This window comes from Ictalurus furcatus, chromosome 2 (genome assembly GCF_023375685.1).
Source record: "Ictalurus furcatus strain D&B chromosome 2, Billie_1.0, whole genome shotgun sequence".
NCBI lineage: Eukaryota > Metazoa > Chordata > Actinopteri > Siluriformes > Ictaluridae > Ictalurus > Ictalurus furcatus.
Window position 1 is genome coordinate 33,712,955 of NC_071256.1, and position 144,179 is coordinate 33,857,133.

The 144,179-nt window shown below is 40.3% G+C and overlaps 6 protein-coding genes across 13 annotated transcripts; 5 read left to right on the forward strand and 1 right to left on the reverse strand.

Annotated features, from left to right (window-relative positions):
• Window positions 1–976: 976 nt before the first annotated feature.
• nmt1a (N-myristoyltransferase 1a) lies at window positions 977–19,237 on the forward strand. The gene is made up of 12 exons (XM_053616092.1): window positions 977–1,492; window positions 8,451–8,550; window positions 8,704–8,848; window positions 10,488–10,606; window positions 11,614–11,705; window positions 12,614–12,730; window positions 13,275–13,445; window positions 13,984–14,092; window positions 15,666–15,836; window positions 16,086–16,253; window positions 16,363–16,500; window positions 17,682–19,237. The coding sequence occupies exons 1-12, from the start codon at window positions 1,383–1,385 to the stop codon at window positions 17,700–17,702; spliced, it is 1,461 nt and encodes a 486-aa protein (XP_053472067.1). The 5' UTR covers window positions 977–1,382; the 3' UTR covers window positions 17,703–19,237.
• A 4,292-nt stretch (window positions 19,238–23,529) lies between these two features.
• On the forward strand, window positions 23,530–27,625 carry LOC128602348 (C-type lectin domain family 4 member A-like). 2 transcript variants are annotated; one of them, XM_053616104.1, is made up of 7 exons: window positions 23,530–23,757; window positions 24,370–24,474; window positions 24,683–24,799; window positions 25,471–25,530; window positions 25,628–25,755; window positions 25,849–25,970; window positions 27,357–27,625. In XM_053616104.1, the coding sequence occupies exons 1-7, from the start codon at window positions 23,706–23,708 to the stop codon at window positions 27,487–27,489; spliced, it is 717 nt and encodes a 238-aa protein (XP_053472079.1). In that variant the 5' UTR covers window positions 23,530–23,705; the 3' UTR covers window positions 27,490–27,625. The 2 variants fall into 2 exon arrangements, with proteins under 2 accessions (XP_053472079.1, XP_053472088.1); XM_053616113.1 differs by having other exon boundaries at window positions 24,683–24,745.
• Window positions 27,626–29,809: 2,184 nt separating this feature from the next.
• On the forward strand, window positions 29,810–37,298 carry retsat.2 (retinol saturase, tandem duplicate 2). The gene is made up of 11 exons (XM_053616123.1): window positions 29,810–30,206; window positions 31,262–31,444; window positions 32,039–32,280; window positions 33,350–33,551; window positions 33,740–33,937; window positions 34,869–34,988; window positions 35,764–35,902; window positions 36,069–36,178; window positions 36,334–36,500; window positions 36,679–36,838; window positions 36,961–37,298. Exons 1-11 carry the CDS (start codon window positions 29,837–29,839, stop codon window positions 37,104–37,106), a joined length of 2,037 nt encoding a protein of 678 aa, XP_053472098.1. The 5' UTR covers window positions 29,810–29,836; the 3' UTR covers window positions 37,107–37,298.
• A 9,384-nt stretch (window positions 37,299–46,682) lies between these two features.
• Window positions 46,683–53,457, forward strand: cdk21 (cyclin-dependent kinase 21). The gene is made up of 7 exons (XM_053616131.1): window positions 46,683–47,702; window positions 49,572–49,704; window positions 49,999–50,166; window positions 50,253–50,362; window positions 50,450–50,500; window positions 50,621–50,753; window positions 51,198–53,457. The coding sequence occupies exons 1-7, from the start codon at window positions 47,473–47,475 to the stop codon at window positions 51,273–51,275; spliced, it is 903 nt and encodes a 300-aa protein (XP_053472106.1). The 5' UTR covers window positions 46,683–47,472; the 3' UTR covers window positions 51,276–53,457.
• Window positions 53,458–53,814: 357 nt separating this feature from the next.
• Window positions 53,815–95,120, forward strand: svilc (supervillin c). 7 transcript variants are annotated; one of them, XM_053616150.1, is made up of 29 exons: window positions 53,815–54,348; window positions 67,655–68,197; window positions 70,656–70,829; window positions 73,680–73,711; window positions 75,441–75,502; window positions 77,588–77,724; window positions 77,828–78,083; window positions 79,629–80,053; window positions 80,151–80,226; window positions 80,609–80,650; window positions 81,726–81,794; window positions 82,781–82,855; window positions 82,968–83,179; window positions 84,767–84,924; window positions 85,104–85,196; window positions 85,441–85,577; window positions 86,458–86,605; window positions 86,693–86,832; window positions 87,467–87,642; window positions 87,737–87,875; window positions 88,330–88,624; window positions 88,928–89,140; window positions 89,354–89,561; window positions 89,864–89,994; window positions 90,103–90,258; window positions 90,924–91,052; window positions 91,161–91,264; window positions 92,613–92,768; window positions 94,512–95,057. In XM_053616150.1, the coding sequence occupies exons 2-29, from the start codon at window positions 67,905–67,907 to the stop codon at window positions 94,596–94,598; spliced, it is 4,323 nt and encodes a 1,440-aa protein (XP_053472125.1). In that variant the 5' UTR covers window positions 53,815–54,348; window positions 67,655–67,904; the 3' UTR covers window positions 94,599–95,057. The 7 variants fall into 7 exon arrangements, with proteins under 7 accessions (XP_053472125.1, XP_053472140.1, XP_053472115.1 ...); XM_053616165.1 differs by lacking the exon at window positions 53,815–54,348 and adding an exon at window positions 54,457–54,628 and having other exon boundaries at window positions 77,831–78,083; window positions 94,512–95,120; XM_053616140.1 differs by lacking the exon at window positions 53,815–54,348 and adding an exon at window positions 54,457–54,628.
• An 86-nt stretch (window positions 95,121–95,206) lies between these two features.
• On the reverse strand, window positions 95,207–103,453 carry tmem98 (transmembrane protein 98). The gene is made up of 7 exons (XM_053616200.1): window positions 103,280–103,453; window positions 99,572–99,760; window positions 99,195–99,326; window positions 99,019–99,052; window positions 98,788–98,903; window positions 97,650–97,709; window positions 95,207–97,441 (listed from the first exon to the last, which is right to left on the reverse strand). Exons 2-7 carry the CDS (start codon window positions 99,700–99,702, stop codon window positions 97,252–97,254), a joined length of 663 nt encoding a protein of 220 aa, XP_053472175.1. The 5' UTR covers window positions 99,703–99,760; window positions 103,280–103,453; the 3' UTR covers window positions 95,207–97,251.
• Window positions 103,454–144,179: the final 40,726 nt, after the last annotated feature.

The window sequence follows — 144,179 nt, forward strand, 5'->3', positions numbered from 1 at the left end:
GGGGCCAGGTAACTCTGGGCATAATGCGGGGGACACCCTGGAGGGGGTGCCAACCCACCGCAGGGCACAGTCGCACACACACTCACACACCATGGACAATTTGGAAATGCCAATAAACCAACAGCACATGTCTTTGAATTGGGGGAAGAAACCGGACTGCCTGGAGGAAACATGCAACTCTTACCCCAAGACCGGAGGGGTGGGGCAAACCTGCTAACCACTAAGTCACCCTGCCCCCTAAATGACACATCGTTTTTGTTTTAATGATATACTGGTAAGGCTGACATTTATCAGGATAAATTGACATAATTATTATTTAATTCCATTTTAATGAAAATTAAGTCTGAGCACAATAGACTGTAATACTAATGAAGAAACTAGGAATGCTTACTGTATTGCCAATCCTTATATATTATATATAAGTGTGCTGATTTTATATTTGATCACATTTTATAACAAAGGAAATGCTGGGTTTAATACCATTTTTGTTCATTGAAAGGTAATGTAAGATTGGATTAAATAGTTTAAGTGATTGATAGGCAAAAGACCAAAAACTTTTTCGGGAAAACGTCAAGGAGTCGAATGCTCTCTGATTGGTGAACCGAGCCGATCTGACTCACTGAAAGAGCCAACTCTTTGAGCTCCTGGAAGTATTTTCTTCAACAAGGATGGTCAGAATTGTTGGTCTCTGCCTATCTCTACTTAAATGGTCTCGAATCGATAAATTTGGGCGGCATTAGGGTAAAAATAAAACGTCAGAAAACCGAAAGAGTCGGTTCTTCCTGGCGAACCGAGCCTGTTTGACTCTGACTCACTAAAAAGAATTCCTGTCAGTGAAGTGCAAGAGCTGAATTCACAAATCTTTGGCGCCACCGTGTGGCCAGTAAAGCAACAACTTTAAAAAAACACACACATTTTAAAAATAAAATAGTGCAATTTTAAATAGAATCTGTTTCATTTCTAAATGACAACTTTTTGCTCCCTGGGATAGGCTCCAGGTTCCCCGTGACCCTGAAAAGGATACGCGGTATAGAAGATGGATGGATGGATGACAACGTTTTTTTTTTTTTTTTTAAATCACTGTTGTAAGAGAACTATATGAATACTATATCACGTAACCATAGCAACGTCAGCTAGTGCAGTAAGGAGGGCGCAAGTTGCTAGCAGCTGAAAATGATTAGCTGCATCGAGTCAAGGTGGAGGAAACTTTAATAGTAAATGCAGTCGTTTCTTTTTTGTGAAATAAAACCTTTCAACTGCACTAAAGTAGCTAGAAGTATTTACACAACTACACCCCCCACAATGCCTTGCGAAGTTTCCACCAATAGGAATCGGAAAGGGTTGGAGTTTTCAAAGGCGAGTTTTTCACTTCCTCGTTAATCATGGCGGATGAGAATGAGACAGCACCGAAGCAGGAGAAAGAAGTGGAACTAGATGAGGACCACGGACATTGCAGCGACTGCGAAAATGAAGAGCATCATTTCGATGATGGGTGAGGATACAAACTTGTACGTGGGTTGGTTAGAAATGTATAAAACTCTCATGATCCGCACCCTTAAAGTCTAGGGCCCTTGCATGGCTAGGTCAAAGGAGGCGAGAATTATAGGAATTCGCCCACTAGTTGCTGCTCATTGGTCCGTTTCTTTTATTGACAGTCGGTTTTGAACGGCTATTGGATAAACGGCAGTTATTGTAATGAGGAGGGTGGGGCTTAGCGCATTGATTCGGCTAGGTGCTGTTCAAGCTAACGTGGTTTACTGTCACGGAAACCTAACTGGTGGTTTTGGGGGGGTTTTTTGTAGTAGCTCATGCTACAGCTGTAACGAGTAATATGCATTCCTGCAGGCGAAGCTAACTGCTATGTGTAATATCTTATAAATCCGAGAATATGGGCTAGCAAGTAAAACTAGTTCTTAGCGTTACTTCAACATGGACCAGCCTGACTAGAACGTCGTGTCCCAAAGGCAACCCATGCTCCCTCGACCACTTGAAGGCTCACTTATAGGTTTTCACGATAATGACGTCATTGCAGTGCAGACTTGGAGGAGACAACTCGGAGATTAGAGCGGCATTTGAGACACGGCCGAGTTTCCTTTCACTTCACTGTCAGCTAGCTATTACAATTCTATCTAGATTTTTTTTGTAATAAAAAATAATAAATAAAAATAGAAAGCACAAAATCTAGCTAAAGTTGCTAAAGTAAATAAATAAAGCTAAAGCACAAAATATAGCTAAAAAATGCACAAAACTAAGCTAAAGCTTTTTTTAATATTTAAAAAATGCACAAAATATATGTATACGGCAAACAGTATAAACACAACAAAAGCATTTATCTTGTTAAAAAAAAAACACCTAAATATTTATCTAAACTGGCCGCTAATATCCATGCTAGGAAGCTAAAGCTTTTTTTTTTTTTTTTTTTTTTTTTTTTTTTAAGATGAGATGCTATGGCTAGTTTAAAAAGAGAAAAAGCAGTCGCTAAAGCTGCTGTACACACCATCACATTTCTCCATATTATAACATAGCATATATTATTGCATGTATTATATTATTATTTTTACATTATTACAATTTATTAGTCGTTAGGAATCAGTTCCAGCAGTCCTATGAACAAGGATGCATGCTAGCTAATCATGCTAGCTAACAGCACCGCGTTTCATTGCACTTTCACTTTTAATATCTCCGAGCTTAATCAGGATAAGATTACACAGCCCTAAAAGTCTGAGAGTAATTATAGTCTTTGTTCAACTAATTATTTATCCGACAAGACTTGAAACTCGTGGTCATGTACACTCGGTTAGGGTTGAATTCACAGTCAGTATAACGTTACGAGGCTGTTTAGTGTTGTAGTTAGCGTTTTTAAAATGAATGGGTCGAGCATATTTCCTAAATGAAATGTAATATGTCATTGTTTTATAACTGTTTTTTGTTTGGCTAAAGAGTTGTAGGGATGTTAAGGTTGTCTTATACCTTGTCTAAACACACCAATTTCCTTCATGGTATTACACTCATGTCTGTGGTAAAAATGACCAAATCCTTGTGTGTGTGTGTGTGTGTGTGTGTATATATATATATATATATATATATATATATATATATATATATATATATATATAACAAATTCCAACAGGAAACAAAAAGATGACATCCTCCAATTGTTCATCTTTCTTAGAATGACATTTTTCAGAATGACTTTTCCATTATACACTATATGGACAACAGTTTGTGGACACCTGACCATCACACCCATATGTGGTTCTTCTCCAACCTGTTGCCACGACGTTAGAAGCAAACAGTTGTCTAGAACGTCTCTGTATGCCGTAGCGTTACAATTTCCCTTCACTGGAACGAAGAGGCTCGAACCTGTTCCAGCATGATAATACCCCTGTATACAAAGTGAGCTCCATGAAGACATGGTTTGAGAAGTTTGGAGTGAAAGAAGTTGAGTGTCAAAGTACAGAGTCCTGAGTCCTCAACCCCACCGAACACCTTTGGGATGAATTGGAACGCCGACTGCACAACAGAGTCCTCCTCGCTCGACATCAGTGCCTGACCTCACCAGAAGAGTGGAGGTTATTATAACTACAAATGGGGACTAAATCTAGAATGGGATGATCGAAAAGCACGTATTGGTGTAATGGTCAGGTGTCCAAACTTTGAGCATATAGTGTATCTCTTACATTGTTAGTGTGCCTCACCTTGGTGTTGCTATAAGCGGAAGAGAGATAGAGTTGGCTTGCTTACTTACTTACTTACTTAGCCAAAAATTGATATTTGTTTTAGTTACAGTTGCATTTATATAGCGCTTTTCTAGACCCTCAAAGTGCTATACATAGTATGGGTGGGGGATCTCCTCAACCACCACTAGTGTGTAGCATGCGATGGCAGCCATAGTGCACCAGAACGCCCACCACACACCAGCTATTAGTGGAGAGGAGAGAGTGATGTAGCCAATTCAGAGATGAGGATTATTAGGGGGCCATGATAGAGAAGGACCAATGGGGGAATTTCACCAGGACACCGGGGTTACACCCCTGCTCTTTTACGAGAAGTGTCCTGGGATTTTTAATGACCACAGAGAGTCAGGACCTCAGTTTAACGTCTCATCCGAAAGACTGTGCTGTTTTTTCAGTATGATGTTCCCATCACTATTCTGGTGCATTAGGACCCACACAGATCACAGGGTGAGCGCCCCCTACTGGTCTTCCTAATACCACTTCCAGCAGCAATCTTAGTTTTCCCCAGGGGGTCTCCCATCCAGATATTGGCTAGGCTCATCCTTGCTTAATTTCAGTGGGAAACCAGGCGAGAACTGCAGGGAGATATGGCTCTGGTTTTGTTTAATTCTCATTAGTAATACCATGTTCTTCTGTGCGTTTGCATAACCCTCGTGTACGATCGAGTCTGGAACATGCTCTGAGTGACAGCAGAGGTAGCAGTGTAACAGGTTTACAACTGTAACGGATTAAACAGCAGTAGCTGATTGTACAGCCGAAGGGTTTTCGGTGCCGTCCATCGGCACAGAGAAACAAAAGTGCTCTCGTATTATTTAGGGGTGAGGAGGTTTGTCATTTTTGAGGAGTCTCAGAAGGACATGAAAGGGATGAGACCCACTCAATTAAGGTCCTTTATTGGGTTAAAAAAAAACAACATACGAGTAGATGGTAGTGGACGGAAATGCGTTTTTTATCTTTATTTTGTAAACGTCAGTGGTGAGGTAACTGACCATACACCGTGACTAACGTTGACGCCATAACAACGACTTTACATTGTATATTTTTCCAGTCACTAACGGCTCTCGTGCATGTCACAGTAAGCACAGCGCACAGCTAGACTCATTACCAAACAATACTGTTCAATATATATGATTTAGAATCCACTAATTCATATCCTACATACAGCGCTTATCTAGCGAGAAGACAGCCATTTGGGATTCAGCGTCATGCCGCCTGAACAAAGTCTCACACACTCATGCTGTCACGACTAATCTTTGCTGTACAGTAGTGGTCATTCAGCTTGTAAAGGTGGGGGTTGTGTTTGGTTTTCTCTTCAGCAGCGCACAGCGCTAGAATCACGTCAAACACGCAGTGCACTAGTTTCTTTCTCGTGCTGCCTTCGTTCAGGGTCGCAGCGCCCAGTGTGCCGTCTTTCGTCCCATCGCAAGCACATGCTTTTCACCTTACGGGTAATGAGACATGTCATCTGTCCTGTCCCATAGCGACACACAACGCTCTGTGTCCTCACCTCGCTCCCTATTACACTCTGAAGTGTAATAGGATTAACTGCTGCTCCTTAGTAAGTACTGAGTGACCACCGTGTGCTGATGTTAGCCTAAACCCACATTAGCTCTGCGCAGGTAGTTAGATTTGCTGTGTTTAAGTTCCTCCTCATTTGGGAGGTTTAAATGTGATCAAATAGAAGTGTCATGGTTATGGCTTGAAGCTGTTAGTATGGATAATGATGTCATCGTTGTTTCATATTTAGAGCGTAGTAGAAAATCTTTTGACTCAAAAAAACATAACATGAAAACAAAACCACAGCGATTACGCTCTATTATACTACAGCGCTGTTGAGGTCTCAAATCTGATTGGTCATATAATTTTATATAACAGCAGCTCTGACAGTAATGTTATATTTGATAGTAATGCACTCCTTCTAATACGTTATTTTTACAGAGCAACTTTTATGCCAGACAGTCCATGTAATCTAAGACTGATAATAAATGGCTTAAAATGTGCTGTTTTTTTTTTTTTTTTTAAACAAAGTAAAACATATCCACGTTGATCTGATGAAGCCTTTCTTTTTATAAATAGACTTTTTTTTTCTTTTTTTCTATGACACAAAGACTTTCTATAAATAGACGTCGATTTAACATTTATGGAACAAGTCTCTCGTGTCAGGGCTTTGTAAAAATCTACATTTTCCTCTATGGGAAAGTCTTCAGGACAGAGGGCCATGTGCTTCCTGGTTTTTCAGTAACATGACAAGCTGTGTTTAAAGTAAAAATAAAAATCTAGGAAGAAAAAAAAAAGAGAGACTGTGAGAGAACCGGTGATTGTACCTGTTATAACTGTCATAAGAGGAGCTAACTTGTTTAGCTGACGTTCCACAGCGTTAAATGTAACTACAAATGGATTTTTTTTTAAAAAAAAGAACGACGTGCCATTCTTTTATTTTTTTAAAAATGTAATCGTTTGCAAATTGCTGTGGTATAAGAGGAATAAAACGCTTCCGGATGTGCTGTTATCGGAAAATAGTCCACCTTGGGCTGGTAACGGTAACTCCACTTTACTGTTTCTTTAGCATTCCTTTAAACTATCTGTTTTACATTAGGAAAAGTTAATGCTTTGTCCCTCCTAGACTTTGAGGAAGAATGCGCTATATCATAAAATTGTTCCTATTTACATTTACTGGCATAAAGCATGATAAAGTTCAGAATAGGAACTAAAAGCTGAGTCTTATACAGAGATCAAGTTCTAGTTTGAAATGATTGAAAGACCGTTCATTTTCCTTCATAAAGTAAAACATGCGTACTTAATCTAAAGAAAACATCTGCTTCGGAAACATCTGTTCTGATCCTACAGTTCTGATGTTTGTCTGAAAAACACACAAGCTCTCCAGTGCCAAATCCACACTGTTTATACAAGTAGATGTTCTAGCTGTTGTTGCTTTGTTGTACGACGCTGTCTATGCTGGACTGTTCTTTGTCTTCCCGTTTCTCTCTCCTCATTCTTCTATAACAAAACCACTGAAAGGAAAAGTCCAGAATGCATGTTCAATGGTGGGCTAAGATATAGCACGGTTGAGCTGAGTCATCACAGGGGGTTGAATGCAGTGTGTATCTCGTAAACATTTCGTGTATAGAATCGGATTCCGCATGGTGTACCGTTCAGTCTCCTCTCTGTAAGAGTAAGAAGCTCTTGGAGCCGTCTAAATGCACAATCCTGAGTCCGAGTCAGCGTGAAATTGCTCGTTTGGGTTGTTTTGCGATTCGCTTCGGTTTAGTTTTGCCTAATTGCGTGCGATTGAAAAAAGCAGACTTGAATGTACTCATAAAACCCTTTCGCTCTTCTGTCTGAAATACAGCGAAGGGAAAATAGAAACCCTTTGCAAAGTGCACGTAGATCACAGAGCGAAATAAATTACGATGAAGTAGATTTGTGTATCGCATCCAGCATTTTTCTTCGTTTTTGTTGGCCAGTCCAAATATCCAGAACGCGTGGCATTTCTGCAGCACTACAGCGCTGTGCTTTGGCTCAGTTTAGCAGCTTTCGTGTCTAAGACATTTGATTCACTTTCTGCAGTTGTGTTGCTTTCTCGCTGCAGTTGCGATCCAGGCAATAGAGTTCACTTTGACTCGGACCCGAGTCCACGTCACTCGCTCCGACACCTTCGGAACGTTCGTTTTGGTCCGCATTGCTCCTCACTCAACGTCAAATGATCCCTCCAGGATTTTGCGATCGCAGAAATCAACGCAAAATCAAGCAGACACCGCGATATTTTCGAAATAACCGCAGATTTGGGCCAAGACGCGTCATGTGACATAAACACAATGCACATTCGGTCAAAGCCCTCGTCGATTCACGTGCGTCAAACATGAGCACAGCTAAAATCTCATTTAACGACAAACATCACTGGGAAAGACTATGCAAAACTTTTTTGCGCAACGGCAATTTCACCATTTCATGTAGTTTTCTACAAAAAAAAAACAACACACACACACACACAATAAAAACTCAGATCTTGAAAAAAGTCACAGCAAAGTCAAGTGTTTTTGGCTGCAACAATTACAAAAAAAACTCCATTAACTGTAGTGTTTTTCTCTGACTGTCCTGTTCTAGACCTAATTATACATAATCATCATCATCATCATAAATGATCGTCATTGCCCCAAACCTGATTTATACTTTGAACACTCATTGATTTTAGATCTTCTCACTCATCTTAATCCTGGGATTAGTAACCTACTGATTTTCGAGAATTCCCTGAGTATCCCTGACCAGGCTGCACACTTGTGATGTTAAGAAAAGTACGTTCTACGCTTGTGGGCTGTTTGGAACACCGTAAGCTTTGAGTCAGAAGGTTCAGATGGAGCATAGTGTTTTCTGAAATAAGTGTACATCACAACAGCTGCTGAGTCTACGTGCGTTTGTGCGTTTAACGGACCTTGTGTTCAGGTGGTTTTATTTTCATTTTAACCGACGAAGCACCAGGCTTACGTCTTGTCTGCTGTGGCGTAAATATCCGACGAATTCTAGCGACTGGAGAACCTTTCCATCAGCCAGTGAATAGAATTGTGGTCAGGTGATTATTTAATAACCGTAACAGGCGATCGCTGTAATGGTGTCTGATGATAAAGTGTGTGTTTTTGCCGTGTTATTAAAAACGTCAGGTTCTGCTTTGAAGAGTCGGAGTGTTTATTCCTGTACGTCCGTTGTTCTGGTTTACAGAGAAAAGGGAGACACAGGGGCCAAGAAGAAGAAAAAGAAACAGAAGAAAAAGAAGGACAAATCTGGAGGAAAGGACTCGGCCCAGGACCCGCTGGCCAAAGTGAGAAAACTATTTCTTTCTTCTGTTTGTATCCTTGATTTATGTCATGTTTTTTTTTTTTTGGACACGTTCAGTTTGTTATATAATGTAGTGTGTGTTTTTTGTTTTTTTATATGCTCTCTTTCTGTTTCTTTTCATTCCTCTGCTCTCTAGGTGAACTCTCTCCCTGCCGATAAGCTCCAGGAGATTCAGAAAGCCATCGAGCTCTTCTCAGTGGGACCAGGACCAGCCAAAACCATGGAAGAGGCCTCACGCCGTAGCTACCAGTTCTGGGACACTCAGCCTGTCCCTAAACTAGGTACGCTTAGTATGTTTCAGTTAGGCTGATTTATTCCTACTGTAATGAGTTAGGGCGTTTTCAGACCTGTAGATCTGTGCTTTGATCCGAAACAGGGACTTACATTTCAAAGCGTATGAAAATGTCTTCGTGCAAGTTACATGTGAGTGAGTAAACGGTCCTCTCATTGGTCAGAGCGCGCCTGTTTATGTTCCGGGGTTCCGCCCACATCGGTCATCCATCAAGACGGATAGTCGGCAGCTCCACGAGCTTATTATGAGCTGGAGTTATTATTATTCATCAGTTTGAGAAGGAATCGATGTTTCACGAAGCGATTAAAGCCGATTAAAGCCCAGCTCCTTGAGACACTCGCGAAACACTTTGTCAGCCTCTGTGTTTGTATCCATTTTTGAAAGGTGTTCAGAAATATGTTCGTCAGACCAAATTTTACCTCGTCTTTGGTCCAAGCTAAACGGCGATTCATGTTACGAGCCATTAGCAAAACAAACGCGTTTTACATAACACAGTTCCCATCCTGCATTGCTATACAGGTCGGTCCGTTGGGTCAGATTGCTTTCTCTGGAGTTCATTTGGCATGTTCATATTCTGTATATTTCAAGTTCAAGTGGTTTTATTATCATTTCAACCATATACAGCTGGTGAAACAAAACAACGTTCCTCCAGGACCACGGTGTTACATAAAACAACACACTAACCACATGAGACGACACAGAACTAAATATATATCTCTGTGTGTGTGTGTATGTGTATATATATATTTATATTTATATTTATTTAAAATAAAGCGAACCAAGAAAACGCACCGAACGGTTCTGAAACAAACGCTCCAAACGAGCCAGATGTGGAAAAAAAAAATTAAGAGACAGTTAAAGATAACATTTGCAGAAATTTTCATCCAAGACAATTTTGGTGTCTAAAGTGCGCTTCAGTTATCAGTTAAGGTATAATTTATAATTTATCAGGTAATATCAGTTAAGCAACACTTATTTGGCTCTAATACAGATGCGGCTTTGACTAGTTATGGGGAGCATGATGAACTTTTTGTGTTGCACACTGTGCGCCTTTTATTCAAATAGTGATCCATAGTGATATTCTGGTCCAAATAAAAATAATAAGAAATCCTGTAACAATGGACCTCATTTATCAAGCTGGATACAAATGTATTTTTATTTGTAAATTCACACAATAATAATAAGTTTATTTTACTTATATAGTGCCTTTTCCATAACCGAAGGACACTTTACAAATAGTATTTACACAAGAAATTCCCATCATTTCAGCTGGGGAAAAAACATTCGTAGCCTGCGCATGCTCCTGAGTGTGTGCAAATTAAAGCATAAGAAGACGACTGGCTTCAAATGATATGAATTGCGACGAGTTTTATATACTGCACTTTTATATACGTATTACACTGTCAAGTTTAAACAGTATGGTGTGTCGTTCTTGAAACATTTGAATAGTTGGCGAATTGCTGTGGTACAAGAGGAATAAAACATTTTGGGATACACTGTTTGACAGGAAAATTTACTATGGACTGGTAACAGCTGAGGTGTTGACCTGTTCGTCTCAGGGTCGATTCTTTTCTTTTAACAGCACTCTGCGTCATGTTCTGTTATTTACTTATCGTTTCCTTGTGCAGGAGAGATGGTCACGACGCACGGCTGCATTGAGCCGGATAAAGATAACATCCGAGAGGAGCCGTACAGCCTTCCTCAGGGTTTCGTCTGGGATGCGCTGGACCTTGGCAACCCCGCTGTGGTGAGACACGCACACGCGCACGCAGAGTTATTAATACTCAAATAATTTCCTAGGGATGGGTGTGTGTTTGGACGAGCTGTGATGATGTTTTGAATGCGGTCTAATATTGGGTCCTTATTTGGAAGACCGGTTTTATTATTTGTTTAAACACACTCATCCATGAGAACTGAATAGCGTGCAGCTTCCTGCTATTTAAACACAATGTGGTTCACACCCATGGTTTTATGAGAGAGGTTTGGAGGTGTGAATTGATGAAACCTCAAGATAGCTTTGTAAGTAAAAGTGAGATGGCGTCACAGACCTCTCTGTGTTTGTGCAGATGTGCTTGTGCCTTGGTTGAGTGTTGAAATGTCGTCAAGGGTAAATAATAATAATAATAATTCTTTAGATTTATGGAGTGCTTTTCTAGACACTCGAGGCACTTTACATGGGGGTGGTGGGTGGGGTTTGGGGGGTTGTATGATCTCCACAACCACCACTAGTGTGTAGTATCCACCTGGATGATGCTACGTCAGCCATAGTGTGGCAGAACACGCACAACACACCATCTATTCGTGGAGAGGAGAGAGTGATGTAGCCAATTCAGGGATGGAGATTATTAGGGGGCCATGATAGATAAGGCCCAATGGGAGAATTTCACCAGGACACCGGGGGCATACCACTACTCTTTTACGAGAAGAGTCCTGGGAATTGTAATGACCACAGAGAGTCAGGACCTCGGTTTAACGTCTCATCTGAAAGACAGATCATTTTAATTTCCTGTGTGCACTTCACATGCAGCGTAGTTTCAGGGATAACGTCAGAGGACCAGTCGGTCATGACACTGACTCGAGCCAGCAATATTGCTTAATATCATACCGGCCTGATGCACTGGACATATCAGTTAGGGAGTCTAGTTGATTTATGGTCAGTGTGCGTTTCTTGTCCTCAAAGTAATTTATGGAGAACTATAAAGTTGTGAAAGCTTGTGTTAATCGTTCTTTATTCTCTGTTATTCTGTGTTTTAGCTAAAGGAGCTGTACACTCTCCTGAACGAGAACTACGTGGAGGACGATGATAACATGTTCCGCTTTGACTATTCGCCCGAGTTCCTGCTATGGTATGCACCTCATACACCCCTTCCCAGCAACACTGTGAACTTTTCCACTGGTTTAATGGAAGAGTATTGTAATATGTCTTCATTCATGTTTAGTAAGTGCTTTATCCCGGTCAGAGTCCGAGTGGATCCCGAGCCTGTACGGGGAACACTAGGTATTAGGCTTGAATACACCTTTTGTATCACAGGAGACTGCGCGCACACACACATACACGGTTACACTTTTAGAGCAAGTTATATAACCAAATCCATCTAATAGAGTGGTTAGGAGGAAACCCATGCAGACTCGATGAGAACATGCAGGATGTCAGTAAACGAAGCTTGGATCAAAACATGGCGTCCGTTTGAATGGTTCAGAACTGGGCAGCAGCACCGTAGTAGTGGAAAAGTGCTATTAAACAATGGTCTACTCTACAGGATGGGGAAAGCATGCTGTATGACCTGGCCACTGCATCTCTTTTTATCTATCCTTTCATTCAAACCTCTCACTCTTTCTCTCCTTCTCTCTCTCCTTCTCTCTCTCACTCACTCTTTCTCTCCTCTCTCTCTCCTTCTCTCTTTCTCACTCTTTCTCTCCTCTCTCTCCTTCTCTCTCACTCTTTCTCTCCATCCTTCTCTCTCTCTCTCTCCCCCTTCCCTCTCTCTCCTCTCTCTCCTTCTCTCTCTCTTTCTCTCTATCTCCTTCTCTCTCTCTCCTTCTTGCTCACTCTTTCTCTCCTCTCTCTCCTTCTCTCTCTCTCACTCTCTCTCCTCTCTCTCTCCTTCTCTCTCACTCACTCTTTCTCTCCTCTCTCTCTCTCCTTCTCTCTCTCACTCTTTCTCTCCATCCTTCTCTCTCTCTCCTTCTTTCTCTCTCACTCTTTCTCTCCATCCCTCTCTCTCTCTCTCTCTCTGCTCTCTCTCTCTTTCAGGGCGCTACGTCCTCCAGGCTGGTTGCCGCAGTGGCACTGTGGCGTGAGAGTGAACTCCAATCATAAACTCGTAGGCTTCATCAGTGCCATCCCAGCCACCATCCGCATCTACGACATGTAAGCTCACTCACCTTCCTGCTCCGTCATAATGTCTACTATTCATTCCCCTTCCTGCCATTCCTCTTCCTGCTTGGCTGATTTATGTGAAGTCACAAACGCTAACAAATCACAGATCAAATCTCTCGGTTGTTGGAAAACCGCATACGTGAATATGATGCCAGTTTGAACAACTAAACATATAGAAGAAAGTGATGATGTTTTTAACTCCTTGGTTATATTTCTGCACCATCCATCACTATAGTTTTTATTAAAAGACAAAAATTGAGTTTTTCCATCTGCTGAACATCAACCAAAGTCCAGCTTATACATTAGCTCTATTTTTCCACGCAAGCAAACGTCTTAGAATTTCAATTTCCTTTTAGCATTGAAATTAGTATAAATATCAGTAGCCATTTTCCAGAATAACACTTTGCAGCTAAATATTTCGGTAAAAACAGCAGCTTTGTAGTTTAAAAGACGCCGTGTGGTTTGTTACTACGCTGAAAGCTCCACCTTTCTCCTTCTTCATCACTGGTTTTCTGCATCATCTGTCATCCTCCAGAGAGAAGAAGATGGTGGAGATTAATTTCCTGTGTGTGCACAAAAAGCTGCGCTCCAAACGCGTGGCTCCGGTGCTGATCCGAGAGATCACCAGACGGGTCAACCTGCAGGGCATCTTCCAGGCTGTCTACACTGCCGGAGTTGTACTGCCCAAACCTGTGGGGACCTGCAGGTAAACACACACACACACACACATGCACACATCTAAATGCATCATCATAACATAGATCAAAACAAATGTAAGTTTATTTCAGAGGTGCCACCGTCTGTAGTTTAGTGACACGGGAGACATGTTTGGGGGAGCTTTCTCAGCTAAAGCAGCAGTCAGAGCAAATGAAAATACAGTTCCCTGGTGTAAAAAACAAAAACAAAACTATTGTGAGTCTTGAAAAAGACTCTTGGTGTTTTAATATTTTTCTTTCAGCTTGAATCATATGCTTCGTTGATTTGTTTGATGATTTCCTTTTGTGTCAGTAGCTTGTGTTATCATTGGTAGCTCACTGCTTAGGATGCTGGACTTCTGATCGGAAGGTCATGAGCCAAACTGCCACTGCTGGGCCCTTGAGCAAAGCCCTTAACCCTCAATTGCTCAGTTGAAAAAAACAAAACCCAGAGATAATTGTAAGTCGCTCTGGATAAGGGCGTCTGCCGAATGCCATAAATGTAAATGTTACTCTGGTGTCATCTATTGTGTGTGTGTGTCTGTGTAGATACTGGCACCGATCTCTGAACCCACGGAAGCTGATTGAAGTGAAGTTTTCACACCTGAGTCGGAACATGACTATGCAACGCACTATGAAGCTCTACCGGCTGCCAGAGGTACACACCAAACTGGAGATGTCAATTTACACAAATTCCCATGATCGAACGTCATTTAAATTAAGGATCGTTTAATCGTTAACATTAATACCGCAAAATGCTTTTACTGCAGTAGCGTATGGCCACCGGCACGACAGGGTGTGAACATCCCACTCAAAACGCCAGCTTCCTCTCCCAAATGAAAAGGTTATTTTTATTTATTTTTTTTTTAACTCGAAATAATAGGCTAGTAGGACTAAAATGAATCGATGTGATTATGATCGTTTGATAAAATGACTTATTTAATAATCAGATATCATGACTATGATGTACAACCTGTCACTAACGCCGTGTCAGCTGTGCACTCGAGTGAATTCGAGCCTATTCATATTGCGCGCGTCCATGTGAGCAAATCGGTTGTTTTTGTGGATTGTCAAATCGTCAAAGTCGACGCCCTTTTCGCCTAGAATTTCCAGAAATGTATTCTTGGCGTTTTCTCACCCGATTTCTTGAGGAATTCCCCTGAGATGCTTTTTAAACAGTATTAAAGGAGCTCCCACCTACGCTGGACACTTATCGGCGGCTTTTCGGAATATTTCGCTCCGAGACGTCCGTTTAAAAAGTATATTTTTTTTGTAAATAAAATGTCAGTTTTCTAATGAAAGAAACGAATACGTCGGCACGGTTATATTTTTGTCTACGACACCGATTTCACACATTTAATCACACACCTTCAGATCAAAAGGTCTTTAAGATCATGAGAAATATTTCAGTCAAGTGTCCACAAACTTTTGACGGGTAGTGTAGGCTACCTCACGTGGATAACATTTCATTATTAATACATTACATTTACATACAGTTAATCCATCGTCGATTAGCAGCCTTGCACCAAACCCTGCATCTGCCTTTGGTTCGAATATCAACCTTCTCTTCTTTTACTTCTAGCTCCTTCGGCCGAGTTCTAAATGCTAAACTCGCAATCGTTACTTATCTCCATGCGCTGTAATCATCCGTCAGTAATCCTAGAGTAAATAGAGTAAGCAGTCGGAATAAAATTTCTGTCCAATTGCGTTCGATGGATAATCCACGTAATAATTGTGGTAAAGGTATTAATAAATACGTTAACCAAAATGGCTGGAACTTGTGAAGTACTGCTACACAAAAGGTAAAAAAGGTGTAAAAGTGATTGTGAAGCAATGTGATTAAACACTTAGTACTAACTCGCTGAACTGATGTGTCTGTCTTACATATGGACCATGACTATTTTTTTTTAACTCGAGACTCATGTCTCGCATGGCTGAATATTCACCACAAGGGGGAGCTAATGTTGGTGCATCAGGTAACTCAGTACGGCAGCGTGTTGGTTTATGAGAGAAGACGCCACTACCATCACTATGGATGCTAGCTAGTTAAAATCCCCAATTTGGACGTTTAGTTACAGTGGTGCTTCACATTTAGTAGTGAACGTTCTTTTGTGTTTGTAGTTATGTGCTTTAATAACCACATTAACGTAATTGAACGGAATATTTGGACGAATCCCTGTCCATCGTTTCATCGTCCATCCTTCATTCAGTCTCCGTCTCCTCGTCTCTAGGCTCCGAAGACCGGAGGCTTGAGGCCGATGACGGTGAAGGATGTCCCGGTTGTGCACCGCCTGCTGCAGGATTATCTCCGTCAGTTCAACCTGGCTCCAGTCATGAGCATGGAGGAGGTGAAGCACTGGCTCCTGCCCCAGGAGAACATCATCGACACCTACCTGGTGCAGGTAGGCCACCTGCACAGCCCTCATGTTACAGCTACATGTTAATCACCTAGACCTCTGAAAAAAGAGAAAAGATCTCGAAGTCTGTTAGACAGAGACTTTGAAGTTGGGTTCTTTCTTCAAGCATTTATAACTCTTATTTTCTTAAGTGTTTTGAAATCTCCCTTGAGTCAAAACACTTTTTGTGTTGAACAACGTATTCATTCAAAACATTTAACCTAACTGGTAACTGCTTGGTACTGATTGGTCCAGAATCCTGAGGGGAAGGTGACCGACTTCCTGAGTTTTTACACCTTGCCGTCCACCATCATGAACCACGCGGTTCACCGCAGTCTGAAGGCGGCCTATTCCTTCTACAACGTGCACACCACCACACCACTCATCGATCTGATGGGAGACGCACTCATCTTGGCCAAATCGGTCAGTAGAAACAACTGTGTGTGTGCATGCATGTGGGTGTTGCTGCACACGAGGTTGAATTCCCTCTCTCCTTTTCTTTTTGCCTCTCATTCTGTGTCTCCCCCTGCAGAAAGGATTTGACGTTTTTAATGCACTGGACCTGATGGAGAACAAGACGTTTCTGGAGAAGCTGAAGTTCGGGATCGGAGACGGGAATCTACAGTATTATCTGTACAATTGGAAATGCCCCAGCATGGGCTCAGAGAAAGTATGGCTCCTTCTCTTAAAAATAATGTTATATATGTTATGTGTATATGTATGTGTGTGTGTGTGTATATATATATATATACACACACACATATATACATACATACATATACATATATATATGTATGTATGTATGTATGTATATATGTGTGTGTGTGTGTGTGTGTGTGTGTATATATATATATATATATATATATATATATATATATATATATATATATATATATATATATATATATAATATATATATATATGTATGTATGTGTGTGTGTATATATACATACATGTTATAATGTTACCAAAAAAGTGTATCCAATATGATAGGCCTGCTTTATTTACTGGTCTTTAAAAAGTTTTATGCTGCTAGGAGTTATTTCCCCAATAAAAATTCCAGCTAAGGCAATCGAAAATTAACATGTTTTGAACTATCCGACACTAATTGACCCCCCGGAAGCCCCGCCCCCCCATCTCACATTAGTATGTTTGTGTAGTAATTATGATTTAGCCTTTGCTCTTGCCTTGACTCGCTTGAAAGATCCCCCCCCCCGCCCCGCTTGCTGTCGTGGTAAGCGGAGAACGTTTTGCGTTCGTTAATAAAAAATTAAATCTCTCAACGTATCTTTGATTTAGCTAACATTAGACACGTATATAGTGAACATCAATGTACTATATTAATTATCGATGTCACCGAAATATTTTTTGAAAGAAAAAAAAAAAGACCGAAAATCTTGACGGAGATAAAAAAAAAAAACCAAAGATTAAATAGGCCTACAACAGAGTGTCAGTTTAACACTTAAATATTTTATTATTCATCTTTTTCCTAAAATTGGATAAACGAACGTGTGCATGTAACCGTCTCTAGCGTCTACATCTTAACTAAACCGCTGGTGGTTTGGCAGGTCTGTAATATTGCAGCTTTTGTCAAATTACGGGGTTATAAAAAAAAAAAAAATTGAATGAAGATGATAATAGAATGACAATGATCTGAATTCCATAAAAAAAATAAGACTAAATATTAAAGATTAAATAACATTAGCCAGCCAAACACACTATTTTCACACGGGTACATCATAGGAAAACGAATTTTGCTTTTTGTGTAATTCGCTGTGGAATTCCATGTTTTGACTAAACATGTTCTCCTTAGTCTAAGATTGAAGTGTTGTGTGCTTTGTGCTTTTGCAGGTCGGTTTAGTCCTGCAGTGACCTTCTTGCCTCATCAAAGCCCTTCCTTGCGTCATAGTGAAGCCAAGAACTGACGTCACGCACTGACCACCTGACTGATGCTCCGGAGGGACTTCCAGGTTTAGGAAGAAAAAGCCACCGCCCATTATTATTATTATTATTATTATTGTTTAATTTTTTTTATTTTATTATTATTATTTTTTTTTTGCAGAACTTTGAACTTTTGGATCTGCACTACTGCTGCCAGGCTGTCTTCTCTTTTTCTTTCTCTTTTTTTTCCCCCTTTTCTCTGTGTCTCCTTTTCTTTTTAGTCTGGTTCTTTTTTTTTCTTGTTCTTTTTTTTTTCTTTTCTTCTTTCTCCCTCAGCCAATGTAATTAATTCCGATCGTCTACGATCACAGCCATTGCGATTGTGGATTGTGATGCGAGTGCGAATCTGCGCTCAGAAACAGCAGCTGCTTCTTCATGCCGTTTCCATGATGCTCGCTCTGACAGTGAAGAGACTCAGTCCAGCCGTTTTCTCTCCCCATTCAAATGTGAGGTGTTGGTTGGGTTTTTGGGGTTTTTTTTTTTTTCCCAGAAAAGAAAAGAAAAAAAGAGAACTGTTATACGCGCTTGGTGTTTGTAACAAAACAATCAAAAACACTAGAAATTGCTTGAAACAGAGGAAAAAAAAAAAAAACACAGATGAGGTAATAAAACTCCAGAGTGGACATTACAAGGGCTGATGTCAGTAATTTTCTCCATTACTCATCATGACAGTGTCACTGATTAATTGATGTCATACATAGTGTAAGGGAGAGATTATTATAATTTTTTTTTTTTTTTTTTTTAACCCCTTTGCTTTTATATATATTTTTTTCTACTTGGATCGCTGCTTTGTCACTAACTGACTGCCTGTGATTTTACTGTAATGCTAACAGAGAAACCCTGTGTAAATACACAAATAACACGTAACAGCAAAATAATGATAAAATAAATGAATGATAGTAGTCCAGACCATGGACATGGACTAATGATTAATCCCAAGAGGTCGAATGCTGACTGGCATGAATAACCAGTGTGTTGGAAAGGTGGAGACGCATCAGGGGTTGTGAGCAGGGTTGAAATAAATATTTAAACACAGAGTTGAATACAATGTTTTTTGTTTGTTTTGTTGGTAAGTGGTCTAAGTCAAATCTAATTGCAATCCTCAAAGTTTTACTGCTGCAGGATGATGACCGTACAGCGGGATCAAGCATCTGAGAACTAGTTCAGCGCAACGTATTCTCCAGTGTGGTTCAGTGTTTTATATACGGGCAGTGTTGACTTAAAGCCATAGTGTTGAACTGACACAGTTATAAAGGCACACCTAGAGCAGTAGAAGTTTGAGTTTATTATGAGTTTGGGTTTCTTTGCCGATAGTATGGAGGAAACGGAACTGAAGACCACTTAACCGACTGTATTAGGACAAAAAAAAAAATCATCATTTGCTTTTCATGTTGGAGCAAGAAAACATTGTCAATATGGAGAATTTTTTTTTGTGCTAAATAAAAGTAGAAGTTGCTGTGAGTGCTGATTTTGTTTATTGTGGAATCATTTGCATTTAAGGTAATAACATATAGGTATACACCGATCAGCCATGACCCTAAAACCACTGACCGGTGAAGTGAAGAACATTGATTATCTCGTTACACTGGCACCTGTCAAGGGGTGGGATATATTAGGCAGCAAGTGAACTGTCAGTTCTCAAAGTTGATGCAGGGAAAATGGGCAAGCGTGAGAATGTGAGCGGCTTTGACATGGGCCAAATTGTTATGGCTAGACGACTGGGTCAGAGCATCTCCAAAACAGCAGGTCTTGTGGGGTGTTCCCGGTATGCAGTGGTTAGTACCTACCAAAAGTGGTCCAAGGAAGGATAAACAATGACAGGGTCGTGGGCGCCCAAGGCTCATTGATGCACGTGAGGAGCGAAGGCTAGCTTGTCTGGTCCGATCCCACAAAAGAGCTACTATAGCACAAATTGCTGAAAAAGTTAATGTTGGCTATGATAGAAAGATGTCAGAACACACAGTGTATCACAGCTTTCTGTATTTGGCGCTGCGTAGCTGCAGACCAGTCAGAGTGCCCATGCTGACCCCTGTCCACTACCTACAGTGGGCACGTGAACATCAGAACTGGACCATAGAACAATGGAAGAAGGTGGCCTGGTCGGCCGGGTGTGTGTACAGGTGGGTGTTTGTGTACGCTTACTGTACCTTGGGAAGAAATGGCACCAGGATGCACTATGGGAAGAAGGCAATTCCGACAGAGGAAGTGTGATGCTCTGTGAAACCTTGGCTCCTGGCATTCATGTGGATGTTACTTTGACACGTACCACCTACCTAAACATGGTTCCAGACCAAGTACACTCCTTCATGGACACGGTATTCCCTAATGGCAGTGTCCTCTTTCAGCAGGATAATGCACCCTGCCACACTGCAAAAACTGTTCAGGAACGGTTTGAGGAACATGACAAAGAGTTCAAGGTATTGACTCGGCCTCCAAATTCCCCAGATCTCAATCCGATCAAGCATCTCTGGGATGTGCTGGACAAACAAGTCCGATCCATGGAGGCCCCACCTCACAACTGACAAAATCTCTTAAGAATTAATCGTTAAGGTGCTACATTATATTAGAATATTGTTTGAATATTGCTGTTTATGTAGTTTATTTTTGTCTTAATAGAAGCATTAACCTTGTTTCTTGATGAGTAAATGATCTGCAGCTTTATATAAGTGACAGGAAAAAAATATTCTGCTAATGTGTGGATGTTTTAGATGGACTCCAGATGGAAAACCACATCTCTGTGATGCAGTTTAAACGATGTGATGTAAACGAGCAAGCAACATTAAGAATGAAGAGAGAAACTGCACGAGTCAGCGGAATTGCCTGCAGTTGTTTTTTTTTTGGCCAGCTTATTATTATTTCCATGTTTAACATCAGGTTCGTTATTTGCCTGTGAATTTGATACGGCCAAATAAATATTTTCGTGGCTATTTCCAAGTTACTATAGTTCCATGGTACAATTTAAAACCAGCACATTATGTGAACATGTACCAGTAATTAGTTTATCTTTAAATTGATATAATTATCTGTTCCCCACTAGGCGGTCACTTTCCATTGATTTCATTTCTAAGTATTTTAATTAGGTTTTTGTTCCTCATATTGGAGATGCGTGTGTGTGTGTGTTGTGGTGGAAATTCACCTGCAAAATGAGAAATCACTACCTATACTTGGATGTGTTCAAGTAAATATTGTATTCCGTCAGCAGTTGCTCACAATCCCGGGTAGCCACACTTACCATACCAACCGTACCTTACCTCCGAGTGCTGCGAGGGTTGAGAGGATTGGAGTACATTCATGAGTTATTCATTTCATTGTTATTTTGATTCATTTAGTAAAGAACAAAAAAATCAACATCCTATTGTATGGCAGAGTACACTGATAATATGATAATCATATTTTAAAATAACTGCCACCTCCAATCTTCCTCACCATTGTCTTCTTCCCATCATGTATCCCCGTCATATCACATCCATTGCAGTTCTCTTTTTCAGTTCTCTTTTTTCAGATGTCCTTTATGACTGCTTGCCCTTCCATTGATATCTGAGGTACACTCTCTTCAACCCTAAATAGAGTTTGCTGCTCATAGTTGAGTTGTACAGACTCACCAATTAACCGATCATTCTAAAATATATCACCAATTTGATCAAACTTTCATTTGAAGGCCCTGGAAACCACTTGTAAGTGGTATCAGGACCAGTGTGTATGAACAGACTGGGGCAATGCAAAAACTCGGGTAATTCCTATCCCTCTGTGTTTACCAGTCCCTGTATTCCCGGGTATATAATACAGTCCGTGACATTCCATGCGTAAAAGCTAAGTGAAAATAAACTCATTTCAGAATTATGTACGCCTATGCCATCTGCCTGGCATGACATCTGAATATTAAACCTTGTTAACAAATCTCTACCCATAAGATTAACAGCATTTGGAAACTAGTAACTTATGACCAATCAATTTGAACCCTAATTTAATGGTTAGGGGTTGACTAAATGGTTCAACCACGGGGAGTCCTAATGCCCCAACAGGAATAATAGAATCTGGACTCAGTGTTACATCGGGGAGGGCAGTTTTACACAGTTCTGCGCATGTAGCTCCTGTATCTACCAAAAAGGGAATTAGTTTACCTTTAACAGTTAACTCAGTAAATGGGTCTGTTTTAGAGTCAATAGTCTAATGAGGAACTTGATTTTCCGGTTACTCTAACAACTGTGGACAATCTCTCATAAAATGGGCTAGCTGGCCACAATGATAGCAAGCACCATAGGTGCTCCTTCCTTGACCTTGATCTTGTGCTATACCACAGTTTCAGCCTCAACCACATCCCCCTTGATAGCTACCAGCTCCTCTGCCAAACTGCTGATTGCCTTGATAGAATTGAAGTTGTGCCATTTGAAGAGAGTTCAGGGACTCACTTTGTTTGTCCCTCAGGGATCTTTAAGCTTCTACAGTATAGCATGATCCATCAGCTCAGTATAGTCTTTATTCTGCCAGCTAATGCAGGTGTTCTTAACCATCTCAGTGATTTTCTTCTCCAGTCCTTGAGCCAGAACTTGTCTGCCATATTGTGCCTTATCTTCTGCATTCCCTAGTCCAGTGGAGTTATTCACAGCCTTAAACACTCATTCAACATAATCCATGACTTACTCCTAAAGTTTCTGTCTGCAGTTACTGACTTTGTCTCTGTCTCTGGTTATCGGGAAGGTGTATTTGGTTCGTCTCATGAGGTGGTCCCAATTTGTGGGACAATGTTCAGGGTGTCGATTTGCATTGGGCTCTCATGGATGATCATCATTTTGTTGCAGTTGCTCCCATTTGAGCCCAAAGACTCTAGCCATGACTTTAGTTCACTCCTGGTTGGTCACTTTGAACATATCATCAAGAGCTTCCAAAGCTTTGATGCACTGATCCACATTCACTTTGGGGCTCATGATGTCTTTGACCATCGGGTCTAATTTAGACAACTCAAGTGGCCGATAGACTCTACTGTCTCTAGCATCTTGTCCAGCCCTCAGGTTCAGGAATTGGATCAAAGGCATTTGGCTCATCTCTGGTTGTTGTCTCTCACCAGTCTCAGGAGTCAAAGGTCGAAATGACCCACCAGACCTGGTATAACTTTTCATGTCAGCCCCAGATACATTTCTCTTACATCTTTTGTTGCTTTTGTTAAATCACTGTAGGACCCCTTGGAGGCTTACTCTCATGCGCTAAGGTGGTGATATTGCCTTCATCCAGTCCTCCTACAGCACCCTGCGGTTCTGAGCAGATGGTTGATGGACACGGGCCGGCTCGTGTTAGCCTTCTGAAGTTAGGGCTGAATGGGAAGGTCCAGGCATTTGCAAATACGAAAACAAACTCACCGCAGCATCAAAGTCTTTGATTTATAAAAAATGCTTGACTTTTCATTCCACCTATTACTTCTTTCCTCACCAATGTCCTGCCTGCATTTTGCTTTCCTCTTCCAATTTTTTGGAATGACCTGTCCCCAGTTAACTCCACCCATAGAATTCTTCTCTTCTAAAACTTTCCTACAATCTTCTAGTCTAGTCACACTTAGGGTGCCATTCTCTGGAAATTTCCCTTTAATTAATTTATACCACAATTAAATTGACTATGATCTATACCACCCTAAAATTTCTCTATTTCTCTAATGGGACCAAAAGATCTCTTGCTACTAGAAGATCCCATTTTAAATCAGAACTCCTAACTAATAGATAAAAAAAGATTTGAAGAAGAGTTGAAGAAGTTGTCTTTTTTAAAAAAGGGGTCTGAAGTTTGAAGATGTTTGGTGGGATGTGTGCATGCACACAGGAGCACGTGGAAAATAACTTGAACAAGATGATGCAATTCGACAGAAACGGAAGTGATGAGTGTGTATAACAAGCCCTCTCCACTACCAGTGCCTTTTGCTATCTCTTTGTTGTCTCTTTACTGTGGACCATGAAGCAGAATGAACGCACCTATGGCAACATTACTCCAACGTCTATGAGAGGTGAGTGTTCAGGATGCGGTTCGGTTTTTGCTATAGAAAGCTAATCTTTAACACAAAAACTACACCAATTTAACAAAACTGTTCACTTTTTAGAATAATTAATAACAGAGATGCAGCAATACTTTGTATTCAGTGTAACTATCATTCATATGTTTTCAGTTAAATATTTTAGGATGGATACATTGAAGAAATGAATGTTTGTGCCATATTTTATTTAGTTTTTGTTTTTTTTTGGACGATTGAAACTAGCTATGGTTGGCTAACAGTATCCTCTCAAAATGTGTAAACTGACGTTCATATGGACATTAATATAACCAAGATCTGTATTTAAATACTGTACATCTGTGCCAAATTTCCACATCATTTATTGCAGAAGCTGTAAATAAAAAAAACTTGACCTTGATTTTGATTGTAAAGTACTTTATTCAGTAGTGAGTCACAAAGCAAATGTCTGGGTGACATGTTTATTTTAGTCTTTTATTTTAGTATTCAAACCAATTAGTGATGTTTCTCTTTCAACAAAGCTGTCTGCATTATCTTAAAAGGTGACTTGCACCAGATGTGTGAATGCATAGCACCATCTTCATCTTCTGAAAATGTTGTGCTTTGTAGATGAGGGTCCAGGAAGTGAAAGAAGATGTGGTTATTCTCTTGTGATCTCGCTCTCTGTTCTCCTCTTCCTTTCTCTGATGGCCAATGCTCTTCTGACCTATTTTTGTAAGTGCTTTTATTAATTATATTAATGCCCATGGTTTTGGAATGAGATGTTCAACAAGCACATATGGGGATCTCAGTCAGGTGTCTAAATCCTTTTGACCATATAGAGTAGATAACATAGTACCATAATTCGCTATATTTATCAGAGTATAGGTTTTGTCTTTCCAGGGGTGCTTTAAAATGTTTGTTTCACTATTTTCTTTTTCAGATATTAAACTCAGCTGGGCCTCAGACACTTTGTCTGAGCAGGCCAGGAATTACTCAGCTGGAGGTATGTTGAAGATGACTCCAATAGTAATGTCTATTACTACTTCTATCAGCCCTAGTATGTAATCTAAGCTCAATTTAATCCCACAGTGCCCTCCATTATTGTCATCATACATAAAGAAACAAATGTCTGCCTTTTTTTTTTATTATTATTAATTTAGATAGAGTAAAAGAACCATCACTCTAAATGGTGGAACATACTGTTATAGGAAAATAATCAATGACTGGGTGGTGTAATGCAGTATAACATGAAGTGGAGTTACTGTTACCACACTGACTGTAATTATTTTCCTATAACGCCATTTATAGTTACAGTGGCTGTTGTGGAATGTCCAGAAAACATCATTCACTATTCTATAACAGCTATAAGCAGTCTTTCCCTCTCTCTTGAAGTCAATAACCGATCATATATTTTTCTTTTAAATAACATGCTTTGTTAACTCTTTATGTGGAGCTTCTTATGAATTATGAATTATATCCTATGAGTTACTATGAATTAGCTGTTTCTGTGAAAAGATAACATAAAGATAACATACTAGAATTAGTGTATTAGTATAAGCCTGTGGATGAATTATGGCCAGAACTATTGTCAGAGCTGCTGTTATTTAAAAAAAAAAAAAAAATATCAACAATGCTGTATTATAATAAACTATATCTAGTGACTTACTTTATCATTATCATTTCAGGGAATGTTTGTTTAATGCTTGTTTAATACTTTTTTTTTTTTAGATCGTAAAATCAAGCATGTAACAGCCTCACTTGAGCAGGTCAGAAGGTGCTCACTTGGGGGTGTGTAATCTTTTAGACACTATCAGTAATTCTACACTATACTATGTATACACTATGTAAGGTAGTCCAATGTCTTTCTCTCTTTTTCTTTCTATAGAGCGTCAAATACAGTACAAAGACAGGCTCTACGTTTTTCCTACAGATGAAATGAGCTGGATTTCCAGTAGAGAGAATTGTCAGGAATTAGGAGGAGACCTGGTGATCATCAACAGTAAAGAAGAACATGTAAGATGCAAGAACTAGAAATACTGTATAATGTGTTCATAGTACAATAGTTATATTTATAACCTATATGTGCTTTATTTTCTGGCTTTTTAGAAGTTCCTTGTCGGTGCAATGAACACATTTAGCAATTCGCTGCACTGGATTGGTCTGAGAAATGCTGAAAAGCATCACTGGTGGCTATGGGTAGATAAAACACCTCTTATGCAAAATCTCTCGTAAGATTTTCTTTTTTTCTTCCTTTTAACCCTTTTCTGCATGGTGTTGCCCTATGGCAACAATTAATTTATCTCCAATTTTTTGATAGGCAATAATAAAAACTACTACTAAAGGAGACTTTAACTTGGACATAACCAAAAAAAAGCCATTTCACATCCCCAGGAAGTGCTGTTTGCACTTTCTTTTCTGCAATCACATGGCATGGTGAAGGTCAACATAGGGCTCTCAAAATTTGATAAATTTTTCAATAGGCAAAACTGCTTAAAGAAAAAAAATGTAAACACTATCGGGGATAACGTAACATTTATTGTTTGTTATTTAAACAAGTTTATATATTTTGAGTATTCTGTTAAAAGGTCAAATGTAATTGTTGCCATACGTCAACAACAGGCGATAATGGAACTGTGGTATGAAAATTCATGAATTGAAACAGCACTTCAAGTGAAAAAACACTGGGCTTCTCTAATAGTATATTTACAATTTTTTCACATTCGAAGTTAGCAAAACTGTTGTAATTTCGGACAACTTTATGTTTCAAGAGAAAGCATTAAAAAGATACTTTCCCAAAAACATGTTTGGATATCAATTTTGTTTGTATTTTGAGAAAATCCATCCACATACTTTTTAAAATTGTAATTCCATTCTAGAAGATATCACTTGCCTACTATAGGTGGCAAAAACTCTGTAATTTGTAGTGTAGAAAATGAAGTACTTGGGATTGTAATCTCAAACATTTTGTGTTTGAGACACACACACACACACACACACACACACACCATTCCAATTTTACCATCTACCCCCCCCCCCTTCCCTTTAACTAATTCAAGTAATTAAAATCCATTTAAAAAACAAAACAAAAAAACAATTATGCGAATGTAATAATTCATGCAATAGAGGGTTAAATGCATGTTTTATGAGGCCTTCTTGCACTATTTTATATACACTATATGGTCAAATTTATGTGGACACCTGACCATTAGACACATATGTCCTTGTTGAACATTCCATTCCAAAACCATTGGCAGTAATATGGAGTTGGTCCTCCTTTCTGCTATAACAGCCTCTAGTCTTCTGTGAAGGCTTTCCACTAGTTTCGGAATGTGGCATGAACAATAGTGTTAGTGAGGTCGAGCAGTGATGTGGAGTAAGGTGTTCAGGTCAAGGCTCTGTGCAGGACACTCGAGTTCTTCTACACAAGCCTTGGCAAAGCATGTCTTCAAGGCCCTCGCTTTGTGCACAGGGGTATTTTCATGCTGAAACATGTTTTGGCCCTTTTGTTCTAGTTAAGGGAAATCTTTCTACTTTGAACATTTTGGGGAAGTGTATATCATATGTATTTGAACATGCTTCAGTCTCAGATTGGTTGTGAATTTGTTTTGTTTAAGGTGGTGGAGGAACACTCCAGAGCACAGCGCATCAGAGAGAGAAGAGTGTGTGGGTTATTACGATGGGCAATGGGTGGATCTGTCCTGTTCAACATCAGAAAGGAGGATCTGTGAGATCATTTGCATTCACTGAACTCCCTACGACTCCTGATACAAAGTTCACAAAAACCTTTGTTTTTCACTGTCCTTTTTTTAACCAGGCATGATGTTATTTGAACTGTCATGAAATGTATATATTTACCTGAATCTGTGTGTGTGTGTGTGTGTGTATATATATATATATATATATATATATATATATATATATATATATATATATATATATATATATATATATATATATATATATATATATATTGATTTATAATTTTGATTTAAATAAGAAGCGTTATGTTTGAAGAAAGGTAGGCACTACATTCCAGAATACGAATGTTATCCGATCTGTGAAACATGGTGGCAATAGTATCATGGTTTGGGCCTGTTTTGTTACAGCTTGCCATCATTGATGGAACAATAAATTCTGAATTATACCAGCAAATTCTAAAGAAAAATATAGGGACATCTGTCTGTGAACTGAATCTCAAGAGAAAGTGGATCATGCAGCAAGACAATGACCCTAAGCACACAAGTCATTCTACCAAAGAATGATTAAAGAAGAATAAAGTTAATGTTTTGGAATGGCCAAGTCAATGTCCTGACCTTAATCCAATAGAAATGTTGTGGAAGAACCTGAAGGAACTAGTTCATGTGAGGAAACCCACCAACATCTCAGAGTTGAAGCCGTTTTGTACGGAGGAACGGGCTAAAATTCCTCCAAGCCGATGTACAGGACTGATCAACAGTTACTGCAAACATTTAGCTGCAGTTCTTGCTACACAAGGGGGTCACATCAGATACTGAAAGCAAAGTTCACATACTTTTGCCACTCACAGATCTGTAATATTCGATCATTTTCCTCAATAAATAAATGACCAAATATAATATTTTGTGGTTTCTCATTATCTACTTTTATGACTTTTGATAATGTTTTAGGTCATATTTATGCAGAAATGTAGAAAATTCTAAAGGGTTCACAAACTTTCAAGCACCACTGTAGGTTTTCTGATAAAGTATAGAATGGCCTGGGCATCTTTCATTTATCTTAAACTACTTGTGATGCTCTGATGTCCCTGTGAAGAGGAGTAAAGACATGTTTCTGAAGCATTTCCAATACACACAACAGATGTGTAGGCTAGTGCAACATTTGTTTAGTGCAGCATCACAAATTTTTTATAACTTGTTTGCCAAGATGAAAGTTCAAGCTTAACCAAGCGGAAGTTTAAAAAAAAAAAAAAAAAAAAAGTAGAACAAAGGTTGCGTATGTGGTTTGTATGTGCTGCGATTCCAAACAACTTTTGGTGATGTAGGTGATGTCAGATTGTAGTTTTGGAGACTTTCTGACCCCAAGACGCAACTAACTTCTGCAATTCTCCAGCTGTGATCCTCGGAGATTTTTTGGCCCCTCGAACCGCCCTCTTCACAGTGTGTTGAGACAATACAGACACACGTCCAATTCCAGGTTGATTCATAACATCTCCAGTTGACTGGAACTTCTTCATTATTGCCCTGATGGTGGAAATGGGTATTTTCAATGCTTGTGCTATTTTCTTATAACCATTATGTGAAGCTCAACAACCTTTTGCCGCACATCACAGCTATATTCCTCGGTCTTACCCATTGTTATGAATGACATGAAACAGGAAGTCACAGTTGAACAATTTCCTAGTCACCCAGGTGTACTAAATATGTCAAATATCAATGGGAATATACTTCAAATATATTTTTCTCATATGAATTCATAGGGATGCCAATAATTGTTGCACACCTACATTTAACAACGATATTTTTGGATAAACCTGTGATGTGTTTGCAATTGTTTGATATCCATGAGAGTAGAGTATTTTTGTGAACGACGAAGACAATTTTTCACAGCCTTCTATACTAATATTTACCAAGGGTGCCAATATTAGTGGAGGGCACTGTGCAAAAGTTTGGACACCCTTCCAGTTTTAATTATTTTGTTAGGCCTCAATTGACTTGTGAGGACTCTTACTCAAGTCAAGTACTGTCATTAGGAATTGTCAACTGATGACAAATCCAGAGCATAAAATTCTCTGACTCTTCAAACCTCGTCCTAACACTCAAAACAACTTTGGGCTCCTCTAAGCACCTGACTGATGATCTAAAAATGAAGCTAATTAATGTCTACAATGCAGAGGAAGGCTATAAACAGAAACAAAATACTTACAACCTCACAATTGCCACAGTCTGAAATGCAAGCAAAAAAGGCAGTGGAAGTCAAATGAAGACCTGGAAGACCAAGAAATCTCTCAAAACTACCATATTCTAGCCAGAAAGGCAAAGAAAAAGAAAGCAGGAAAGTTTAGCTGACACAGGAGTGGTGGTGCACTGCTACACTCTGCAGTGTTGCTTACACAAACATGGTCTCCATGGAAGAGTCATCAGCAGGAACCCTTTGTTTAGAAATGTTTGAAGGATTTTATATAGAACACTGTATAGACCTTGTCTTGAACTGTCTCGCGCGCCCCCTGGTGGAAGCTAAAGCCCCGGAAGTGTTCAGTACTCGGTGGTCAGGATACACTTTCAGTGTCAGAACAGCTTTCAGAGAGCAAGCAGCGCTCTCAGAAATGTGGGTCTCTATAGGAGTAATCGTAGCGGTGTTGCTCGTCGCATTATTCCTCAAATATGTGTTTGGTACTTCCGGTCCGAGTCCTTTTGATACTGACACGCGCGAGCCGCCGAGGCCGGTGGAGCTGGATAAAAAGGAGAGAAACAAAGTGTTGAAACAAGGTGAGTGTTTGTGTTTGTGTCAAGTGTTAACTGTATTTTAACTACATGCATCTGCCTCTGTTCTCTCAGAAGAGTTGAGATTATTGATGTAAAATATGCATACCATAAAAATGTACACATATTCACATTTATGAAATACACCTAAATTCTGATGGAATTAATAAACTAGGGAAATATTAAACTTAAGTGTGAGCACCATATTACTGTATTTTAACTACAACTTTTAGCAGCCAGGGACCCCTTTAACTGTAAGAACAGCAGCAACAACAAAAATAAAAATCAGACACATTAGTGAAATGTGTATAATAATATATTAGCTATGTATTGCAGCCATAAGGTTGTTGTTTTTTTTTGTTTTTTTTTTTACCAACAGAACACATTTTTTTAAATTAAAACTGGCATTTCAGGTTGCCATTATTTATAGGCTACTTGTTATTGCATTAATGAGGTTTGGATGAAATCCATTCCATTTCATCTATCAGTCAGTCAGGCTAATAACTATAAGAACTCAATAGTAAATATAATAACTTTGTTAATGGTGTGTTTTCACCACTGTAACATAAAATATAAAATAAAAATCACCGATCCCCGGCAGTGCTTCATAGACCATTGTGGGTTCCTGGACCCATTTTGAGAACTGCGGATGTATAGGACATACTGTGGTTGCATTTGTGAAATTAATGATATCTGTATTGGTTTCAGTGCCTCATTCAAACACGTACATGCATGTTTTTCGGAAAGTGAGATGAAATTGGAGGACCCAGTGGAAACCTATAATGTAGACATGGGAATAAGAACGTGCGAAACTCACCGCAGGCAGGAACCTGAGTTTAGGACTGAATTAGGAACCATGGAGTGTGAGACGTCAGTGGTGCCATGGTGCCAGTGGGTGATTGTTATTTGACCTCTTATGACCTCTTCGTGATGGGATCTGAGGTCAGAGTTGGGGTGGTGTGTCAGTCAATCAAAGTTTATGTACGGCTTATTTTCAATAACGGCATCCATATGGCCACTGCTGTTGCCAACTGTTGCCAAATTTCTGTTCTTATCCACAGGCTTTTTGGCCAGCAGAGTCCCCCAGGACCTTGACGCCATTGTGATTGGCAGTGGTATTGGTGGGCTAAGCATTGCTGTTCTGCTCTCCAAGGTCGGAAAGAAGGTCTTGGTGCTGGAACAACATGATCGTGCTGGAGGATGTTGTCACACCTTCTCAGAGAAAGGCTTTGAGTTTGACGTTGGTGAGAATGCCATTGTGTGGGTGGATTCAGCTAGACATGCCATGCCTATTCCCATCCTCAAATATAGTACCTGATTGCCCTACATCTTAAAGCAATACTTCAGTGTTATTGCAACTTATTCAATACTTTTTTCCATATTGAGAAAAAGAATGAAAAAATTTTGTTAAGTCATTTATAACAGAAGCCTATGGGCATTAAGTATTAGTAGATTAAATCAATATATTGTACAGTTTGTATTCATTACTGGATTGCTTCAGTTTTCAAAAGTATGATAAAAATACAGAAGATATTTTCATACGTCCTTTGGTGAGACTTTATCTCATGTCTGATTGAAAGATCTGTAGACACTTTCAAATTCGTTTTATGTACTGACATATTTTAAATGTTTATTGATGTTCAACTTCAACACCTGCCCTAAGACTGCCATCATCAGTGAATTTTGTAGTAAACTGGTTTTCAAAATGTGTCCTTCGTCATCATACATAAACTCCAGATGTAGTGGATAAAGATGACATTGAAAAACACCTAAAGAAGCATTCCTTTACTGTAAGTTAACCATAATGATGACCTCACCCATTCCTGTCTCTGCTTCAGGGATCCACTACGTTGGTAATTTAGAAGAGAATGGGGTGTTCCGCTGCACAGTGGATCAGCTGACCAATGGGCAGCTACAGTGGGAACCACTGGAAAACCCCTTTGACCAGGTGGTCCTGGGTCCACCGGAGAACCGGCGCGTCTACCCCATTTACAGTGGCCGAAACCGTTTCTCCCAGGAGCTGAAGAAGCGCTTCCCAGGAGAGGAGAAGGCCATCGATGAGTTCGTGAGACTGGTTAAGGTGAGTTAGACTGTCACAACTGTTTTATTCATCCAAAATACAACACAGGTGATGAATGACTTGATATGAAGGACGCAATTTAGGTAAAAAAAAAAAAACCTTGCTGTCATAGTGGGTCAGAGTGCTTCCTTTTAGCAGTAGCACAATACATACAGATATCTTGTAATAAATATGAGCACCAAATTACCTAAGCAAATGAAGTGATCTGTTGTTATGTCTGAGACTGAAATGGTGTGAAAGGTCATGAGATGACTCATCATGTTAAATCAGGCAGGATGTCGGCTTTTTTTATTTGGAAGCGACATGTTGGCCAGTGTGAAACCAGCAAAATAAGGATAAGGCCTTCTCTTCATGTACTGGCTATTTGTGTCAAGTATACAGTTGAGTTTGCACACTCTTAGGATAAACTTAGGCATGCAAGGAAATTATGACACGAAGTTGGTTTGGTTTCACAGATGTTCCTACATTATCATAAATAACAACAATACTAAAACAATGTACAGTATGTTAAGATACTATTAGTGAAAATTGTCTAAAAATCTATAGTAACTTGTAAGTCCCCCTGTAGCTAATTTAAATAAAATATAAAATGTTAGTCAATAAAATGTCAGTGTCTTGCAGTGAGGGTGTATTGTGTCGTTGTATTGTTAAATGGTTTTGCAGGCCTATTGCATACATTACGGAAAAATATACTACCCAAAAATCCACTCCTGCTTTTACTCACTGCCTGAGGTCATGCTATCCCTCTGACTTCTCCCCGACATTACCACATTACCACACAGAAGCAGTGATTGTGAGTGTAGTATAATTCAAAGTCTGATCAGCATGCTGTGTTAATGATCCATTTATCAGCACTGTCATATCAAAGTGCTGGCTGATACTAGTTAAGAGTCTTTGTTTTTTTTGTTTTTTCACATTAAAGACTATTTATATTAATTTATACCCACAATGGTTGATTTTGCTATTGTGATCGGTCAGGAGTTGTTGATTTAATTTTCTATAACAGTAGCTCTGACAGTAGTTACCACTGCATGCTAATGAACATGTTTTGATATAATGTCCTGTCCAGAAATGTGGTGATGGCGTGTGGATGATGGCGCTGCTGAAGGTGCTACCGTCTCCAGTGGCTAAGTTCCTGGCTTATACAGGGCTGGTTAATCGCCTGTCCAACTTCCTCTCCTATGGCCCACGCAGCCTGGCCGAGGTGGTGAACAGTCTCACGGAGAATAAAGAACTCCGGGCTGTGCTCTGCTACATCTTCGGAACCTACGGTGAGATCACACAGCTAGTGAGCAGAGCTGTAGCTCCCCCCCCCCAAACTGCTGTTCAGTTCGCTTAGTAGCTAACTATGGCAAAGAAAAGGATGCTTGCTTTAAAACCGTTAATTTAAAACATCCTATTACATCTTATAGCACGGAGGAAAGGCTGTACTTAGTAGTGCACTGTGTCTTGTTTGTAGGAAATCCTCCAAAAGAAGCCAGTTTCTCCATGCACAGTTTGCTGGTGTCCCATTACCTGCCCGGTGCCTGGTACCCTAAAGGAGGTGCCAGTCAGATCGCCTATAACATGATCCCCATCATCGAGAAGGCAGGAGGAGCCGTGCTTGTCAGAGCATCAGTCAACCGCATCCTGCTCAACGCCGCCAATGAGGCTATAGGTAATATCAAAACATCTACAGGCTCTGTTCTGTTTTCGGTTATTAATGTGCACCACTGCTTTCAAGTCAAGGGTCACTCAGCCTCAACAAGCCTCAGAATCTTAAAGGTTGCAAACTTTTGTATATGTGCACTTCTGTGTGCCAGTTTCTGATGAGAAAACGAATGTTTAAAACCATCATAATGAGCTTTTTGAAGCAAAATACATTGGAAAACGTTATGCCATTTTTAAAAGGTGATTATAAAGTTTTGTTTGAAACAGGGGCCAGTAAATGAGATTTCCACATGGGTAACCTAAAGATTTGCACTCCCCAAAACTGCTGCTGTAACCATAATGACTGTCCTGTGCTCTTATTCGCAATGACACACTTATTTACTGTTTGTTTATACTCTTCTACACCTCTATACTGTAATGATTTATAATCTCATTGGCGTCATCTGGAAGAGGATGATGGAAGAGCTCTTTTGAGTCTGGTTCCTCTCAAGGCTTCTTACTGATGTCATCTCAGGATATTGTTCCCTTGCCACTGGCCTGCTCATTAGAAATCCATTTCTAGAGCCTGATTTCTGTAAAACTGCTTTGCGACAAATCCATGGCGTAGTGGTTAGCACCTTTGCCTCGCACCTCCGGGGTTCGAATCCCGCCTCTGCCCTGCACTTGGAGTTTGCATGTTCTCCCTGTGCTTCGGGGGTTTCCTCCGGTTTCCTCCCGCAGTCCAAAGACATGCGTTGTAGACTGATTGGCATTTACCAGATTGTCCGTAGTGCGTGAATGGGTGTGTTAACGTGTATGCCTTGTGATGGGTTTTCACCCAGTCCAGGGTGTGTCCTGCCTTGTGCCCCGGGTTTCCTGGGATAAGCTCCAGGCTCCCCTGTGACCCTGTGCAGGATAAGAGGTATTGATTTTGATGATGTGGTATGTTTTGATTGCAGGGGTGAGTGTGATGAAGGGACAAGAGGAGGTCCATGTGCACGCTCCCATCGTGATCTCAGATGCAGGAATCTTCAACACCTACCAGCAGCTACTGCCTAAAGAGGTGCAAAATAGTGCAGGTGAGAGAGGGGGGGATGAAGAGTGATTTGGGAGATTTTATTCCATGATGACAAATATGAGTGGCCGCTTGGGAAAATGCTTCACATGGCCAAATTTGGACTAATATATAGTTCCGCACACGGTGGCTTAGTGGTTAGCATGTTTGCCTCACACCTCCAGGGTCGGGGGTTCGAAACCCACCGTGGCCCTGTGTGTGCGGAGTTTGCATGTTCTCACCGTGCTCCGGGGGTTTCCTCCCCCAGTCCAAAGACATGCATGATAGGCTGATTGGCATGTCCAGAGTGTACGTTGTGTGAGTATGTATGTGATTGTGCCCTGCAATGGATTGGCACCCTGTCCACGGTGTACCCCGCCTTGTGCCCGATGCTCCCTGGTGACCCTGCTCCCCCCCGTGACCCTGAAAAGGATAAGCGGTATAGAAGATGGATGGATGGATACAACTCTGACTGTGGTAGAAAAAATAAAGCTCCTGCATAAAGAATATACAAATGTAGAAATATTCATTTGGAATAAAAATAAATTGGCAATGCTTCTCAATTTACATTGTTTTTAGATGTGATTTCTATAGTGAAATGAATAAATCCTGTATGGATGGGGACAAAAAAAATGACAATACCATTGTGCCTTAGAGTGAATATACGTGACTTCCTGCTTTACTGTAGCTGTAACTGTAACTCTACCACAGTTCTTTTCTATGCAGTTAATGTGATTTAATAAATCTAAACTGTAACAACCGCACCGCATATGTTTGCATACTAACACTGTGTGTGACAGCGATCCAGAAGCAGCTGAGTATGCTGAAGCATGGAGAAGCCGGACTCAGCATCTTCCTGGGTCTGAACGGAACGAAAGACGAGCTGGGCCTCAAAACCAGCAACTACTGGGTCTTCTGCGAGAATAATCTGGACGAGCTGTGAGTGGCTAAACACTTCTTCTTCATGTACACCACACCGACCTTTTCACTTACATGCTGTATGACTCCTGTGTTAGTTCACCATAACTGTATGTAATTATACAGGGCTTCTATGTCTGGGCCTTTGTTGGAAGGGTGCGTAACGCGCCTTATTTTTTCCCTCAAGGGTAAACGACTACATGACAGGAGAGAGGGAGGAGTCACTGAAAAGCATACCTCTGCTTTTCATCGCCTCACCATCTGCCAAAGATCCCACCTGGGAGCAGAGAAGTCCAGGTAGAAAAAAAGAAATGACAATTAGATAGAGAGCTAAAAGAGAAGTCTGAAGTTCGTAAGTGTCTAAGTGTAATTTTAACCTAATGCTAGGTGATTAGTTCTGTTGTGAATTTCAGTTGAATCCTGAATACAGATGTAGTCTCTACCTTGCGCAGGTAAGTCCACTCTGAGTGTGGTCAGCTTCACCCCCTACTCATGGTTTGAGGAATGGAAAGACGAGAAAGTCAAGAATAGAGGGGCCGACTATAAAGAACTTAAGGCGTCCATCATCAACTCTGTTTTGGAAGTGGTAACTGAATTTTTCCCCAAGATCAAGAACAGGGTATGGACTTTTAATTCCTGTAATTCTTCATTTGCGATAATATCTGATTGTAAAGTCAGCAGCTTGTTGTGATTAGTGAGCACTGCTTCTCTTTCTGACTGTACATAAACCTCTCTCTTTTCTGTTTTTTTTTCATTATTGCTCTCTGTCTCTCTCCCCCCCCCCCCCCTTTGTGCAGATTGAGTACATGGATGCGGGCACTCCCATCTCTAATCAGCATTATTTAGCAGCTTCTAAAGGAGAGATCTATGGAGCTGACCACGGCGTTTCACGCTTTACTGCAGAAGTCTGTGCCACCATCAGAGCACAAACGCCCATCAAAAACCTCTTCCTCACAGGTGTGTACGCGCGTGTTCTGAAGATTATGGCTATGCAAAAATCTCTTAGGCTTTGTGTAACGTTGCGTGAATATTTACTTGGTCCACTGCTTATTTTCTGTCTGTGTGCTTTTTTCTGTTAGGCCAAGACTTAATTGTGTGTGGTTTTGCGGGGGCAATCGCAGGAGCTATGGTCTGCGGCTCTGCTGTTCTCAACCGCAGCCTTCACATGGACATCAGAGCCCTTAGAAAGAAACTGAAACATGCCAACACTAAGAAAGTCCAGTAACCATGGCAACATGCACTCATCCCCAGATGACAAGAAGGCATATATTACGAATCGTTTTAAGCAAGTAAACGAATGAAATTATCATCACATAATCACATAATCCTCAGTAAATTAATATTTGCTCTACTGAGCCCTTTTATTTTTTAATAATGTGTGACTACACTAATGCATTTATATTGAATATATGTACATGCACATATATATATATATATATATATATATATATATATATATATATATATATAATACATTTTAATTTTCTGCACCTATTCAATCACTGAACTTGATGATCAGAAGATCAAACTGAACGCATTTAGAGTTCTTTAGCTTTCAGCACGCATTAATTAATTCAACAGGATATTAACAAGATGTTGTGTGTGTGTGTGATTCCTCTGCACTGTCAGGTTTACGGTTGCTATAATTTTGCAAACCACCAGAAATTACTCATGCTTCCGTCCATCACTAAATTTCCATCCATCCATTTTCTGTACTTTTTATCCTACACAGGGTCCCAGGGAGCCTGGTGACTATCCCAGGGGACTCATGGCACAAGGCGTGGACACCCTGGATGGGAGTTCCCTAATGGAGTTCCCAGGGATAGGCTGCAGGCTTCCCAGCGACCCTGTGTAGGATAAGCGGTACAGAAAATTAATGGATGGATCACCAAATATTTATCTACTCTTGCCGACTTGGGTATCAGGTCTGGATGTAGATTTTATGTACAGGATGGTCTCATCTTGTAACCTGGAGGTTTTCAGTCCTCTTTTACTCACCTCATATATTTAATTAGTGGGCTCAGTGATCGGATCCTATGACTACAACTTTACTTCTCTTTTTATTCATCCTCCACTCAAGTCTCACAGAAGATATCTGACTGACTTGCTGGATTGAACCCCATCAAAAGTTGAAAATAAATAGATAAATAAAAATCATCATTATCAAACCCATCATAGTCCATCCAACGTGACCAAATTAGAAAGTTGATTTGGTGTTTGACTTCTCTGATCACATTACATAGTACACTACCAGATCCTTCAGTCTTCTTCACAACATCAGAAGAATACTGTTTGAGACTCTCTATTCTCTATCCCCTCAGATATGTATAAGTATGTTTAGGTTATAGTTTAATTTCTGTCTCATGAACTTTTCTAGACCTGTCTGTTAAATATACGTGCCAGTTAAAATGTCACCATAGGAACTTCCTATTTTCTGTTAAGCAAACTATACCATATGCGATCAACAACTGGTGTACTTTCTTGTATTGCCTAAGATTTTTTTCACGTACGTGACCAGACATTTTAACTGTCATATTATTTCCACACAGCAGTACGCCTACCCTGGCTATCTGTACCTCTGTATATGTATATAAACCGCTGTTAGTCTAAAAATAAATTGGGAAGTCTCTCTGAATTACTCTGTGTGTCAGTGTGTTCAATCAGACTTTCTCCGGGCCCGTATGCGCTCTGAGGCAAACCACATCCGCGCGGTAGCATAGAGAAGAGAAACACTCTACTCTTAACACAGAAAGGCTGAAGGCTGACGGAGGAAAGAGGGATATTAGAAGCTGTTATTGCTTTATCCCTACAAATACAAACATTACTGATTTCAAAATCTGCTCATACAAAAATTAATGGATGGATCACCAAATATTTATCTACTCTTGCCGACTTGGGTATCAGGTCTGGATGTAGATTTTATGTACAGGATGGTCTCATCTTGTAACCTGGAGAGCTTCAGTTCTTTTTACTTTACACCCTTACTACAGGAGTTCCCCAAGGCTCGGTTTTCAGTCCTCTTTTACTCACCTCATATATTTAATTAGTGGGCTCAGTGATCGGATCCTATGACTACAACTTTACTTCTCTTTTTATTCATCCTCCACTCAAGTCTCACAGAAGATATCTGACTGACTTGCTGGATTGAACCCCATCAAAAGTTGAAAATAAATAGATAAATAAAAATCATCATTATCAAACCCATCATAGTCCATCCAACGTGACCAAATTAGAAAGTTGATTTGGTGTTTGACTTCTCTGATCACATTACATAGTACACTACCAGATCCTTCAGTCTTCTTCACAACATCAGAAGAATACTGTTGGAGACTCTCTATTCTCTATCCCCTCAGATATGTATAAGTATGTTTAGGTTATAGTTTAATTTCTGTCTCATGAACTTTTCTAGACCTGCCTGTTAAATATACGTGCCACTTAAAATGTCACCCTAGGAACTTCCTATTTTCTGTTAAGCGAACTATACCATATGCGATCAACAACTGGTGTACTTTCTTGTATTGCCTAAGATGTTTTTCACGTACGTGACCAGACATTTTAACTGTCATATTATTTCCACACAGCAGTACGCCTACCCTGGCTATCTGTACCTCTGTATATGTATATGAACCTCTGTTAGTCTACAAATAAATTGGGAAGTCTCTCTGAATTACTGTGTGTGTCAGTGTGTTCAATCAGACTTTCTCCGGGCCCGTATGCGCTCTGAGGCAAACCACATCCGCGTGGTAGCATAGAGAAGAGAAACACTCTACTCTTAACACAGAAAGGCTGAAGGCTGAGGGAGGAAAGAGGGATATTAGAAGCTGTTATTGCTTTATCCCTACAAATACAAACATTACTGATTTCAGAATCTGCTCATACAAATTCTCGTACAAGACTTGGCTACTCCAAATGTACTAAGAATCTTCAAAATGCTGCTGCTCACATACTTCATAACCTCCTGAAGTCTCTTATGTGACCCCTGTATTGACGTCTATGTACAAATCTGTTGCAGCAGGACTCAAATTCAGAATTCCTGCCGTTGGGCTCTCGAGTGGCCTAACGGAGAAGCATTTGCCCTGTTGTCAGGAGATCACAAGTTGCTGACAGTGCCACAGACATTCGTGGTCGGGCGCCAATGGAGCAAAATTATCCGTGCTCTCTTGGTGGGAGGGATGGCATACTCTCTCTCCTCTGTCAATCACAGCGACACCAGCTACAGTGAAGCTAGTCTGTCAGCTCATGTATAGCACTTTTCTCCAAGTGTGTTACACTGCCCTGTAACGTAGCATGAGCAGCATATAGAAAAGATGTGATTGGCTGGTTTCCTGTGTCTTGGAGGAGGCATTATCCTTCGCCCCCCTAGGTTGGTAGCTGTCTTGTAATAGGGGAGAGATGGGAATTGGATGGGAATGGATGGGAATTGGCAGGTCACTAAATTGAGAAGAAAATGCGGGAAATTCAAAACTTTCCTCAGATCAACTTTCGCTCCAAATATAAATGATAATGAGTCTTTATTGGTCACATATACAGTAGAGCAACATGAAATTGTTTTCTTCACATATCCCAGCCTGTCAGGAAGCTGGGGTCAGAGCGCAGGGTCAGACATGATACAGTGCCCCTGGAGCAGAGAGGGTTAAGGGCCTTGGTCAAGGGCCCAACAGTGGCAGCTTGGCAGTGCTGGGGCTTGAACCCCCAACCTTCCAACCAATAACCCAGAGCCATAACCGCTAAGCCACCACTGCCTGTATATTGTTACATGTGTGTATATATACAGTATCTCACAAATGTGAGTACACCCCTCACATTTTTGTAAATATTTGATTATATCTTTTAATGTGACAACACTGAAGAAATGACACTTTGCTACAGGACTAAGGCTGTATCTCCAACACAGCTTGAGGGCATAAGTAAAGCACCATTGCCACAGACTGTAGGACAAATGATGACTTTTTTGGGCATGACTGGGTTTAGCTCAGACTGGATAGCTGACTATGTGATAAAAACAGGTCTGTTAAGGGCACTCATGAAACAAGCTGAGCATCAAAATTTGCGTGCTCCATTACAATGGAACACTGATGCTCTAATAGCCTTTGAATCATTAAAGGGAACTTCAGGTTGCACCCGCACTAACTTTCCCAGACTACACCAAACCGTTTCATCTATATGTAGCCAACAGGGCTCAGGGATGAGCCTGACCATGACCACGCCCATGTAGTGGTAGGAGAAAACAGCCCATTGCATATTACAGCACCAGGCTAGACAGTGTAGCTCAAGGTTATCCCGCATGTTACCAACAGGGACTCGCTACCTTATACTATGCTTATGAAAAAGCATCCACTCTGACCATGGGTTACCCAGTGACCATTTACACCCACCACAAGCTGGCAGAGCTGTTAGACCAAGGGAGATTTGTTTTGACTCAGGCTCGGTGCCTAGCATACTCCACTCTGTTGACTTACCCTGACATTACTATTAAGCGTTGCACTACAGCAAATCCAGCTGACATAATTCATTTGGTATATGAAGGGAAACCTCATGACTGTGTAGCAGAGTCATTAGCCTTTACTCGTCTCAGACCTGACTTAGAGTCTTCACCTATACCCGAAGCCGATGTTTCTTATTTTGTTGATGGTTCTTGCTTTAGAGATCACACAGGCATGCATGCAGGGTACGCAGTCGTGAAAAAACAAAAGGAGGATTTTGTGCCAGTGATCACACAGCATTGTAACCAACCTTACTCCGCTCAACTGGCTGAGCTAAAAGCTCTTACTACTGCATGTCAATTGGCTGAGGGACAAACAGCTAATATATACACTGACTCTGCATATGCTTATGATGTATGTCATCTGTTTGGAGCGGTGTGGAAACAGAGAGGTTTTATAAAAAGTGATGGAACCCCCATCCAACATGCTGAACAGATAGGTCAATTGATCACTGCTATGATGCATCCAAAGCACTTAGCAATCATTAAATGCCAGGCACATAAAAAGGGCAATGACTTTGTTATAAGAGGTAACAATGCTGCAGAGATGGAGGCAAAGAAGGCCTCAGGCTGCCAAGTAGCAGTAATGGCCCCAATGGTACTTATTCAACCTCAGCCTACTGTAGAAGATATTGTCCGCATACAACATCAGGCAAATGCATATGAACATTCAGTATGGCAACAGAGAGGCATTACTAGAGACACACATGGTGTTTGACGCTCACATGAAGGACACATGTTTGCACCCACCGCACTTCTCACTGTTCTTATTTCAAATGCACATGGGTTTGATCATTACGCAAAGGGAGAAATCATGAGGAAGATAAAACAGCAGGGATACTGGTCTCCATACTTACAGGCGATGGTGGACAATTTTTTGTCTGAATGTGAAATTTGTGCTAAAAATAATGTCAGAAAAGGAACATCACCACCAATAGGGCACATACCGGTACCAGAAGGGCCATTCAAACACCTAGTGATTGACTACATAGATATGGTAAAAAGCGTAAAAGGTAAAAGGTACATGCTGGTGATAATAGACAGATTTAGCAGATGGGTGGAGGCAACCCCATCTGCAGACCAAGCTGCAGGGACAGTGATTAAATTTTTGACCAGAGAAGTAATTCCCAGATTTGGCATACCGTCGCAGATTAGCTCTGACAACGGCTCAGTTTTTTTTCAAAAAACAGTGAAAACAGTTTTGCAGCAACTGAGAATAAAGCAGAGATTGGGAGGTGTTTATCCCCCTCAGTCGCAGGGAATGGTGGAAAGGGTGAACGGTACTCTTAAAGCTAAGCTTAACAAGATCTGTGCTGACACTAAACTTAATTGGGTAGATACTCTACCTCTTGCACTGATGAATTATCACATGCAGGCTAACAGAATTACGCATCTAACACCGCATGAAATGCTTACGGGCCGGCCCATGCCTGTACCATATTTGAGAGGTCCTTATGAAGGACTACCACTGGAGCAATTGCAAATGGAATTGATAGCTTATATGCAACAACTAACTGCTACACATACAGCTATCTATTCACAGGAACAAAGTAGAGGCCCAAGAGAAGAAACTGTGGTTCCTTGTCCAGTGACTCCTGAGAACAGGTGTACCTAAGAGTGTTCAGGCGGAAGTGGAATGAGCCAAGAAGAGAGGGGCCATACAAAGTGGTAAGAGCAACTCCAACAGCAATACAGGTAGAAGGAAGCACCACCTGGTATCATCTAAATCACTGCACTAGAACACCTAGTTTGAGACCTAGGAGAAAGGAGGACCAGGTAATCCAAGGGGACAATCCAGGGGCTGACATCTCAGAAGAAAGGACAAGACAAGACGTGAGAGTGGGCCTAAATGAAGTTAAGAGAGAATCAATGGCCGGCTCAGGTGATGGTAGAGAAGAAGGTCAGTCAGGGGTCACACCAACAGAGCCAGAGGAAGGAAGGGATCCTGTTGCTGAGGGCAGCTCTGATGAGCCTGATACACCTGCTACACCTGGAGAAAAAGGTAACGCACTTCCCGTCCAGCCAGGAGAGGGGGATGAGCCATTCCCAAGCCATGAGCTGGAGAGAGAGGAAGTTCCTGGTGCTGAACATGGTGCTAGTGTACCTTTTGGGAATTTTCCCACTAACCCAGGCCCAGGCAGACATCCTTTCCAAGACAACCTTTCCACAATTGACCATTCAGCCCTTGACTAATGTCCAGAACAGTACTGAACTAGAGCTGAATGAGAGAATCAGGAAGGTAAAACATACGGCTTATGCACTCTTAAAATACCAGCATCAGGGCTATACTGAATCAGCTTATACTGGACAACCCCCACAAAAGGCAAGGAAAAAAATTAAAACAAGGGGTGCTAGAGCAGCAACCAAGGAGAGGTTACTAGAAACAGCTCGAGGAAATGAGTGGTATAAATGGGCAACATATACAGCAAAGGAGTCACAAATGAGTAATTGTCTAATATGTTCACCATCACTGTTAAAAAGACTTATGGTGGTACCTAATCCATATGATTACAGACAATGTGCCGAATTTAATAAGGATTTCTGTCACTTGTGGCCAAAGATCAGACCATACTGCCCTGTCGAGTGGTTAGCTTTCCTAGGTAATCCAGATTACAGAATATATTATAATTCATTGCAATGGGGACTAGGGTGTCAGCGCCTAGACGTGTGAGTAGACCTAAGAAGGAGGGAAACTCCTGTAAAATATCAGATTGAATATGCATTAGAATACGAGTGTTTTAATAGGTCGCAAGGAATCCATGATCTGGGTAAATTTCAAGGTAATCGCACTGTAATGTGGCATCTAGATGAAAATTCCTTTTGGTAAACAGATGTCCTCAAGAAAACCGTATTTCATGCCACAGCGACAGTAGAAAAAATATAAGGGTAATAACGCCATCAAAATGCGCTAACTGAACCTTGACATTCCCTTTGATATTCCCACATGCAGAACAAACAATAGCTATAGCTGATTTCTTTTGGCTTTGTGGGGGCCGACGGTTAAGAGCCACTCTGCCCAAAGAATGGATGGGAATATGTACTAGAGTCCGTATGCTTCAGGAAATCTCCATGACAAGCTGGGATGCAACTCGGGTAGTTCAAGAGAACAAAAAGGGCAGTCGTCGGCCAAAGAGGGCGTATCAGGCAGATCCCAAGGTGTATATAGACTCAATCGGGCAGCCAAGGGGCATACCAACCAAATACAAGGCCAGGGATGAGGTTAAGTCAGGCTTTGAGTCCATATTAGTTTGGATATCATCCAATAAAAATGTGAGTGGATTAACTATATTTACTATAATCAGCAGAGGTTCATTAATTACACTACCGATGCATTGTCGGCATTAGGCGAGTAGTTGGATGCCACAAGTAAAATGACATGGCAGAATAGACAGGCATTTTCTCCTAGCAGAAAAAGGGGGTAATATTTGGGGACCAGTGTTGCACGTTTATTCCTAACAACACTGCACCTGAGGGAACTTTCACTGAAGCAATGAATAAACTGAAGAACTTAAGACAGGAGGTTTCTGAGAATGCAGGTAAAGATGCACATGCTTGGGATTGGTTTGAGTCTATGTTTGGACAATGGGGGTCATGGCTTACAAAGCTGGGAATAATTCTAGGGATTGTTATACTGGTTGTTGGACTACTGTTTTGTTGTGTGGTGCCTATACTGAAATCCTTTCTGGTCAAAGCCACTGTTAAGCAAATGTCACTCGTGACTGGGACAATTGTGGACTATGATCCGTGTAAGGGCAATGAACATTCAAAAAGACATTTTGATCTTATGCCCTCTAAGCCAGAGTGGATGTCTGATCAGCTGCAACAGGATGGAACAGATTCCAGTTCCTCCTGTGAGGACAAAGAAGAAGTTTGATGAGCCATGCCCTGGGTGTAAGTACTAGCTTGACCTCTCCCCAAGGGCGGCCCCCTGCGATACGCAAAGTATCTAGGTCGAAGACAGACACTGCTAAGACGTCCCCTGAACAAGGGTGTGCTGGATTTTTTTATTTTTTGCCTTTTCCATTGTTCTATTTTTGAATTTTTACATTTTCTATTACAATATACTCAAGTGTGATTAAGAGACAGAGTGATCACTGTCTGATTTATCACTGTAATCAAACTGAGAAAATTGTTTTGTATTCATGTTTATTAGTCTATACTTGTATAAGCTATATGTGCTTAATCAACTTTGTACTCTACATAACCGTGACAACCACGGGCAAGTGCTGAACCAAATGCATGCTCACGCTTACAAACACTGTCTTGATTTTTGTGGTTAGGGAAAGGGAGACAGAATCTTTTACTCCATTCTAGCCAATGGGAGAGGAGATGTTTGTTTCTGGTCTCCAGAGAGAGTTGTTTCAGGATTTGGTCATTGGTAGATGGCTGACATGATCATACATTGATCACTAGTTAGTGTACATGAAGGGACTGGATTGTGAGATTACTCTCTCACACTAGGTCGGACTTAGTAAGTCCCAGAGGGGGGGGGGAATATATAGAAAATATCAATGAAGTGTATTCAATATGTATAACCAACATTTAGAATTATTACTGAATCATAATCGAATAATCAATATTGGTTAAAAAGCAGAATCTATATGTATAATCAATAGTTAGAAGCATAATCTAAATCCATAGAACAATGTTTGATCAAGTGACATTCTGAATGTGTACTGAGTTGAATGAACTCTGTGTTTTAGTGTACAATAATTGTTCTTCTGTATTAGCTGGCACCTTTCTGCACAGCAATAAATTGGCAGTAGATATTCGCATGTGTAAGTAAATAACCTTGAGGCCAGATACCAATTAGGGAGTTAGGAGAGGGCCTCTGGAAAGGAGGTAGATATCAGCGGGGACAACCGATAGAGACAGACAGATGCTCATTGAGGCCTAAGAAGGGAGTCAGGGTCAGGACACACAAACCTGTGTGAAACCTTGTCCTTGTGAAACCTTTTCAAGAAAAACAACTAACTGCACATGCTCCACAAATTTAAGATAACACACAGACATGAATATTTAATTGTGGCAAAAAAGATTGGTCTGTTTTAATGAGGAAAGGCAAAACCCCACCTACAAAGACTACGCTGTGGAGAAAGGTATATAAAATGCTGTGTGTGCTTGCATAATTCGGACTATCTGCAGATTGTCACACTTTATTGGTTTTCAATAAAGTTTATTTACTTTTTGACATCTGCTCAACTCTCTGAAGTTTTTGACTTAGGCTAAAAAGGTTGATTTTCCCACGACATAATAAATACATATGTGTAGATAGATAGCTAGATATGAAAAGGCAGTATTGGTTGCCAGATTGTTTGCTTCTGATCCGGCTCAGTCCAACTCTCTTTCTCTGTCACTAAATCACAGCTTCTGTAATGATTTACTTGAATCTGGCAACCCATGTCTGGAGCGGTGATGGGAAAGTTTCTGCTTCACCGTTGATGTCTTTTCTTATTAGCACACATTTCTCAACATTTAGACCAAAACTAAGCTAAAGGTATGTGTTTTTAGCTCGTGGATTTGGTAGTTATCATGTTCATCAAAAATTAGACGATGTTTGAATGCTGACATTTGTGTAAATCAGTAATATATGTACTTGATTGACTCCCTTCCCCCCGCCTCGTTTGATTTAATCCAGGTTTTTGTTTTTTTAGTAATGTTAGACTGTGTTTATAATTTGAGAGAAAGCTAGCAAATCCTCTGGCTAGATTTCGGTATTTAAATTCCACCCTTGCTAAATTGTTAACTTTAATAAGTTTGGTTAGTTTTATATATTTTTTTTTATTAGGAAAAAATATAATTAACTGGCGAGGCTAATTCACATGAATCCAAATCGCGTACTACTACTATTGTACTACATAGTACTTATGTCAGAATTACATGCATACATAATGGAGGCGCACTACAGAGTACGGTAGTACACTCGTGTGCTATTCTGGACGTAGCCCTAGCAACTGCCCGTGAGTCACGTGACCATTAGCTATCCTTTAAAGTTTAAAGGGTTAGCATGCTCGTTATGAGAAGTCATTTCCCCCGTTTTCAGTAGCTTCTACTACATTCTTTCTTTCCTTCCTTCTTGCAGTGTCTTTTCATATCATTTTTCAGAAATATGGATAATCCCGTTTGGGAGAATTCGAATTATGAAATATTAGCGGAAATTGGCGAGGGTGCCTACGGAAAAGTGTACAAAGCGAGGGAGACCTGTGAGAAACAGCGCCTCGTAGCGGTCAAGAGGCTCAACATCGGCGCAGACCCGGACGCAGGCATCCCTCAGTTCATGATCCGCGAGGTGGCGCTGTTGCGAAAAATAGGCTATTTCAACCACCCAAATGTAGTGAAGTAAGTCAAGAAATTTCTAGTTAAGAAAATCTTTTCATTTACAATTAATGACCACAAGAGGGCGCACGGTGTCAAGTTTGTATGTACATGGTTGCCAGATTGGGGTTAATAATGCACTACAAGTATAATAATGGTTTGGGTGGATGCCATTTTATCCTTGGAAATCTTTTCCATTAAAAAAAAGTCTTAACTTATCATCTCAGGCAACTATGGAAGCCCTAAGAATCCATGCATTATTTTTTTTTCCTTTCTTGTTTTCTTGACATAATAAAATAGTTGCTTCCTCGCGATATCGACAAAACAAAGTTTTCCCATGATCGCGACTTAATTCTTCATGTGTACTCGACATAACAGCATGTTGTTTTTATTATTCTGGAAATCCTGAAAGACCTTGAAACAATGTCGAGCTTGTGTATAAATGAATAGGAGAGCCACCTTTTTTTTTTCTACAGACACATTCACGCTCAATTTCCTCCTTCACGGTGTAATTAACACTTCACCAACCAACAATGCTAAAAAATCTGTAATCCCTGCTATATTTACCAAATTGCTCTGAAGGGGTGACTCTGAGCAACTGCAAAGCATACAGGCAGCAAAACCCTAGCACAGTCCCGCAGCATCACGGATGAAGGAATCCGTTTTTACTTTGATCAGGGACTCACTCAAGCTGAAACAGCTCTATGTCTGTCAGTGAGTGACGACTTCCACGTTAGTGTCTGACGCTTGAGAAGGGCACACCCCTCTATCTTAATCAACTTTTGTTATGTCAAGATCACTAAAAATCAACTTTTGTTATGTCGAGATCACTAGAAATCAACTTTTCTTATGTCGAGATCACTAGATATGTCGAGATCACTAGAAGTCAACTTTTCTTATGTTGAGATCACTAGAAATCAACTTTTCTTATGTCGAGACCACTAGAAAACAACTTTTCTTATGTCGATATCATGAGAAAATTAAGTCAAGATCATGAGAAAACAAGAAAGGAAAAAAAACCAACAAACTTCATGGCCTCTTAGGGCTTCCATAGGCAACAACCTCATTTTTACAAACTTTGGCTGCGTTTTGCTTCTAAGCCAGTTTTATGTTGTGCGATTTCAGCAGGTTTTTTTATTCAGTTAATTTCAATAAACTCTTCTATTTTCTATTTCTGTGCAATTAAATGTTCTCCGTGTCACATTAAACGATGAAGATCCCCTAACGATAGACCTCTGATTGAAGACATTCACTATGTTCCACTTACATCATCAATCCACGTAGTCTGGTTTGGATTTGTATAAACATCTTTCAAAGTGAGCTTGAGGTAATAAGGATATTTTTCTATCTATAAGCAAGTTTTATTACGTTTCGCCAGTGCCAATAAGCTGTACTTAGTGTTAGTTTGGACATCATTTTACGCCGTTCCTCTTATTGGAGGCTTTTAGATGAGCATCATAGCATTGGTCTCTGAGATTTTAGTCAGAATTTCTGACATAACTTTGTTGTCAGCTGTCTTTCATCCCATCAGTGCTAAATCAGCCACCCATCCATGCACGGGTTATGACAACATTAAGGATATTCAAATAATTTACTTCAAATTGAATTCATAATTGATTAACTCATTATTATTTTGTATTTTTGCGTAACAGGGTTGTATTTTCCGTGTCACCTCACCAATAAATATCACAATATAACTGAAAATAAACATTTTTAAAAAGTGCAAGAACTTTAATTTTCTTCTTTCTCTGGAAAGGATCTCCAGGAAATTCACATGATGTAGTTGATGTTGAAAATGTGAATTGTGTAATAATCCGAATAGCAGTTGTATACGTATAACTGTAGCATTTACTGTAGCTGATAAAACTCCTATTAGACATTATCTTTCTGAAGGTTGTTGGACGTGTCAGCTGGTCTGAGGAAACCAGGCTTGGACCTGACACTGGTGTTTGAGTACATCGATCAGGATCTGTCCTCTTTCCTCAGTACCGCTCCTGAGGACGGTCTGGGCACAGACAAAATAAAGGTGAGAGAACCTCCTTCAGTGATGTGTTAATCTTTTATTTGTCAGTAGAGTCATGTGTGTGTGCACGTGTGTGCCTTCATTTCATCCCTCATTCCGAGAAAAAGAAATAGCTTGGAGGCTATTATAAAGCTAAAAGGATTGTTGTTGTTTTTTTTTAAAGAATTAATTAATTTATTTGTTTTTCTTAGTTTTATCCTAAGGGTACGCAATCTGAATGGACCGAGAGCTCTGATATCAACCCTCATGTATTATCTCCGAGCCTGCTCTTTTTCTCTTGTCCTTTTTGTACGTTAGGACGTGATGCGGCAGCTGCTGAAGGGCCTCGATTTCCTCCACACTAACACCGTCATGCACCGTGACCTGAAGCCCTGTAACGTGTTGCTGAGCAGCCGCGGGGAGGTGAAGATCGCAGACTTCGGCTTGGCGAGGATCTACACTAACTGTATCGCCCTGACACCCTGCGTGCGTACATCCTGTGTCCTTCAACAGTATTACAGTGTACAGTAGTGAACCTCCACACTATAATAGTTGTGTTTACGTGTGTGTAGGTAGTGACTCTGTGGTACAGGGCTCCTGAGGTGTTGCTCCATTCTAACTACATGTCTTCTGTGGATATCTGGAGCGCTGGCTGCATCTTTGCGGAGCTCTTCCTGCTAAAGTGGGTGCACACAGTGACACAGTGACACAGCGCCCCTTGTTGTGTTCTTCTTGCATTGATGCGCTCTTCCTTTTTTTTGTTGCACAGACCTTTGTTCCAGGGATATACAGAGGTCCAGCAGCTTCAGAAGATCTTTGAGTCAGTACAGATTTTACTTTCATCCAGTCATTGAATTGAGGTTAAAATTTAGCACAATTAAAAATATATATATTTTTTCTTTTTAATCTTGTCTTTGTGCCACACCATGTATATTGAAAGGGTGATTGGGTTGCCCGGTAAAGAGGACTGGCCTAAAGAAAGTCCCATCCACTATAATCCAGCCTGGGCTAGACGAGACGTCACCACACAGCTGCTGCCGAGCCTGAATGCAGAGGAGAACAACCTGCTCAATGTGAGTGTTCCTCATAGCCCTATCTAATACCCCTTGTATCAATTCTATTTTTATTAACAATGCATATAATGTACTACTTGAGTAAATGATAGGGGCAGCATGGTGGCACAGTGGGTTGCGTAGCTGTCTTGCAGCTCCAGGGTCTCCGGTTCGATCTTAAGCCAGAATTATTGTCTGTGTTATTTATTATTGAATTATTATCTCCAAGAAAACATTTCAGACTCTAAGTTGCCCCTGAATGAGTGTGCGAATGTGTGTGTGCATGGTGACCTGAGATACACTGACGTCTCATTCAAGACTCCAGGTCTGCCACCAGCCTGACCATCGAAGATGAATGAATGAATGAATGACAAAATGTTGGAAAGTGTTGGAAAATGTGTCGACCTTCATTTGTGTCACAGAGTTACTAAGATTCATGATTTCTTTATTCTCTCCTCCATGCAGCAATGTCTGGCCTTCAATCCAGCCCAGCGCATCTCTGCTTATAGAGCTTTAGCCCACCCTTTCTTGGCTGGTCCTTAATCTTAAAACACAATATAATAGAAGCTGAGGGACATGGCATGAAGAAACATTCAAATGAAGGGGTTCAATGGAGGCAAGTAGATTCGACTTGGGCTCCTTCCACCCACATACCCAAGAAATCAAGTAAGGAATAACACACTTGGAGGTGTGCTGTTATAGGAAAGTAATCAACAACAAGGTGGTGTGATACGGACGTCCAGTGGAGTTATTGTTACCACCCTGAAGTTGATTGGTTTTGTATAATGACATGTTCCAAAGTGTTTTATTCCTATTATACTGCAACAATTTGTCAATAATTGTATATTTTCTTAATTTATTAACGAACAACACATCATACTTTTTGACCTGTCATCTGCCATACAAGTAAATTGGTACTATAGAAATAATACCATATTAGAAGTAACTAGAATACAAACTCTGCACTGGGCGCTATTTTCAGAGCTGCTTAAATAGAAATGTACTCAACACCTTCTGACCAATCAGAATCACGCTCAACACTGTGGTATATACGAAGTTAAAACAGGAGGTGTTTAAAGTACAGGTGTAGAAGCAACAGTCTGTTGTATGTTATTATGTGAGGAGATAAAAAGGTACATTTGGCTAAATACAACAAGGGATTTTTAAGCAGCAAAGCAGGGACATAGACTTTTGATGAAACTTGAAAAGTCCTTGGTGAATTTTCTTTTGTTCCAGCACTCTAAATGTCTTTATAGGACTGTGGAACAAACATGTTTGTTTACTTTCACACTTTTCCAAGGTGTGTTATCTGATGATGAAATGATTTCTAGCTACAGTCAGCATTACAATACAGTAGCATTATTTCTTCATATTTCACTCCGAGATCTGGTAGTACAGGATTTCCACACAGATTAAATATGCAAATTAAATTATTGACACTTTACTCAAAGCTGCCATGTAATGATAATGCTTGTCTTATGGCATTTGAAGCTTGCATTCTTTAAGGTTGCTTACTGTACGCAGTAAGGACTGAAAAGGAAAATTAAGCAGATTTGTATTTGTTTTGTCTTATCAAAAGCTCAGGTCATGCTTGCTCAGCTGAAGTGTTTCCACTGAACTGAACTGTAAACAACTTCAGGTCTCATATTAACTGTCAAAGAGAGCAACTTTAAGGATGAAATTGATTGTTAGTTGAACAGTACAGTTCGGTTGTTGTTTTTTTTTTATTTTATGTGTTTCCCTGAGATGTCTTCTTTCTAATCTTTGCTGGATTTGACACTGAACTGTTACAGCCACTTCTGAAAAACAACAGCCCCTGTTTATGGTTTTACGGGCTGCCTAGGATTTCAGTACCTGTGTCTTTCTGGATGTCTAAAGTGCCTCTGTTGTTAGATTGTTTTTTTTCCCCCAAAGCAATTAAAATGTTTAAAGGATTTTCAGAGTACTGTATTTGTTGCCTCTCTGTGCATTGTGTGATGTTTTATACATTGTCTTTCAATGCACCAGAAAAAAATTAGATGTGTAAGAAAGTTTAATCCCATATACAGTTTAATGAGATGTGTAAGTGAGTTTAATCCCATGGATCCCTATATACAGTAAGTCTTTTTGTCCTTTTGTCAGTCTTTAGCAGGAAACCCAGGGCCCATATGTCTATAGATATGTACAATATGTCTATTTGTTCAAAATATTTTGGTCATAAACTTCACGAATAGTGTGCATGCATGACATGCATTGCCTAGAGCACAGGTTCCCAACCCTGGTCCTGAAGTACCCTCTGTCCTCCAGATTTTAATGTTTTCCCTGCTCTAATACACCCACTTCAACTCAGACAGGGATGTTAATTAACTTATTATCTGAATTAGGTGTGTTGGGAGCAGGGGAAACACTAAAATGTGCAGGACAGGGGGTAATTCAGGACCAGGGTTGGGATCCTCTGGCATAGGGAATGAAATAAAGTTTCTGCATCCAAATTCTAATGGTTTCCACTGCAAATACCATTACAAACCATTAATTGTTAACCATTAAAACCATAACCAAATACTTTCCATTAGACAGTAGGACATATGCATATACATAAGGATGTAGGTCCTTAGTGGTATCCACTAGAGATAAAACGCTGTAGAAAGCCACCAGTAGAAAGCAACAAATTACCAGTAGAGACCCACAGTGACCATTACAGTTTCCATTAAAACCAATACAATTCCAATTATAACCATTAAAACCATTACAAGTTCTATGAGGGTTTCTATTGTTTATTCTTCAGGATAGGGCCTCAAATATCCAACAGGGAGCCATTTGGGCCTCATGTGTTCATATGACCTGAGCATTTTCACACATTTTCACACAATATAGAGTTAGGCATCAAATAAATTTACATTCAAACTCACAACACGTATAAATAACACTTATAAAAGTCTGGTTTGTCCAAACACTAGACAATTATTCAAACAAACGAATGCCTGAACATTGGACAGGCTAAATAGTGGCACCTGACTGGTTGTTATGGAGACAACGCCAACATTGAAGTTAGACTTCACTTCAGATAAACATAAATGTTTTTAAAGTATATTAAATTAAAACAAACGTGTGTTTAATGTTATTTTACCGTGACTTTGTATGTTAAAAAAAAAGTAAAAAAAAAACAACACGGCGAGTTAAACGGTTTTCATGTCACGTGACCAGGCATTATCGCCTCAGGTAGGTTTCAGTGAAACGGTTGGTTGCTATAAAAAAGGATAAAAGAAATGTGCTTAGGAATTACCTGGGAAATGTTCGATTTATTGTCTCTATAAGATAAAATAGGCTTCTTTAAGATAACATCTCAAGGATATACTCTGATATATTAGATACAGCTGTAAAAAAAAGGATAGCCCCAAAACAGCGTTAGCTGTGTGAATTAGCCTATAGTTTAGTCATAAATACTACATCATACAACATTATAACTGTCTTTATGAAAGAAATTTGACTACATAACTTTAAAATAAGTTTTTATTTAGGACTATTCTCAGTGTGTTTGTCTCCTGGAAACCACCGGGTGGTGTGTGAGTTTACACCCGCAGCGTTTCACATGCCTGTGTCTGCAGGTCTATCTGTCACCACATCAGTTGATGATCTGGTGAGTAAATAAACCGTGAACTCATCAAACCAGCTCATAAAATGTTTGGTAGTGTTTGCTGCTCTTATTTCCCCGCAACCCTGACCTCTTCGGATTGAAAAGCCGCAAACCCACAGCCACATAGAGGTATTTTTATCACCTCCCTCTCACACACTCGTGTATATTTAACACAGCCTAAAAGGGCTTTTTCTCCGCCTCTAAACGAGGTTTCATGCGCATGCGCAAATGCCGCATGGCTCTACTGGCACAGATGAGCTGAGCTGACCCGTCTGAAGAGCGTGTAAGTACTTCTCCGGCGATTGAAATAACAACAACAATAATAATAACAATGATAATAAAATAAACACGTAAGCCTGTGTGAGACAGATGTTTTGATAATGAATTGTTAAATGATCCAGTTCTCTCCAACTATCCAGAGAAAACCTTTTGGAATTTCACGCATATGACTTTTGTCACAAAAAATACCAGTGTTTCCTCGACTTTACATGATGTCTCTTACTAGACACGAAATGCTCGTGATAATATTCAGCTTGCATGGATAACACTAGCTGCAATAGAAACCGGGTCGCGAGGAGTTTTTATTTATTTATTTATTTGTTGCGGTGCGCGCACCTGTTGCTAAAGCGCGCGCCCGTGGAGTTTCAGCTCATAATTCACCCGTCAGCACAATGCAATGCTGTGGACACACACACACACACACACAGAGAGTGTGTGATGTGCATTTTTGAAATAATATATATATATATATATATATATATATATATATATATATATATATATATATATATGTGTGTGTGTGTGTGTGTGTGTGTGTGTGTGTGTGTTTATGTATGTCATACTGTCCTGCTACAGGTTTCTCTTGGTTCTTGGTGGGATTATAATGGCTATGTTACAAGTATAAGTAGTTCGAAGTGTTTGGGGTAGGGTTACAGAGCATCATGAAAGGTTTTGGGGATGCAGAATCTGTGGTTGAATCCTCATGTCCACGGATTGCCACTCATCCTAGGCTTTCTCTCTGGATATATTTCCTGCTGTAGAGGTTCACACTAACCTGAACCTAATATACCTACTACAGTCCACTTCTCAGGGCATTTCTCTGTAAATTGGATTGTGATACCTTCACCCCTGCCCTGTGGAGGTTGTTGGTGATGTCACTGACTCTTGTTTTTAAGTTTTTCTTCACAGCTCTCACAATGTTTGCCATCACCTGCTGTTGTTTTCTTTGGCCGACCTGTTCCATGTCTTCTCCCGTAGACAGCTCTCTGGTCTCGACTTCTGGTTGGTTTATCCTTTTTAACAACAAATGCAGCCTTCACAGTCGAAACCCAGGGCTCAAACCACGAGTAGACATTCGGAGGTATTAATTGTTTAAACAATCAGGGCACACCTGGGCAACAACTCTCAGTCACGTGTTCCAAGTATTTTGTCCGAGACGAGCCATAAGAAGAAATATTTACGTATAAGTTCATAAATGAGGAAAGTCAAAATATTTCAAAAGAGAGATTAACCAGTATTTCAAACATCTCAAACGTGGAAATGGGTCAGATTGAGCCATAACGTAATAGGCAGGTTAACACATCTAGATGTAAGGGAAACGAAAGCTGAAATACTTCTCTATCGTCTTATATTCATCTTTTCATCTCAAACCCAAATGTCTTCAGTGTATAGCAGAAACGAACGAATTGACCTTGCCGTTCCAATACTTTCAGAGGGGACTATAGGTATGTTGGAATGTCTACAGTATGATGAATTTTTAGGAAAACAGTTGAACACTTGGACAGAGCAGGAAGTGTTTTTACACAGCGAGTGCTGGGGAGATTTACATTTGCATAGAGCTCTGTTAAAAGTGTGTGTTTCTTAAAGGAGGTTATATTTCAGTCATTTGTTTAAGTTCTGGTTAAATAGAAGAGCTGGGAAAGGAAGTTTGGCGGTGGAGCTACCTGCCATGACTTAGCAGATTTTTCCGAATTGCAGTTTGTGTCCAAAAAGCAATTTAATCTTGTCCTGCTCGTGGACTTTTAATCATTATTGTGCACATTTCTGGTAACTTTATTCAGAATCTCACTTCTGTGTATGTGCACTTAATGTTTAATGCGTCCAATGGGAAAACATACTTTATCACAACTTGGTGAGCTTTTTTGATTTTATTTTATTTATTTATTTTTTTTGTTGGAGCAGCATGTAGTCACTAGAATTTTCCCAACATCATGTCTTTAAATGTTAGGGGTTTCATGATTTTTGCTGGCAGGTTACTAAACTGCCTTTTTATGTAATGTAATGTAATGTAAAGTAATTTTTGCATCCAAAAATAAATTGTTCTAATCCTAGAGGAAGATCTAGTGTCTTTTATTGCCAAGGGATTTAGGGCTGATCTTAGCCTGCAAAATAGACCCTTGTGAAATAAGCAAAGGCTCAAAACAAAGGTCTGACCCTTTCAGTATAAAGAACCAATAACCTTGTTGGTTAAGACATGATCAGAAACCTCCTATGTGATTCTTACTGATGTGTGCACTTTGCTCTGTTAGTTTAGGGGAATTTCGCACGTGAAGTAGCCGGAGCAACCTGAAAAGTGTTTTCCTGTAATTTAAGCCAAAGTGTTGTTTATTGTCAGATTTTTACATCCATTTCAAATCCATATTTGAGACGTCTGTGGTATGGTTCACTCGTTCAAGTAGCGCATCGCCATAACGGCTGCCAAGTGGACAGACTTTACTAGAAGGACGTTGCTAGTGTAGTGGGCCTGACTCCTGGATATTGCCAGCAAATGCTCAGAACAAATCTGTGTATTGGCACATCATGTGAAGGCATAAAATCCCGATAATCATTTTGGGATTGACTTTAAATCTTTCCCAAAGGGAGCCAATAGTTCAGGAGCTGACTGTGTCTACTACTGAATAAGAGGGAAGTGAACATGAAACTGTTTATGTAAAGCTCCAAAAACCGCAGTGATGTGTGATTAGCAACATAGCCATATGCTTACTGCTGGTTAACTATAGGGCATTGTGCCCAGTGGACATTAGGCGTGTGTGTGTGGCACTGTGTGTGTGTGTGTGTGGCACTGTGTGTGTGTGTGTGTGTGTGTGTGGCACTGTGTGTGTGTGTGTGTGGCACTGTGTGTGTGTGTGTGTGTGTGGCACTGTGTGTGTGTGTGGCACTGTGTGTGTGTGTGGCACTGTGTGTGTGTGTGTGTGGGGCGCTGTGTGTGTGTGTGGGGCGCTGTGTGTGTGTGTGGGGCGCTGTGTGTGTGTGTGGGGCGCAGCGTGTGTGTTTGGCGCAGCGTGTGTGTGTGTGGGGCGCTGCGTGTGTGTGGCGTTGTGTGTGTGTGTGTGGGGCGCTGCGTGTGTGTGTGTGTGTGTGGGGCGCTGCGTGTGTGTGGGGCGCTGCGTGTGTGTGTGTGGGGCGCTGCGTGTGTGTGTGTGTGGCGCTGCGTGTGTGTGTGTGTGTGTGGCGCTGCGTGTGTGTATGTGGCGCTGCGTGTGTGTGGCGCTGCGTGTGTGTGTGGGGTGCTGCGTGTGTGTGTGTGTGTGGGGCGCAGCGTGTGTGTTTGGCGCACCGTGTGTGTGTGTGGGGCGCTGCGTGTGTGTGGCGTTGTGTGTGTGTGTGTGTGTGGGGCGCTGCGTGTGTGTGTGTGGGGCGCTGCGTGTGTGTGTGGGGCGCTGCGTGTGTGTGTGTGGCGCTGCGTGTGTGTGTGTGTGGCGCTGCGTGTGTGTGTGTGTGGCGCTGCGTGCGTGTGTGTGTGTGGCGCTGCGTGTGTGTGTGTGGCGCTGCGTGTGTGTGTGTGTGTGTGTGGCGCTGCGTGTGTGTGTGTGTGTGTGGCGCTGCGTGTGTGTGTGTGTGTGTGGCGCTGCGTGTGTGTGTGGGGTGCTGTGTGTGTGGAGCTGTGTGTGGAGCTGTGTGTGGGGCGTGGTGTGCACGTGTGTGTGTGTGTGTGTGTGTGTGTGTGTGTGTGTGTGCGCTTGCCCATGTCTATATATGATATATTTCCTGGGTTAGTGAGGTGAGTTTAACTGATCCCAGACATAAACCTGGGGCAATAACTCTGCTAAAACATTGAAAGGTTCTCTGTAGAACTCTACAGCAGAGAGGTTTAATATCAGAAACATTAACAGTAGAACGCTTTCTCAAAGCTAAGAACCATTAATTATCTAATGAACCCTTAAAGAATCATTGAAGAACCCATTTTTTCCCTCCTAAGAGTATATCTTGAGGTCTTCAAAGTAGCGTCCTCCATCACACTCCTCACACTGCTCAGTGTCTCTCACACTCGCTTTCTCCACCTCTCTGCCCTTAACACTGTACACGAATATACCACGAGATGTGCAGTTATAGGAAGTGAATCATCACGTCCCAGGTGGGAATATAACTCTGCTTTCTGTCGAGCCACGTCACACCACCCCACTGTTGATCATTTTCCTCGAACAGCATGTCCCAAAGTGTTTTATTCTGCTTATACCTTATCGGTTCTGACTGTAACAAAACGCTGACACTGGAGAGTACACTTCTGCTTTTCTCTGCTAAATAACATGTCTTTAATCCGTTTAATATTATTAGAGATGCACCGATGTAAAGGCTACTTTTTCCCGCTATGGACCATCGGCCGATAGTTGAAAAACATCCGATGATCAGGGCGGGTTATAGCCTGTCAATCAAAAGAGGGCGGGAAAACACATGGATTTCGTGCTGTGTGTAAAGAAGATATCTCTTGTGTGCAATCTCTGTAATCTCTGCACTGATAAAACTTATACACCGGACGCTGCAGCAGTGAAGTGGGAGTTTTGGCGTCGAGTCTATTTTTTTTTTTGCCGCGCTGCTCGAGCTGAATTAAAGCACCAGTACACCGTTGAAAGATTAAAATGAAGATGAGTTGACAAAAAAGTATATGTTGCACAGAGAAATATATTTGTAGAGTAGTATATTTCATATCCAGTTAATGTTAATATATAAAAGTTGATATTATATATTAGCAGTTTGCTGTTCAGTGATGAAGTAGAAATGCTTGTGTTTGTGGAGAGTGAATGTGAGACTAACAGGAGGTTTTTTACAATTCAGTCAATGTTAATATGAATTAATAACATTCAATAAGTTAATAATCTTACTTTAATCTTCAGAATTGAGTTCATGTGTTCATGTTAATTAGAGTAATGTGTGTTCTGTTTATGAGACCAGTTACTGTGAAACAACTTGCTGAAATTGAGAGTATAGAGTTTTTATTTGCATTTCTTTCGGAATTGTGGAATTAATTATTATTCATTTATAAGAAGGTATAAAAGGCAGAACTATCTGTATCGGTTATCGGTATCGGCTGATATCACTCTGAATAATTGGTTATCAGTATCGGCTGAGAAATTGAGTATCGGTGCGTCTCTATTAAGCTTAGATTACGCGGAGCGTCCGCCATACAAATAACTCTGAATTTAGTATAAAAGCTAAAACGTATCAGAATGAGCACATTTTAATCTAAAACTGTGATTTGAATTACAGCTTGCGCTATTGTCTAGGCTGCTGCTATAAAAAAAAATGAATCCGCACCTTCTGACCAATCAGATTTTAAGAATTCACCAGCACTGTGGTTTAACTATAACTATGATATTACACACAACTCCACTGGAGCCTGGTTTTTTTTTTTTTTTTTTTTTTTTTTAAATCTCTCATCAAAGGGGTTAATCAAGCGATGGAGCCGGTTTTACTTTCAGGGTGCCAAAAGTTCTCTAGGCTTTGGAAAAACCCGCTGTTCCTGTCCGTAAGTGCCCCCAGCTCAGTGCTTTATTGTCAGATGGAGCGTATTGTGCTTTGACTCTGAGCTTGGAAAGGCTGGAATGCTGACGTTAACAGTTTAGGTGTTTGGGGAATGCCAAAGTCTTGTGCTTCCACACCCACAGTTAAACACGCATCTCTCTCTCGCTCACACACACACAACACACAACACACACACGTGCACACAAAGCAAATCTTTTGTGATATACTGATTGAAAGATATATTAGGTTAATATTAACAGATATGCATTCAATACTCATTGTGTTTTGACTCAATCTCCGAGACATCCGTCTTCACCGTGCTCGGCCCTTGGAGCCGTCTGTCTGATAAGGTCATGGTGTCATTATTTATTCACTTTTCCTGGAGATCAGCTTTGTTTGTGTCTTGGTTGTGGCCTGGAGACCAGGTAGCCATGGGTAACTATCTCTGTGTGTGTGTGTGTGTGTCCAGTTTTGTGTGTGTGTGCAGAGCCTGTGAGCTGAATATATCTCTGTCTACTTCAGTCCTGTTTTAGGCAGCATCGGGTCGTTAAATCAGTTTTAATATGACTAACGGATACTAAAATAGCCTTTGTGAAATTGCTCTTCCCTTGAGCTCAGCCTTTGCGCTGCCCAGATGCTTTTAGGACATTGTGGATTCACACACACACTTAAATCCTGCTGGTCTGTACAGCTGTGGTATTAGAAACATTCCGTTATTAGATCTTCATTTTTGATCAACAAAGTTTCAGCCTCTCGTTGATTGACCGCAATATTTTTCCGGAAATTTTCTGTGTTGGTTTTATTTTTGTAGAAAATAATAATAATAATAATAATTATTATTATTATTAAATGAACGTTTCATCAAACTCTTTATTTTTACTGTTTGCAACACTAATATTTTGTTGTTAGTTCGTTAGTAGAACTCTTTATCATGATCCAAATTGTGTATCATAGAAATACCAGGTATTGCGATATGATATTTTTGTCATAGCGCCCAATCCTAATTTTGATGATAAATAATGATATTTGGTATTTTAGATTTCACAGGTGGGCCTTCGTTAACAAAATTAACAAAAAAAAAAGATTACTAGAGAACATGTGTTAAATAGTCCCAAATAATTTTTGTGTCAAACTTTTGCCTTTTATAACAGCCTCTAACATTTCTTCTCGGTTTTTTTTTTAAGAACATTTTTAGTTAATATACTGTGCAAAAGTCTTAGGTGGCTTATTTTTATATATATATATATATATATATATATATATATATATATATATATATATATATATATATATATATATATATATATATGTATGTGTATATATATATATATATATATATATATATATATATATATATATATATATATATGTGTATATATATATATATGTATATATGTATATGTGTGTGTGTGTGTGTATATGTAAGCCACCTAAGACTTATGCACAGTACAAAATACAAAACAAGGTTTTTCCTCGAAACAGAGATTGTAAGGGGTGCTATTTATTAGTAAATGTTCCAGCTTAAATACACTGATCTGTATTTGTTACACTGTCATATTAAAGTTTGATGGATTCTGGATTTCTTAATTCACTGTACAATAAGAATGTTGCAGACATATTAATTGAGTTCCCTTTCAAAGGGAACTTGGACGTTGCGTTTAGCATAACAGTATGGGGGCGCCCTTGCGCATGTGACCGGTATCTGAAGCTTGTGTAAAGTCATGCCTCTACTTATAGGCCTGCCATGATCAGGTGACGTGGCAATTAAGCACGTCGCATGATATATATATGGCACCTGTGAACCATGCCACTAGCCTTATCTTCAGCGAGACTGCATGTCTGTTGTTTGTGTGACAAAAAGATGCTTCATTTCTACTCTATATTTTCTCAAAATCTCTAAGCTTTTCTATCCCTTTTTAAAAAGAAAAGAAAAGAGAGGGAAAGAATGAGCGAGAAAGAATTCAGAAAGTGTGTTACGCCTTGCTCCCGTTTCATCATGGGAGGAGACTGACACGCTTTCTGTGTGAAGTGTTTGGGTGTGGAGCATGCGACGGCAGCCCTCGAGGGGTCTATCTGTCAGCATTGTGAACATTTCATGATCAGGCAGCTCCGCTCGCGTCTCACTCTCTTCTCGTCCGAAGGGAGTTGGGTTTCAGAGCCTCACGGTCCTGGAGATCTCGTTTGGATTTGGAAGTGGAGCCAGAGACGAGTGCTGCTCTATCTCTTGCTCTGTCTTCCGGGTCTGGCTCTCCGCCTGACTTTGGAGCTCGCGTCGCGACTCCTCCTTCGCCTATGGAAAGCCAGAACACCCTCGCTGACTCCGGGGAGTCAGTAGAGGGTGCCATTGCACCAAAAACCGAGAGCAGCTCACAAGCATATAAAGAGCTGCTTGAGGTGATTACTAGGGCAGTTGAAAAGTTGAATATAGACTGGCCCGGGGAAGAAGTGGCTCGTAGCAGGCTGGATGAGCACTTCCTCGCCAGTGAAAATAAATATAAATCTCCCTCACACTGCAGAAAACTCCCCTTTTTCCCCAGAAGTGCATGATGAGATATCCATACACTAGCCGTGTTTATATCCCCGCGACGTCTGATTACTCAGCCATCATGGGGAGTGAACAGCACAGCTATTTAGCGATGCCGAAGGTGGAGGAGGCGTTTGCGAGCCACCTCTCTCCATCAACGGCAGGTAATTTAGGGAGGCCAACTTTACCTTCCAAGCCATGTAAGGCCACCTTGGTGTTTGTGGGCAAAGCCTATGCGGCAGCTGGTCTTGCTTGTGGGTCACTGCATACAATGGCAGTGTTGCAGGCCTACCAAGCAGACCTGCTGAGTGAACTTGATACTGGGGGGGGGGAATTGGGCCCGAGGCAGTGGCAGAGCTGTGCCACGCCACAGATTTATCTCTCCGGGCAACCAAACAAATGACCCGTCATATTGGCCATTCAATGGGTAGCTTGGTTATGGCAGAGAGGCACCTATGGCTCAACATCTCAGGGATGGGGGACAAGGATAAGGTTTCTTTGCTGGACGCCCCTGTTAAACCTTCCGGCCTGTTTCGCGGTGCGGTTAATGCCATCGCCGACGGTGGTGTTCAGCCAGTTCCTTCCCTGTCGTGTCGAGTTCGCCCGGGCATCCATGAGTGGAGCCCGGGCTAGCGCTAGTGCAAGGGAGGCACAGAAGGCGAGTGTGGCGGCCCGCCTCCCCCCGCAGAGATCCAGGGGGACTGGGCGGCCACAGCTGCAGCCTGCTTACAGGCCTGATCTAAGAATGATCATAAAAGCGAAGCAGGCAAAGAAGGAAAGGTCCTGATGGGCCACGGAGGGACGTATCAGGGGACATGAGGTTGTTAGGGCAGATAGCCCCCAGTGCTACTGTAGGGCCTGCCCTAGCCAAGGCCATCCCATGTTTTCAGCCTTCTTTGGTCAGCGAGCTGTCACAGGGCAATGGAAATCTGATGCTTTCCCTCCAACAGAATGTGGAATAGTCACTGAAAGACCATCTGGCAGCGTGGAAACTATTGCCAAATGTGTCTCCATGGGTTCTGTCTACCATATAAAAGGGTTACAGGGTCCAGTTCAGAGCTCGACCCCCCCACCCCCCCCCCCCGGTTCAGAGGTGTGCTCACCACAGTTGTCAGCACAGAGCAGAGCCCAGTGTTCGCGCAGGAAGTAAGTTCCCTTTTGGACAAAGGGGCCATACAACATGTACCCCATTCCCTAAGGGAGGGAGGCTTTTACAACTGTTATTTCCTGGTCCGCAAAAAAGATGAGAGTATGTGGCCAATTTTAGATCTGCGTCATCTGAACTGTACTCTTCGGACATACAGGTTCATGATGCTGACGCTCAAACTTATCGTGCCACAGATTCAGTTCGAGGATTGGTTTGTGACGATAGATCGGAAAGATACATATTTCCACTTTGGAATATCGCCCAGTCACAGGAAGTTCCTGAGGTTTGCGTTTGGAGACAACGGATATCAATTTCGGGTTCTTCCCTTCGGGCTAGCTTTAACCCCTCACACCTTCACAAAGTGCATGGATGCTGCTCTGGCTCCCTTGCAACTCCAGGGCATCTGTGTACTAAACTACCTGGATGACTGGTTAATTCTAGTACGATCCAGGGAACTGGCGTTCAACATCGAGATGTTGTTATCGCCCACATGAGGAGCTTGGGGCTCAGGCTGAACCTCAAGAAAAGTATGCATTCTCCAGTCCAGAGGACAACTTTTCTAGGATGAGGGCATTTCTATCCCCAACACGCGTAGGATCGATCCTATCAACTTTGAGCAAGATAAAGCTGGGTCTGGCCATCCCCTCCAGTCTCTACGAGAGACTGTTGGGCCTTATGGCAGCAGCAGCCAACGTCATACCGTTGGGCTTATTGCACATGAGACCGTTTCAGTGGTGGCTGAAAAGTCAGGGAACTAACCCTTCTCTGGGCAGAGGGAAAGTTCTTGTCAGTGAGTGCAATGTACATTCCAGGCAGCCTGAATGTGGGGGCAGACATTCTGTCGAGGCAGGGGCTGAGGCCCGGGGGTTGGAGGCTCCATCCACAAGTGGTGGAGTCCATATAGCGGAGGTTCGGACAAGCGGAAGTGGATGTGTTTGCCTCCGAGGAGACAACACACTGCCTGCTGTGCTTTGCCCTCACTCCTCCCGCACCATTGGGGCTGGACGCCATGGTGCACATGTGGCCGAGGTCACGTCTATATGCTTTTCCCCCGATCGCTCTGATCCCACAAGTTCTAGCGAGAGTTCACCAGGACCGTCTACGTCTGCTGCTAGTAGCACCTTATTGGCCAGCTCGGATATGGTTCTCGGAGATAATTTCCCTGCTCGACAGTACTCCTTGGGAGATTCCCATCCGCAGGGATCTACTGTCTCAAGCCGGAGGGCTGATTTATCACCCTCGGCCAGAACTATGGAAACTGTGTGTCTGGCCCCTGAGGGGCACCAGTTCATAGATTCTGGTCTCACAAATGAGGTTGTAGAGACCATGTTAAATGCAGGAGCACCATCCACAAGGAAATTGTATGCGCTCAAGTGGCGGCTTTTTATCTTGTGGTGTGAGGAACGTCAGCTAGACCCAGTGAACTGCGCAATAGCTACAGTCCTGGAGTTCTTACAAGAACATTTCTCAGCAGGGTTGGCTCCTTCTACAGTCAGGGTTTACGTGGCCGCTGTTTTGGTCAGCCACGCCCCTGTTGATGGAGCCTCTGTGGGGCAACATCCTCTAACTTCGAGGTTCATGCATGGTGTCCAGGCGGCTTAGGCCCATCTGCAGGCCGCGCATACCTTCCTGGGACCTTTCTGTGGTCTTGGAAGGTCTTTCAGGAGCCCCATTTGAGCCCTTAGTCAGCCTCTGAGAAGCTTCTGACTCTAAAGGTAGCTCTTCTGCTGGCCCTGACATCTCTCAAGCGAGTGGGAGATCTACAAGCTCTCTCTGTTGCCCCTTCCTGCCTTGACTTTGCCCCTGGATTAGCCAAGGCCTTCCTGTATCCTAGGCCGGATTATATTCCTATGGTGCCTACATTGGCTGCCCACCCTGTGGTGTTGTAGGCTTTCTGTCTTCCTCCGTTCCTCTCACCGGAAAAAGAGAGAATGCACCTGCTGTGTCCAGTAAGGGCTCTCTGTACTTATGTCCACCGCTCCGGCCAGTGGCGTAAGTCGGAGCAACTGCTGGTCTGCTTTGACGGCGACAGTAGAGGCGATGCTGTGTCAAAGCAGCGCATATCTAGTTCGATAGTGGAAGCAATCTCTATTGCTTATGAGGTGCATGGTCTCGCTATGCCTCGGGGCATAAGGGCTCATTCCACTAGGGCGATCGCCTCCTTGAAGGCTTTGTCAAAAGGGGTATCCTTACAGGATGTGTGTGCTGCTGCAGGGTGGTCTACGCCACAAACATTCATTCGTTATCATAGCCTGGATATTCATTCCATCCTGGGCTTGAGTGTCTTGCAGTGACCCTCGGCTTGGGTCTTTTTGAACAGGCTGTACCCTCGGTATGACTGAGTGGGTATTCTCGTTCCCATACTGTTATGCTAAATGCAACGTCGAGGTTCCCTTTGAAAGGGAACGTCTGGGTTACGCATGTAACCCTGTTCCCTGAGAAGGGAACGAGACGTTGCGTAGCTTTGTCATACCAGGGCAGGCCTGTGAATTGCGTCTTCGCTTCAGATAATAGAGGCTGGCGGTGTGGTTCACAGGTGCCATATATATATATATACATCATGCGACGCACTTAATTGCCACGTCACCTGATCATGGCAGGCCTATAAGTAGAGGCATGATTTTACACAAGCTTCAGATACCGGTCACGCGCTAGGGCGCTCTCATACTGTTATGCTAAAGGTAACGTCTCGTTCCCTTCTCAGGGAACAGGGTTACATGCGTAACCCAGACGTTTTTGCACAGAGAGCCCACTGCTTTTTTTTATGGGAACTAAGTTTGAAAAAAATTCATTCTGTATTTAAATGTACAGCTACGGTCATACGTTTACGTACACCTTGCAGAATCTGCAGAACGTTCATTTAAAAATAATTATATTCAAAAAGGTTTTTATTTAGTCCTACCCTGAATAAGCTATTTCACTTAACAGATGTTTACATAACAATTTACACCGATCACCCTGTTCAAAAGTTTACACCCCCCGGTTCTAAATAAAAGCCTAAATAAACAACAAAGTGCTATTTTTATGATCCACCTTATTTTTAAAACATTATTAGCATTTTGCAGATTATTTAAGCCATATTTAAACTTATGACTGCAACTGTATATTGGTATCTGAGTGACTTTATGTTTAGATAGTGACCGTGAGACTGACTTTGACTGATGTAAATAAAAGAAAAAAAGAATAGATCAAGTTTGGGTCCAAAGAAATCTTTTCTGTACATTGGATAAACTCATAGTAACATAAAAGTGTGGTTTTGTAACTAGAATTCACATTATTTAATACAGTGGATAGGACATTAAAACATAAAAAAACAATGGTCCTGTGCCTAACTGCTGTATTGCATCGATATAGTCTGCGTCACTGTAAAGGAAAGAGTCCATGCAAGACACGAGTATAAAAACAACCCAAACTGTAATTTTTCCTCAAATTTAAATGTTGTTGAAGTGCTGGGGTTTATAGAGTGTATGGTGTGCTGTGAACGGTTGCTGAGTTGCTCCCGTGTGTCAAAGGTTTTGAGTTACAGTGCAAGGGGAGAATCCCAGATGCTAGAGCAGCAAATCAAACCAGGTCATCTTACAGAGCTTGAGATGTACAGTTCTCTTAAGGTGGCATGCTGGTTTGAGAATAGACTGAAGTGGGAGCTAATTTTTTATAGCTGACGTGTTTAACAGGTGGACACGGTTATCTTAAGCACCGAGTTGTGTGTTAACGCACCCTCTTAGGAATACAGTGAACACAGGATTTCTTGCTGTGTGTGAGAAAGTGAATGTAACTCCTCTTGATCAGCTTTTGGTCCTTGAATTGATTTCTGATTAACTCTGGGGAACTAACGAATGCTGAGACGAGGAATGTGTCAGATAATGGGATTAACCTCTGATTCTCTAATTTCTCAACAGTGCTGTGTCTTCAAAGGAGCGACCACAATGGTAGACGGCTGTCTGATTAACAGAGCCAGCTCCTCTCCCAGCTGCTGATTGGTCGAGGCTTTCTGCTTTCCTGACTCCTCCCGTTTCTTCCCCTCTTTTGAAGTCCGGAGCTTATCTAGACCCGGGGATTAGAAGGATCCCTTTCGTACATGCGTCTCCAGCCTGAGCTTACAGCAGAACCCGCTTAGGCTCCCTAGAGAGGAACTGACGGAACAGGAAGATGGAAAGTTCAGCTGCAGAGTCCCGTGCCGAAAGGATCGCTCGCTACAAAGCCGAAAGGAGGCGAGAGCTGGCAGAGCGCTATGGAAACGGGGGGGAGGAGCTTCAGTCTAATTGGTCATTGAGGGAGAGTGAAGGGCGTGGTGCACACCGTGACTCCACACGCTCTGACCGTCAACCACGTGGAATTAACAGAGACGCGAAGGCACTTGGCAAAGCTCCGGCTGAGAAAGAGCTTAACATCTCCAATGGATACAACGGGGATGCTAAACCTGAGAAGACCAACCCGAACAGGTGACATTTAGGAGCCATTTTATCCTAACTTCCACCGTAACGTGAGCACAGGAGAAAAATCACTTTTAAACCACTTCTCTTTTTTTTTAAGGAAATTGTATACATTTATAAAGAAATTGATACATTTTATACATTTATCTATCAAATTTTGAGGGTCAGCATGTTTCATGCTACACTGAAAATTTGTCTTATCGATTTCCTATCTTACACTCGCTGTCCACTTTATTAGGAACACCTATACACCTGCATATTCAGCCAATCATGTGACACCAGCACAATGCAAAAAGAAATAAAAATAAAAATCATGCAGATACAGATCAAGAGCTTCAGTTTTAAGCATTCAGAATAAAGAAAAATGTGATCTCAGTAATTTTGGCCATGGCATGGATATTGGTACCAGATGGGCTGGTTTGAGTATTTGAGAACCTGCTCACACATGACAGTCTCTAGAGTTTACTCAGAATGGTGACATTGAGTGAGCGACAGTTCTGTGAGTGGAAACACCTTGTTGATTAGAGAGCTCAGAGGAAAATGGACAGATTGGTTTGAGCGATGCTTGGAAGGATATTATAACTCATATAATCACTCTTTACAGCCGTGCTGAGCAGAAAAGCATCTCCGCATGCGCAAAATATCAAACCTTGCGGTGGATGAGCTACAAAAGCAGAAGACCACATCAGGTTCCACTCCTGTCTTCTTGCCAAGAACAAGAATCTGAGGCAATCATGGGCACACTCACCCAAACTGGACAGTTGAAGATAAGAAAAAAAATTACCTGGTCTTTTTCCGGTCTTCAACTGAACAGTTTCGGTGAATCTGATTCTTGTTCTTGGCTGACAGGAGCAGAACCTGATGTGATCGTCTGTGCTCCTAATCCGCTACACATCTATAATATGGTTAGGATATCTTACTTTTCAATACTGATCTGCTTTGTAACAGAAAGGTCACATGACAAACTGTTTTACAGACACAAAGCTGAGGAGTGTCTGATAAGTTAGGACCCAATGAGAATAAAACAACACACACTTAATTTTGTAATTATTATTATTATTATTACTATGTTACAACATATGCACTACATGTTCACCCTTATACGTTTTCTCAGCCCTTGCATCATGTTTTTACGGATTTTGCTCAACATATTCAGATCGACGCATTCCAATTGGTTCCTGACTTTTTAGGCACCTTGTAAAGTGTGTAAACTGTTTTATGCATTTTTACTGTTGGCCATATTATAAAATCATGCTGTTTTTTTGTTTTGTTTTTTTATCATATTTTTTTTTTTTTTTTTGGGATGCAGTTTGGTAAAAAGAGAAAAGGGAACTTCCACCTACAAGACATTTGTCATAGTTTCCTCAACCGTCTACTGACGCACTAGCGCTGAAGTAACATTTGGTTAAATTCAGCATGATTGTGTTAAAATGGGATGATTGATGATGAATGTTTTCAACAGTGAGTTGTGTCCAGCTTATTTTTAAGCTCTGGACCCTTATGAATGATTTATACGATGCTTATGGGTTTGGTGTTTTGAGCACGGTTAATAATTTAAATTTGAGCGAGTGCTCAATCGACAGAAACACTATCGTTCTTAATGATCTGTAATGTTTATTTATCAGTAAGTGAAGGTGAGCGCTTCCTGTTTAGCATTAGTGAGTAATTACACACCCATTTTGAGTTTCTCAATATGTCGAATGTTTTTTTCTGTCCATCAGCTCACTCTGTCGTTGCTGTCTTTTTGTCTTCCACATGTCTGTCTCCATTCATCCACTTCTTCTGTCGCTTGTTTCTTGTCTTTCATCATCTTTTTCACTGAACCGAATCACTCGTCATCCTCATTCTCTGCTTCGTCATTTCTCTGGTTAGGTTCAAATACTCTTGAACCGAACTCTCTGCATCCTTGTGTATAACTGCATTGCCTGCATTCCAACACTTCAGTCCCTCTTTCCCCTTCTCTTCGTTGCCCCTCTTCAGGCAGCGTGTTTTGGATGCGTCCAACGTGTCGGCTACGGAAAATCATCCTGACCCTGACATGCCGCAGCTTCGCACTCGCGTATCAGTGGGTGAACTGAAAAGGGCCCTGCTGCAGCAAAGCTCAGCTGCCTCTGATAAAGTGTAGGGACGTGTGTGTGTGTGTCTGTGTGTGTCTGCTTTACACTTCTTGAACATCATAATAGGCACAATTATTGTATGTGTGGTGAGTAACAGTATCTAATTATGCAGGACTGGTGCTGGAGATGATGCACTTCAGGACTGATGATAAAAGTCACATGTGCCTGTGGCTGAATGAGCTTTAACAAGCTTTAACCCGTAAAATGTATTAACATCAACGTTAATGCCACTGTGCTGATGGTGTTTTACACTTAATACTTGTGGTAGAAGGAACTGATGGTAGCACTGACTCACTTTCTGTCTTTGACTGTCATTTGGTTGTTTTTTTTTTTAAAAATTCTTCCTCCAGTGCTGAAGGTGGAGGCTCCAATGCCGTCCCAGACCCCTCAGCGAAAGCAGGATCCGATGGCGGTCGTCGGCGTACTCGACGCTACGTGCCAGCAGGGGCTGCCACGAGCCGTAAAACCAGCGAGCGTTTCCGAACGCAGCCAATCACGGCCTCCGAGATGCAGGAGAGCTGTGGGTAGGTCACTGCATGTTTGAACGCTTTCCTGCTTCACTGTGGGTTTTTTTTTTTTTGGCGGAAGTCAAAAATTGCACATGTTGCCATTGATTTCTTTTGATGGAACATACTCTGCTGTGGCCACATGTCAGCCAGACCGATATCAAGGAGAAGCTAATCACAGTTGTCAACCCACATCCATAGCTGTGTAATCCATTCGACAAGAGCCACTCATGTCTTGTCTTGGCATGTTGTTAATATGTGTACAGGTCTATCGAGTTATAGCACAAAGTATAGACATATCAAGTAAAAGCTGTCATCTGTCCACAAACCAACAGCCCATATCAATTTCAAATAGTCCTTCTAAATATAGCATTATGTAAGTATTTGTTCAGGGAAAGAAGGAAAATTAAATGATTGGTATAATTGGGTAAATTAGGTTTTAATTTCAAATAGGTTACTTGTTACAGTGAGGAATAAAGGAGTGACAGTTGCAATCAAAATTATTCAACCCCCATTGCAAATCAGGATTGTTGTTAACATTTACAGACTTCCAGCTGTTTGCAATGAACAAATCAAACAAAACAATTGAAATAGTTCAACACGACGACTGCTTCAAGTGGTTTCCCCAAATTTAACTGAAAATGCAATGTTTAATGATTTCTCCAGTTTCAAAATGATTCAACCCCCTGAATAGAATCCCTCAGCACAGCACAAATATGCACAACAGGTGTTGTCTCAAGCATACCTGATACCTGAACTGGCTAGGGGCAGAAAATATATTAAATATCTGGACGGGGCAGAAAAAGGAAGTTTTTCAATTCAGACTCGCTGAATTCATGAAATTAATTAAAACGTCTAATATTAATACAATTATACAAAAAAAACTATTTTAAAATGGGTTTAAAAAAATCCTTTTCGGTTTCAGTTTTCGGCCAAATGTGTTCTGGATTTTCGGTTTCGGCCCAGAATTTTCCCTTCGGTGCATCATTGTTTGTTATATCCTGTGGGAAAAGAGTTTTTGCACTTTGTTATATGTAAAAACTCCAGGAAGTGCTGTTCTCTTGTTGCAACCAAACCGAAACTGAAAAGTTTGAAACGCAGAACAAAAACATTTTTTTGTTGTCGAGTTCCAAGAATAATTAAAACATACAAACATGTTATGGTCATGTGACCTACTAATTCTCAAACTTGCTCCTCCACAAACCCTACAACAAGCTGTTATGATAAAGGTCAAGGCATTCAGTTGGCATTAAAGGTAGGAGGTGTATGCAGCACACATGGAACATCTGGTGTGAAATGACACTCTGTGTTTCACAAAAGAATCGCTTATCAGCACAGACATCCTCCGGCAACATTACTTAACAAAAATTGGTGTGGAAATCTTATGATTCGAACTGTATTTTGTTATGCAAATATAATGTAAATATAACACTTTTTTTTTTGGAACGGTTAAGTATTCTTCAGAAGGAATAAATATAACAAAAAAGCGCTGGAGTGTCTATACTGAAGAAGAACCTCTTTTTTTTTTTTCCAAAGGATATGACCGAATCTTTAGCAACATGTCGGGTTATGTTTACAGGTATGTAATAGACTGCGTAATCTTTCCAAACTTGGGTCTGCGCAGTCAGTAAAAATGGCTTGGATGATAGATTTGGGTGGGAGAAGAAAAAAAATCCCAGAGATGGACCAATAAAATAATTATCTATACATAATCCAGTTGGAATAGAAGAAGAAGAAAAACGAAGGTTACACTGTTATCTCGTGCTTTGTTTGTTTGTTTGTTTGTTTGTTTGTTTGTTTATGAATTTTGTGTGTGTTTTTACTTCTAGACACTTTAGCAAAAGTGAAAAACGTGAGCTGGATATTATTGGTCGGTCCAAAGTCTGCTTGAAGATCTTGTTTTGTTTAATAAAGTCTTAAAATTATATATATATATATATATATATATATATATATATATATATATATATATATATATATATATGTATATATATATATATATATATATATATATATATATATATATATATATATATATATATGTGTGTGTGTGTGTGTGTGTGTGTGTGTGTGTGTGTGTGTGTGTGTATATGTATGTATGTATGTATGTGTGTGTGTGTGTGTGTGTGTGTATATATATACACATATGTATATATCCTTATTTAATAGTCATAGTGTTTTAATAATGCTTATTTTTGCTGTAGTAGCACACCTGAAGTACTGACAATCCTTCAATTTATAATTAGGCTAATACACAAATTATGTCATTTTGTGTTGTTGCTATGAATGTATAGTCCAGAAAATACGGTATCAAAAAATGTCTGTTGGGTGTGTGTGTGTGGTTTTTTTTTTTTCTTCATATTTCCTCATTCTCACTTGTAGAACAGCTTTCCTAAATAGGTCAGATTAGCTTTCTTAAATGCTATTACACATTTGACAGGTTTGGAAGAACATCTCTTCGTAAACAGGGTAAAATAAACCCCACATTACACACGTCCTCTTTAAGCTTGTCATACAAGGCCCTCTCACTCCCACCCAGTTGAGTGAGAGCTCATCACTTTAAGTGTTGCACTTATGTCATGACTTTAACCTGTACCGACATGTGTGTGTGTGTGTGTGTGTGTGTGTGTGTGTGTGTGTGTGTGTGTGTGTGTGTGTAAGAGAGAGTGAATGTGTGTGTCAGATCCCCTAAAGGGAAGCAGTAATGTCATAAAATCAAAGTGAAATCATATTGTCCTTTGTGTGGATGATGTGTATGCCTGCATCTCCCTTATTTTTGTAGTTGAGGAGCTTCTATGTGTGTGCTTTCATATGTGTGTGTTGTCATCCAGTTAAGTGTCTTTTTTTTTTTTTTCTTCACACATACAGAGTCATGGACAACACGGATCAAGAAAGCTCAGGTTAGTAATGTTCAGGGGAAAGAGTATACATTTGCGTGTGTGTGGTTGTAGGTGTTTAACATGAAATTTTAAAGCTGATTGCTTGACTGAGTTGATCAAAGAGCTGTGTCATGGGCATCTGTGTATATGGGACTCTTTGAAACAATCGCTTCCTTCACTGTTGGAGTTGGTTTGTCATCATACCAAATTTTAACCATGTTAAGTATTGTGTAAATGGTACTGATTAAAAAAAAAAAAACTTTGAGGATGAAAACTGTTAATAGGAAATAATTGAAAATGTTTAACCACACAGCAAACAGAAAGTGAAATTACACGGCATGGAAGCAATGTAGGCAGAAATAGATACAGCTTGACGACTCGTATCAACAAAGTAATAAAACACAGCTTATAGTCTCTTGAATGGATTTGGGTTTAATTTATTTTTTTAACAACTGAATTTTTAAAGTTTACACGTCTTAATTTGATTGTTTTACTTAATTCTATTCTTTTACATCATTCGTATAAAATGATTATTTTTGAACGATTAACGTACTTTACATTGTACATACGTACTTTAATAAACATGCTTCACATCTCTGCTTAGTAGTTATTTATACCATATAATTCTTGAATCTGATTGGTCAGAAGGTGTTGATGTATTTATATATTTACAACCGTTTATAGTTGTTGTAAGTGATAATGAGAACTAAATTGTTTGGACATTTCACAAACATTAAATGTAGCTAGAATCATAAAACGTACAACGTGGTGTTCTTTAATAAGCAAAGTGCTGGTGTTAGTAAATTGCTGTAGTATGAAAGGAACGAATCACTTGAGGACGTCTTGTTATAATAAAATAATTAACTTCTGGGTTGTAACAGTAACCCTGGCTACATCACACCACCCCGTCATTGATCGATTATTTTCCTACAACAGCATGCCCATGGGTGTTTTATTCCTTACTTAGTTTTACAGGATGTGTATTGGTACTGTAACATTAAAAGTGCACTAAGGTGTCTATTTATCCTTCAATAGTTTATTCATATGTTTGCGTACATTCATATATACCACTTGTACATGTAGTAGGTTTTTCTACCAACATAACAAATGCCACAATTGGCTGAATAAAAACTCAAGTTTCTCTCAAGATTTTATTTGATCTGACTACGTTTATTTGACATAACATTGTACAAGCTAAGGCAAATCGTTAGTAGTTTTGTAGCATTTCTGGTATTTTGGTACCTTGATACTCACAGTAATGGTACAATCAAACAAGTAATTAATTGCTGTAACTAGAACATGTATAGAGCGATTTATGCCTGAAAATATTTCTGAGATATAGAAAAACCCGCAGTGAACTGTGTGGCGTAACTGTCTATAAAAACCCTCGGCTTTATTGCTGCAGGTACAAATATTTCTGAGTTATTTTATTTGTGGTGAAGACCATAGTGGACATGTACAGTACATGAGACACAGAATGGAACGTCCTCTGTGTGTGGTGGGGTTAAGGATTATAGCTACCACAATCATAAAGTATGTGGGTGTGTGTTTTTGGTACTTTTTCTTTCTTCAGTGGAAGTTCTTTAAAAGGTTCAATGCCAAATGATTCAAGTGTTAGTCAGACTATGACCTCACAGGTTTACATTAATCATAGAGCTTTGTAGCACAAGCATGGTGCACTTTAAGGCAGGAAGTGCATTTCTGCAAGAAAAAGATCACAAGTTCTTCATATTTTTTTCTAATCTTTCAGCGGACGTGAAGACTGACGAGAGAGCCATGATGAGTGTCGCTGCCAAGATGTCTCTGTTTAAGGTATGGTTTTTTTGGGAGCTGGTTTTGTTTGTTTTTTTTTTTTCCTTTCTTTTTGTTTCATGAAATACATCATAGTCTTTAGGTTAGGTTAGCAGAATGTTAGCAAAACAATATAAATTCATACAGATTTGACAAGTGACAGATTTGCAGAAATTTTATTTTGTTTTGGATCACCTTTAGTCATCTAACACGACAGGATTTGGCCAGAAAACACCACGCACTTTGAAATTATGCTCCAAAACCCTGATCAGATATCACAGAATTTCTCACAAGAAAATGTGACTTCAGCTCCAAGACAGCAGATGACTTAAGACTTTGCCAGTCAGTCTTTCATGCTTGATGTAAATATTGCAGTTTTCCACAGATAGTCGGCATGCTTCCGCCATACACTTCAGGATGTTGGCTCGATTATTGTCTGAAGTGGCCTAGACATGAAGAATTGCAATCTGATGCATTTAGCTGCATTTTACTATTTACCACAGAATGATAAAATGGTGGACAAAAGTTACATTACAGCAGATATGTAGTCATTTCATCAACAGTCTCTTTTTATCTCTTTTGAAGTTATTAATTTTTTTTAAAAAGCAGCTTGTCCTGTTATCATGAAACCGCTTTTCTGTCCTGAAGATTTTCCCACAGATCACAAAAAAAAAATCCTGCTGTATCGAAACTTCCCAAGAGCACAGTGGCCTCCATAATTCTTAAATGGAAGAAGCACAACCAGGGCTGTTCGTAAAGCTGGTCGCCCGGCCAAACTGAGCAATCGAGGGAGGAGGGCCTTAGTAAGAGAGGTGACCAAAAACCTTATGGTCACTCTGGTTGAGCCCCAGAGATCATGTGTGGAGAAACTGCAACACTTCACCAATCTGGGCTTTATGGCAGAGTGGCCAGGCGGAAGACTCTCCTCAGTGCAAGACACGTGAAAGCCTGCTTGGAATTAGAATTTTTTTTTTCCATTCTTTTATAAAGCGCAGATCAATGAAGTGTTGCAGTGATGGTTGCCCTTCTGCAAGTTTTATGTGAATACTTTCTCAATACACTGTACATGAATTTGTGCTTTGTGCTACACTCACTGATATGTGTCAGTCTGGATAAAGCATTAGTGAAAATTACAGTACAAAGAATACACAACTATAATTAGATTAACCCCCCACTCTGTGTCGTTCTTTGGCTCGTGGCTGGTAACGAAAAACCTGGAGTATCAGGTTACTGAGCGCCTCTTGGGGATCCAGCCGTTATAGCACCGTTCACCCTGCTGCTATTTTATTCATCCACCTGCTGACCCACTTCTGCTCTGTCTTTTGGAGACAAACGCGAGGAGGTCCAGTAAAAAGTGCTAAAATTCTGAACCATCAAGCATAGTGAGATCCCAGCTATGGGGTACGCCATATTAGTGTGATTGGGTTGGTAATATTTCTCACCATATTCATTGTCAGAATTATTTGAATATGAATTTTGTATATTTGAATTGTATACACGGCACGTTTTCTGTGGTATATATTATGAATTTGACATTTTTTGCCAATGCATTGTCTTGTTAGGGGTAACATTTGCCTTTAAAAATATATAATTCAAAATTCTGGGTTAAGAAATGAGAACCCTAAGTGCAAATCTGAAGAATTCAAATGTCACAAAGACAGATTTGATGTAAATTCGGCCAAAGGTGAAGCATTCAGGTTGTGATGGAATGGTAGATGCTTTCAGGGGGGAAAAAGGACTCGCCTTCTTAAATCCTCTTCTTCCAGTTTTTATCAGGATGAGAACGAGAAAGAGGACCACAATGAGCAAACTCTACTAGTTCCAAAGAAAATTGTCCTGCTGGTCTGGAATGAAAGGAAGTAGAACTAGAGCTGTCTTTTTGCAATGTTTGAAAATCTGCCAGTGGACAAATTGCCAACTTGTCTCCTTTAGTGTATACTAGCATACCATTCATTGATAATGGACAGAACGTACAAGATGGTGACCGTATACTTTGTGTAATACGTTACTGTGTGAAGTAGCACTAAGGTGCTTTGAATAGTCGTCTGATGATTCTGTACTTCACTACTACCTACTACCATTCTCGTTTTTCTCTTGTGCTCACAGGAGCTGGAGAAGACTGCAGCTCCCGAGGCTTCCTCTTTCCTGAGGCCTCGTTCCAGCAGCAGCAGCTTCAAGGACTCTCGGGTTCGCAGAGCACCCACTCAGCCAATCAGCTGCGAGGAAACGGGAGCGACAGTCAGGTGAGCGAGGTTGCTCTATTTTTTAGACTAACTAAACCGTCTTTCTTTAAAAGAAATATATTCTGAACATTAACCACACCTTCCCTGTCTCTCATCTGTGAAGTAGCTCTCATGTTGCCGTGCCAGGCGATGCCCAGACGGAACAGGCGGAGGCCGAGCAGGACGACGCATGCTCCAAGCTCTCTCTGAGTGAGAAACTGGCACTCTTCAATAAACTCTCTCAGCCACTCATGCCTAGAGCTCCAGGGGGTCCTATAGGGCCAGGAGAGAACAGCGGTTCTGTAGACGCCTCAGAGAGACGCAGGCAGAAGGGAGCTCGTTACCGCACGCAGCCCATCACTGCAGACGAAGTCAACCTGGTCAGTGTGTGTATGAGAGCTTTATTACCCTCACCTTCCTTAAAGCACCATTCAAAGTATAACGTTGTTACAAAAAAAGTTATTTGTATTACTCCAGTGAAGTAACTGAGTACTGTTTTACAGTATTGCCACAGCAATTATTATAAAGTTATAATGAATTTCTAGAATATATCTAGGTTGTCAGTTCGACTTATTATAGCTTGATTGTCTGCTGCATCACAATAAACTTGCAATTCCTAGACCATGACATCTACATTCACTGGCTACACTCACTTTATTAGGAAACTCGCATTAATACTGGGTAAGACCCCGTTTTGCTCTTAGGGCAGTCTCCTCTCTTCGTGGCACAGATTCCACAAGGTGTTGGAAAGGTCCTTTGACATTCCGGTCCATGTTGAAATTGCAGATTTGTCAGCTGCACATTCATGCTGTGAATCGTCCATTCAAACACACCCCAAAGGTGCTCTGTTGGATTCTGGTCTAGTGACTGGGGAGGCCATTGAAGTACACAGAACTCACTGTTACGTTCATGGAACCAGTTTGAGATGGCATGGTGCTTTATCATGCTGTAAGTAGCCATTATGAGATGGGTACATTGTGGCCATAAAGGACAGAATACTCAGATGCTCAATTGGTGTTCAGGAAAACATTCCCCACACCGTTAAACCACCACCACCACCAACCTGAGTAGTTGACGCAAGGCAGGTTGGGTTGATTGATTTATGGTGTTCACAGCAAATTCTGACCCTAATCTCACCCTGCATGGTGCAAAAGAAATTGAGATTCATCAGACCGGGCGATGTTTATCCAATCTTTAACTGTCCAGTTTTGTTAAACCTGTGTATCCTCAGACTTCCCTCCTTGGCTGAGTGAATGGAACCCAATCTGGTCTTCTGCTGTTGTAGCCCATCAACTTAAAGGATGTTTTCTGTTTACAAGAGTGGTTATTTGAGTTACTATAGACATCCTGTCAGCTTGAACCAGACTGGCCATTCTCCTCTGACCTCTCTCATGAGCAAGAGGGTGGCATGGTGGTGCAGTAGATAGCATCACCGCCTCACATCTCCAAGATCCCCGGATTTGATCCTAAGCTCTGGTTACTGTCTGCGGAGTTTGGCATGTCCATGTCTATAATGGCTTGCTCTTGGTTCTCCATTTTTTTTCTCCCACCTCACAGAATCATGTAAGTAGGTGGATTGACTGCTTTAAATTGCCCCTTAGGTGTGTACATGGTGTAATGAACAGGATGTATTCCTGCTTCACTCCCAGTGTTCTAGGGATAGGATCAACCATGACTCTGAACAGAATAAAGTGGTTACTGAAGATGAACAAATGACTGAATGAATAAAGACCAGCAAAGGTTTTACTTGAAATCTCTACACCTGTTACCTGAACAATATGGATCTCTTGAGGCAGTGACACTGGTATGATCAGACTGCTTGAGAAAGCACCTCAATCACCGGGCTTTTCATTCTGGCAGACAAGATCTGAATACATCTGACAGTCCTTCTATCTCTCTCTATCTGCCTCTCTCTCTTTCTATAGGTGCAAAAAGACCCTGTCCTGCTTCCCTCTCTGCATCTGCCCTCTGGCCTCTCTGAGCGGCAACAGTCTCTCTCTGTTAACCTCAAGCCCAGTGAAGTGCGTCTCTCCGGCTCGCAGTCCAGGCACGAACCCAAGACTGCTGTGCAAGTCAAGGGCATCCTGAAGAAGACCATCCCTGAAGATGTTGATGTTAAGGGAGGGGCCAAGTCCAACAGCATCCCTACTGGACAAACGCCGGTGCAGAACGGACAGCGGAGGGAAGAGCCTTCACTTATTACAGCAGGAGAATATTCTCCAGCTCCTAGGTCTACTGCCCCCTGGAGGCAAAGAACGAGGAAGGATGCCAGCACTTCCTCTCAGAGATCTCGCAGGCCTGCCTCCATGACTGAAGACTGCCTGTTAACACCACTGAGCAAGAGAGACAGGTATGATTTCTCTATATATATTCTTATTGTTTCACGTCTAACAGAAGGCCAGCACCATGCATGTGACGAGTGAATGAAAAATGTTGCTTTTTTGCAGGTTGTCTGAAGTTCAGGGGGGTGCAGAAGAACATGAGCAGAGGAATGGGATGATGGGCAGCATGCCACACCCCCAGGTTTGTATCCGTGCGTGCGTGCGTGTACATGCTTGTGTGTGTGCTTCTCTCTTGTACATCTTAGCAAAAGAACCAATAGTTGCCAGTTGCTAAAATCTGGTTGACCGCAGAATGTGTTAATAACGAGCCATGCTTGTCCCTGATTACTCAGTTGTACTCAAGTCTTAGTTCTTAGTGATGACATGATGTTATGTAGATGTCTTCAGATGTGTCCTTTTGACAGACCTGTACAGTGTGTGTGTTTCTTCTGCTCGTTTTCTATGTGTAGAGCTCTGTTTAGACTTTTTTTTGTTAGACTCTTTTTTTTTATTTAGCACCTTCTGTTTGTCATTTTTCCTGGTGCTCCTTCTGTCTTGTTCCTGTCTTGTGCTGCCTCCTGTAGGATGAGAACAACATTGCACACGAGCCTCCAGCTCATAGTTGGGTAAGGGTAATTGTGTGTGTGTGTGTGTGTGTGTGTGTGTGTGTGTGTGTGTTTTCAACATCCAGTTGTTTTTAGGTTTTTAAAATATTTGTTAATGACCACTTGCCTCCCAGTAGAGAGCGAGAGAGACAGTCTCCATTAGACAGTACTATCTTTTGTATACACAACCAATCAAAAGTTGGAACACACTATATATGTTTAATCTTCTAAGACAAATGTAAATTCCAAAGTTTTATAGTTATTTATTTATTTATTTATTTATTTATTTATTTATTATTTTTTTTTAATTAAAATTAAAACAAGTAGTTTTTACCTGAAATGAATTTTTATTCATTTAAAAGTAACGATGAGCTAGTCCTGTTTTGGAATCTAAAGGAACTCGTTAAACTCCTTGAAAAGATGCTGAGTGTATGCAAAGTTTCATCAGGAATACTGATTTGACTGATTTTTAAATTCTGAATGTTTTCATGGTCAGGGTATAATTCCATATGTGGTATATCTATATTGTGTACTTATAGTGTTTCTTTTCTATCTGAAATGTTGATGGTGTTCACGTGCTTCATTAAAAAAGGCAGATGGCCTCCCTCCATCATATAGAAAAACAGTTTGGAAGTATGAGGGCCAATTAGCCAAATGTTAGCTAGCTAGCAATCAAATTTAGCTACTTGTGTACACAATATGATAGTCTAGTGTTCACTAACTAGCTAGCAGACTTAGCTACTGGAATACACAATATAATCGCTTAATATTAGATATCCTGCTAGTGTTTGATTTTTAATTTCACGTTATTTTAGTTTGCCTTACGTTGGCTAGCTTTTACAGTCAAAGAGTTCTCACCAGGAAACATAACTTAAGCTAAGCATGGATAGTTAACTAGAAAAGGATATGCTATATCTGTTACACGTGTAAATTTTATAGTCTTCAAAAATGGATTAATTTTTACCCTCTAGTATTTGTGTGTCTCATTTAAGAAAAAAAAATCTGTATCTTTTCCTTTCCTCTTTACTTTCCTGTCCTCAACACCACTTTTTTTCTCTCTTCTGTCATCTCCTCATCTCTCATCTCCTGTCTTTAGGAGCCTGTCTATTCCTCTGTTTACTCTCCTCCTAGCACTCCCTCTCAGTACAAGATGTTTTTTAATGAGGTGAGTGTGTGCATGTGTGCAGATGTGCATGGATACAGCTGTATCTGAGCTTTAGGGTGAAGTTCTCTGCATGTTCCAGCGTTTTTCTGATTGGGATGATGATGATGATGATGATGATGAGCTCTGATATGTGCTTTTTAATTAACCAGGCTGTTTTCCCCTCAGCTGTAGTTATGGGGTGTGGGGGGGCAGGAGGAAGATGTTTTTAGCATGTGAAGCTACAAGCATGTGCATTGGTGTATCAGTTATGTGCTGCTTCTATGGTGACCCATGATTAGAAATGAAGCATTACGCAATTTCCTCCTTACCCCCGAATGTAATCATTCAGATGAGACATGTCTGAATTTTTCTGAATTTAGTTTGGTACTGGAGCTCCAAGGCTGACGCATATAACTTCCCATTTATGCAAACTCCAAACTTAACTCATTACACACCGTATAAAATCGTGCGGTGTGTCAGATCAGATCAGACGTTTCTGATGCTGTTTGACACACAGTTATGAATAGAAATGGACAAAAGAACAATCCAGAGCTAAATAGAGTCATGGTGGCCATTTTAAAGTATAATCTCTTTCTTCGTTGGCGCAAACCATTAAACTCGGGTAGGAGGCGTGGCCCAAATATGAAGATTCGTTTTATTCATAGGATAAAAAACTTGCAGTGCAAAGCAGTGTTCCTGTTAGCACCCCGTAGTTTTCTAAAGCCGTACATCCTGACGTGTTTTATTCCTCATATACTACAGCACTTTACCAACACTAATGATTTCTTTAATAAAGAACGCCACAACGTACATTTTAATCTGTTATATCTGTTAATATTCTGTCCAATCAGATTCAAGTATTCAGCAGCGCTGTGGTATAAGCTTCTTTTACTGGATACCAAAATGAGCCTTGTAGTTCCAGTACATTTAAAGAAGGGAATATCCGATATCAAACGTATCTTGGTGATTTCTTTTTGTGTAACTGAAAATTCCCTCTCTTTCTGTAGAGAAGTCTGTCGTATGAAGCTCAGGAGGTTTCCTCACCGACTCAAACACAACCACAGGCACCCTGTAGAGATAAGGTATATCGCACACATAGAGTGTGTGTGTGTGTGTGTGTGTGTGTGTATGTATGTATGTGTGTACAGACAGAAATGTGTGTGAGATGAATAATGTGTGCAACTGTGCCTGTAGGAGAACTCTGTGGAATCTGAGGCTCCCATGCAGGAGGAGGCTGAGTCACAATCAAAGAGTTTTGATGAACCACAGGAAGCCCAGCAGCCTGTTGCCATGGAGAGAGCCAAAGAGGTCACGACCTCTGACGCCCCCTCATCGCCTGAGTGTCTGAGCAGTCCGGCAGACAAAGAGCAGGACCTGAGCACTGTCTGTCAGTCGAATACTCCCATGTAAGACCTCTGTGTGTGTGTGTTTGAGAGCGTGAGGATGGGTGCAGGACTTTAGGCAACGGCCTCAAGGCCTATCGGATGTTTACCTGAGTGGCCGTATATAAATTCAGTTTCTGTGCATTTGAACAAATATAAAAGTATTACTCTTTAATATTTATGTATGTGTAATATATAAGGAGTAAAACATGATGGGGTGTGCTGCTGTTGGAAAATGATCAACTATAGGGTGGTGTGATGTGGCTCACCGTGAAGTGGATTTACGAACGTTCGTTATTTTCCCATAACAGCATGTCCCGAACTGTTTTGTTCCTCTTATACCACAGCCATTTGCCATTGATTACACTTTTTATTTATTAAAGAATGACACGTCACACTTTGTATCCATTTACAGTTCCGTTTAGTAACATGGAACATCCACAAGACAAATTAGTTCCTCTTATCACTTACATTCCAGCAGCTATAAAGGGTCATTCTCTGACCAGCCTCTCCCCCGATCCCTATTTAAAATGCAGCTTTTAAGAAACTCTAAAGCACAAATTCCTTGGTTACAGATTTACCTCAGATTGTTACAACGCACTGAAACTCCTTCCATAAATGCTAAATAAACACTGTGGTATAGAATAAGATATACAATACCTTATACGCTCACAGCCCACTTTAATAGGAACACCTGTGCACCTTCTCATTTATGCAGTTATCCAATCATTCTGTCATGTAGCAGCAGCGCAATGCATAAAATCATGCAGATACAGGTCAAGCACTTCAGTTAATGTATACATCAGACATCAGAATAGGGGAACGATGGGATGTTTCTGACTTCTACCATGGTTGGTACCAGATGGGCTGGTTTGAGCTTTTCAGAAACTGCTGATCTCCTGGGATTTTCACGCACAACAGTCTCTAGAGTTCACACAGAGTGGTGTAAAAAAGACATCCGTAAATGTACAGGTTTTCCTATTAAAGTAGATGGTGAGTGTATATTCTTTTTTCCTTTTAGTATATTCTGACACTATCATTCATAAAATTAAAAAAAAAAAAAAAATCACAAAAGGACTAAAATGATCATAGCAGCAATTGTAAAGGTGTTCCTCAGCAGAGAGTTTGGGGTCAGCTCTGGTAGGAGGAGTGGCCAAAGGTTTATACCATAGAAGTTCAATTCAATTTGATTTGTATAGCGCTTTTTACAACGGACATTGTCTCAAAGCAGCTTTACAGAAACATAAACACAGGATAGAGATTTTAAGTGTGTGAATTTATCCCTATTGAGCGAGCCGGTAGTGACGGTGGTGAGGAAAAACTCCCTAAGATGATATGAGGAAGAAACCTTGAGAGGAACCAGACTCAGAAGGGAACCCGTCCTCATCTGGGTAACAACGGATAGTGTGAAAGTAAAAGAAAGTTCATTATGGTTTCAACATGAAGTCTTTGTTGAACTAGTCCACTGTTCAAAGGAGACCTGAGTGCAAAACTGCATGTGATATAGCACATCAGTGATCCAGATGATAATATAGTTCCATTTTGATTTGTATGGTGGAGGGGGAAGATTAGTGAGAGAGTGTTCGTGTGTGTGTGTGCGTGCGTGCGTAGATTGAGCTCCTCAGTAGCAGAGCATCGTCGTTCGGTCCGGCCGTCCCGCCGTACGCAGAGTTCGAGGAATCCGTTACGTGTTCTCGCAGCCCGAAACGACATCGTGCAGGACTTCATGCAAGCCCACGATGACCCAGAGGCCATGGAAACCACTAAGGGTGAGTCTCGTGAGCCTGGACACTCTGATAAGTGTGTACAACTTCAGATCAAAACGGCAGATGTGATACATGCCTTAAATAAAACCGTTGCATCTTCCTTTCCCTTCTTTATTCTGTACGGAAATGCCTAATGACTGCAGATTAGTAGATTACACTTTGTCTTGTATTTTCTCCTTCAGCTGAACAGAACCACGGCTCTGCTAACACTTCCTCTGCCAAGACTGTCCCGAGTACTGTACCCTACAGCAACCTGATGCTAATCCTTGTAAAAGGTAACTTCTTAAACATTGATTAGTATTGGGGGGAAAAAAACCCGTCAGATCAACTTTCTTAACTTGTTACTTATATTCGTTCTAGTTCCAGGTTTTTATTTTATTATATATGTAGATTTTGTTTTGCAACAAAGTCTAGAAACTTTTAACACTGTTTTCTAACTGCTGATTGACCTGCCAAGAGATTTTTCACTAAACCACTATTTGAGGATTATGGGTAATATAGTTTTTTGCCCTGTGTCAGGTTGTAGACGAGTGCAGGTACGCTTGGTGGAGCCGGTGGCTCGCTCACTGAACAGCGGGGACTGCTTCCTGCTGGTCACTCCATCACTGTGCTTCCTCTGGACAGGGCAGCTGTCCAACACCTGCGAGAGAGAGAAGGTACACACACACACACACACACACACACACACACACACACACACACTTGCTTGTATGTTCCTGTCTGCTAAACCCTACAGAGTAATCTTCCTATTGTCAACGTAAATGTAGAATGTTAGATTATAATCCATGTTTTTTCAAAGGAAATGAATTGTAAGAACTGCGTCATTAATGTCTGCAAAACAGTAAACCAGCAACTGAGGAAGTCAAAACTCTAATATCTGACAGCTTTTAATTGACACCTAGACTGTATTATTGCTCTCGTAATGCTCGTCTTCTGTTACTGCTTCTTTCTCTTCTTCTACTGCTTCTTTGCTTTTTTTTTCCCCCCCTTCTTCTCTTTCTTTGTCTTCTGCTGCCACTTCTCATTCTTCTTCCTGTCCTTCTCTTCTGATTTATTCTTTATCTTCTGACGCATCGTCTGCTTCTTTTTCTTCTTGTTCGTCGTCTTCCTCGCTGTTCATTTCTGTACTTTTTTCTTCTTCATTCTTCTTCTCCTGCCACTTCTGATTCTTCTTCCTTTACTTCGTATTCTTTTGTCTTTTTTCTTTTTTTCTTCTTTACTGTCTTCTTCTTCTTCTTCCTCATCTGCTGCTGCTTCTGTTTCATATTCAACTTCTTCTTACGCTGTATCTTCTTCTGCTTTTTCTTTTTCTTCTTCAGCTCCTTAGGTTCCTTCTTATTCTTTATCTTCTTCTGCTTCTATTTTTTCTGCAACTGTTTCCTCTTCCTCTTCTTCAAATTATGCTTCAAATGCATCTTTTTTTTTTTTTTTTAATGTCTATTGACTCTTACCATGACACTAAATACCAAGATTTTTCTTCATACTGTCTGGTTGTGCATTATTAATTCTGTATTCTTGATTGGCGGTTTGTCTAAGGCCTCTGCCATGGCCTCACTGGTCGTGTCCCAGCGGGATCTGGGTTGCCAGGCAACAGAGTTCATTCACCTGGATGAGGGATTAAACACCGACGACCCACGGGCTGCAGACTTTTGGAAACTTTTGGGAGGAAAAGCCTCTTACAGTGGTTAGAGATTCTCACAGCATCATCTTTTTCTTAAAATGTTCAAGTTATGACACATTGTGTTTGATTTGTGACTTTGTGTGTGTGTAGGCTGTTCAGATGACGATCAGCAGTATGAGACGACGATTACAGAATCGAACTGCGTGTACAATCTACAGGGAGACAGACTCCTCCCACATGAGCAGGGTTGGGCCTCTATGCCATGCCTCTCTCTGCTGGACTCCTCCCAGGTGATCGCTCACACACCGATGTAAAGTAGATGAAACTGGATTGCAGTTATTTACTAGACTTTTGAAGTTACCTTTTGTCTTTAATATCCAGACACTCTCCCACATTACTGGATGATGATTGTATTGTGTATCGAGCTGAATCTGTGTGTGACTGGCCTGCAAAATAATCAGACCTCAATTCATTAATCACCACAAACTCTAGCTGATTTGTGCCCGCAGTCAGTGGAAGAGTGGGCTGAAATTGACAGGTAACGGCTCAAGACGCTGCTGGATTTTTGTCAGGATTGGTAGTGTTATTGAGGCAAGTAATGGCACAGCCAAGTATTAGGAAAGAAATTCCACACACAGTATGACTAATTTTCACCTGCAGTTTCAAATCCAAATCCAACAAGTTTCCACATGGTATTGAGTTTTGGTGATTTTGCAGCTCAGTCAACGTGTCACAGTATTCATTCGTTGGACAATCATACGTACTATACACATTCCATTCCTCAACCTATTCAATATATACAATATGGCACTGTTATTGGTGAATGCTACTCATTTTTTCCCCCTCTGGGGATCTTAGATGAGTCATATTCCCTAACGATTCCTGCTTATTTATTTATTTATTTATTTATTTTTTGCTTCTCAGAGCCTGCTGTTCGACTTTGGCAGTGAGCTCTACTTGTGGCACGGGAAAGATGTTTCCCCCAGTGACAGGAAGCTGGCGTTGCATTTGGCTCAGCAGGTGTGGAGCGGAGATTACGACTACAGCAACTGCAGTATGAATCCCCTCGACCCCTTCGGGCGCAACACCCAGATTCAGAGGTGTGTTTGAATAAACACTCGGACAGCTAGGGATATAATGCGATAGGGATATTATTTATAGACGAGATGTTTTTGTGCACGTGTGTGGCTTTAGGAAGGGTGTAGGTCGGCCAGACTGGGCTCTGTTTGGCCGTGTGTTTGAGCAGAACGAGACCGTTCTCTTCAGGATGAAGTTTGCGGATTGGTGTAAAAAGGTGGAGGATGTGACCCTTAACGGACAGGAAGTCGAGCAGGTGAGCACACCAGCAGCGTACACTGAGTCATGAGATCTCACTAATCAAGTAATTACTCATACTCATTAATTATTTTATCGGGTCGACGTACATGTAGGTCACTTATGTATTCAATTGCACTTTGCATTTACTCAGTGATCGAGAGCACCGTAGACCATCACTATCCGCATACTATTAATTACATAAAGAATAAATCACTCTAGATTTATTGTTATAGGAAAATAATCAACAACAGGGTGATGCAAAGCGGAGTTTCCACCCCGAAGTTGATTATTCTTTAAATAACGGCATGTCCTGAAGTGCTTTATAACTTTTATACCACAGTGATTACAAATATTATTAATTAAACAGTTGTAGACGCCTTGTTTTATGTATTAATTAAACATAATTAAGGTTATGTCTACAAGTTAGTTATTTCTTTTGACCGTAACCTTCTCTAACTCTTTCTCTCCAGACTTCTTCTCTCGTAGACTGTCCCGCTGACACGTGGTCATGTGATGCCAAAGCCCTGTTTGCTGGAAAGTGCGTGTCAGGGGCAGAGCCTATCATTCTACACGGTGTGGACGTGCAGAGAGGGCGGGATTCGGTTACCCTTGGCGACGGCCAGCAGGCAAAGCTCAGCACCGTTTCTGTAGAAAGTTGGCACACTGGCTTGGGAGAAGATTGCAGAGTGGCTTCAGAGAGCATGGGGCAGTTACATGAGGACAACACGTACGCTATACGCTGGACGTACCGTCTCAGTGCTACGGGTGGGTTTGTGTGCGTGAGACGGTGGCTGATGGGACAATACGGGATCATTATTTATTTACACAGTATTACCCAAGTCCAGGTTTTTGACCTGTTATTCCTTTCGAAATATTTTTTACAATTTACAATTTTTGCATCGCTTACAATTTGTTTACATCCCAACTTTAAACTCTGCTCATTCATATCATTGTATAGAGTTTATCATATTATACTTTCCCCGTAGTGCCTAAAAACTCATTTTAAGGTTTATTGTGTGTCCTGGAATATATTTGTATTTATGTGTACGTGTGTGTAAATCACAAAAGGCATCCCTGAGGATCAAAGTTTGGACCAGGAAAGCTCCGCCCTTTTCATCTGGCAGGGACGGCTCTCGCAGATCAACGCACCAGACCTGTCCCTACCGTTATCCTTTGCGAATGAGCCTCGGGTGAACGTAAAGGAAGGGGAGGAGCCACCGTGTTTTCTGCAGCTTTTCCAAGGAGGGCTGGTTATTCGCAGACGACACAGCAAAAACGCAGGTCAGTATTTGTACACAACACGGCGCACTTAGAGCCCGTCTGCTGTATCGTGTATCAACCAACACAATAGTCAGAGCTGCTTCTGTCCAATCAGAATCAAGAATTCAACAGCATTGTGATGTGTGTGTGTGTGTGTGTGTGTGTGTGTGTGTGTGTATCTCAACAAAAAACGCTTATTCTGTTCTGTTGTGTGCGTTTTTGTTTTTATTTCAGGTGACTGGCGCCTCTTTTGTGTGAGGGGTGCTGTGCCTTTAGAGGCCAGTCTGTTCGAGGTGGAGTGCTGTACCTCCAGCCTGCGTTCTCGCGGTTCTGTGCTTCTGATAAACATCCAGCAGGCGGCGATTTACCTGTGGCACGGTTGCAAGGCCCACGCCAGTGCACGTCAAGTCGCCAAACACACCGTCCAGCAACTCACACACACGTAAGAATTGTGTAAAAAAATGTGCGAGGAACGCCCAAAACACAAAATTACTACATGACGACTATAAATTTTAAAAATTAGTTGCTTTATTTGAAGGTGTCCATCACATAGGACAACATTTTGACCCTGTGTAGAAATAGTGTTGCAACAGAGCATACGTTTTAACACACGGTACACATGGTGTTCGGTTTCGGACACCATCGCTTGCTAATTCATTGGCTAGCCCGAGTATGGATCTGTTTTTCTTGTGCTGAAACCAATAGCTAGTGTGGATAGTTTTGAATATGACGATTGTGTATTAGGCGTCCTCCCGAGATGGGATTGAGCAACAGCAGTCCGAACATTCAGGACGTAGAAGAAGGGGCGGAGCCTGCAGAGTTCTGGAACGCTATTGGGCCGCCGGATAGGAAGGCTTATGACTGCATGCTGCAAGGTGATGCTCTGAAATGTCCTAGAATATGACACGTATAGTAAGAAAATCCCTCATTTGAAATAAATTAATTGTGATAAATGAATGAATGCACACTTGTGTTCTTTATAGATCCTGGCAAGTACAACTTCACTCCCCGCCTCTTTCACCTGAATGTCCAATCGGGAATGTTCAAAGGGGAGGAGCTGTTATGCGCATCCAGGGCACCTGGGGTCGTCACAGCGATGCCCTTTTTTCAAGACTGCTTATACTCCGTGCCACAGCCAGGTGAGAGAGCGATGTGCAAAATACGCAATTGTACACATATGTTTGAAAGAGAGAGAGGTAGACACAAACTGCAAGGAAGACGGGAACTAAATTGTGAATGAGAGAGACAGGCAGGCAGAGAGAGAGAAAGAGAGGGGGACAGAGACTGCAAGAGAAACAGATACAGACATTGAGAGATAAACAGACTGCAAGATAGAGAGACAGAGTCTCGGAGAGAGAGAGAGACACAGGCTACAGAAGAGGGAGAGACAGACAGAGAAAGACACAGCTGTAAGAGAGATGGACTTAGAGATAGGGAGAGAGAGAGACAGAGAGACTGTGAAAGAGAAAGAGACAAAGTGACTGGTGAGAAAGACCGAGACTGCAGGAGAAAGAGAGCGATAGACATGGATATTGTGAAACAGTGAGACACACACACAGACTACAAGAGAGACGGAGAGACACACAGGCAGTGAGAGTGAGATAAAGTGAGAAAGAGAGGCAGAGACTTCAGGAGAAAGAGAGCGATAGACATGGATATTGTGAAAGAGTGAGACAGTGAGAGAGAGACACACACACACACGGACTGAAGAGAGACAGACACTGAGAGTGAGACAATAAGAGCAAGAGACAGACAAAGAGATGGTATCTGGGAAGTAGACGGTGATTTGCGCTCATCTCTGCAGCTCTGTTCCTGCTGGATAACTTTTTGGAAGTTTATCTATGGCAGAGCAGCTCGACTCAGAACTCACAGCGCCCCCACTGGGACACACAGAGGAAATGTGCCATGGAGACTGCGCTTCAGTACTGCAGAGGTCAGAGAAAGTGGCAATAAAAGTAGAAATGGGTTTGATGTTGTTTGTGTTCGTGATGGTGCCAGATGAATTTGGTTAATGTTCTGTGTGTGTGTGTGTGCGATACAGAGAGAAACCCCAGACGGCCTCCTATGGCTTATTTTCTCGAGGAAGGAGCCGAGCCTCTCACCTTCACTAATGTTTTCCCATCCTGGGAGAGACGAGTAACACAGGTCAGTAGGGCCTCATAATCATCTTCATCATATTCATCATCATCATCTTCTTCACAGTAGGGCTGCACGATAAAGTCTAAAATGAAGATCAAGATTATTTTACACATAACATGGGAATTTAACTTAAACCCTTCAACTGAATTTTCAGTTTATTCTCTACAATATTGTTTATTTATTTATTTATTTATTATTTATTTTTTAAAAACAGTTTAATTGATGCATGTTTTATTTAATCTGTGAGATTAGATTTTATCATTAACTGTTAGCTTTATTTCATTTCATTTTACTTAATTCTGTTATCATGTTGTATAATTGCAGTCACACCCCCCCCCATTTATTTATCTGTAATCATTGCACTTTATTAGTTTAAATCCTATTTCACATCAATACATCCTTGAAAAGCCACGCTCACGTTTGTTCCTCAGATGGATTTTTATCTTTTTAAATCCTGAATACAAACCCATTTTAACTGGAGAGCATGCTGTGATTGCTCGGGCAGCTGAAGCCTGCATGGGGAGCTTGTGATGTAATGCACCAGAGGAAATGATCTCTTAATGCCCAAGAATTAGCCAACGTTGGATATGCTCACTAATGTCGCTGTTGGTTGTGTTTTGTTTAATTAAAGAAGCTGAGCACGAGGGAAATATCATTAACTATGCGTCCCTGTGTCTTATGTAAAGTATTTCTGGGCATGCTGTTCTGGGAAAACGATAAGTGACAGGGTGGTGTGATGTAGCCAGACATGTTAAGATTACCACCCCGGTGTTGATTATTTTCCTCAAACAGCACGTCCTGAAGTGTTTGATTCCTCTAATGCAACAGCAATATCTCAGTGAGTGCAATTTTATTAAAGAACGACATGGTTGACTTTTTATCCGTTTATAGTTACATTTCACGAACCATGAAACAAGTTGGTTATCATTTACGTTCTAGCAGCTACCGTATAAACTGTTATTCCCTCACCAGCCTCGTTTCATTTTTGCAGTTTATTGAAGTTAATTAGGTTGAACTAAAAGTGTTCTAGAGAAACCCCAAAGCCTTACATCCCGAAGACGTTCCCATGTCTGAAAATGTAAAGTTACAGCTTTACCTCTGACTGTTCCAATACAATGAGAGATTTTTTCAAACCAGATATGTGGAGCATTTGCCATTCTGTACAAGTTGCTGTTATAGGAAATGAATCACCACCTTCTGGCCAATCAGATTTGAGAATCCAGGAGTAGTAGAAATCTGCATTAGGTTTTTCTTGGTGAGTTGAATCCATGACCGTTTGTGTGTGTGTGTGTGTGTGTGTGTGTGTGTGTGTGTGTGTGTGTGTGTGTGTGTGTGCGCGCACGTGTGCTCCCAGGTGCCCTCAGTGCAGAACAAGCTAACGTTAGTGCAGGATGCATTGGCTCTCCTCAACAGGACTCAGTTCTCTGTGCAGGATCTACTAAAAAGACCTTTACCAGACGGAGTGAACCCTCTGCACCTGGAGACCTATCTGTCTGACCATGACTTCCAGGTCAGTGGCTAAACTTTCATATCGAGGGTATGCATTTGAATGAAACGTCTTGAAATGTGTTGAACTTGTAGGGCATGTATAGGGTTTAGTGACACTCGCAATGTGCATACACATAAAATCTGGAATTCTTAATGAATGAAGGTGCGTGTGTCGTGTTTCTGCTATCAACAATTGTATTTTTTGTAACCGTCATCTCAATCAATGTATAGTTTAATTTAGAAAACGTTAAAAGCAAGCTTTCGGTGGGGTTTCTGAGGGGAGCAACAGGAAAGCATTCGCTCTATCGGCCGCAGATTGTAAATTCGAATCCTGACGACGATGCTATAGCCGTAAGCAGCTACCAACAAGGCACAATTAACTTTAAATAAATAAATGAGTAAAATAAAAATATTTTGATGTGGTCATCTTTGAGCGCCCCTTGAATAGCCTATGTTAGGCCTATAACTGACTGCTGAAAGAATGGAACACTTTGTAGCCTACAACTAAAAAGTGCATTGACAAGAGTGCAGAAAATGGTTCTATTGGGTTCTATACGGCTGATTATATTGGGGATATATACCGCTCACGTCCCTGTACACCTCGCGGAGTATTAGAGTAGATATAGTATCGTTAGATACGTTGTTAATGTTATGTTCCTTGATAGATTTAATTACTTTAAACTATAGATTAGTTCATTCAGTCCCCGCTGGTGTTTCCGTTTTGACCCTGTTTTCTGTGACCGCGACTTTGATTCCTGGTTTTCCTCCGTTTATGCCTGTTTGCCGGTCGCCCGATAACCCTTTGCCTGTCTTGACTAAGTTTTTTAGATTACGATTTGGATTTGTCTGCCTGCCCTTAAATAAATACGTCTTTACCTGCTTCCGTACTCTACTCCTTTACGTCTCGCGACGTGACAGAAATATGCTCCGGAACAGAAACAAAAAAGTAAACATCCGAAGTGCATGTAGCTCGTGCACGTAGCTCGCGCATGCGCGCGCCCCCTCGTCGAGGTCGTGACATTCGCGCGTCTCACTCTGGTTGCTAGGCTATTTGGTCGCGTCATCAAACACGTCATTGTTCGGTCACATTTATTCTGCATTGTCACTTAATAATAACTTCGGTTGCCGAACATTCGGTGCATCCCTACTATAACAGTCTCATTCACCAACAAAAGAAAGACAGTGCAAAACAGTGCCGTGCAATTCAAGTAGTTTTCTGCAAAAAAGCACAAACACTTCTGTTTTGTTTTGTAACACGGATTGCTACATGCTGTTTGTATTGAGGCCGCTAAACCACAAGGAGTTCCCATAGTTCCACATCTTGGCACTCCTATAATGTAATATTCTAGGGAGGATTGGGGACAAAATATTCAGACTCAAGAATGGTCATCCATTGATTTTCAATAAAATGGTGGTTGTGGTGCTTATTTAATATTATCTAGCATTAACATTATTTGTGCTTTGCAAATTTATCAATCAGTTAGAAAAAGTAAGAACTCTTAGAAGACTTTATTTCCTTGAATGCACGACATGCTCATGTCTCCAGCCATCTCACTTCGCTCACACAGATCCCAGAATTCTTAAAACCTAGAAAACTACTTGGAGTTTTCACATCATGACCTTTGTGGGTTTTTTTTTTTTTTTTAAGACGGTGGAAGCTGATAATTTACGGATACTCCCATGTGACGTGAATGCAGCGTTAGGGTTTAGAAATGTAAACTCGCACGAGAGATAAAGCATAAAGCAATACGTCTTTTGTTTGCAGGTGGTTTTAGGAATGAAGAGGAAAGACTACAACTCCTTGCCAGAGCTGCAGCAGTTAAACCTGAAAAAGAGCAAAGGCCTGTACTGAATCTGCATTTGAAAGAATACTGACCCAGAACTACTGAAGCAGTTTCAATTTCTATGTATTTTTTGTTGTTGTTTTTGAAATATTCCTATTTTCTTGTAATGCCACCCCTTTTTCCATGTACAGTTTAAAACCTAATGACTATGTAACAGTGAGTATGTGCGTGCGCACGTGTGTGTGTGTGTGTCTTTTGAGTGTGGTCAATTTAGTGCCTTACAGAAATTCATCCACTGATTTTAGCCAAAAGTCCAGGGAGCTAGGGAGGACTGCCTGCTTGTACTCACTCAACGGGTTTCAATTTCTTCTCTCTTACCAGCCAAAGCTGTTCTGTTTTCTTTCTCCTTCCTTTCGCTTTCTGCACTTTCTACCATCTTTTCCTCATCTCCATCACTAATGGAGATGTGAATGTAGGGGGGATGTGAGTTTAAAAACAAATAAATAAATCTCTAGTTGTTTTACTGACCAGGAATTAAATCTGGTATTTCTTATCAGCTATAAGAACACAAATAAACTGGAATGAAATGTTTTTTTCTCTATGAAACTTTAATTTAACTGTACATATTGGATTACAAGTGGAAGAAATACAACAGGAAATGGGGGGGGGGAAGTGAAAGGCTGCAGAGAAACAGCAACTAACTGAAACACAGTGGATATACAGGGATATAAAGGAATACTCGATCAATTCTTTAATCCAAACTTCACCACAGCTGGTGTGTGTGTGTGTGTGTGTGTGAGAGAGAGATTACCACAAACCATAAGTTCGACACATTTCCTGTGCTGAGAAAAGAACAATAAAACCTGCTTACTAAGGACAGGTGTATGAATAAATGTTAAAATTATACACATCTATATGATGTGGACTCAAAATGACAACTATTATCTGACTGCGATAAAGACGGAATAAAACACAGATAAGAGAACATTCCCCCAAAGCTGTTCTTATGGAGTTTAACCAATTTTCAAACGCTGGAGCAGTATAAGTTACAGTAAGTTTCCCAAACTGAGACAATTCTTTATTTACTTTAAATAATGGTGACTTTGGTAAAAAAAAACTTCCATTATTGCAGAATTTCAAGTTTGATTATTTTCTCAGTGCAGGGGAAAAATGAAAATTCTTGTTTGTTGTAATCACACGTATACTACAAGTGCAGTAGATGGAAAGTTTAAAAAAAAAAAAAAGGGGGGGGGGGCCCTTTAATGTGCTTATGAAATGGCTTGATTTGATTCCTATCTTGATGCTGATTTAGTTTTGATACAGAAAATCCAAAAGTGGCTTAGAACAAGGGTCTTCAATCTTCTCCACAAAGAGGCTTTCCATTCCAGCCAAGCAGGAGCCACACCTGATTCCACATGTCTAATCAGTTCATTTTAGTCTCCCATCAGATATCAGGTGTGCCGCCAATTTGGCTGGAATGAAAGCCTGTAACCACACCGGGTCTTCGCGGATAAAACTGACGATCCCTGGCTTAGAAAACCAGGTAAGTAATGCAGCTGAGAGTTTATAGTTAGTTTCCAGTGGTGTATGATTGTTCACTGCCATTTTGTTAAGATCAACTGACAGATTATGGATGACGAAGAATCACCATCTTTAACAAAACATTGTTTTGGAAAGAAAATAACGCACAGGAAGCTGCACGACCAAAACTACATGATCGTACTATGTCTGCTGTAAACCAGCTGCTACTGTAGATCACTACCTGCAGTTAATTTATGGGGGATGGCGGGACATACGCTTTCTAGAGAGATCCAAATGTGACAGTTGAAGGATGGAAGCTTCATCTAAACGGTTTCACTGCTTTCCCAGACATTATGAACTGAAAAAGTATCAAATAACAATATTTACAAAAGATGCTGCATTTTATTTGCATACAAAAAGCTCTAAAACACCAGTTTTAATTTCATGGCCACTTTAATAACAATGTTAGGCTGGCAGTGGTTAAGAGTTTTTGTTAATGTTTAAGCTGGTTGTGTTGGCATTTGTTCGGTGTGTAAGCAGTGTGGTGAGGTTTGGGAATTAGAGAGGCTTTAAATATCATGTGACTTTGGATTATAGTCCACAAAAAAATACAGTGTGTGTGTGTTTATGACTGGTAGTGTGTGGTATCTTTGTATTTGAACATGAATTTTTAATTTTGCTCTATACTGATACACTCTAGTGGTTCATTTCTAAACTAACTCCACACTTTATACGACATGAATACATAACTAAACACTTGTGAATACAGCATATTAAATCTATATGCATGTTTCATGTTCGCTATATACAAACATTTCGCTGATTGGAGGCAGGAACATGAATTTGGATTCGCTTTGCACTTATTGTGCCTACCAGCTACAATAATGAACACAACCAGAACAACAGATCCAACTATGAATACAGTTTAAGAGGTTTAAACTAGCATGCTATTTAAAAAAAAAAAAAAAGAGTTGGACAAGAATAGTAGTGCGCCTGATTGTTTAAACTAATTTACACTAATAGTGAAAAAGTAGAAAGTGATTGTAACTATTGCTAGAAGCAATGTAACATTAAAAAAAGGAGATAAAAAATGAGGTGTTTGTGCAAGAAAGGCTACGGTTAATTTAGGTGTGTGGATTGTATTTGACATTTTCCGTGTCACAGTCCCCTATTTTCTGAGTGTGTGTGTGTATTTGTGACTCAGATAGACTGCTCTCTTTCTGGTAGTCGTCTGTCGGGTTCTGATGCCAAGGCTGCCTCCCTGAGCACTACCATGTGATCCTCAGCTGCATGCAGCGATTGGTCGATCCAGTCCAGGCTGCCAGACATGTGACAGGCGTTCCGCGTCACCAGCACTAAGTGACTCACAGACAGCAGCAATGCTGTAGCCCTGAAAGGATATGCAGAAACTTTTTGAGAGCAGGAAGCACAGTGAAAACCCACCGTGTTTCAACCCCCCCCCCCCCCCCCCCCGGCGCCTCGACATGCACACAATGGCCAAAACTAAACCTATGCAAATCTGTAATTCGTTTTATTATTTCCTAAGTGAGAGTCAAACCTGTAAGATTACTTATAAGCTAAAAAGGAAATACAGTTACCTGGCATCGAGGAGGATTGGGTCCAGTGGGGGATACATCGACCGAACTACATCATCTACCCTGTGAAATCAGAGATGATGATGATGTATAGTATTCTCCACAGCTTAAAAATATGCTCTAGCTGGATAGTCTACTTTACAACGCGTGAACAACCATCTATCGACCGTCACCAAGCTGTAGGGTGACTGCCATAACCTGCCAATAAACATTAACATACTGTATAGTGAACATTTTACAGCTGTTAATGGTAGTAGATAAAATATAAACTTTGTTTAAAGTTCCATTTTGCATTATGGAATGTCCACGAAACAAACCATATCTCTTAACATATTTTTAAAGTTATTAACTTAAAACATTATTTTATTTCCTCACTCTCATGTTTTTCTTAATAATAATAATAATAATAATAATAATAAAAAAGACATAAAATGCCATATTACTGAGAAACCAGAAAGCGTGAACTCCTTTGTCCTGAAGACTTCCCAATGGCCTAAAACTTTCAAAACACCTACATTTACTGACACTGAGAATCACTTTCTCGCAGTCTAACGATGGTTTGCGAACTGTTTGCACCAAAGAGTACTGGAAGTTTATCACACCAAAATTAGGTTCCAGAAGTATATGCCCACTCACACTAAATATCTACTTTAAACGCATCCACCGTTTACACAATCATCACAATTTGGTGTTTGGATAATTTTATCAAACAAGAATGTGGTTGGCCAAAATGGCTGCTCCAATGACAATCACTTTAACATCATTCTGCCCTCTAGACTCCTCATCATAAGAATTGAAGGCAGAATTCATAGACCTCTCGTTCTGTTACCAAAGAGTTCATTTAAAACATGAGGCTTATGTTATTTGAACTTAAACGTATGAAGATATGGGCATGTATCAATGGAAAGAATTTCAGGTGAGACAGGTTTCCATTACTTGTTAGCACCATTAGCTCATAGCTCCAGCGCAGAACTAAAGAACCCGTCTTGGCTGAGCGACTACAGTTGGGGGAAAATTATAACCTGCCAAACTATTCCTTTAATAAATATGTAAAGAGCGATGAACTGAAGATTATTTATTTACTAAATGCACATGAACATGACTGGAGGTGTTTTGTTTGGTTTCCATTTCCGTTATTTACCTGGGGCTGATGCGTTTGGCCACCGTGATGATGTCACTAAGGCTGGCAGGGGCTTTTACCTTTGCTCCAGAGCCCATCGTCATGCCAACAAGTTTCTCTGTCAGAGTGTGGCATATCTGTATAAAGGCAATCAATATTCGAATGAACCAATCAGCAAAGAGCCGCTCTGAAAGCATGATAACTGCGTGTGATTACTGCAGAACTCAGACGTTTGAGAAGCACATGAATTACCTTCAGGATGGAGATACAATGAGACACTAGACCGCTGGAGATAGACGAAAAAGAGAAAGACAGACAGAGATCACCAAAGGTGTGATGAGAAGACGGCTGATAAGTGTGATATTATGCTGAACTTGGGTATAATTATCATTATGACTGCAGAGAAGGACATGTTGAAGTGGCCATACGAGGCATCTTCAATCCACTCCTCGTTCTCTAGGATGGCTTCGATGTGCGGGTTGGTGATGACCACGTCGTCCAGCTCCAACTCTGACGGCTCGCTCTGGGTCTCCATCGCTCCAATCAGATCCACTGTGGGCCTGAGAGGGGAAATGAATATTAAAGCTTGAGTAGTGAAAGTGAAATAACGGCTTCGAGGACTGGGTACTTCATCTCGAGGACTGCAAGAACTACAGCATAGTCGAATCTTGGAATGAAAAGAATGTTGGAAAGGGAATAGTGAATACATGAACTTTGATCGTTTTCTGATGAGATACTCAGAGACGTGGCTTCTCGGGAATAATAAAACTGGAGAAGTTAAAAATAATAACGCTTTTGTATTTACTTGGACTCGAAGTGATGCAGCAGGTTGGGCCGATGGCAGTAACGATGGCGACACACGACCACCAGCGCCACGAACGATGCCAGGAAAACGGTGGCCAACACTCCGATGGCCACAATAACCACCGTCTCCATCGTGATGTGTCGGCTGCAGGGTTTTAGAGGTTTTACGCAGATGTAGTCTGGGGTTCATCTGAAGGAACAGAGGCCAAATTTCAAACATTTAAGATATGAGTTGCTTTAAAAAGTAGGCTTTAGGTAGTTTATGAGGAACTGTCAAAACTTCAAACGCATGTGGTTCTGGACTCGAGAAGGAAAAAACACAGTTTTAAAAGACTCATTTGTTTGCATGTAGAATTCAATACACTTCGTTTCTCCTGTCTGCATTATAAAGGTCGACTAATATAGTTTTGCCACGCTGGAACCCAATTCCAATTCGCACTGTGAAAGGTACGAGTTGGCCTTTAAGTGCAAAAAGTTCAAACAGACAAAAATAGCATTCAAACATTTTAATGGAATAGCCTTTTGTGCAACAGTCTCAACTGTGAGTGCAACAAATAAATAAATAAACAAATAAATAAATAATGTAAAAAAGAGAAGAAAAAAAATTAATTAATTGAGACCCCCAGTCAATTTCTCAGCATCTATAAACACATCCCGGTTCACTGCATCTCAAAAGAGGCAGTATGACCTTACACGCATATAAATCTAATCGTTCATGAATTTACAAAACAGTAACATCTACCCTTTAATAATGAACCCTATTTAAACACTCCATAATGTGAATCCACACCTGCTCTCTAAGATCTCTTTATTTTAATGAACGAGTGTGTATACAGTGTGTGTGTGGGAGTGAGCATGTATTTACCAGGACCACACCTATCGAACCTTTACCCATGAGTAAGTTGATTATTAACGTCTCCCACATTAACTCTGGCGTGTTTACAGACTGTAACACCGTCAGTACTGTACAGTGTGTTACTGTGCTCGCTTCATTCTCAAAAAGAAACTTTACTGTTACTGCTAAAGCATAGTCTTCTGGATACATTTAATAGCTAGTGTGTATTAGGTGTGGGGGCAGATTGCATTTCTGTTTTACTCTCGGTTTTACAAGATCAGAGAATGTGAACTAGCAGATTATTCGTATTCCTTATTTATGTTCCAGCTTCACAGGATTCACATTAGTTATTAAATAATAAATACAAACCTGCACATTTTATGTGCAAAGATTTCTCCTCAAATTCACTGCCCTGAGGCTTGATCATCAATTATTTATTTTTAAATATAACGCATTATTAATCATTTGTATTATATATATATATATAAATTTTATAATTTGATTCACTTCCTCATTTTGGAAACATTCTGGACCCTGCTAATATTTCTTTCTTCTTGTTTTTCTTATTTTATTGCTCTTTACTCCATATGATTTGAAACACCATGAAGTCGCACAGTGCCACCATTGTGTTCGAAATATATGTGTGTGTGTGTGTGTGTGTGTGTGTATAGCTGTGAAATGAAATCAAATTAATATTACACTGAAAACAATCATTTCAAATGTACGACCTAAGATTTTAAACATGATTTGTCTGTTCATTTATATTTTTAAATCAAAGTTTGATTTGTTTCTGTCCTCGGCTGGCTGAACTCTCTAATGCTGATTTATTTTCTGAAATTCTGTTTCTGAATGCTGTAATTCTTTAAGAGGATCTATTCAACCCACCCAGACTGTATCAGCCCTCCGCAATATCTTACAGCGTTGCCAGATTAATCGGCTAAAATATAGCTGTATCTCATATCTGGAGGCCAGTGTCGTTAAAAAAATGACTCCTTTCCCATCGTACTGTAACTTAGAATTGTGATTATATGAAAAGATAAGGAAAGAAATCACGTCTTCCTTTTTTTTCTTTCTATTTGTAGTTCTGATACAACGTGAAGTGGAAATGCTAAACATGTAGGTTATTTAATTATATATTTTTTAGAATATGATTCAGCCATTTCCCCCCTATTATTATTATTATTATTATTATCATCATTATTATTATTATTATTTAAACCATTTTTTAACAAATAACACTTTGTGCAACGGATGTTACTATCACAAAGTTAAATTATTTTCCTATGACGGCCCGTTCCAAAGTGTTTATTCCACTTATACCACAGCAACTGGTCAATGATTACAACTTTTTTATTTGTTAAAGCATGGATTATTTATTAAAGCATTGTACTTTTTGCAGTTTATAACATTAACTAGATTTAATGTTGTGAGATTTTATATATATATATATATATATATATATATATATATATCTTTCTTTAAAAACTACCAAGCTTTATTATTATTTTTAACTGAAGCACTTATAGTATAAATATAATAAAACACAGTTCTAACAACAACAAAAAATACAATCAAGTGTTTTTACATGTACGCATTTCTATTAAAAAAATAAATAAAAATCCAATTAAATTTAGGATTGACTAACTCTTCAGTTTGTTCTAAGATCAGATCATTATTTGAAATTCCAACCAAAAATCTTTTGCTGGTTTCGGCTCAATACCATTCCTGGGTACTGTACTGGTGCAATCTCTAGTTACAGCAGATATAAACTGACCAAATAAATAAATAAACACAGCTTGCCATGTTACTAAGAATAGACCTTTCATGTTACAACTCGACCTCTGACCCTCACAACACTCCGACATTGGCTCCTCGTTATTTACCTGCATTGTTAATCCCTTACACGCCAAATCGCAGACTGCGCTCCTCACGGTGTAATCTGTTAACTGTTCCACAAACCAGCTTAAGATCTATGGGTCACGAGGCTTTTTCTGTCTATGCTCCTTCCCTTTGGAACTCTCTTCCTCTCGAACTTGGGGAAGCTCAGACCTTTGACATATTTAAAGCTCAACTCAACTTACTTTTTTTAAACTAGCATTTGCTTGCTGATGTCTAATTTTATTATTATTATTATTATTATTATTATTATTATTATTATTATTATCTATCATTATTATTTTTTCTTCTGTGTACTGCTTATTTTCCGTACAGCACTTTGAGAAGCTGCTTTTAAAGGTGCTCTATAAAAGTTTATTATTATTATTATTATTATTATTGTACAACCCTAAAGGGCACTGTATTATTTGTGACAAATTATTCATTTATTAATAACTTGCATCAATATTATTTATAAGCTGGTTTAACTTCAGAATAAGTGCACTATTAAAAATAAATAACCCATTAGTCTCTGTCTGTGAAAGATTGTATGCAAGGTTGGGTCAGTATACTGTAGGCATTATGTTATGTAAAAGGTAGTGCACTTTTTCTGACACACTATTTAGTATGCTAGGGTGTGATTTAGGACACGACTTCAGTCTCAGATAAACGCCATTACAAACTATGAGAGAAAATATACAAAATAGTCCTGTTAGTTGTGGCTAATGTTTATATTATCTGGTGTTTTAGTCTGAGTTGAAAGTTTTATATTTTAAGGTTAAAAAAAAAAAAAAAAAAAAAAAAGCAGAATTTTTTTTTTTTTAAAGCACAAAGTAAAAAGCAACTTTTTTCCCTCCCTCCTCAAATCTACTCTATATTAAAACTCATCATGTTAGGACATTTTCCCGGTCTAGACTGTCATCAATTCACACTAAAACACAACTTTCAGAATAAAATAGTAGATAAATACTTGAATACTCCAACACTTGGAAGTCTTACCTGTAGTCCTCCATTTTGACGCGTTTGTCTCGCGAAAACAAAGCAGCTGGACGGTGCGCGCGCGGCCGGAGACAGCGCGGAGAGCTCCGGAATGAGAGCGCGCGCGATGGAGGAGACGGGTTGCCAGATTGGATTGATGGGTTTCCTAGCAACCGTTCACACTAATGCTGCAGAAAAAAATCCCGGATTGTATCATTAAAATGAAAATAGTCAGTGTGTCGAAGTTGTGTATGTGTGTCACACAAAATGAATACATTTGATAAAATCCATTTATATTATATATATATATATATATATATATATATATATATATATATATATATATATATATATATATATATATATATTATGGTAATTCTTAAGTCACAAAAAATGTGAATATATTTGCAAACTGCAATCTACACATTCATAACCGAATTCATTCTCACATGATTGGATTTACAAATGCATAGGCTAAATCAATTCACATTCACAAAGTACGATTCACAAATGCGGAACACAATTCATAAATACACATAAATGTTTGTAAATGTCGTTTTACGTTTATAAATTAAATAATTGAATCTGCATTTGCAAATCGTCAAGTGTGTTGCTTTGGGTTTGTGTGAGTGCTACAGGGATGATGTGTTTTTGTAGTCCAACCCGGAAGTCAGCATCACCCTGGTTCCCTCGACAAAAAGCCAATAGGGTTTTTCTGTTGGCTTTTGGATTATTGCAGAAAATAAGCTCTGACCACAAACGTCTATGATTCTTACACGTTTACACGCGCTCATCAAGATCATCTTCGCAAATGAACACAGCTTTTACGAATGTTGAAGCGTAAATACAATTGGAAGAAGTAAAAAGCTGAAGTTAGGCTATAGACGAACTACACCACTGTCGCGTGACTTCAACGTCATTACCACTAAGCTTCCGACAACTATTTCAACCTTTATTTAAAGAACACTACAACTGGAAAATTCTATAAATTTGATAAATATACAAGTTAAAAAGTTTGAGTCAGAGTAGTTTGCAAGTGTAAACACAATGAGGCTGTAGTAGATGTTTTCCTGTTCGGTGTGATGACATTTAATACCCTCTGTAGTAAAATTTAGCCACTTGTTAGCAACCGCCTTTTTCAAGACACGCAGAGTGGGGTATTACTGGTGAACTTCATCCATCCATCTTCTACCGCTTACTCCTTTTCAGGGTCACGGGGAACCTGGAGCCTATCCCAGGGAGCATCGGGCACAAGGCAGGGTACACCCTGGACAGGGTGCCAATCCATCGCAGGGCTCACACTCACACACCCATTCATACACTACAGACACTTTAGACATGCCAATCAGCCTGGGGAAGGAAACCCCAGTACCCGGAGGAAACCACCACAGCACGGGGAGAACATGCAAACTCCGCACACACAGGGGACTCAAACCCCGGACCCCGGACACTGGAGGTGTGAGGCGAATGTGCTAACCACTAAGCCACCGTGCTATTATTTCAGGTATTTAACCAAAAACCCATTTAAAAAACCCATAGACTTCGGGACGATGGAATGCTTTGACCCAAGACATGTAACTTCCTGCACTATGTAATATGACTTAATTAGTGCACAGAGAGGACTCTGTTTCATCATTCCAAGATGGTGGCTGATAACCAGACTTTGCATGTACTTATAGCATTATTGGTATGATGACTGACTAAACAGTACAATTTATACATGTTTTGTTTTTAATCCCACCAAAATTTCCTGTGGCACATTTTCTGTACAGTCCAACCAACAAGTTAAAAAGCTTCACTCTGGCAACACTGAACTCCTTATCAGAACCAGTGTTGTCAGTCTATGGCAGGTGATAAAGTAGGTAGGACTGAATTTCATATGGAAGGCTTGAATTGTCAGAAAAACGACAAACTGATTGCTGCATGCATCACAAATATTATATATTGGGGTTGTATTTCTGATACCCCAGAAGGTGTTGATTAATTAATGTCACAGCACAATTCTGAAAATATTGTTGGCTGTAATTCAAATTATAGGTTTATATTCATGTTTCTATAGTAACAACCCCATCATGGACTACTGTGGTGTATTATTCTTTATGTAACTCATATTCATAGACCATTAGTGCATTATGAGAGCAAAAGCGTAATGGTGTTCTACCATAATTTTTAGTAGTACATAACATTTTAGTTCAACAAAAAACAGTAAACAATTGACTATTTATCGTGGAGTATATGGTTTACACATTCAGGGGCAAACGTCTGCAAACATTTTGCCCATCGGTACATGAAAAGAAAATCACCCATACACGTTTCAATGTCAACTCAATGGCTTGTTTAGACATTTGACACGCTTGGCCTTCCATAAGCTTACCATCGGTTACAGAGACATTTTGTACCAGCAGGGGGCAGGATTGAGCCAGTAATGTGCTTCTCTTAAATAATAGTTGACCAACTGTGAGATTTACAAGCCCCCAAAAAATATTTTGCAGGCTGTACCTCAGTGCCATAGAGAGATTTTATTATTGGACACACCAGACCAATTTGTGAATCATTGCCAAAAATGAGCCATCAATCCTGGACTAATGTTGTGCTGTCAGGCCGATGCTGTGGAATGGTTTTTTAAAGCTTTTTTAACTTGAACCCCAGAGTGTAGCAATCAGTTTAAATAGATGTGTGTTGGTCATTTACCTTTAAAGATTGAAATCCAGTCTAAAGTCCACATTACCGCCACCATATATATATGCACATTCCATGAAGGCTGAAGATTAAGCATGTGAAATGTGAAGACAACTGATTTGATCTGTTTCAGGATTCTATAACAGGGTTCAAACTGTATTAGAGAAACAAAGTGCATATCATGCCTGGATTTATTCTTTTAAATATATAATATTTTTATACTTAAGGTGCATTTTCCAAACTGTTGTGACTCATCACAGTGGTGTTGGTCAAGGTCAACACTCTAAGAAATGCATATTGTGGCCTAATTTATTGTGCAAACAGTATATCATCATAGCAACCCCCTCCCCTTTATACAAAACTGGGTTACTTACATGGTTGGTTGGGAAAAATCTATTTATTATTACTGAAAGACTATTAACTCGTCATATAAGAATAGGTCAAAATGGCTATCCATCCATTTAACAGCTAATGATAAAACGAACAGCAGACATGTCTATCACATACTCCTGGCTTTGAATCAGAGGTTAGCTTGAAGAAAAAATCCTCGTCTCTGCTGCGTCTGATTGTAAACTGCTATTTCGTTCAAAAACCATAATAGGATCTACAGAGAGCTGCACCTTAATAACATCTCTTTACTCAGCTTCAACATCGAATTGCACCCTGCCCTGCTTTTAAAGAGCTAAAATGGATTTGAGAGGATTTCAATTCTGTCTGACTTTAAGTCGACAGAACTAAAACGCAATCACTGACACATGCCATTCAGATTTTAGTTCTTGGCTTAAATTATTTAAATTATTTTGTATTGTATTCATTCTCTAGCCTGAAGAGAATATGGTAATATATTTAGTAATGAGTCTCTGTAATTAAAATAAATAAATAAATAAAAAAAATCTGGATTTACAAATGTAAGAAAGCCATTGAAGTCCACTTGAATGTACTGACATTCAGTACAAGTGACTGTATTAGTAGTAGACTATGCTATATATCTAGAACAACTTTGGCAATAGTTCTGGCTGCAGGACAAATCACAGGTGCATATTGCTGCACTCGTTCTAATACAGTACGTCATCATTTGTATGACTTGTGTGGCAGACTTTGCACATGAAATGATTTTGAATCATTGATATGGTGAAGTTTTCTGTCTGGAAATGTTTATGAACATTTGCTGAGTCAGCACTTTAAGTTTTCTGATTAATTGTAAGGGAGCTAATCATTTTGAGTGTTTAGGGGGAAATAATTGCATTACGAAGGTAAAAAAAAAATATGTATGAAAAAATACTCAAGAAAAACTATGCCATGTCTCCATATGATTAATATCAAAACGTCACCTTAATAAATGCGTAATTTATTTGAGATATATTTCATTTTTGCTCTTGAAGGGTGCCAATAATTCTAAACCTAAGCTTCTGTACTAGAGAATGAGGTTGAGTTGAAATCCTTTGACTGTTTGTCAAAAAGTACAAGATTATTAAGCCTATTTCTAGCAAATTCCTTCCCATTTTTAAACTTGGAATGGTCTTGTTTCATTTCTGAAAATACATTCATTTTTATTTCTAAAACTAAAGAAGAGATTCACAAAGATATGCAAAGTTTTCTTCCAACAGATTACATTGTTTTCTTTACTCTCATAATAACCAACATTAGCTAAATTTACAGCATGTTTGATATACACACACACACACACACACACACACACACACACACACACACACATATATATATATATATATATATATATATATATATATATATATATATAGTGTGTGTGTGTGTGTGTGTGTGTGTGTGTGTGTGTGTTTCAAGTTCAAGTGGGTCATCTATTTAGCTTGTATACATTGGGACCAAATGTCGTTTCTTCAGAACCATGGTGCAACACAGAACAGTACACAAGATATACGCAAATACACAACAGTGTGTGACGAATGCAAGACAACAAACACACAGAACAGAACAATAGATACACAGGACTGTAAATACACAGAACATGGGCTGTAAAATGTAAACTATTGTGTAATTCCATAATGTGAGTTCCATAATGTAAGGTGATGTGTGTGTGTGTGTGTGTGTGTGTGTTTGTGTGTGTTTTGTGTTGAGGCAGCATACTGACAGCTTCCTTGCTTCTCTTCAGAGGTGTGAGGTGTGTGTGTGTGTGTGTGTGTGTGTGTGTGTGTAATCTAGGGGGTAAGCCTGGAGGCTTTCCTGGAGGGACTTTGCCCTCTATTACAGCATCAGGACGCAGATGTGATGAATCCACAGGGATAATGTGTTTGAGTGTGCGTGTGAGTGTGTGTGTGTTTTCAAGCACATAAATGCACATATGTGATGCACTAGTTATGTTGGGTGTAAATAATAATAAATAACGGGATCTCTCTCTCTCTATGTCTGTCTGTCTGACTCTCTCTCTTTCTTTCTCTTTCTGTCTGTCTGTCTGTCTGTCTGTCTGTCGGTCTCTCTCTCTCCCTCTCTCTCTCTCTCTCTCATCCTCTGCTGAGCAGAGACAGTCACATCCATGAAGACGCACATGCAGAGGGAGGTAGAGGCAGGATGTGATGGGTGATGCAAAAAATATGAAATTCCTTTGAGAGTAAAAATACCACAACTTCTATTGATTTTTTTTTCCCCCTGCCCAATGGGACCAGCTTCTGTTCATGTTTGTTTTGTTTTGAAACAATCCTAAATGAGAAATACAGCTTCTTCTGACTAATTAACATCTCCATTTTAAAATAGTTCAAATGACACCATTTGAACTACTTGCCTTTTATGGATTTATCAACCCAGACTCTTGAAATGGTAATGCAGTCTGTTATAACTTGAATTCTCCCTTATTTATTTCATCCTTATTTATATGTAGTTTTTACCATAAACACTTCTGAGGCAACAGAGAAGTAAGAGCTCGATTATATAAAATAATATTTATTATATATTTATTATAGATGCACCAACGTATCGGCCGATAATCGGAGTAAAGCTATTTTTCCCGCTATGGGCCATCGGCCGATAGTTGAAAAACATCCAATGATCAGGGTGGATTATATCCTGTCAATCAAAAGAGGGCGGGAAAACACATGGATTTCGTGCTGTGTGTAAAGAAGATATCTCTTGTGTGCAATCTCTGTAATCTCTGCACTGATAAAAATTTTACACCGGACGCTGCAGCAGTGAAGCGGGAGTTTCAGCGTCAAGTCATTTTTTTTTTCCCAGCTGCTTGCGCTGAATTAAAGCACCAGTACACCGTTGAAAGATTTAAATGAAGATGAATTGACAAAAAAGTATATATATAGCACAGAAAAATATATTTGTAGAGTAGTATATTTCATATCCAGTTAATGTTAATATATAAAAGTTGATATTATATATTACCAGTTTGCTGTTCAGTGATGAAGTAGAAATGCTTGTGTTTGTGGAGAGTGAATGTGAGACTAACAGGAGGTTTTTTACAATTCAGTCAATGTTAATATGAATTAATAACATTCAATAAGTTAATAATCTTACTTTAATCTTCAGAATTGATTTCATGTGTTCATGTTAATTAGATTAATGTGTGTTCTGTTGATGAAACCAGTTACTGTGAAACAACTTGCTGAAATGGAGAGAATAAAGTTTTTATTTGCATTTCCTTCAGAATTGTGGAATTAATTATTATTCATTTTAAAAAAGGCAGAACTATCAGTATCGGCCGTTGTCACTCTGAATAATCGGTATCGGTATCAGCTGAGAAATTTAGTATCGGTGCATCTCTAATATTTATTCATGTCTGTAATATGAACAGCTTTCAGGAACTAAAAAGAGACACATCTTGTCTTTAACACATATATAAACAACAGGTTTTGCTTATTTACCCAGCTTAAAGCCAAATTCCACCACAAGTATTCTATAAATTTCATGTCAAACATGATTCATGATCTCTTTATTTCATATCCTGGTTCTACACATTCAGTATCTGTTTTTCTTTTTAATATGTCAAATAACCTTTGATTAGAAGCATGTGTGATTTGATACGTTGCATGTTTTAGATGATTTATAAAGGAATGAATGATGTCACTAACAGCAGGAAACAACATGGCTGTGTTAGTGCTGTTGTGCAAACATGCTCGGAATATCTAAAGCGAAAAAAATGATAATAATAAGTCATTAAGCAGTTGAGTGAAAGCTTCTAATTATACAATGAAGGTGTAATTTTTGATAAACGTTCTCATTGCTATTGCTTGGTAAGCAATTTTATTTTGCGTTTAACTGGCGGAAATGACCTTATGCAAATTTAATACCTGCCTTTCACTCGTTATAAATTGCGTGCAAGTGATTTTTCAGTAAATCCCGTTACGGGTGCAAAGTTAATCAGTGTACATAGTTATTAATTGGGGTGAAACAATGATTCCCATGCATGCTTCATGCTTTACCCATCACACAGATATACAGGCGTGTGTAAAAGTCTGCACACCCTCAGGACAAAATGAAGAAGACTAAAAAAGTATGCTTCACCTGGTAGTTCTTGCACAGATCTATATTTGCTAGGCCTTTGGGAGGATTAGATGTATTCAAATACAGCAACGGATGGTGTGATTGGAACCCACTGAGACATGAAGGCAATTTGGGAGGCTGTGCAGGAAAAAAGAAAGCAGTACATCTCTGTGTGTTATGTGAAGACCTGGCAGAGTCTGAAATGCCATCCACCAGATGGATGATTGCAAGATGATTGTGGAGAAAAGCTGCTCTTTCTTTTTTTTTTATTTTTTATTCCCCAGTGGTTTTGAGGATGCGTGCATCTAAACCGTACACGAGTGGAATATCTTTGCTATTGTCAAGCTTGTCTGTCTGTACTCTGTCTTTCTCTCACTTTGTCTTTTTTTGTTCTCTTTTACAATCCTGCCTCTCTCAGGTTCTCTACAGGACTCTGCATGTAAATTGTTAATGAAACACCTCGTTCTACATGTGGGAATACCTCTAGAGTGGTGTGTGTGTGTGTGTGTGTGTGTGTGTGTGTGGGTTTTGTGAGGACATCTTTGTTAAAATGCAGACTGGAGCAGATCTATAGTGCAAATTTAAAAGAGTCATTTTGGGCAGTGAAGTCTTTTTGACTTGGTGACTTGGTGACGTGCTGTGAGGATCATGGTGACTTGGTGGTTAGCACATTTGTCTCACACCTCTGGGGATGGGGGTTTGACTCTACCATTTGTGTACGGAGTTTGCATGCTCTCCGGGTGCTTCAGGGTTTCCTCTCCCAGTCCAAAGACGTGCGTTGTATTCTGATTGGCATTTCCAAATGATTCGTAGTGTGTGAATGTGTGCGCGATTGTCCAGGGTGTCACCCGCCTTGTGTCCCACGTTCCCTGGGATCGTGTCCAGGATCCCCTGCGACCCAGTGTAGGATAAGCGGTATGGAAATTGGATGGATGGGATGTGCTGTTGTAGGAAAATGATCAACGATGCAATAGTGTGATGTGGTCTTACGTGAAGTTACTGATTATTTCCAATAACAGCAAGTGTTTTATTCCTCTTATAACACAGAAATTTGGCATACCAACAATTCCAATTTTTAAATGTATTAATGAACACCATGTTTATCCATTTACACTGTAGTAGCACTCGTTGTTGTGGAACATCCTAGTTCCTGCTATGACTTTCCTTCACCATCCTCTCTTGTTTCTCTATCTTGGAGTTAGTAAAACGAAAAAATATGTGCAGTGTGTCATTTGGCCCGCAAGCAGAGTCTTTAACCAAGTGCATAAAAACCGGACTAAAAAGGGCACGCACATCCAACAAATGAGCACAGCTCCGACACACTCCTCTGATGTCAGTCGGGCCGTGCTTTCATGTTCTTACATGCTTCTTGCATTTCGTTGATTAGCCGCATGTTTTGTGGTTTGTTTACTTGCAGAGCTGGGAGACCCCGGGCATCTCTTTCGTTGTTAAAACCCGAGCCGCTTCAGATCCTTCCAGAGCCGAAGAACACAGAGAGACTCGCAGGAGGTTAAGTGTAGAGAGAGAAAAAAGAGACAGGCAGACGCAGGAGCAGATGGATGGAGAAAAGCGAGAAAGAAAGCAACAGAGAAAAGAAGCTTTTAGAAATCTATTTGAAACATTTCGATCTGTGTCTGGTTCCGGTGTGCCCTGCTGTGTGTAGTGTTTGCACGACTGAGATGATGTATCAATCAGATGGACTGCCGGGGACCAGATGGGTAATGGGGAATAGGAAAATGTTTTTAGGGAAATAAAAAAAAAAACACCATGATTTTTTTAGGACCAAGAACATCATATTGAATCCTTGTTTCCTTAATTGACCATCTGGATCTCCTTCTTCTTCACACACACACACATATATACACACACACACACACACACTGTGTTAAATAGTCCACTGTTACGAATGATGTATTTGTGTTGATGACGCTCGGACAGCTGCTTGTATTTTGCACTCAGCTTTGTTACATTCTGCTCTCATTATCGGTTATTTTCCTAATGCATGCTGCGGTTTGTCTCGCACAGAAGGTGATGTTCAGACTCTCATTCTAAATATTCACCACCTCCATTATTACTGATGACTAACAGAATCAACATGTCACGCTCTTTTAATTAAGAAATGAAATCTACCATCTTCACCAGGCAGCAATAAGATGAAATTTCTTGCAATCATTAAAGAAACAGTTTTTATACAGAAGCAGTCATTGGGCGTGTTGCTGTTTTCATTTGTTCCTAGTTTTCTGAAATCAGAGCTATCATGATTATGGTTAAGAATACCAAATATCATAATTATATAGGCTGAAGGTACTGAAGACGTTTGATGAAATGATGGACGACGATAGACTTTCAGCTTTCATGTCCTGATATTTACATCTAGATGTGTTAAACAACTTCGAGCATGAGACCTTTTCATTTGAGCCCACCCATTTTTGAAGTGCTCAAAAAAAAAATACTGTAACATGTTTGTAACAAGAACGAATAGCTCTGAATGTCTATTCTTGGTTTTAGCCCTGGGCTCCACCTGTGAAGACTACAATTGTTGTTAAAAAGTATAAGCCAACATGAAGACCAGAGAGCTGTCTATAGGAGAAAAGCAAGCCATTTTGAAGCTGAGAACATTGGAAAACTCAATCAATCAATGCCACTGCACAAGCATTGGGCATAACCAATACAATCATTTGGAATGTCCTGAAAAAGAAAGAAACCACTGGTGTACTAACAATCAGACATGGAACAGGTCAGCCAAGGAAAACAACAACAGCAGTTGATGACAGGAACATTGTAAGATCTGTGAAGAAAACCCCCCAAAACCACAGTTTTCAGTGACATCACCAACAACCTCCACAGGGCAGGGGTGAAGGTATCACAATCCAGCATTTAAAGAAGACTTTGAGAGTAGAAATATAGAATTCATACCACAAGATGCAAACTACTCATCAGCAGTAAAAATGGGAAGACCGGAGTGGAATCCACAAAGAAATACAGAGATGATTCACAAACGTTCTGGAACCCAGATGAACATCTACCGAAGTGATTGAAAGGCCAAACTGTGGAGAAAGAATGGATCTGCTCATGATCCAAAACGTACAAGCTCACCGGTCAAGCATGGTGGAGGTAGTGTTTTGGATTGGGCTGTGTTTCTTTATTCAGCAACCTATGTTCATATATTAATCTTCGGGGGGGGGGGGGGGGGGGGGGGGTGTAGATACTTGTGAACCTTATAACTGATGTAATTTCTTCTTCATAAAAGCACAATACGTGAGAGCAAATGCAACTGTAATTTCTAGCTGCTGTTGGTGAAACGACACAATCACCATTGCTTTAATGAGTTGCATGACTGGGACAAAGTGCTTTTGTTTACCATAACTTGGTTGAGGTTTTTTTTTTTGTCCAACAGGATTTTATTAATGGAGTCCTGCCTGGCTCTATACTAGCTCCTTTATCATCACATGTCAATCAATAAATAAATCCTGAGACTTTTTCATTTACAGTATTTTAATTGATACCATTATGTCCTCTGCGGATCACATTAGGCTTGGTTTATTAGCTGGAGCCGAGTTATTACACACCAGATTGAATTGTTCTAGTTAATTCTAAGCTCATGAAGCAGACATTCAGCACTATCTGCAGAAAATTCATTCATTCATTCATTCATTCACTTTCAGTAACCTCTTCAACCTGGTCAAGGTCATTGCGGATGCAGAGCCTAATCCGAGAACACCGAGCACTGAGAACTGAACTCCAAATAAGCCACCTGGCTGGATTGTAGGATTGATGTCATGCTTGAAGAAGCATGAGCACTTAATAAAAAAAAATAAATAAAAAATCAGGATATGGAATTCATGAGCACAAATGCAACCATCATTTCTAGCTGCTCGTGCTGAAAGTATACAAAGCATCACCTAGATGGGCAACATCTGTCATGTTTTATTACGTCACATGGCTGGGCCTGGAGTAAAGATGGCAGATGGGCACTGGGCCATAGTGCTTGTTTTTTCTAATTAGCATGGGGAGGTTTTTTTTTTTTCAGTCCAAATGGATTCATTATCAGAGTCCTGCATGGCTCTATACTAGCACATTTATTACCTTTATAGCAATCAAGGTTTAAATCTTATACTCTCGTTAGCTAAGTGCATAATAATGCTATTCATGACTACAGCTGTGAGCAGGCTGTAGAGAGCCCGGAAAATGCATTTATCACAAAGCATTATATTACCCCATTATACCAACTCTGGGTTCTGATTAGTCAGAAGGTGTTTATTCATTTTCTATAACATCAGCTCCGACAATAACGCCGGCTATAATTTAAATCATAGGTTTATATTAACATGCCTTGTCAAAAACAATTGTTCTGAGCTGAGGTTAATTTTGAACTAGAATAAATATACTGTAGGTTAGGGAATTATTTCGAGACAGGTACAGATCCGGTTAGATGTATATCTACTCTGCTACTTCACTGTGCGTAGATTAATTTCTGCCTCACATGACAGTCACTTTGGATAAAATCATCTGTCAAGTGTAGAAGCTGGAAGGATTCAGAGTGTAAGCGCTGATCAAATACATTATTCGCAATGAACAAATACAGATACAAATACCAGGGAAATTAAAGAAAGCTTGCCAGAAAGGAGGGAAGGGAAGGAAGGAAGAAAGGAAGAAAGGAAGGAAGGAAGGAAGGGTGGGTTTAGAAAGAAACATGTAAACACCCACTTTACCCTACACACAGTACACAGTACCCTACACACACAAAGCCTCTGAGGTGTCAAGATTAGTTATACTTGAATCAGTCTGACATAACCCACATTAGACACGTGTGTGTGTGTGTGTGTGTGTGTGTGTGTGTGTGTGTGTGTGTGTGTGTGTGCAAGTTAGGGATATTCATATTTAAACTTAAAGCGGGTGTTTACATGTTTATTTATTTTAAAATAATTCCTTCCTTCCTACCTTTTTCCTTTCCATCCGTCCCTTTTCCTTTCTTTCTTTCTTTCTTTCCCCTTTCCTTCCCTTTTCCTTTCCTTCCTTCCCTTTCCTTTCCTTTCTTTCTCTTTTCCTTTCCTTTTCTTTCCTTCCCTTTCCTTTCTTTCTCTTTTCCTTCCCTTTTCCTTTCCTTCCTTCCTTCCCTTTCTTTCTCTTTTCCATTTCCTTTCCTTCCTTCCTTCCCTTTCTTTCTCTTTTCCATTTCCTTTCCTTCCTTCCTTCCCTTTCTTTCTCTTTTCCATTTCCTTTCCTTCCTTCCTTCCCTTTCTTTCTCTTTTTCCTTTCCTTCCTTCCTTCCTTCCCTTTCTTTCTCTTTTCCTTTCCTTTTCCTTTCCTTACTTCTTTCCTTTCCTTCTCTTTTCCTTTCCTTTTCCATTTCTTTTACTTCTCTTTTTCTTCCTTTCCATTCCTTTCCCTTCCTATCCTATCCTATTGTTTCCTTTCCTTCTCTTTTCCTTTCCTTTCCATTCCTTTCTTTTCCTTCTTCTTTTCTTCTCTTTTTCGTTCCTTTCTTTTCCTTTCCATTCTATTCCTTCCCTATCCTATCTTTCCCTTCCTTTCCTTTCCATTCCTTTCTTTTCTTTCTCCTTTCCTTCTCTTTTCCTTCATTTCCTTTCCATTAATTTCCCTTCCTATCCTATCATTTCCCTATCTTTCCCTTTCCCTTTCTTTCCTTTCCTTTCCTTTTCCCAGTGCCCTGTGAACCTTTCTGGCAAGATTTCTTAAAAAAAAAAAGTGCCTGCTATTCGTGTCTGTATTTGTTCATTGCGAATAATCTATTTGTATTGGGCTTTTGGTAAATAATGGTAATATTTCCTGTTTTTTGGCTGATGTTTAGTCTCTTGTTTACTCTGTCACTGTCAGTGAGTTACAGGATAAAGACTCATCAATACACCAACTGTTTTCAATAAAGAATCAAGTTTCTCTTCATTCCCGATAATTAAGTGACAATTGTGCTAGGTTAAATCCTGGTCCTGTCAATATTCTTGGGATTGTGGCTCTGGCTTGTGTTAACACTGAATCCTTTCCTGATTTTCATTTCTACATAAAAGTGCATTTGTGAAGCAGTTAATATTTCTTGAGATGGCGTGTGGTGTAGAGAAAGGTCAGCTAAAAGTGCATAAACCTGTAAACAAAACCTCACAGGCATAGACAGACACGGACATCTTAGGCACAGTGTGTGGATACGAGCAGCACACTCTTTTCCAACATCGTCACATTCGATTTCACAAAGCGCCAGATGACCTTTCGGTTTAGACTCCACTGGGCTTCTCAAGACCATCCAAGCCTGTCTGATCCATAACTGCACAAACAAGGATTCACAGCAAGCACAAGCTTGTATATGCTCACACACACACCATGTTGGGGATTTAGATATGTTGATTTCTTTGATGTAGAAACTGAGCACCTGTGTAATAGAAGAAGGGATGAGTAGAAGAGTAGAACAGAGGGATTGTGTGAATGAAAGCATAACACTGGCTTAACCTTTGCAAAATCCAGAACCCCCCCACTAACAATAACTTCTTAACAATTTTACATCTGCATTTACGGCACTCATCCAGCCTATAGTCTTCTTAACGCTTCTTAGAGGTCCTAGAGGTGCGCAAACTTTATTTGACTGAACAAACCCTTATCATTTTTTCAAATAGTTTTTATATTTAATGTTTGTTATAAGAACATCTGCAAACCAAATCACTTTTGAACATTTTACACAGTTAAAGTACGTCATAGTAGCTACAGTATGAACAGCCGTTCTCTTACAGCCTCTCTATTTTCTCCCTCTTGAAGCGTTTAAAAAAAAAATTTAAAAAATGCATCTTTTCATGTTCTCATGCACTAGGAAGGTCCTCTGTCCTGAAGATTTTTACCGTTGTGAAATAAAGTACTTACTGTGACACTGGAAACTCCTTCCATAAAAGTTAAATAAACTTCTCCTTACAGAAAACGTCACATCAATAATTATACTTTTTTTTCTTTCTGTTAAACAGCGACACATTTATTTGCGTTTGCGGTCTATTATTAGGTTTAGATTATGTGGAGCGTCCACCAGACCTGTGAATTAGCTGTTACTATAGAGACACTAATGTATTAAATTGAACCTATATAAACCTGTGATTTGAATTACAGCCATCAGAGCTGCTGTTATTGGAAAATGACTCAATTCTCAATCTCTGACCAATCAGGAATTCAACAGTGCTGTGGTATAGAGTGCAGTAAAGACAGTGTACCACCATGGACGCTCATGATACACTGTAATCTGGCGTGTGTGTGTACTTGTGCGCATGCTATGGTGTGTTTGCCCACCTTGCTCTTCCGCCTGGCTCGGCTCTCGCACCTTGTGGTGTTTACCTGTTATTGATGCCACGTTGCTTAGGAACCATATCAGATAAACGTCCAGTCTTATCTCCTCACCCGCTTCATTTCCTGCAGCTGCTCTCCTGGAGCGAGAAGTAAAGAGAGAGAGAGAGAGAGAGAGGGGACTATAATCATTCTGCTAAACAAACTGTAAAACATATGGATCTTTTGCTCCACTTGGCCCAGACTAAATCCATTAATCTGCAATCAGTATGCTCTCTCAGTTGCACTTTCTGCAATTAGCTCATCTAAGTCCAGGCTCTTGACTTTGATCTCGCAGAAAACATTTGTATCATCTATCTAAAGACTCTTTTGGCTCTCGGATTCCTAGAATAAACTTTTAATAACAACTTTCCCCACAATGGCTTTGGGTTTGTGTTTATCAGGAGATAAAAGCAGTCTTGCGCAAAGTGATAAGATGTCACATTTTCTTTTTAAAGCTAACAGGGACACCAAGGACAGAGAAGCACATACTGTCTGAAGCATCTTATTTAACATCTCTGCCTGTAATCAGTGTACAGGAGAGACCTGTTGATTTTTCTTCTTCCAAACACCTGCTACTTTAGCATTAATTCACACACTCTTGTGTGTGTATACAGTACTGTACATACAGTACTTATATAATAGTGTTTCTTTGGCCTCCGTTTATTTAACTGTGAGACAAGTATGATATTTCTTTCAACTTTAAAGCGCAAAAGTGGGTAGGTATGATCGTATACATTTTTATATAAATTGGTAGAAACGTAACAATCGAAGCTGAGCGAAACATTAAAGGCAAGTGATTTAATACACAATACATGGGCTAAAATAGTAAACTGCTGGGCACACAATGCATAGAGTTGAGGAGATTAACTTTTCCATGCACCTTTTAGGAGAAGGGCTGTGTAGTTCCTAAGATCAAAACGTTCCTAGGAATCGCTTAGACGCACTAATCGTGATCACATCATTTTGATGCCGTGCCACCACTGAGGTTCCGTCAAGCATGAATTAGGAATCACTCCTTACAAAAATATCATAATAAAACACCAAGGCGGTGCTGTTATAGGAATTTATAGGAATGACGGGGTGGTGTGGTACAGACCAGCGTAATGCTGAGTTATACTGTTACCACACCAAAGTTATTATTATTTTCCAATAATAAAGTGTTTTATCACTCTTATACCCCAGCTATTTGCAAATGATTTATTAAAGAACGACACATCATACTTCGGATCAGTTTATAGTTCCATTTATTGTTGCGTAAAGCCCTAGTTCATGTTACCACTTAGGTTATAGCACCTGTAAACGATCGTTCCTTCACCAGCCTTTCTCTCTCTTGAAGTAAATAAGTTTTAAAAAAAAATGCAGCTTATCATGTTGATGAGAAACTGGAAAGACTTTCCCGTAGTGGAAAACAACCTCTGACGGTTAAAACACTGACACTGGAGACTCCTTCCAACCATGCTAAATAATGAGTAATGAGTCTTTTATAGATATACATTGCAGCACAGTGAAATTCTTTTCTTCGCATACCCCAGCATGTTAGGAAGTTGGGGTCAGAGTGCAGAGTCAGCCATGATACAGCACCCCTGGAGCAGAGAGGGTTAAGGGCCTTGCTCAAAGGACCAACAGTGGCAGCTTGGCAGTCCTGGAGCTTGAACCCCCGACCTTCTGATCAGTAACCCAGAGCCTTAACTACCAAGCCACCACTGCCCCAAAATAAACATCTTGTTATAGAAGCCTAATATTTGATGAGTTAGATTATGTTCAGCTAAATCGGTTTAATATTACTCCAAAGACCTATGTTTCTGACACATACTGTACAGTATATCTGTACATCTAAATTATGCACTATACTATTGATAAAATAGCTCTATACTTGCTTCTGACTGAATTTCTGAGGAATACCTTTAAAAGTATTATTAGAATATGAATTATTACTCATACACAATTCCAAATCAATGAAAGCAAATTGCAAATGGCACACTTGAGACTACATTTTATGCTCACTCACCTCACAAAAATCAGTTCGGCTCTCGTCCTATCACATTATCATTGAGGGAGTGTGAGGGTGTGAAACAGGTGAAGCCTCCTTGCTACAGATTCTGACCTCGGGCCAAACACGTTGCGCCTGCAATATTTGGACCCAGATTTCAAAACAGCCATTTTGCAGCCTGGCATTTCAGAGCAGCCAATATAAAAGCTGTAAATCTTGGAGATGGTGTGGGGTAGTGGAGGAGAAGTGTAAAAGATGCCAAACAGGCAGATGGTGGGTCACAAATTGTACACATAGTAGAGTAGTAGAGATGGACAACATATTTGATTCATCTACATGCAGAAATACTACTACTACTGTACTACTACCGCTCTCTCTCTCTCTCTCTCTCTCTCACACACACACACACACATTTGTCTTACTATTATGAGAGAACCTTCCATTGGCAATGGAACCCAACTGAGACACACGAATAATCAGCTATTTAACAGCCCTTTCTGAATTGAGCTGGGTGTGTTAGGGCACGTAAAACACTAAAACATGGGCTGCGTCCAAAATCACATACTGTGACAGTACCTACTGTGACCTAAAAAAAACATCCGATTTTCTCATAAGTCCTAAAAATACACAACGAGAACCCAATTAAACAAATGGGTACAAAATATTATACTTGGTCATTTATTTATTGAGGAAAATGATCCAGTATTACATATCTGTGAGTGGCAAAAGTATGTGAACTTTGCTTTCAGTATCTGGTGTGACCCCCTTGTGCAGTAATAACTGCAGCTAAACATTTCCGGTAACTGTTGATCAGTCCTGCAGATCAGCTTGGAGAAATTTTAGTCCGTTCCTCAGTACAGAACAGCTTCAACTCTGGGATGTTGGTGGGTTTCCTCACATGAACTGCTTCCTTCAGGTTCTTCCACAACATCTCTATTGGATTAAGGTCAGGACTTTGACTTTAAAGACTTTAAAGATCGTTGTCTTGCTGCATGATCCACTTTCTCTTGAGATTCAGTGCACAGACAGATGTCCTGACATTTTCCTGTAGAATTCGCTGAAATAATTCAGAATTTATTATTCCATCAATGATGGCAAGCTGTAACAAAACAGTCCCAACCCATGATACTATCACCACCATGTTTCACAGATCGGATAACATTCATATTCTGGAATGCAGTGTTTTCCTTTCTCCAAACATAACGCTTCTTATTTAAACCACAAAATTGTATTTTGGCCTCATCCATCCACAAAACATGTTTCCAACAGCATTCTGGTGTGTCCATGTGATCTTTAGCAAATTCTAGACAGGCAGTAATGTTCTTTTAGAGAGTGCTTGCTTTCTCCTTGCAACCCCGCCATGCACACCATTATTTTTCAGTGTTCTCCTGATTGTGGACTCATGAACATGAACATTAGCCAATGTGAGAGAGTCCTTTAGATGCTCAGAAGTTACCCTTGGTTCCTTTGTGACCTTGTGGACTACAACACGTCTCGCTCTTGGAGTGGTCTTTGTTGGTCGATCACTCCTGGGAAGGGTAACAATGGTTTTGAATTTCCTCCATTTGTACACAGTCTGTCTGACTGTGGATTGGTGGAATCCAAACTCTTTAGAGATGGTTTTGTAAACTTTTTCAGCCTGATGTGCATCAACAGCTCTTTTTCTGAGGTCCTCAGAAATCTCCTTTGTTCGTGTCATCATACACTTCCACAAACATGTCGTGAAGATCAGACTTTAATAGATCCCTGTCCTTTAAATAAAACAGGGTGCTCACTCACACCTGATTGTCATCTCACGGATTGAAAACATTTTCAAATTAACTGTTAATCCTAGAGGTTCACATTCTTTTTCCACTCACAAATATGTAATATTGGATCATTTTCTTCAGTAAATAAATGACTAAGTATAAGATTTTTGTGTCACTTGTTTAATTGGGTTCTCTTTATCTACTTTTAGGACTTGTGTGAAAATCTGATGATGGTTTAGGTCATATTTATGACTTTTTTATTTCCTTCGGCACCATTAATCAAGTGGTGAAGAACAGGACTGAAAAAAACACCTTTCATGCTTCATCAAATGTATTGAACTCTCAGGGGAAAATGACGTTGAGCGTGGGAAAAAACACAAGTGTAAAAAAGAAAAAAAAAACCCTAAAATGTGCAGGGTTTGGAACTGTGACCAGGGTTTGGAACTGTGACCTGAACAACCATCAGCCAAGCTTTTTTTAACCAGCAGCTTTAACACACACACCCCCACACACTGGAAACACCTACAGAAATGTTATGTAATTCAAGCCAGTTTGACCTATCAGCAGTTGTTTTCTAAAAGTCATTGGATTCCCCCTCACATAATGAAGGTTGTGTGGAGTTGTGCTAATTAAGATCCATAATGAATCAGAAACAAGGCCTCTTAATTAGTGAGGCAGTGTTTCCCTGTGATGCTAAACTGTACATAAAATCTTCTGCCCTCCTTCACTGCAGCCCTGATTAAATATTAATCACTTAGCTGTTCGTGGGGCGCATTGGTTTGATGCATGTATGTGTTTGTGTGTGTGAATGTTTTCATGTATATTCGACTCTTGGAGTGCGTGAATGGTCCTCATTTTCCCACTACTTATCAAGGCTGTGTTTGGAGTTCATATTTTTTGTGCACTGACAAACAGCTTAATTAAATCAACACCTCTGAGCTGCTGCACTCCCAATTAGCTACAGCGCCTGCAGTGATGGCTACTGATTAGCGCCTTTTCTCTCTCTTGCTCTCTGTGTGTATGTTTGTGCTTGTGTGTGTGTGTGTGTGTGTGTGTTTAACTGTTTAGTATGTTTTCAGACTGTGAATACTCTTTACCCATTCACTGATGTACTTGTGCGCTGCTCTGAAATCATTTAATGGTTTAGTTGCTGTTTCTTTGCTAGCATGACAAAGCACTTATCAGTCGTCTGCTAGCAACACTTGGCCAACACTAATGAGGCACTTATGGTCCCTGCAATGTTCCTGTGAAAAATCAAGCATGACATGTGAAGATGTTTTTGCCATGAATTTGAATGTGTCAGTGTTGTTATGTTGTGGGGTTTTTTTTTTTTGGTACTTGTGTGTGGTACAAAATGAAACATGACTAAGATTAAACAGTTTATATTAAGCCAAAAAAAGGAACGTCTATGCAATGGTGTGTTTTGTATAAAACAGTGTAAAGTAACCGAGTTTAACAAAAAATAAAAAGTATACAAGTTCCACTTTTATTGATGTAAATATGATTTAATTAATGATGTGATGTGTAAAGTGAACATTTTGTTAGTTATTTGATTTTTGTTCATTATTTCTTACCCCGATTACCCTTGTTCACTGCCAGGTGGACTATGGCTAAATGTTGCTAGGAATCATATCAGCATTCAGCATTTTCAGCAGTGCCTGACCAAACAACAGTGATCAGTGATTGAATGTTGGGAAAAATAGGGATCAGTGATTGGTCGGTGGGAACATCAGCTTGCATAAGAGCAACTCTGTCATGCTTTACACAGTGGTGATGAGTCGGCTGAACTTGCTCTCGCAACATGTATAACCAGCAGCTCTGATGTGAGCAAGAATGCATCATGTACAGTACAATCGATAATGTCTGTTGAAAATCAGTAGATTTGTTGCTTTGAGGTCTAAAACGACAAAGTAGACTCCACTGCTAAACTAAAGGAGCAGGTTTTTGGGTCAGCACGTCTTGGCTGATCAACTTCAGTTGGAAATTGTGTGAATTTATGTGCTGATCTTTATACCTGGTTGAAAATAAGTACTCATTTAAATCTGTTTAGGTGCTCTAACAGCCCCGCTCATGTTCTGCTGCTGCTGGCTGGCTTAAACATGCCTGAGACGATGCCCAGGGGACCGATACACACACACACACACACATACACTCACACACATACACTCACACACACACTGACAGCTGTGGGCTGGTGAGAGGCTGTAATATCATCTCATTGACATGCCTGTGAACACATCTGCATGTATGTGTGTGTGTGTCGCCTGAATCACTGGTCACCTCGCCAGAAAAGACTCCTACAGGGAATCTGATCAGTGTCATGATCAACATACTGACTCGAGGATGTCTGTTTCACATGTAACACATATTAGAATTTTGTCTCATAGGTGTATCGTACAACTGAAACTCTTGGGATTTGCCATCTTCAGTTCACTGCTACGAATATAATTTAAGCTAATCACCTGAGTAAACGCTTTACTTAAATATTATATTAGCTAACATGCTGATTGGTTCATGGCACCATCTTCAATCAGGTTGCTTCCAAGCAGTCCAACACGAAGCTATTGTTTTCCTATAATATCATATCCCGAAAGCTTTAATTACTCTTAAAACACAGCAATTTGCTAATAAAGATAAATGATTAGATTGAATGCATTAATATAAACATATGAGCTACTATTATAAAAAATTCCGCAACATCTGACCAATCAGAACCAAGAATTCAACGCTACTTTCTATTTTTACACACATCTTACTGTATGGGATTTATTGGACTTCTGTAGCGGTGCTATATGCATTTCAGGTGCTTCCAGATGTTCTGGGCTTTAGGTGTTTTCCATGAAATGCCCCAGGAGTTTCAATGTTTCCATGGTGACCCATGAGCTCCCATTGACAACCAATAAATTCCAGTGGGGAAAAAGTAGATTTGCTTCATAATTGTTATCATCCCAAACTCACCAGGTCATATGAGCACTAATTCAGTGCTAGCTTATTTAATAACTACAAAGTGCTTAGGCTCTAGGGGATGCTGGGTAAATTGTTCCAATCTGTCTACATGAAGACGTTAGTGATGTGTCATTTGTGAACGAATCGGCTCTTTGAAGTGGCTCTTTTTTTGTGAACATTGATGAGTCGTTATTTTTTTCTTTCTTTTTTTGTAGGCAACGTCATTAGTCTTGTAATGCAATTTATCACCATTTCGAGCTGCAGTGATTCGCAATGCATTTGCTACTTTCATCAGCTGTACACTGGGTTATGCACTGTGGGTTATACTGTGATGAATTATTCGAGAAACATGATTTATCCACTGAGAATTTGGGACACTGCAATATCACCCCAAAATACTGGTGCAATATCACCCCAAATACTGGTGAACAAACTCATACCTGGTTTATGTATGCATCATGAGTTGCTTGATAAGGAATATCGACAGAGATGAGCTGCTCTGTTCCAGATGGGGGCGGAGTTCATTTTTGGGTCAGAAAACTGAAATGAATAAACTAGTCCGAGCCATTTGTGACAAGACTGCAAATTGCGTTTTTTTTTTTTGTAGGAATGTGATACGAATACATTATTAGGACTGAACAGATAGTGTGTTTTGAATAGATACTAATACAGATATGAATAGAAGGAGCACTATCAGTTTTATTTCCCATATCTAACTGTGAGCAGTTAGATATGAAGCTTGTAGGACAAAGAAAGACCATGTTATATGATGCATTTACATCATTCATTCATTCATTCATTCATCTTTAGTAACAGCCTGGTCAGGATGGCAGTGGTTTAAGTTAGGCTACTAATTTGTTTATATTTTGGGAAATAGTCGAGACCAATCATGAACTTGAGTGATATAGGTGAGGTTGAGCAACTTTTCTGTCATGTAAATCAGAGAAGGAACTCTGAACTATAGTTCCCAGCAGCCACTGCATCAGTCACATGACCACCTGAATCACGTTCCTGTTAACGATCACTCGTGTATATAGCCACAATTTGCACTGCATTCTTTGTCTTACGTTTGTCTTTCTTTGGCGTTGTTTTTAAGTCTCTGGTTTATGTTTAGTTTTTGCCATAGTGTTTTGCCTCAAGGTCATAGTGTCTTTTTGTGTTTTGTTTTGTTCTGTTCTTTATTAAACTTTAGTAATTCTGCACTTGCATCCATCTCTACCTTGAAACTGTGATAACAATGCTGGCATTTCTACCTCTGCGGTTTCCCAGTATATTTCAGTGTTTTACGGGGCATCGTTTTAAGGCTCATATTTAATTTTAAAAATATTCTGGTTTAGGCCACGACGACTTTGGGTTATAATCCAAATTCATATCAACGCACACATATTTTCAGCACCAAACGCATACTGATACAGATATTTGCATTGTGTTATAACCCTATATATGATTTAGATCACCCTAGATTACAGATCAATAAACACTTTTAAAAATTGCATACTGTACCTTTAAATTGCTAAATTATTATTATTTAATTTTTTTTTTTTTTTTTAAATTAACTCTCCTGTTGGCTTATGTTCATGATCACTCTCTGTGTCTCACATAGGCCGTGTGTGTGTGTGTGTGTGTGTGTGTGTGGTGTTTACGTGAATTTTTGCATGGGTGCAGGCATGTATGAAACCCTGAAAGGTCAGATCAGTGACCCATCCTCTAATCTACTCCTCTCTCTGATTTTATAGACAGACGATGGCATGATTACCTCCCTCTGTGTTTTTCTTTCAGTCATGGAAGTCACAATTTGCTCCATGTGTACCCTATGATCAGTTGTGGATCTATCACTGTCTAAGTGCTGGTTTGGTGCCACCCACAGTGTGTGTTGATTACCTGTCTGACCTCTGACCCCCTTCATTTCCTCTCAGATACTGAGTGCTACCATTACCGCTGTTGTTTCTGTTCATATGCTAATGACAGATGGTTAGCAGATGAGAAATTGTGTTGAAGATCATGTCTATGAGAAGCACGGTGATAAATAAGCAGCTCTTTATTTTACTTTGTTATCATGTACTTGCATATCGCAGATGCTTAATCCATCAGTAATATAAAAATATTTGCGAATGAACATTGGTTTGCTCTTTCTCAGCATGCATGTCAGTAAGAGTTTAAGGGAAATTCTTACTAGAGCAAAATCAATAAAGGAAAAAAAAACCCAGTAGAATCACTTCTTTGTTCATTTATCATGTAGTGATTTTTTGTCATTGCTCTGTTTTTGTCCAGCAAGGCCATGAAACTACAACCATTTATTATGCAAAAATACAATTAATACAATTAGTGACCACTCTCCGCTGAACATCGATGGCTCCTCTGTGGAGATCGTCAAGAGCACCAGATTCCTTGGTGTTCACCTGACGGAGAACCTAACCTGCTCCCTCGACACCAGCTCCATAGCCAAGAAAGCCCAGCAGTGTCTCTACTTTCTGCGAAGACTGAAAAAAGCCCATCTTCCACCCCTCATCCTTACCATGTTCTACAGAAGAACTATTGAGAGCATCCTGATCACCTGCATCAATGACTGGTTCGGAAATTGCACCTGAAATTGCAGGCAAGACCCTGCAGCGGATACTGAGGGCAGCTGAGAAGATCAATGGGATCTCTCCTCCCTCCATCATAGACTGTTACACCACACGCTGCATCTGCAAAACCAGCATTGTGACGTCCCCACACACCCCTCACACACACTCTTCACCCTAATGCTGTCTGGGAAAAGGTACTGAAGCATTCGGGCCCTCACGGCCAGACTGTGTAATAGCTTCTTCCACCAAGTCATTAGACTCTTCAATACTCATAGGCTGGACTGACACACACACACACACACACACACACACACACACTCTAAACTGAACACCATCCCACTCCCATTGCAATATTTGTACCTTCCTGCATTGACTCTGTTGCATTTTTGCTGCTACTGTACTTGTACTAAAAAAATATCATATTTAATTTATTGTCACTATTATACACTTTACCTGGCTGCTACTGCAATAACTGTTATGTCCATATTTGGTATAAGCTAATCTGCTGAAAGTCATAGCATGTTATGTTTACATTGATACCATTTTTAAATATTGTTACTCCTCGACACCTATCTTCTGCACTACCTGTTATATCAGACACTTCCACACTAGAACGGTGTACTGTTCGGCGCTACATGGTCACTTACTGTGCATATTGTCCTGTTTTAGTAGTATTGTACTGTCCTGTGTTGTGAGCACACGTCTGCACGTGCACTTTATGTAAAAACGTGTAGATCTTATGTAGTTCCGTGTCGTCTCATGTGGTTAGTGTGTAGTTTTATGTAGCACCGTGGTCCTGGAGGAACGTTGTTTCGTTTCACTGTGTACTGTACCAGCTGTATATGGTTGAAATGACAATAAAGCCACTTGAATAGCCTTCTGGCTTGTCCACGTGATCTTTATCCAACTGCAGACAGGCAGCAATGTTCTTTTTGGAGAGCAGTGGCTTTCTCCTTGCAACCCTGCCAAGAATACCATTGTTGTTCAGTGTTCTCCTGATGGTGGACTCATGAACATTAACATTAGCCAATGTGAGAGACAATGTGTGTAATGTCTCTTCCACTAATTTAACTAGCAGCGACCTTTTGATGGCTCCGCCCCTTCTGTTGATTTAAATTTCAGTGACCTCCCGTGTCTCCACCTCTTCCAGGTAAAGTGTGCTTGGATAGCTCTGGCCCTTCACTAATTTAAACCACAGTGACTACTGATGGCTCCGCCCCTTTCACAAATTTACACACTACTCGCACTAAAAGTTCACTATCTGTACAAGCATTTCCTAAAGATAGGGATCGGTATGAAAATCAGCTTCTTTTTAGCTTGAAGCTAATGCGATTTACTCCAGGGTGGCGTTGAATTGTGCGTTCTGCTGAAAGAGAGCTGAGCCATGTAATCCAGACAAAAAACAAACTGGATGAAAATTGATTTTGCCCACTTGCATTCTTTGCCCTTTAGCCTTAGCCTCATTTAAATTGTGAATTTACTTAGTGTGAACGCTCTCTGCTGAGCACAGTGCATCGCTGTGCTTCTGCGTGTGTTTGTAAGGCATTTCACACATAATTGAAGGCGGCATAGCTCGCTTCACACTTCAAAAGGCTTAAGTTTGGCTACCATCATCCCGACAGCTGGCAGATAAAACAGATTCATGAAGACATGCACACAACACACACACATATGTTTATGGGTAATGAATGGACACGAAAGCGGAAAGACATTATACACACTCCACACAGCACAACTCGAGAACAATCTGGAGTTCTCGGCTGTCTGACAAGAGCCAAACTCTTGCTTAGATTTTGTTTCTTCAGACTTGACAGCATTTATGAATACCCTGCATTATCCCAGGTGCCAGGTTTTGGAGAAGCAAGCAGGAGAGATGGAAGAGTAAAGCAGAGGTCACGCATGAGCTGGTTTAATTACATTTGCCACTTCTGAGATAAAAAAAACACACACACATTCTTATCTGCTGAAAGCAGTGATGAGATAGTGTAACCACAATTTAATGACACTACACTGACTGTCTAACAGGATCCGTCATTACATTCGCTCTTCACGGTGACACCCGTATGTACGCGCTCAACCACCAAAGGTCAATTCCAGAATGCGTTTCGCTGAAGAGATGCACCAGTGGATATGTGGGCGATATGTTAGGAGTTGACATAAAGAATCATGAAGGCACTTGTGATTTGTGAGCTGCTGTGTGGGCAGTGGGAACTTGCTGGTTAAAGTTCATTGCTGAAGAATGGACGTTCTGGAGTTGTTTTCCTGTCAGAAGATTCATTACTTCAGATGTAATTGAATGCAAATTCATTATTTTATCAATTGCACACCTACATAGTACCGGATAAGGCTCCTCCAGTTCTGCTCATTTAAACCTGAGTGACCTCTGATGGTTCCACCTCTTCTGATTAAACCTCAGTGACATCTGATGGCTTTGCTTCTTCCACTAATTTAAACCTCAGTGACCTCTGACTGCTCTGCCTCTTCTGAGTAAACCCCAGTGACCTTGGATGGCTCCACCCCTTCTAATTAACCCCCAGTAACCTCTGATGGCTCTGCTTCTTCCATTAATTTCAACTTCAATCTCTATCTCAACCTCATCTACTAATTTATGCCTGAGAGACCTCTGATGGCTCCTGTGAACTCTCATGGTCCACCACTTCTGGTTAAAACATAGCAATCTCTAATCTCCACTAATTGAAATCTCAGCAATCTCTGGTGGCTCCGCCTTTCCTGGTTAATAAATCCACCTCTTTCACTAATTGAAACTTCATTGACCTCTGATGTCTCTGCCACTTTTGGGTAAACTTCAGTGACCTAATTTTTCTATAATCTAGAATTAGATTTGTAACTTGAGGATTCTGATTGAAACACGCGATTTATTGTAACACTTTGAGAGCGGGTGCAGTTGTATGGCTCCAGAGGGGACGGAGCTAAAATGTAACATTCTGTGAATTGCTGTTGTGATTCAAAAGGGCTCAAAACTCGTAAGCCCTATGACTAAACCATAGATGTTGGCTGCTTAGGACATTGCAGGGACATTATTTTTTTGGAATGTTACAAGCCTAACCTTCTTAGAAACAGTTTCACTAAACATTCAGACTTTTTATGTTGAATTTAACAACGACATCATTTCACACCTTAATGGTGATGCCGTCACTTTGATCATCTCTTCAGTTGGTGGAAAACTAGAAGTTCCACTGGTTCCTGTTCGGACTGTGCGCAGTGGAAAAACACTCTTGGACTCACACGTAGGTAGATCAACAGAAACAACTGTTGTATACTTTTGATCTTTTTCAAATCCCAGTTTTATGAAGCTGCCTCTGCAAACGAGCCTTTCTCTGTGTTAGAGCACAGGTGCCACATTGGCTCGTACCCTCAGCAGTGAGAGAAACTTCAGCCAATTGCTTTCCAGCGTCCCCTGGCCACAGGCTGCACGTGGCACTGGTGGGATTCAAACCTCAGTCTTGCCAACAGGCCTTGCCTTCACAAGGCACACAGAGGCTGGGGGACAGAGAGGGAATGAAAATGACACTGTATGACCGTGTACCAAAAGCACATACATTTGAAATGCCAATATGCTAATGATAACATTTAGCCCTTTGCTCTGGGGTTTGGTTGTTCAAACATGTGACGGTGGCCATGAGGTCAATGATGAGATTATGCATTCAGGGAATGTATGTATCTGTCCTCGAGTGTCATCGCTTCTTTCTCTCACATGCCGTTTCCCTGTGCATTATTCAAGCGTTGTCTTTCTCGTTGCATCTCCCCATTTTCAATTAGTGCTACTGGCAAGATGGTATATAATTATACGATTCAAACAGCTGCCAGTTCGATCTAATGAGCCTGATGCGCTACAGAATCCAAGCCTCACATCGCATTTAGAGATTTGCCTGACTTGGGTCTCATTTGCTCCCATGTTTGTTCCATATGCGCTTCTAACAGAGGCAGCAGGAGATCAAATTGATTGATTGGTCTGTTTTACAAAACCTAGGAAGGCATCCTGGTATTGGAATATATCCTGAATGTGCATGACATGTCAGGAGTCTTGCTATTAAGTACAGTCAGTCCTTTCAGCCATAAAGGATTGTGTTTGCATGGACATCACAATCATGATCAGATTTTGACAGTTACCAGATTATTTATTATACATGTTGGTATATTATGATGTCATGTATTGGATCATCATCATCAAAAAGATACATAAAATCTGGATTTTAGCTACATAATCAGTTTCTTTAAGCAGTTGTATACTGTTATTGTGACATCTTTCATTTTTGTGCAACAACAACAACAAAAACCCACACAGAAAAGACCTGACCAGGAGGCATTATAGCAAACACCCCTACCTGTTTATCTTTGTAAAGAATGTGATAATCTATGAATATACCTTAATATGTAGGTTGCAATTACTCCATAACTAGTTCACATTTGTCACAGACAAAAGTGACAACGCGGTATCTGAGTCTCGATATATATATTGTCATATTTTCAGTGATTTTATTGAACAATCACCAAACCTGCGAAAAAATATACTGTAATACTCACAATTGTGTTCAGTATAAGATAGCTAGCTAAGCTAGCTAAGTAACAGCTAAGCTAGCTCACACTGTGTGGAGATATTGTACTATCTGAAATGTATTGTCATTTTCTCAGTGATTTATTTAACAGCAGCTAATCCTGTTAATATTCTTCTTCTTTTTTTTTTAATCACAATTTTGTTAGCTCTACTGGCAGTTAACAAGCTAGCTCACATTTGTCACAGGTAGACATTAGTTGGATTTCAGTGCCTGTGATTTCAGCGATGTATTTAACATGAGCCAAATCTGTTAAAATATACCATAACATCACAAATGTGCATACTATCATTAGCTAAATGAGCTATTTAGCTGCTAATATAGCTGACATTTGTTACAGGTCAACACAAGTGACACTTCAGTATCTGAGTCTTGATTTGTGTTGTCATTTTCTCAGTGGTTTATATCATCATGACAGTATATATTTAAAAAAAAAAAAAAAAATCACAATCTTGCTAGTCTGCTAGTTAATTGCTAAGCTAGCTTGCATTTGTTACAGGTACTGTAAACATTTCCGGATTTCAGGATCTTGATTTGTATTTGTAATTTCTGTGTTTTATTTAATAGCATCCAAACCTGTTGAAATAAACCACAACAAGCAAATTTTTTTTTTTTTTTTAAATTAGCAACATTCACTAATTAGGTAACTTAGAGGTGCTCCACAAGTTTCTGGGTTACCACATCTTCTCAAACATGAAGGGTTCACAGGTTATTTTGTGAGAATACAAACTGAGCACTGTTAATCTAACCCTTCTCAAAAACATACAGTATTTGCATATTTCAGCAACATAACACATTAAAACAGCATATCTCTGCCTCTCCCGGGCCACCATAACTACACTTGATCTTGAAATATTATCATTACATTATCTTTAAAATCGTAATCTTTTCGCATTAAGGTGTAAATTCATTTAACATCTCATGTTTGAAACATCATTTTACTCTACATGAGACGTCCATTATACTGTAGGTTATGGAAAATGTACATTTTAGTGTTCCACAACATTCAATCAACCCTGGTACCTAAACACATTCACCTCTAGGAAATATTCCACAAGTCACATGTTCAACAGGAAGTTGCATCATGCAAATATCCTGACTATCATGGGAAGAAGAAAGTTCGGTTCCTTCATTCTGTTTTTCCTTTCTTCTCAATGTTGACTGATGAGGTCACTTTGAAGATAGCAACCATGCTACCCGAATTATAGCTTGAAAGTAAATTATAAAGTAAATATAAATATGCTAGTAAACTATAATCTCCTCGTTCCATTAACATGGGAGCTAGTTAACCGTGTTTTTATATTTGCTACTATTATTTTAAAACTCAACCCTGGTACTTTTATAACATCAAACTGCAGTCACTGACAGCAAAGAAACCTTATAAAAAAAACCAATTTGAATTATTTTCTGAGATGGGTTAACACAATGTTTACATCCATGTTTTTTTATTAGGTTCAAAGGCTTTTTTTTAATGTCTAATGGCATCATGAAATCACCAGTCACTTTAATAGGAACACCTGTTTACCTGACAAGGTAATGTCTTCAGCTCTCCAGTTTCGGTGATACAGTGAGAGAAAAAAGTATTTGATCCTCTGCTGATTTTGTACGTTTGCCCACTGACAAAGAAATGATCAGTCTATAATTTTAATGGTAGATTTATTTGAACAGTGAGAGACAGAATAACAACAAAAAAATCCAGAAAAATGCATGTCAAAAATGTTATAAATTGATTTGCATTTTAATGAGGGAAATAAGTATTTGACCCCTCTGCAAAACATGACTTAGTACTTGGTGGCAAAACCCTTGTTGGCAATCACAGAGGTCAGACGTTTCTTGTAGTTGGCCACCAGGTTTGCACACATCTCAGGAGGGATTTTGTCCCACTCCTCTTTGCAGATCTTCTCCAAGTCATTAAGGTTTCGAGGCTGACGTTTGGCAACTCGAACCTTCAGCTCCCTCCACAGATTTTCTATGGGATTAAAGTCTGGAGACTGGCTAGGCCACTCCAGGACCTTAATGTGCTTCTTCTTGAGCAACTCCTTTGTTGCCTTGGCCGAGTGTTTTGGGTCATTGTCCTGCTGGAATACCCATCCACGACCCATTTTCAATGCCCTGGCTGAGGGAAGGAGGTTCTCACCCAAGATTTGACGGTACATGGCCCCGTCCATCGTCCCTTTGATGCGGTGAAGTTGTCCTGTCCCCTTAGCAGAAAAACACCCCCAAAGCATAATGTTTCCACCTCCATGTTTGACGGTGGGGATGGTGTTCTTGGGGTCATAGGCAGCATTCCTCCTCCTCCAAACACGGCGATTGAGTTGATGCCAAAGAGCTCCATTTTGGTCTCATCTGACCACAACACTTTCACCCAGTTGTCCTCTGAATCATTCAGATGTTCATTGGCAAACTTCAGACGGGCATGTATATGTGCTTTCTTGAGCAGCGGACCTTGCGGGCGCTGCAGGATTTCAGTCCTTCACGGCGTAGTGTGTTACCAATTGTTTTCTTGGTGACTATGGTCCCAGCTGCCTTGAGATCATTGACAAGATCCTCCCGTGTAGTTCTGGGCTGATTCCTCACTGTTCTCATGATCATTGCAACTGCACGAGGTGAGATCTTGCATGGAGCCCCAGGCCAAAGGAGATTGACAGTTCTTTTGTGTTTCTTCCATTTGCGAATAATCCCACCAACTGTTGTCACCTTCTCACCAAGCTGCTTGGCAATGGTCTTGTAGCCCATTCCAGACTTGTGTAGGTCTACAGTCTTGTCCCTGACATCCTTGGAGAGCTCTTTGGTCTTTGCCATGGTGGAGAGTTTGGAATCTGATTGATTGATTGCTTCTGTGGACAGGTGTCTTTTATACAGGTAACAAGCTGAGATTAGGAGCATTAAGAGTGTGCTCCTAATCTCAGCTCGTTACCTGTATAAAAGACACCTGGGAGCCAGAAATCTTTCTGATTGAGAGGGGGTCAAATACTTATTTCCCTCATTAAAATGCAATTGTATATCTGATATAATGAGTCTTTATTGGTCACATAGGGTCAGCCATGATACAGCGCCCCTGGAGCAGAGAGGGTTAAGGGCCTTGCTCAAGGACCCAACAGTGGCAGCTTAACAGTACTGAGGCTTGAACCCCTGACCTTCCGATCAGTAACCCAGAGCCTTAACTGCCAAGCCACGACTGCCCCATGCTGATATGGTCTTCTGCAGTTGTAGCCCATTTCCCCCAAGGTTCAGCATGTTATACCTACTGAGATGCTTTTCTGCTCACTACAGTTATTAAGGGTATTTAGGTATTTACAGTTATTACGGGTAAGTATTTGAGTTACTGTAGCCTTCATGTCTGATCAAACCGTTCTCTGATCTCTCTCATCGACAAGGTCTTTCTGCCTGCAGACACCACTGCTGTGTGTGTGTGATACCAGGATTCCAGTACTGGATACTGTTGTGTGTGAAAATCCCAGGAGATCAGCAGTTTCTGACATAATTAAACCAGCCCAAATGGCAGCAACAACTATGTCATGGTCAAAGTCACTGAGATCACGTTTTCCTTCATTCTGATGTTTGAGGATTGACTGATTTAGATAATTACATGAATGAGCATGCATTTATTAACCATCAGTCATCCAGTAGGAGTTAGCCTGGGTTACACAAGTATTTATTATTGGACTGTAAAGCAACTGTAGATTTAATTAGCAAGAAATCCGATTACTGTGTGACCCAGAGTTTTCAGTTAAGTGCACATAATGTGTACTTGATTAAATTCTGGCCATTAATTGGCTATCAGATCATTTTGGAAGTGGAAACATACTCGGTATTGTTCTAATGGTGATCTAAATGCATATGGGTCTGTACAATAAGGTCTCTTATTTCTATATTATACAGTATGTTACTGTTAAACTGAAAGGCCGTGATCTTTTGCGCATTTTAAACTGGTTTTTGTGTCAACGTTTGCAGGAAGACAGTTACACACTTGTTGCATCAGCTCTGTTCACGATAAATAAGCATGGTGAGAAGCTTTGAGAAGATTTTAATATAAATTTATGCTTATCTTTCTCACCCTCCATTTCTCTCCAAGATGATTACAATCTCCATGGTGTGTACATTTTGATTCATCTACTCATTATGCCACATCCCCAGAGGTGACGTTGGAAAGAGAGAGAGGGGTCAAAGGTTGTGTCTCATAATTCCGTACTCGCAAGAGTCCTTAGAGGCACTTGCCTTTTTCTTTCTTTCTTTTTTTCCTTATTTTCAGTTCATTCTCACTGCTTTCGCCAGAGGAAATGTGCGGTTGTTTTTTTTTCTTCTTCACTCGGTCTGTCTGTGTTGTTTCTTTTCACCTCAGGAGGAAATTTTGTTGCTGTAGGTGCATTAAACTATGATAAAGTAACTTCATCTCTTTGGGGGTGAAAGAGCAGCGATGTTCCAGGCATCCAGAGATGGAAAAATAAAGTCCAGTCTTATTTTACTCCCTTTTCATAAATATGTGTCAGAGTGAAGTCTGGTAAGGAATGTGGCTAATCTTTAATTTTGCCATATCTGTTTAACACCATTCAGGCAGTAATATACCTTTAGACTTACCTGCTTCTAATTGCAGACTGTCAGAATTCAATTTGCTCTGGTCGTGGAGTGCAGAAGCTTGAGGAAAATTTATTTTTTTCCCCGTAAAAGCACTTCGGCGGTGATGGCCAGTGGGCTTTTACACAGGGACCTGCTGACTTGGGCTCTGCAGTGAGCCACATACATACACACTTGATTACCTGATATAGCTGAGAGAACAAGAAACAAAGAAAGATGGAGAGAGAGAGAGACTCAGAGGGAGAAGCTGTCACAGTTTAATGCGTTTATTTGAAATGGCTTGTTGCTGTGTAGCTTTAATCCACAGTGTGTGACTCTGGTCATTCTTCTCTCCTGTGGAAACAACATAGTCTTTCACTACTCCCTCCTCACTACACAGCTTGCGTGACCACATAAAAAAAAACAAAAAAAAACCCCAACATAGTCACCCTTTCAACTGAGTAATTCCTCCATTCCCAGAATCAGCTAACCTGACCCTACAGGATTCACAGATTTGAGTTCGGCATAGCTACAAAAGCACACCAGCAGCAACCTAACCCGTTGTAACATGCCATTTTTACATCCCTAACAGCTCATCACCCTCGGGTACTTGGCACTCCGCTCCCCTCTAAACCCCAGGCGGCAGCCAAGGGCATTCCTGATTGCAAAAGTGCTAAGCTGACCTTTAGCAGGCTAATTAAGGATGGCGTGACGTGCTAGGACAGATGGCCTTGCCGCAGGGCTTAAGAGCCCCTAAAATCCAAACAGTCATCATCACACAGCCACTTCATGGTCAAGCGTACAGATAGCATGTATAGCAGTCATTTGGAAGAATCCGTCTCTCCGGTGTTCCCGTGAGGACAGTAAGAGCGTCTGCGCTTCATCTCCAATTGTCACACGAGGGTCATCAGGGGCCCAAGCATGTGTTAGCTTGCCAGTCTGTCATTTTTTTCCTGGCATCACTTATTCCTTTTCCTTTCTCACCTTGCTGAGGTGTGAATTGGATAGATAAACGACATATACCGCTGCATGTTTTAAATGCTTGATGGCTTTCTAGAAGAAAAAAAAAAAATAGAACTGCTTCCCCACCTGAGATCCTGAAAGCAGGCCTCTCTTCAGTGGGAAGCTTGTTGTTAAAGCTCAGGTCTGTACAATTTAGTGAACACTTCTTCTCTGAATAACCCTCGGTTTACCCTATCAAGCGACAAAACAACAAGCAACCATTCATTTTCTATGACGCAGAGTCATGATTTCAGTGACCGTGCCAAGGAGCAAAGCGAGAGCCTGTAAAGTGGCTAAACCTGGGGTAGGGGGTGTTTGAAACCCAGCTGAAAAATTTTAGAACCATTCCAAGTGCTTATTTCTGGGAGTTTAACATAACACATATACATATTGATTATACAGTATACGTGTCAAATAATATGTTTTGATCAGTAAATGTGCTTGGTCAATGAACAATTCCACATTTAACCACCCCAGACACCAGATAAACAATGTCAGTGTGTTAGTTTGTTTAATCACTTATCTTATTAATCTTATTGGCTACTGGTTGCTTGATTAGAAACAGGATTAACCAATCGGTATCATGCACCCCCCCCCATTTCATTGTATGAAAACTATTAGTCCCCTAGCTACACTCTGAGCTCAGGGATACTGAGGTGACAGCTGATGAAGTACTGGAGGGTTACTACAGAAGGCGATTGTAAATCAGCAAATGATTACATTAACTACATCCATCTAATAGAAGATATACGACCATGATTATAATCTAGGTGCACGTCGGGCAGAGCTCACGCTCCTGAGTGTGTGAACACACGCTGCAGACGAGTGCTCGAGATTTGTCACGGCGACATGCGAGCACTAGCTCTTACATCCATCAGAATAATTACCCCATCTTACAAAGGCAGGTGGATGGATCTCAGGCCTGTGCCATGAACTGACAGCTTTGTTTGTTTGTTTTTGTTGAAATGAGTTTGCGTATAAAGTGTGTGAGCTTGTGTGTTTGTGTGTGCGTGCTCATGTGCGTGACGCTTGTGGTTGATGGCTCTAATCTAAAGCTGTTTACCCAGACACCCATAAATCCACGCTCACTGAACTTACTGACGCAGAATAACTCGTATAAATGCATTGTCTTGCCAAAATATGTTTACAAAGCCAGGCAAACACATTAGACTAAGTGAGGTGAGGGATTTTATTTTGTGTGATTTGCATGTGCATAATTCAATGTGTTCTGTATGCAAACTTTCACGGTTTGCGTTTTATTTAACACAAATCAAATGGGAAAATACAGGGACTGTATTTTCACTTTAACGGCACAGGCACGTAGCAGCCTCTTAGGGCACTAGATGTATGGTGGGGTGACAGCTAATTGCTAGGCAGCATATTGCTGGGGGTCCATTCATTCCACACCACATCATTCCTTCTTCCTCCACTCCATGCCATTCCACACATTCCTATTCCACACCACCTCATTCCTCACTTCCTCATTCCACACCACCTTATTCCTCACTTCTACACTTTCTTATTCCAGACCATAAGAATGAGGTCATGACGAATGAGGTGGTATGGAATAAGAAAGTGTGGAATGGTGTGGGGTGGAGTGAGGACGCGAGGAATGACATGGCGTGGAGGAAGAAGGAAAGATGTGGTGTGGAATGAGAAAGTCAGGAATGAGGTAGTATGGAATACGAACCTCATTCCTCACCTCCTCATTCCACACCACATCGTTCCTCACGTCCTTATTCCATCCCATGTTGTTCCTTGCTTCCTCATTCCCATGCCACTTCATTCCATACCCCCACCTTATTCCACACCCCTCGTCATGCCCCTTTCATCCAGTGCCTCTTTATTTCATGCTGCTTCATTCCAAACCCATTATTCTTTGTCTCCTCATTTTCCCTCAACCTATACCCTCTTATTTCACGCATTTCACAGCCCTCCATGGCATTCCCTCATTCCTCAACCCCCCCACCCCATTTCTTACCTGCTCATTCCACACCCCATAACAACGCATATTAAAACTACTCCAGAAATAAGTAAAAATAAATAAGTAAATAAAGGTCATGTATTTTATTGACATTAACTACTAGTTTAGATCTCAATACTTCATCACACATCTTTAGTCTGCAGTTGTGGAAGTTCACTGGTTGTGGAAGTTTGGTGTAGGGGAGATTAGCTGGCCAAAATTCCAGAAGATGGATGTGAAGGCTGTAGTTGTCCCTCTAATAAATAAATAAATAAATACTATTATTGTCTGATATAGTTGAGTGCCAAACTTTGCACACCCTTATGACTAAATGTAGAGGACAAGGCTTTATATATTTTTTTTTACTTATGGGTCAAAATGAAATATTGCCCACCACACTGGCTGATAAAAGCTTCGGAAGCAGTGAACCATTCCTAAAGCACCCGGTTCTCTTTTGTTCTGTCCTTATGTGGAAAGAGTCTGGACCACCACTCTGTAAATAATAATGGAGTGAAAATCACATCTGTGGCAGATGATGACAGATAACTTGCGAGCAGTGTCAGGACAGCGTAACCTATCCTTTAGCACTTCTGTACATCTGAAGTGTGTGCAGTCCTCTTTTGAAGTTGGGTTTCTGTGTGTGTGTGTGTGTGTGTGTGTGTGTGTGTGTGTGTGTGTGTGAGAGAGAGAGAGAGAGAGAGAGAGAGAGAGAAAAGACACAGTTGCTAAGTGGTGTGTGTCTATGTGGTTATTTCTCTGTGTCCTTGGGGAGGTGAGAAGTACTGATAGGACTGTGATGAACGACCAGGGGTATGGTGTGAAAACACTTATTACTGGATGTGAGAACCGATATTGTGTGTGAGCATGTACGTGTGTGTGTGTGTGTGTGTGTGTTATGTAAGGAATGATAACAGCACATCCCGAAGTGTTTTATTCATGTCATACTGGGGACATGGTGGCTTAGTGGTTAACACGTTTGCCTCACACCTCTGGGGTTAGGGGTTTGAATCTGGCCTTTGCCCGGTGTGCGCAGAGTTTGCATGTTCTCCCTGTAATTTGGGGGTTTCCTCCAGGTACTCCAGATCCCTCCCCAAGTCCAAAGACACCTCCCAGGTACTCTGGATTCCTCCCCCAGTCCAAAGACATTGGCCCTTCCAAATTGTGTGAATGTGTGTGAGTGTTTCCTGGGATGGGTTGGCACCTTGTACAGGGTTGTGCTTGTCCTCAGTTCCCTGGGCCAGGCTCCCGGCTCGCGCGCGACCCTGTGTAGGATAATGTACAGAAACTGGAATGTCCACAAAACACATTAGTTTCTATTATCACTGATGATCCACCATACTGACTATGGCATTATGCCGTGCTGCTAAATTGCAATCACTTGCACATAATCCTTGCATATTAAGAAATTTCCACAAAGTATACTGTATATTCAAAATGCTGTCATTGTATTGTATACCTTCCCTTTTTTATGTAATATACAGTTCCCTCCACTAATATTGGCACCATTGGTAAATATGAGCAAAGAAAGCTGTGATAAATCATCTTTGTTTAACTTTTTAAACTTTTGTTCAAAAATATCTTTGTTAAATATTGGTGTGCAACAATTATTGTTCCACACCAATTATATGCAAGAAATACTTTGTGCTACCTCCCTTTGCCATGATAACAGCTCTGAGTCTTCTCCTATAATACCTGATGAGTTTGGAGGATACATGGGAAGGGATCTGAGACCGTTCCTCCATACAGAATCTCTCCAGATCCTTCAAATATGGAGGTCCACACTGGTGGACTCTCCTCTTCAGTTCACCACACAGGTTTTCTATGGGTTTCAGGTCAGGGGACTGGGATGGCCATGGCAGGACCATTTTTGTGTTGATTTTGATGTATGTTTTGGATCATTGTCCTGCTGGAAGATCCAACCACGGCCCATTTTAAGCTTTCTGGCAGAGGCATTCAGGATTTCATTTAATATCTGTTGATATTTGATAGAGTCCATGATGCCATATATCCTAACAAAATGTCCAGGTCCTCTGGCAGAAAAACAGTCCCAAAACATTAAAGAGCCACCATCATATTTAACTGTGGGCATGAGGGACTTTTCCATATGGTTACCTCTCTGTGTGCGCCAAAACCACCTCTGGTGTTTATTACCAAAAAGCTCTATTTTGGTTTCATCTGATCATAGAACCCGATCCCATCTGAAGTTCCAGTAGTGTCTGGCAAACTGAACATGCTTGCGTGTGTTTTTGGATGAGAGCAGAGGCTTTTTTCTTGAAACCCTTCCAAACAACTTGTGGTGATGTAGGTGACTTCAGATCGTAGTTTTGGAGACTTTCTGACCCCAAGACGCAACTAACTTCTGCAATTCTCCAGCTGTGATCCTTGGAGATTTTTTGGCCACTCGAACCGTCCCCTTCACAGTGCGTTGAGACGATATAGACGCACGTCCAATTCCAGGTTGATTCATAACATTTCCAGCTGACTGGAACTTCTTAATTATTGCCCTGATGGTGGAAATGGGCATTTTCAATGCTTGTGCAATTTTCTTATAGACACTTCCCATTTTGTGAAACTCAACAACCTTTTGCCACACATCACAGCTATATTCCTTGGTCTAACCCATTGTTATGAATGACTAAGGGAATTTGTCCTATGTGTTACCTCATGTATACCCCTTTGAAACAGGATGTCATGGTTGAACAATTTCCTGTTCCTAGTCACCCAGGTGTACTTTTAAAATGTGAATATACTTCAAATATATTTTTCTCATATAGGATGCCAATAATTGTTGCACACCTATATTTAACAAGGATATTTTTTTTTGGATAAACCTGTGTTGTGCTTGCAATTGTTTGATATCCATGAGAGCAGAGTATTTTGCGAAGACCGTTTTTCCCAGCCTTATGTTTTTACTCATTTTTACCAACGGTGCCAATATTAGTAGAGGGCACTATACATATAAATATTTTTTTCTTCTTATTTAATATGTGTAAAATAGCTCCAGGCTAACTGCTTCGATCCTGAGCTTGGATTACTGTCTGTGTGTTTCCTCTGGGTTCTTAGCATACACCTCAACACTGGCCGGAATAAATCCTTGCTGAAAATGAATGTCTGAATATTTTATACCTGAACTTCATTTACAGGTTAACTCTCTGGATGCTGTAACAGAATAATAACAGTACAAAGAATCTTGGGAAGTTTCCAGTTCCAGCATCTCCTGAATAATGATCGCTTAGAAGAGTTCTTTGAAGTGAATGTTTTTTTTTGTTTGTTTTTAAATCACTTCAGTTAGGAACAAATCTTTGAAGTCTCCTGCTTAGACTTTCTGACCTTACTATGGTCTGCAGCGTTTGTCTGGTGCTGTCGTCTTTGCGAAGTCTTGCCATTATTCCATTAAACAATAGAAAGTCTTTCTCATCTAAATATTCTCTGTTGCTGCTGGGCCTTTGCATGTTTTCCTGTTGCAGCTCTCTTGGATTCTACAGTGGACTATTTCTGGATTGTATTTCGCCTCTGGGTTTGTTTATGGACTGTGTATGGAACTCTTAGCAATTGTGCACATTTCCTAATGCTTGTGACAGGTGCATGGTGGCTGTATAACCAACATTACGTGTCGTGGCTGAAGATGCAAATTTGGGAAGAGATGTAATTTGGAGGAAGGTTTGTTTCAACCAGTGATGATTTTTTATCATGGTGTCAGTGTCAGTTATTGGGTTTAATAATGGCTTGACTCTCAACATAAAGATTCATTAAAATTTGGAAGTCAAGCCTCTGTTGAGAGACAGCCACAGCCCACTGAGTCTACCTCATCTTTTCATATTTATCACATTTTCTGCATACTTTTGAATTCATTGCATCTGTCTCCAAGAGTTTACAACCCAATGGCTACTAAAACCAGTCCAATTACGAAACTCCAAACCCTGCATTGAACCGCAAAGTCATAACTATTATTACTAAATGCCAGGGGCACTAACTGGACTGTTAATCATCCAGGGCTAAACCCAGACTCTTCTTCATGCATTATTTCCTGTTTTCCTTTTTCTTCTTCATGCAAGTTTTATTTTATGGAAGCTGAAGGAACTTAGCTGTCAATGTACAGTATATGTTCAGAAAAAGTTGGATTCATCATAAAACTTGCCTCAGGTGTTATCACTGTTTGTAGGACTACCAGACCGATAAAATATAAAACTTTTCTAACTAGGCTAATTTGGTGTCACTAGCCCCGGGGACACACAATTAAGCTATGGGTTTAGATCTTAATGTTATATCATTTCAATATTTGGAAAATAGATATACAGTACATTAAAAACGCATTTTATTACCTAATAGTGCATGCAGTGCATTAATAGGTTCGCTTAGCGCTTCTTCTTCTTCGAAACATCCCATTCTACTGCCGGAGCCAGGGTCATTGGTGTTAAATGATAGAATGGATAATAATATGTTAAAAATGTTTAGCCTTGTAAAGTAACTCCCTTGTTTTTGAGGCATCACTCTTGTTTAGGGCTTTATTTTTAAGAATGCAGTTTGGCAGAGATGTTGCTTTCATCCATGTTTAGGAGAATGCATTACGAAGCCTCCAATGAAAAATAATTAGACGATTTTGAAGCACCCAGCTGATCTCGCTGTCTGTCTTTCTCTCTCATCTCACTGTGCCTTGTGTGATAAAACCATGTACAGAAGGGAAATGTTTGATCCTGCAGTGGAAAGCAGATGTCAGGATCTCTTTGTTCGAGAGTGCCCGGCTTTACAATGCACAGTCATGCAGATATAATCAGTCTTCCTCACGAGCCGCCTCCATGGAATAAACACAGGTGTGTGTTTGGGGGTGTAGATGCACACAAAAAGAGACCGAGGCTAAGTGTTGATGTTGATGGCGAGTATCGGCTGTGCTCATTGTAAACCAAAGCAGGCCCGATCATGTCCTACAACTCTGTAACAAACAAGCGAATACATATGTATCGCCCTGACTCGTCTCAACTACTATTATACTTGAGATTGAACTGAATGATTAAGGAAACCAATTTTGGAGTTTGAAGAAGGAAAAGGAAAAGACAGTGATGGAGGTGGTTAAAGTAAACAAATTCTTTACTCATGTGAATGAGAAATGACTCATCTAAAGGAAT

Coding starts and splice junctions, on each gene's coding strand:
- nmt1a (XM_053616092.1), top strand. CDS start 1,383: ATGGCGGATGAGAATGAGACAGCACCGAAGCAGGAGAAAGAAGTGGAA. Junction 8,551..8,703: donor CCCAGGACCCGCTGGCCAAA/GTGAGAAAACTA, acceptor TCTGCTCTCTAG/GTGAACTCTCTCCCTGCCGA. Junction 11,706..12,613: donor TCGCCCGAGTTCCTGCTATG/GTATGCACCTCA, acceptor TCTCTCTTTCAG/GGCGCTACGTCCTCCAGGCT.
- LOC128602348 (XM_053616104.1), top strand. CDS start 23,706: ATGAAGCAGAATGAACGCACCTATGGCAACATTACTCCAACGTCTATG. Junction 23,758..24,369: donor TACTCCAACGTCTATGAGAG/GTGAGTGTTCAG, acceptor TGTGCTTTGTAG/ATGAGGGTCCAGGAAGTGAA. Junction 25,531..25,627: donor CAGAAGGTGCTCACTTGGGG/GTGTGTAATCTT, acceptor TTCTTTCTATAG/AGCGTCAAATACAGTACAAA.
- retsat.2 (XM_053616123.1), top strand. CDS start 29,837: ATGGTCTCCATGGAAGAGTCATCAGCAGGAACCCTTTGTTTAGAAATG. Junction 31,445..32,038: donor AGGCTTTGAGTTTGACGTTG/GTGAGAATGCCA, acceptor TCTCTGCTTCAG/GGATCCACTACGTTGGTAAT. Junction 34,989..35,763: donor AGAGGTGCAAAATAGTGCAG/GTGAGAGAGGGG, acceptor TGTGTGTGACAG/CGATCCAGAAGCAGCTGAGT.
- cdk21 (XM_053616131.1), top strand. CDS start 47,473: ATGGATAATCCCGTTTGGGAGAATTCGAATTATGAAATATTAGCGGAA. Junction 47,703..49,571: donor AACCACCCAAATGTAGTGAA/GTAAGTCAAGAA, acceptor ATCTTTCTGAAG/GTTGTTGGACGTGTCAGCTG. Junction 50,501..50,620: donor CAGCTTCAGAAGATCTTTGA/GTCAGTACAGAT, acceptor GTATATTGAAAG/GGTGATTGGGTTGCCCGGTA.
- svilc (XM_053616150.1), top strand. CDS start 67,905: ATGGAAAGTTCAGCTGCAGAGTCCCGTGCCGAAAGGATCGCTCGCTAC. Junction 85,578..86,457: donor ACACCTGCGAGAGAGAGAAG/GTACACACACAC, acceptor GGTTTGTCTAAG/GCCTCTGCCATGGCCTCACT. Junction 88,625..88,927: donor GTACCGTCTCAGTGCTACGG/GTGGGTTTGTGT, acceptor AAATCACAAAAG/GCATCCCTGAGGATCAAAGT.
- tmem98 (XM_053616200.1), bottom strand. CDS start 99,702: ATGGAGACGGTGGTTATTGTGGCCATCGGAGTGTTGGCCACCGTTTTC. Junction 99,327..99,571: donor CTGCATCACTTCGAGTCCAA/GTAAATACAAAA, acceptor TTCCCCTCTCAG/GCCCACAGTGGATCTGATTG. Junction 99,053..99,194: donor GAGTGGATTGAAGATGCCTC/GTATGGCCACTT, acceptor GTCTATCTCCAG/CGGTCTAGTGTCTCATTGTA.